At 48.3% G+C, this 112076-nt stretch overlaps 5 protein-coding genes and 1 long non-coding RNA gene across 8 annotated transcripts; 2 read left to right on the top strand and 4 right to left on the bottom strand.

Annotated features, from left to right (window-relative positions):
- The first annotated feature begins 3234 nt into the window (after positions 1 to 3234).
- LOC121026870 (heat shock 70 kDa protein 12A-like) lies at positions 3235 to 23434 on the top strand. Its single transcript, XM_040469682.1, has 7 exons — positions 3235 to 3376; positions 11735 to 11906; positions 15760 to 15846; positions 16390 to 16494; positions 17498 to 17756; positions 20570 to 20673; positions 21836 to 23434. Exons 1-7 carry the CDS (start codon positions 3356 to 3358, stop codon positions 22471 to 22473), a joined length of 1386 nt encoding a protein of 461 aa, XP_040325616.1. The 5' UTR covers positions 3235 to 3355; the 3' UTR covers positions 22474 to 23434.
- Positions 23435 to 24393: 959 nt separating this feature from the next.
- Positions 24394 to 27112, bottom strand: LOC121026871 (uncharacterized). The gene is made up of 2 exons (XR_005788473.1): positions 26979 to 27112; positions 24394 to 24612 (listed from the first exon to the last, which is right to left on the bottom strand). It is a non-coding gene; the product is annotated as an uncharacterized LOC121026871 (long non-coding RNA).
- A 569-nt stretch (positions 27113 to 27681) lies between these two features.
- LOC121026869 (uncharacterized protein C10orf82-like) lies at positions 27682 to 34771 on the top strand. Of its 3 annotated transcripts, none has more exons than XM_040469680.1 (6): positions 27682 to 27750; positions 29093 to 29161; positions 31840 to 32058; positions 33492 to 33678; positions 34186 to 34286; positions 34407 to 34771. In XM_040469680.1, the coding sequence occupies exons 2-6, from the start codon at positions 29104 to 29106 to the stop codon at positions 34550 to 34552; spliced, it is 711 nt and encodes a 236-aa protein (XP_040325614.1). In that variant the 5' UTR covers positions 27682 to 27750; positions 29093 to 29103; the 3' UTR covers positions 34553 to 34771. The 3 variants fall into 3 exon arrangements, with proteins under 3 accessions (XP_040325614.1, XP_040325613.1, XP_040325615.1); XM_040469679.1 differs by having other exon boundaries at positions 27731 to 27912; XM_040469681.1 differs by having other exon boundaries at positions 27731 to 27944.
- An 11847-nt stretch (positions 34772 to 46618) lies between these two features.
- On the bottom strand, positions 46619 to 69421 carry LOC121026866 (pancreatic lipase-related protein 2-like). The gene is made up of 13 exons (XM_040469675.1): positions 69175 to 69421; positions 68846 to 68894; positions 66278 to 66432; positions 64475 to 64600; positions 61665 to 61799; positions 60852 to 60963; positions 59246 to 59365; positions 57929 to 58048; positions 55104 to 55222; positions 53043 to 53172; positions 50524 to 50635; positions 49233 to 49400; positions 46619 to 46735 (listed from the first exon to the last, which is right to left on the bottom strand). Exons 2-13 carry the CDS (start codon positions 68892 to 68894, stop codon positions 46672 to 46674), a joined length of 1410 nt encoding a protein of 469 aa, XP_040325609.1. The 5' UTR covers positions 69175 to 69421; the 3' UTR covers positions 46619 to 46671.
- A 7979-nt stretch (positions 69422 to 77400) lies between these two features.
- On the bottom strand, positions 77401 to 91321 carry LOC121026867 (inactive pancreatic lipase-related protein 1). Its single transcript, XM_040469677.1, has 13 exons — positions 91248 to 91321; positions 91078 to 91126; positions 90316 to 90470; positions 89670 to 89795; positions 87942 to 88076; positions 86431 to 86539; positions 84811 to 84930; positions 84588 to 84707; positions 83020 to 83138; positions 82151 to 82280; positions 79880 to 79988; positions 79095 to 79262; positions 77401 to 77520 (listed from the first exon to the last, which is right to left on the bottom strand). The coding sequence occupies exons 2-13, from the start codon at positions 91124 to 91126 to the stop codon at positions 77457 to 77459; spliced, it is 1404 nt and encodes a 467-aa protein (XP_040325611.1). The 5' UTR covers positions 91248 to 91321; the 3' UTR covers positions 77401 to 77456.
- An 11157-nt stretch (positions 91322 to 102478) lies between these two features.
- LOC121026868 (pancreatic triacylglycerol lipase-like) lies at positions 102479 to 111512 on the bottom strand (the record flags this gene model as incomplete). The annotated part of the gene is made up of 8 exons (XM_040469678.1): positions 102479 to 102604; positions 103798 to 103962; positions 104451 to 104559; positions 105830 to 105959; positions 108836 to 108954; positions 109450 to 109569; positions 109686 to 109805; positions 111290 to 111512. Coding segments are annotated over 8 exons (1050 nt in total), but the record flags the coding sequence as incomplete, so codon positions are not given.
- Between the last annotated feature and the right edge of the window lie 564 nt (positions 111513 to 112076).

The following is a 112076-nucleotide window of genomic DNA, read 5'->3' as shown; positions in this document are numbered from 1 at the left end:
CCTTCCTTCCTTCCTTCCTTCCTTCCTTCCTTCCTTCCTTCCTTCCTGTGTGCCAGATCCGAAGGAGTGTCAAAATAAACACAGTGCGAAGGAGCATGTAGTCAATGGGTTAGTGCTGTGAGGGGGTAACTAACTGGGTGTTTGGTGAAGGCAGAGATTCTGCCCAAAGTGCAGCATCAGGAAAGACTCCCTGGACGAGGAGCACTGGGGGCCTCTCACTGGCAGCAGCTGGAAGGGTGGGTGTTTCAAGAACAGCACAGGGGAAGAACACAGCCAACAGCTGTGGAAAGCAAGCAGTTTTGAGTGGGAGAAGGGCACAGCTGTAGAATAGAATGGGAACAGTGAGCTCGGGTCGAGGCTGTGCAGAGCCTCGAATGCCAAGCTAAGGAACTTCTTGGGTAATGGAGAGCCATCAAAGGATTTCTAATAGGGGAATGTCATGGCCACAGACATAGCATTAGAAGGAGGGAGACCACTGCATCCCAGGGCCTGTAGGGCGGAGGAAAGCCATGTGGAGGCAGCTGACTCCGATCCTAAAGCAGGTGTGTCTGAAGGCTCTGAGACTCTGAGACAGAGTGGCAGGTCATTTAGGGAGCGTGAAGACCAAGAAGAAAGACGGGGGGCGGCGAGGGAAGAAGTGGATCCTGGGAAATAATTCTTACACCAGAAGGGGAGAGGGGAGAGGACAGAAGAAGGAGTAAGAGGGAGGAGGTAGTAAGGGGAGAGCACCATCATTCCTGGGGACAGCCAAGCAGGCCAGGAGGGCCCAGAGAGGTGGACCTGTGTCAGCCTGAAGAGCTGAGATCCCAGGGGGATGGGCGCAGCGCCTGGGAGCCCAGACTGCCAAGTGAAGGACTGTCTGCCTGTAGCGGATGTGGACACCCCGAGAAAGTGAAGGAGCAGAGGGAGGCCGAGTACTCCGGGGGCCCTCGGGTTCCAAGGAGGAGCCAGGGGACTCGGGGAAAATTTAGGACTTGAGAAAGTCCTTGACATTGAATTGTGTTTCAAGTCGGTTAAAGGGAAAAGGGTGAACACCCCGTCTCAGAAGGGGAGGGAAGAGGTGGAGGGGGCAGAGATCAAGCAGGGGTGCAGGAGGGGGTGTGTGGTTTCCAATATGTCAGCTCAGCTGGAACCTGCTAGCACCTTCTCCCAGCGGGGCACATGCTGTCAAGAAATTCCATGAAGAACAGCTTTTTGAGGAGATTTATAAGGGCCGGGCCCTTCACGAGAGGGCTGGCTGGTATTTAAAGGACAGATGGAGTCAGAGGAGGGGTTGTTGCTTGCTGGCCCAGGATAAGCACAGGAGAATATCTACTAAAGCAGCATATCTGAGGAATCACGTGCATGAAGCAGGCTCATCTTTCATGGAGGAAAGCAAGTGAAAGTCCTGACATAATGAGGAGTTTAATTAACGGCAGGGCCCTTTCGCTTGCAAGCTGTACTCCATCCACTGGTGAACAAACAGCTTGTCTAAACAACCTTCCCTCCGGCCAGGAAAGCCCATCATTCATGTTTTGAGCCTTTTCCTGTTTGAAGAGTTTAAAATAGGGGCGCCTGGGTGACTCAGTCGGTTAAGCGTCTGACTCTTGCTCGGCTCAGGTCCTGATCTCAGGGTCATGAGTTCAAGCCCCACACCGGGCTTCGCGGATTGGACTCTTTCCTGGGCCTGAAGCCTTAAAACAAACAAACAAAAAAACCCAGAAAAGTCTAAAACAGACTGGATGGTGATCGGCAGCATACTTAGAACCCTTCCTAACCCATCATCACTCACGTGCCTCTAAAGCCCAAGGCAGACCTGCAAGGAAATAAAACACAATGCAACAAACAAACAACCCTGCTGTTTCACACGAGCGTAATGCAGAGATGTTTCTAAAAACATGTTTTAAGAAAGAGTTTACTAAACCTACTTAACACTGCTGACCTGTATGCTTACAAAAGGCTCACAGGGTAGATTTTATATTATGTGTTCTTGTCACAATTAAAAATGAAAACACTTTTTTAAAAGGAAAAAAAAAAAAAGGAACTGACCATCCAACAGGAAGTTAGTTCGGTGAGAGGGTGGGTTGGTCCCCAGATAACTACTGAAACAGTAGAGGAAATGAGACACCCATCAGAAAAAACAAATGGCCAGCCTATTACTCTTCTGAAACACGTCCCCAGAACTGACTCTGATGTAGGAGGGCAGTAGTGTGTGTTTAGGTTTGATTTCAGATTTGTCTGGTGACTGTGGCAACAGGAGCCAAGGGATAGGAAGGAACTAGCTTTATCAGAGGTCTTCTCCGGGCGAGATGTTCCTCGTGTGTTCTCACTTGTTCTTGCCAGAAACACTGCACGTTAGTTTTATTGTCCCCATTTTACAGATGAGAATATGAGTCTGAGATGTATTCTAGAGACGTATTTTGTCTGCAGGGACTTGGTGCAAACCTCTGATGCTTCTGCCCATCCCATTTATCCACGTGGTTTCTGCTGGTGTGGTTTAACCTTGACCAGAAGTTAAGGGCAGCCTGGTTCTTGCTTAGGTCATGTTCATATCCTTCCTGTCCTGCAAGGAGAACTCCCCTGATGTGCTGGCCTTGTGATAAGGTGGAGGACAGTGACCACTCCTTCGACAACTGGGCTAGGCTCTGTTCTAGACGCGAGACTACATGTAACAATTTAGTCAAGACCTTGGCCTTTAAGAGTCAGGATATACCTGGGTCTGGGTCCAGATTTTGGTTCTGCCATTTCCTAGCTGTGTGGTCATCAAAAGGTTCTGGACATCTCTAAGCCTAAGGTTCCCATCTGTAGAAAAGGCAGAGTTATAATCCCTTCCTAATGGGATTCTTGGATTAATGGAGATGAGTTATGCAAAGTGCTTAACAAGGTTGCCACAGAGTAAGTTCCCAGGAAATGGAGCTCTCAGAAAACTATCACCCCTTCCAACACTAGTATAAGCTAGGGATTATTATCCCCATTGTGCAGATAAAGAAACTGAGGCCTGGGAGACTGTCTCTTTCCCTGTCACGTGATTCAGAAGTGGCCAAAGGCTTCTGATCTCCCCCACCTGCTGCCTGCAGTCACGTTCAGTGAGTGAAAGGAGCTGAGCTCCCTGCTTGTGGAATATTCAGGAAACAGACCCTTGCGTCCTGACACTGGAAAGTTCAGGAGGTGGCCCAATAGTTACCTCAAGAGTTCATGGCCAGGAAGCTTGGAATTCTCGGTGAAGCTGTAGGAGGACCAGCTGTGTCCACTTGACCTGCTGCATTTCCCTTGGTTTTAGGAGCTGAGTGACCAAGCGGGATCAGAGTTTGAGAACTCTGACGTCAGATGGGTCATCACAGTGCCCGCCATTTGGAAACAGCCCGCCAAGCAGTTCATGAGACAAGCTGCCTATCAGGTGAGTGTGGGGCTGGGGCCGGTGGGAGCCCAGGATGCCCGCAGTGGTGACTGTCACCCCACTCAGGTGTCCCCAGCACTCGTAGGCCTCCCTGGGAGGTAGTGAGGGGTCTCCCACTGGCGAGGGGACATAGCGCCTTTCTCCTGGGGGAGGAACGGGGGTCATATCCACAGGGGTTGGGCTGGGCTCGGTTTTCTTTCTCGTTTTATACCTTCTGTACTGCAGACTCCCCAGGGCTAGGATTTCAAAGTGGGGTGCCGAGACATTTCTCTGTGGGCAAATGGAAGTGAGAACCTCAAGGAAGAGGCTTGGGCAGCAAGAATGTTTGAAGAAGAAAAGAATAAAGACAAGGCAAATGGCCATGAACCAGGCACATCAGGGCTGCTGTGGAGGTTGAAAGCTGCACGTCCGTGGCTGGGAAATAAGGCAAACATGATTGTGTTCTGCACATTTCACCTTGGGAGCAACACAGGAGCACACACAGGGGGCCAGGGGGTGGTGAGGTCGCCACACCTGCGTGGTGGCAGGCACGTGGATGACGGGGCGGCATGGCTGAGCACAGTGCCAGTCAGCACCACGGCGCCGTGGACAGAGCATTCCAGTGTCAGTGGCCAGCCTGTCCCTCCTGGGCGCTGGGGCATCACTGGTGCCGTGGACCTGTTTGCAGGCAACCTGTGCCATGACGGGGCTGCCACCAGGGTCTGACTTCATGCCAGGGGTGGCTGGCCGTGCTGACCCGCTGTGCTGACCCACAGGTCAGAGCTGGCTCCAGCTGTACCTAATCCCCTGGGTTAATGCAAGCCCACCCTGGGGCCTGGGCCCACTCTGTGCAGTGAGAGTCCATTTCAGAACCTTCAATTGGAGCTGGGCTGGGGAAAATCACGAAGGGAATAGATGCCCCTTCCCCGGCCTGGCCAATACCTCCCAGGGATCAGCCATCTTCCCCAGGGGATAGATCTCTGATGTTGAGTTTGTGGCCATAAGTAGGAACCTTTCCTTCCAAGTAGCCCACTGGATCGACCTTGAGCACCGAATGTAGCAGAATGGTCGTGGGTACCATGACACCTTCATTGGGGCCATAGATTGTACTCAACACTTGGAGCTTTACTCCAGGTGCCGGACAGAGATATAAGGAGAGCGATGTCCCCATTCCTCAGTCTCCCCACTTCTCCTTCTTCCCTCCTCGCTGTAGGCTCTCCCCTCTGCCCTCCCCTTCAGCGTGAGAATCTGGCCCAGCCTATGTATCTTCCAAAAATAGATTTGTTTTTATAGGGATGAAGGAAGAGGGTGGACGTGGCAGAAAGAGGCAACTTCTTTAACAAGGAAGAAGCCAAATGCGGTTTAGCTGTCCACAGAAACCCTGGGCACCCTGGAGCTTTTCCACAGCGTCAGCCGTCAGGCCGTGTCCGGAGACAGGACGCGGGGACACAGCTGTCGCACAAAGGCACAGCCCTATGTTCTCAGTTTTCACAGGGAGGGCACTCAGGATTCGTGACTTTGATTCTCGTTTTCCCACAGGAAAACTTCAACAACAAACATGTGACCCGGAAAAGGGTCAGTTCTTATTTTTAGCCTGAAAAAGAAAGAGGTACAAGGACTGCAGACTTCTCAGGGCTGTTGGAGCCTTGGGCTGGCTCCTGCCTCTCTGGGCAGTGAGGCCTGGCGGGGAAGCCCCTTGCGTGCCCAGCGGGAAGGAAACCAGGCACTTGGGGGTGCGGTGCCCTCCAGGGTTTGGCCGAATCAAAATGGCACCTCAGAGGGTAGATGATAGATCAGCAGCTCCTCAGAGGGGTGAATGTGACCGGGTTTATGGACGGGGGGCATCTTCTTTCTGAAGCCCAGAGACCCACTGTAGACAGGCCTATCCTTTGGATGCTGGCTAACTTCTGTCTGGTGCAGCGTGTGTGCAGCTCAATCTTTGGCTCTGTGTAATTCTGATTAAAGAATGACAGTTTAGGGGCACCTGGGTGGCTCAGTCAGGTATGCGTCCGACTTCGGCTCAGGTCATGATCTCACAGTCCATGAGTTCGACCCGCGTCGGGCTCTGTGCTGACAGCTCGGAGCCTGGAGCCTGCTTCGGATTCTGTGTCTCCCTCTCTCTCTGCCCCTTCCCTGCCCGTGCTCTGTCTCTCTTGCTCTCTCACTCTCTCTCTCAAAAAATAAACATTAAAAGAAAAATTTAAAGAATTACAGTTTAAAGTCACTGAATGGATTTCAAGACGGCAGAGGCCATTCAATCATTCTTTGTTAACTCATTCATTTATTCATTAAATCCATACTGGAGGACTTCTGCGTGATGGGACGTGGTCGACACTGGAGTCATATCCTGTATGACCAGGATAAAGGCCCCGCTCTCAAGTGGCTCACAGCTGAGTGGGTCAGTGAAGCCTTTTGTACTTTGGGAAGCGGGGCGAAGGGTTTAAAGGGGCACAACTGCTTTGCCAACTAGTCTATGGTGTCTTTAGCCTGTCTTCTGGAAGAGTCCCCATGACAAAATGGAAATGAAGTGTGGCCAAAATTGGCATCTCTCCAGTTCTCTCTTCTTATCCTCCATTAATTTTACAGAACAAGAAAAATGTGTACCTATGATAGTTAATTTTATGTGTAAACTTGACCAGATATGTAAACTGCCACGTTTGGTCAGACATCATTCTGACTGTTGTTGCGAGGGTATTTTTGAATGAGATTAACATTTAAATTGACTGACTAAATAAAGTAGATTGCCCTTTGTAGGATGGGTGGGCCTCATCCAATCAGTTGAAGACCTGACTAAAACAAAAACTCCCTAGAATAAGAAGGAAACCCTCCTGCCTGCCTGCCTGCCTTCAGATTGGAACCCTGTTTTTTTTGTTTTTTGTTTTTGTTTTTTGCTTTTTTTTCCCCGCCTTTGGACTCAAACTGAAACATCAGCTCTTCCTGGGTCTTCAGCGTCCTGGCAAGGGAACTATATCATCAGCTCCCATGGTTCTCCAGCTTGCTGACTGTAGACCTTGGGGCTTGTCAGTCTCCATAATTGTGTGAGCCAATTCTTCATGAAAAATCTCTTTCTATGCTTACAAAGATCCTACTGGTTCTGTTTCTCTGGAGAACGCTAATACAGAACATGAGCAAACACCGCAGTTCTTGGCCACCCAGCTTCTGAGATCTGAGAATGCCCACCCAACCTTTCAGCCAAAGTGCTGCCCACCAGCCTGGCTGCAGGTGGAGGGCTGGAGGGATGAGGCAGAATGGTACTCCGTCAGGGCAGCTGGACAACTGGTCACATCTACCCTGCTTGCATGCAGGAATCAGAGTCCCTCCTTCATGCTGAGCCCAAGTTCATGACACAGTCCCGTGGGGGCTGTGCTTCACCCCTCCACTGGCCTGGGCGGAGGGGTAAGAGGCCCGGATGCAGAGCAGGTGATGAGGCTCTGCGCAGCATCGTGGATGGACGGTTCTGGGGCCTCCGCTCAGAAGTCTGTGATTCAGTGCTGGGGTTGGTGGGGGACCGCAGAGCACTCTATGGATACCGTTTTATCTGTGAAACGCCCAAAACTCCTCTTGTATCAAATGCTTGTCGAAAAAGTGGGTTAAATCTCTATCTTTTATAATTCGCAGCCTCAGGACACCTTTAGACTCTCTAAGAGCATTCTGTGAACAGATGGTAACAGGAGGAACAGCTGATTCCTCTGCTGAGGCCTTCGGAAAAGACCTAGAATAGGAGAGAGTTCACTGAGTCTTGAGGGATAGTCATCACGCATAGGAAATAGTCCAGCTGATTTCTAGAGGCATTTTGCCTGAAACATGCATGACGCTAGTGGGTTCCGGCAGCCTGTCAAATAAAAGGCGGTCCCTTACGTACGATGAGCTCACCTAACACGGAGTTACGGCTTGCGCTGGCTTCCTTTCCTTGAACAAACTGCAGTGAAAAATAATCACATCGGGGAAAAAAACCAACAGCGACAGCCCATGACACCCGGAAGGGGTGCGGCTGGAGCCCGTGCAGCTTGACGTGAGCCCAGCAGGGCACCCGCCTGGTCTGGCCATCCTCCATGGCCGTGCACATGGTCAGTCCCTGGCGGGTTGTCCTGGCTCACGGCGGGGCTGAAGGGAAGAGCAGTCAGTGCAAACACCCATGTCCTGGGCCCCCTCGTGCATGGTTTTTTCACACACCTGTTCCTCCCAGGTAGGGCTCACGACCAGGAAGCAGTGCTCTAAGAACGGCTACAGCAGCGGTCCTGCCGCCCCAGATTCGTGCGGGAGTTAAATGGGAGGGTGCAGTCTTGGCTCAGACACTTTCTGTTTCTGGAATCCCGGGTCACATCAGCAGAAGGCTCCCATTCACTTATCTGGAGACAAGGGCCAGGAAATCACAGAATGAAGCCTGGCTGGCGGGACATACACTCATTCATTCAGCAGCAACTACCCCCTGAGCGCCTACTGTGTGCGGTGGGGCAAGAAGGCCTTGCTGCTGCCCTTAGAAAATGTAGCATCTTGCAGGAGAGGCTCGCTATCTCTGCATGATCTGCAGTTGGAGACAGAATATGCTAGATGCTAGGCCAGCCGGGGCCCAGTGGAGAGAGAGTTCTGCTGGAACAGCAGCTGCAAGGGACCAGCTCCAGAGGCAGAAGTAGCAAAGGCAGCGAGCGTTTCCCCTGCTCTGGTTGACCTGGGCCTGAGCCCAGGTCTCCTGACAGGTGCCAGGTTGAGGGCTGCTGCTGAGAATGACTGCAGGGGTTTATATAAACCCCAGAAACTGCAACCTACCCTCCAGGCGTCCTGCCGGGAGATAAAGACATCCAGGTTTTTCAGAATCTGGAAGATCCTTTTGTATCTCTTCTTTTTCTTGGAGTCCACAGGCCGCTCGGGGACCCCTCCTGGGGAGATGGCATCTGGCAGAGCCAGCCGCCTCCTGTTGCCTCAACCCTGCAGCTCGCCACTGTGGCCCCCGTGGGGGTTGCTGGTGGGGACACGGCCTCTCACTCTCTCTGGGGAGCAGGATGGGCACTGAGCTTGAGCACAGGAGTGTGGTTACTTGTCCTGGGCCTCTTGCCAATATTACCTTTTCCTCTCGCTCTGCTTTGGGGTCCTCTGCACTTCTGCTTCCCACCTGTGTCCTCTCCTGGGTGCCGTGGGGAACCTTCTGTGGAAATGGGTCAAAGCTTTTGCTGTAGAGCCAAGGCCAGCCCAGCTGGGGAGGGACAGATGAAAGGCCTCCCCTGAGGGGTGCAGCTGTGCGGTTCTGGGAAGTGTGGGGCAGTCTGTGTGTCTTCCGTGTGTTCAGGATGTGGGAGCATCATCCCAGGGGGAACCTGGATTGTGTAAGTCACACACCGGCTACACTCGGGCACCTCAAGTCGTGTGACTAGACTCCAGGCTCTTTGTTCCCCTGGATGACTTTTTTTTTTTTTTTTTTTTTTCCCTTCAACGTTTACTTATATTTGAAAGAGAGAGAGAGAGGGAGACACAGAATCCGAAGCGGGCTCCAGGCTCCGAGCTGTCAGCACAGAGCCCGACGCGGGGCTCGAACCCACGGACCGCGAGATCATGACCCGAGCCGAAGTCGGATGCTTAACCAACTGAGTCACCCAGGCACCCCTCCCCCCTGGACTTTTTGATTCGGTTTTCTGTATGGATACTTCACTGTAAATCACAGGGGCCGCTCACAGTTTCAGGGAAGGTGTGGAGAGGAATGAAGGCATCTCGTTTTTCTTATTTTCCCCACTTGTCCCCCCCACTGCCAAGCCCAGGCTCCCGCAGCTCTTCTTGGCCCCATGGAGACCGCCTGGCCGCTTGACATCGCAGTGGGACACATGGCCCTAGCGAGACTTTCCTCCTTGCCGCCACCCTTGGGCAGGGCGCTGGTGCTCCCCTCCCCCCGCCCCTTCTTCCAGGTCGTTTTCCCTTCTGAACTTTGAAAGAGTGCCTTAAACCTTTAGGCCTAGTTGTTTCTTTGTAGTTAGTTTTCCCTTCTTCACCCCGTTTTGTGGAGGCTGGACCTGTCCGCTTCTGTTCTAGGAGGCCCTTGACTTTACAAACCCAGCCAGGTGGTGAAGTCAGTCTTCGAGAGCGGTCCTTTCGAAGGGGGCTCCTCTTGGTTTTATTTTGGATTTCTTCTGGGACCCTGGGGATTGAGGTGCGGAGGTTGCAACTTTCCTGGTGACACGTAGGTGTGTAGCCCTTGTCCTCTGTCACTGGGCACTGCAGCCTTCAGCTGTCTTGGTGTTAAGGGTGCCTAATGTGACCCTGAGGGAAAGTGAGGCTGGGGGGTGGGACTTCTAGTCCCTTGAGTAGGGAGCAGTGGGAAACCTTGTGATGCACCCGGGTCAGTGGCCTGTTGACTGATGGGCACACTGGGCTTCTTCAACCCAAGGGACCAAACTGATGGGCGCAGATGCCCCCAGAGTGGTTGGCCACAGCCGAGGGCACAGGGCAGTAAGGAGGCAGTTTTTCTGTGGATGGTGTAGGTTTTGTAGAGTCGGTCTGCCAGAAGGTGTTCTACCACTCGTGAGGCATTTGCTATCGGGAGGGGGGAGATTTAAGTCACCTGCCTGCCAATGGTGTCTCATTAGGGCACAATTACTTGGCTCATTTGGGGTATGGTTATTATGGAGAATCGACTGCACGTGAGTAGAGGTAACATGCCACGTAGTGCTGTTCCGGAGTAAATGGGTCAAGAGATTGTGCCTTTAAACCAGTTGGAGGAGGAGCAGTAGAGACACCTGGGAAGTTTTGTTCAAGGCCAAAGGCCTGCGTCCCACACCGGTACCTGGAGTTACCGAGAGCAGGAGAGCCAAGAACGAATTAAAGGAGCCGGTCTGCAAGGCCCAAGAGTGGGCCTAGGCCTGCTCGGCCGCATTTGAGCCTAAGACCACCCGGCAGGTTTCATGTCCCGGGAAACCCAAGACAGTCGATCATTCCACTTCTCTGAGCCTTGGTTTCTTTCTGCATAAAGTGAAGACGTTAGGGGCGCCTGGGTGGCTCAGTTGGTTAAGCCTCCGACTTCAGCTCAGGTCATGATTTCATGTGTGGTTCGTGAGTTTGAGCCTCGTGTAGGGCTCTGTGCCGACAGCTCGGAGCCTGGAGACTGCTTCGGATTCTGTGTCTCCCTCTCTCTCTGCCCCTTCCTTGCTCACACTGTTTCTCCTTCTCTCTCTCAAAAATAAATAAACGTTAAAAAAAAAAGTTAAAAAAAAATAAAGTGAATACATTGGACAAAAGGCCAAGACGGCCCTTTTAGCATTTCTGATATTCTAACCTGACCCCGCCCCCCATCTCCTTGCACAATAATTGAACCTCCTAAGCCCCTTCCCTCTGTGAGTCTAGGCCGGCTCCTCCTGGTGAGAGGTCACTATGCATATGTGGCATTAGACCTTCCATCCCTGATCTACAGGTTGAGTCACTAAACCTTATGGTCTGGTGTAGACCTGGGGTCTTCTCCAAAGTGGCTAGGGCACAAGGGCAGCATCCCGAGGTTCCCTAGGGAACAGCAACACAGAGAGCAAACAGTGGTAACGGCCGAAGAGCGCTTCTCTGGTCCGTCTTGCTGGTAACCAGGACCCCTTGGGCCTGAACAGCTCCAACAAGCGAGGCCTCTCGCTCCAGTTCAAAGCCACAGGAGGTGGGCAGGAACGTGTCACAGGCCACGCCAGGCTCATTTCTCTGAGTGGCCTCAGAAGAGTGCTCCTGGAGCCTCCTGGCTGGCTCTTGTAAGGGTCTGTGACTGGAACAAGCCAGATGTCACAGAGCAAAAGCATTTCAGCTATTAAAGGGGTAAAGGCTTTGAGTAAAATAACTGCCAGCTGCCTTTTGACCCATATTCTAGAAAACGTGAGACTACGTGGGATTTCAGGAGGGCTTTCTCCCAGAGCCCTGGAGTCCTAGCGTGCTGAAGTCATGTCTGATTCCCATACAGCCAAATCAAATGCGTCCATGGCTGAGGCCCAGCCATGGTCCATTGTTTCCTAGGCCACCAAATATCGGGGTTTGCTCTTAGACCACCAGGCCCATTGTACCCAGAAACAGACTACCTGCCTTCCATCTTCTGGTGGTTTATAGAGCTTTGGGGCCTTTCCCCCTTCATGCATCTCAGTTCTGGGCCAAGCAAGTCCCAAATGTAAGAGGCCCCATGACCCGGAGGGCCCTGCCTTTCCCAGAAGCACTCCTACGTTTTCTTTGTCCACTCCGCAGTGTTTGGGTGCCTGGCTTGGGGCCCAGCACCCAGTCACCCCTGATCGATAGCGCTGCAGAGATCTATGGAGGGAATTAAGCAAGCAGAGCATGGCTGTCCCTTCCTTGGGGGTGTAGGTGCAAGGTGAGCGTCCTCAGAGTGATACTGCCTGGAGAGCCTGGGTCCCAGCCTCTGCCTCTGTCTTCCAGGCAGGCCTGGCCTCCCCGGACAACTCGGAGCAGCTCATCATTGCCTTGGAGCCCGAGGCGGCCTCCATCTACTGCCGGAAGCTGCGGCTGCACCAGATGATCGAGCTGAGCAGCAAGGCCGCGGTCAACGGGTACAGCTCCAGTGACACAGTGGGAGCCGGGTTTGCACAGGGTACCTCCTGCTCTCTCTCTCTCCCCTCCCCGCTCTCTCCCATCCCAACCCTGCATGTTTTGGGCCCTGATTATTTAAGGCATTTAGCGCGGTAATGAAGAACCGAGATGTTCCCAGAGGGGTCGGCTGTGAGCACGTCTGTTCTCAGCGCCCCCTCCGGGACCCCTCCAGGGCCCCTTGTAAACTCCGCAGTGGTCACCCGGGTTCATCACCTCCCACACGTGTGCCTCAGGTGTGGGAAGGGTGCTTCTCTCCAAGAACCGGAGAGATGGCCCCAGAGCAGCTCCTGGTTTTACATTTTACTAGGCTTTTAATTTTTCTTGTTTATTAACTGATTCTTAATCTAATCCCACTTGGCCTGTTATTAATTCCCCCATTAAGGCTGTTGATTTATTGCTGACTCACTCCCTGGGGCCGCTTCGTGTGTGATGAGCTCATTATGTGTCTTAACCGTGAACCTGGCGAGAGTTTAAAATACAGATGAAAGGGGCGGAGGCTTCCTGACCCCACTGGTGCTCACATAGCTGTGGGAAGGAGTACCGCCTAGGGAGATCCAGGATGGGTATTAAGGAACTTTTTCTCTTTAGTAGTTACTTGTGTGCCAGTTGGTCACATTCTTGGTCCTAAGAACCGTCTTCCCTGGTATCCAGGGCTCTGTGAGTCTGTCCAGGGCCACAGACTTTTCAGACATCCTAGGTCAGGGTCAGAGCCACCGACGTGAGCGAGTTTAGGCACTAATCAGAGCGCTGTGAGTGCCGTTTCCAGGTCGGGGCCTCGAGGGCAGAAACCCACCCATCACCCATGCCCACCCCATCCTGGAAGGCCCTGGAAGGGAGGAGGAGAGGGAGAACGTTAGCTAGAACTGTGGCCCATTGTCCCCCTACAGCCTGGTTCCAAGTTTTCCTTGCTCCCCACACCCAAAGCCTGTCTCTGTACTGCCCAAGGCACTGGGGCCCTGGCTCAGCCTTTGCAGGTGTGCATCCCTGCCCAGGCCCTGGGTCCTCTCCTCCAGAACTCTCCTCTTCCTCTTCATGGGGCCACTCTGCCCCAGAGGCCACCACTCTGCATTTTCAACCCAAGATGGAGGAGTCTGTGAACCTCAGCCACGAGACAATGGCCAGGCTGCTGTCTCAGGCTGCCGGGGCTAAGTGCTAACACCTCAAGACCTGATTCACCCGGAACAGAAGCAAGCAGGCTCTCCTTTGACTCCGAGGGCTCGATTTGCTTTTTCTGGGCAATGCTCAGCCTCCACCGAGGCATGCCGCGGCTGGCCTTACTGCTAACTAAGTCAAATGTGTTAACATGTTACATACTCAGCACAGCCTATTTAATTAAATTTTCGTCTTCATCATTGTAATTGGAAAAGAGACGCATGACTGACTGGGCTTCATATCTTACATGCTACTTCCTGCCAGTTCATAAACAAAAATTCATGTCAGAATTAGCTAGTTGTAGTGCGGCTCCTAATGCTTCTGAAGTGTAACATTCGCATGGAAGGGGAAACTGGTTTTGAATGCTTGCCTTCCCCGAGGGCTCAGGTTTTGGTTCCCTTTCCTTTAACATGGCCTGTCCACCCCACACTGTGTCTGTGTCCTGTGCTTTGTGGGATTTGCTCTTGTCTTGTGCTCAGAGGGTCTTTTTGGTTTTTGAAATCCTCAAATTGTTGGCCACCACCCCTCAGAGGGGCAGTGACACAGGGGTTCTGTCTCAGCCTTGCTTTACAGTTGGTCTGTCTCCCAGAAGGAAGGGGTGCTGCCTGGGGAGGCCTGGCAGAGCACTTAATCAGGAGTACCCTGGATGGCATTAAGGCCCTGAGCCCTTCTGGGCTGTTCTCTGCCCTCAGATGCTCCTTCGTGATGGGCGCCCCATGGACACTACTGACGGGAATGGGGATACCACTGTGCCCCCAGCACCGCAGGGTTGCTGTTAGCATTATTTTGCACCAAAAGGATTTCATGAGATCAGTAAAAGACACATTTTTCTTAATGTTGGGCTTACTTTGCCCCAAAGTGTGATAATTTTTTTGAGAGCTCAGAATATGTTTTATTAGTCTTGCTTGGTCTTTTTTTTTTTTTTTTTTTTTACTGTTTATTTTTGAGAGAGAGAGAGAAACAGAATGTGAGCAGGGGAGGAGCAGAGAGAGAGGGAGGCACAGAATCTGAAACAGTCTCCAGGCTCTGAGCTGTCCGCACAGAGCGTGACGCAGGGCTTGAACTCACAAACCGTGAGATCATGACCTGAGCCGAAATCGGACGCTTAACCGACTGAGCCACCCAGGTGCTCCTTGCTCGGTCATTTTTTAGGACTGCCATTTGTTAGCCGTCTAGATTGTTTTAGCAAACCAAATGCCCCCAACAAGGTCCGCGATAGAAGTTCATGGGGAGCCAGTGCTGGGAACAGGAGTTTGGGGATCCCTCCCAGGTCTGCAGGGACTCTTAGATCCGAGGGCCTCACCACTGTACTCCAAGGCCCAAGGAATTCAGAGCTGACAGGCACTTGCCATTCTAATCCCCAGGGAAGACATTGTTTTGCAAACACAGTGCTCCTTGCTAGAAGAGGCTAGAGGGTCAAGGGTCCTTAATTGGATAACTAACAACAGACGGATTTATAAGGCACTTCCAAGTCAGCAGCACCAGTTTAGGGACGGGAAAAATTGGTGGGGGGCGAGGTTGTGGGATGGGGCAGCAGAGCAGTGGACAGAGACTTTATCTGTGAAGTTGGGGGTTGCTCTAAGTTGTTCACTGTAGTGGCCATTTCTTGGGTAGCAGGTCTCACACTTGGTGCTTTGCCTTCCTTATCACCTACTGTGTGCTGGGTGTCACATTGGGTGCTGAGGAAAAATCGGAGAACCAGTCCCTGCTCTGCTGCTGAGGAACTGAGGCCAAGTGTTATTATCCCCATTTTATGGATGGGGAAGGTGAGGCCCAGAGGGGTTAAATGATTTGCCCCACTTCCCACCTCGGCTGTGCCCTGCTGGTTCCCAGCTACCCTCTCGCGGCACCTTTCCCATCTCCTAATATTCATATTCTGCTTTTCCAGATTTCAGTGTAAATCGTTAAATCCCAAAGGCATGAGGGTCCATGGCCCAAGGGTTGATTTTGAGCTGCAAGACAGAGTCGTGGGAACTGCAAGTCCCTTAACCTTGTTTGACCTGGTTTCTTCCTCTGAACAGAAGGATGATGATTTGTGCCTTGTCTGCCTCACAGAGCTGTCGGGGGGGCCTATGAGGGATGCAGTGACCCCACCCAAGGCGTCACAGCCCCTCAGCGCCCCGGGGCCACAGCCATGTTGTTCCCCAGTGTTAGGAAAAAGGTGGCCAGGGCTTTGCTAGGTTTGGATGGGCCACCTGTGGCTGAAGCGCCACCTGGTGGCGGAAGAGCACATTGGCTTCACCCAGGTCGGGGAAATGGCTTCCATGCAGTTTATCCAGCATCCAGATTAGGAAAACATACCCGACATTCCTTGCAGCAGACAGAGTTCCTTGAGGTGCAGTTATTTAACCAAGTGCACTGCAAGCTTCTTGGCAGACAAGTCCCTCCCTGGGACAGCAAAGCCAGGAATTTGGTTGATGTATTAACCCTTTACCCCAAAAAGTGTCACTGGGGGGGGAAGGGCTTCTCCAGGGTGAGCCTTCCAGCAGGGTACAGGCCCAGCTGCCATGCAGTGAATAGACAGGCGCTGGTGAAAATGGTCTGGCTCTGAGGTTCCCAGTGTTGTGTTTATGTAATCATTTTGGTCAAGTATCGCTACACGTTCCCTCCCTAAACCTCACGCTGTTGCCTCCGCTGACTGCAGACGACTGCCAGCCTTTTCATGCTTTCTCACCCGTCCTTTTCTTTCTGTCGGCCACTAGCTAAGGAGCACATACGGCGTAATCGGCAGAGTCGGACCTTTTTGGTGGAGAATGTCATAGGAGAGATCTGGTCCGAGCTGGAGGAAGGTAGCGTCCTTGAACGTCCTTTGCCCCTTGCTGGATGCGTTTTGTGCTGCTGGCAAAAATGCATTCCTGTTCGCTCCTTTTGCATTTCTGGAAAATGTTCAAAATCGGTTGGTTTTAAAGACCACTGCGCCAAGGAGAACTTTTTGGGGCCTATAAGTTTGCATGTTACAAAACCATACAGACTCTTCCGAAGAAAAGCAGGAACTGGAGCTCCCCAGTTCCAGAGTAAGTCTTGGGTTAAACAGCAGGTCATGCGATGGCAGGACATTGTCCACTCGTGCCTGCCAGGTCTGCAGCAGCTTTAAAGATTCACTCGTCTGGGTTCTTTATCGCCATGCTCACCGGCGATGAGCACTCCTGGGCAGACACTACCCCGGTCTCTTCCGTCGGGAATAACTTGCCGAGCGGCTCATCAGCGACACCGCTGTATTAATGAGAAGCGTTGCCGGGAGTTTAGCTGGGTGTACCGAGTCATCACCCCCCAGCTTGTTTCAGGATGGGGCCGACCAGCGGCCGATGTAAAGGGTGGATGTTTTTAACCAGGTGACAAGTACGTGGTTGTGGACAGTGGCGGTGGCACCGTCGACCTGACTGTCCATCAGATACGGCTACCGGAGGGACACCTTAAAGAACTGTATAAAGCAACAGGTGAGCCCCTGCATGACCGATTTTCTCCTTCCTGAGCTGTTTCTCTCCTGTCCGATTTCTCTTGCTATTTCCTTCTCTCACTGCTGTCTGCACGTGGGATTCTAGGCCCCGAGGGGTACGGATACCCAGATGCTTGTGTGGGGCCGGAGAGCAAGATGCAGTTAAATGCTCTTCAAAACACAAACCACCGTAGGGGCGCCTGGGGGGCTCAGTCGGTTGAGCGGCCGACTTCGGCCCAGGTCATGATCTCACGGTCTCTGGGTTTGAGCCCCGCGTCAGGCTCTGTGCTGACCGCTCAGAGCCTGGAGCCTGCTTCCGATTCTGTGTCTCCCTCTCTCTCTGCCCGTCCCCCACTCATGCTCTGTCTCTGTCTCAAAAGTAAATACACATTAAAAAAAAAAAAAGTTTTAAGACACAAACCACCGTAACTTGGGTTTTGGCATACAACGAGCCTGTTTTAGATCCTGGCCAAGGGAGTTTCTTTCTGGAAGTTCTGGAAGGATATGATTGTCATCTGATTTGTCACCTGTGTTTTAGTGCCACGGTTAAGCTTTCTAGGGAGGTCTCGGGACACCTGGTCTTGGATCAAAGTTGCCAAAGCAAGCAACAGGCTCTCTCCCTTGATGGGGGTGGGATGATGAATAAGTAATAGATCACAGAGTCTCCTCAGTGGGCCTGCTGATTTTCCAGACCCTGTCCCTGGATTTCTTGGGTAGGAATACCGCGATGCTCCTAGTTACTTATGTGTATCAATTTTATTTAAAATGTAATTGATTTTAAGAAGTTTGTTGATGAGTGATTCTGTAGGGGAAAGTCTCTGCACCTGGAATGAGAAGAACTGGAGGGTTTTAAAGCTTAAGTAAAAACCGTAGCTGCTGTCTGTTTGCTCACTGGGCCCAAGTTCGTGCGACTTTGTGTTTCAGAGAAGAACGCAGGGTAGGATGTCTCTCAGAGTCTGAATTCAGTTTTCACACGGCAGGCTCTCATTTTGTGCTTGACTCAGGTGGACCCTACGGATCCTTAGGAGTAGATTATGAATTTGAAAAACTTCTGTGTAAAATATTTGGAGAGGATTTTATCGAACAATTCAAAATCAAGCGTCCCGCGGCCTGGGTTGACTTAATGATTGCATTTGAGTCTCGTAAGAGGGCGGCTGCCCCAGACCGAACTAACCCACTGAACATCACCCTGCCCTTCTCCTTCATCGACTACTACAAGAAGTTCCGTGGCCACAGCGTGGAGCACGCCTTGAGGAAGAGCAAGTGAGTGGGATTCACCTTTGGCTTAGGCCATTCTAGGGGGTGGATCCTACCGAGGGGAGGGAGGAAGGGGGTGTGGATTCTGAGTTCCAATACTACACACAAGCTGTGTGACCTTGGCCAAGTGACTCACCTTCTCTGTTCCTCAGTCTTTCGTCTGGAAAATGGAAGCGATCATTCCACTTACCTCAAAGGGTTGTTGTGAGGATAAAGTGAGTTCAAAAGTTAGACACTTAGCACAATGCCTGGGACCTGAAAACTCCTGTTTCTGTGTTAGCTTTTATTATGTGCCAATAACCATAAGCTTTGTGAAAGCAGGGAATTTTGTGTTTTTGGCCTCTGCCGTATCCCCAGCATCACAACAGAACCTGGTACAACGTAGAGGTGCTCAGTAAATATCTGTTGAGCAAAATCCCACGGGGCTCGGAGTCTCTTGGCTACAGGCAAGCGTTCGTAGCTCAGCTTATTGCAAAATGGACATTTGGAAGCTGTGTGAAAGCTGAATGACAAATTGATAGACAAAAATCACAGGCTTCTAAAAATCTTTTTATAGCAGAAGATTTCAAACATTCACTGTGCAAAATGAACCTCATGACACAACTTCAACAGCTGTCACCTCCTGGCCAGTCCAAATCCTCGTGCACACTCTCCCAAGTATTTTAAAGCAAATCTGATCATCATCTCATCCATGAATATGTCAGTAGGTATCGCTAAGATAAATTTAAAATCATTACCATAATGCTGTTATCACGATCACGCTTGACACGAGTTCTTCAATATCCTCAAATTCCCAGCTAACATTACAATTTTTCCAACTGCCTTATATATGTTTTTCAGTTTGCACTGATATCCAAAAGATGGCTCTCCATAGCCGTTATCTGATAGGCCCCTAAGTCCCGCTTACTATACGGGTTCCCTCTCCTGCGTTTTCTTTACAGTTTATTATTAGATGACAAAGCTGATCGTCCCATGGAGTTTCCCGCAGTCCGGGTTTTTTGTTTATCGTACGCTCACGTAACGTGTTTGGTCCCCTGGTATTTTTGACAAATTGGCAGACGGAGCTAGAGATCTGGTCAGGTTCAAGTTTGAGTTTTTGGCAAACCTGCCTCATGGGTGGTAGTGTGTCCTCCTCTCACATCAAGTCAGGGAACACATGCTATTTGCTTGTTGCTTCTTTTGTGATGTCAGCAGCCACGGAGGGGAGTTGCCTAGGTCCGTTATGTTAAGGGATAGCCCCTTAGTCTCTCACTCTGTCTTCATTTGTCAGCTAGCCTATTTCTGGAGAGAGAAACTCTTCTCAATGGTTTGATTGCACTGAAATACATTTCACCTAGGAAAGACAGGACAAATTTTTGGTTCTTTCTTTTCGTTTATGAGTTTTTTGTTAAATATTGTTGATTTCCTAGCATTCTCCTAAGTGACAAATGCATTTTTTTCTTTTGTGGGGGCAGAAGGGGGTATTATTAAGGCTTCGTGGATTTAGGCATGTTTGACGTATTTTAAACCATGGCAGTTATATCCTTAGTGATGGTCAAAATGTCCCATCTTGGCCAGTAGGAGCCTCTTTAAGTTGGCTCCTGAGTCCCGTTGATGTGACATTTTGATCTGACTTCTGGCTCATCTTGTATATTCCCCATCCCAGATCTGCAATCGGCCATTTCTCTAAGAAGCCCAGGTTCCATTTAGTGGGAAATGAAGTGGATAGGATTGTAGGTCTTCTTGACCTTGAAGCAGGTCCCTAGCCAGACTCTGACTAGGCTCATGTTCTCTCTGTCCACTGGCCCCCTCCCCACAGGCACCTGTTCCGAGTCTAACCCCAAGTCCTTCTCCACAGTTCTGCGGCCTGTCAGCTCTCCTGGGGAGACTGGCCACAGCCAGCCACGGAGTCATTCCATGCCACACCACATTGTCCTGTGGCCGAGGCCACAGAAAGATGCCTGGTCAGGGAGACCTGGCAGCACCTAGAATGTGAGGCTAGGAAGCGGCTGGTGTGTGCTTTGCTTCAGGGACAGAGATGCCATTTGCTTGGCTTCTTTGAACTTGAGGATGGGTGGGGCACATGCAGTCCCTGGCATTCCTTTAGTGCCAGAAAATTTCCAAAGTGTTTTCACAGCTGTGGTATTGAACTTGATCCTGACAACCGCTGTGAGAAAGGTAAGACGGGTTGTGTTATCCTTGATTTCCAGACACGAGACTGGGGCTCAGACAAAATGCAGGCCAGCTTGTCCCAAAGTCCCGCAGCCTCTGAGTGGTGGAGGCCGTCCCGGAGCCCAGCAGTCCCGGCTCCTTGTCTGGTGTTCTTTCTGCTCTGGATGTGCTGCACCTTTGACAGGGAAAGGGGCATCCTGGTAGGACGGGGCTTCTCACTGTCAGGGGACAGGTGCCTGCAGGGCTCAAGGAAATGCACTTGAGCACACAGGTCTGTGGCCAGATGCAGCAGCACCATGGACACATCATATGAGCCTTCAATGGACTTGAATCCGACTATCGCTGGACTATAAAATGTGGTCATTCAAACGAGACAGACCCCTTCCCTTCTTTCCCTGTCTTTTGCACTAGATTTCGGCTTCCACTACCCCAAGGGAAGGCTGGCCACAACACAAAGCAAAGAGAAAACCAAGAGGCTATGTCTTAGCTTTTGAGCATCTAAGGGTCTGGGTTGTGGCAGTCGAAGGTATTTCCAAGGACTTTCAAACCCTTCGGTTCCCTTAAATGTGACAGCTGTTCTGTTCTGTCAGGGGCCGTCTCTGCGCACAGTAGCCTGGGTCTCCTCCATACTCTCACTTCTCATTTCTCTCTGTGCCACACCCCCACAGCGTGGATTTTGTGAAGTGGTCCTCGCAGGGGATGCTGAGGATGAGTCCGGATGCCATGAATGCCCTTTTCAAGCCAACCATTGACAGCATCATTGAGCATCTCCGTAAGTATGAGCCAGGGCTCGGCCACTCAGTGGGGCAGAGCTGAATGGGGACTGACTTTTCCGGCATGACCAGCTAGAGCCTGTGAGGTCAGACTGGCAGGGGGTCAGGGGCTGGGAGCCAGAGGCCGGGGCCTGGGCATGTATGCGGGAGGTTGCTGGGCAGAGGCTCTCCAGATCCCTCCCCTCAGGTACCGCACAGCAGCCCAGAGCCTGTCTTCACCTGGGCCTTGAGTTTGGCTTCGAAAGTCAGGGAGCCGGGAACTCTGCAGCAAGCAGTATTATCCTGGAGTGACAGGGCCTAGGGAATGCGCAGTCTTTGCTTTATCAGGATGCGTGGGGAACCAAAATCTTTGCTGGGGAGGGGGCACACTTGCGTGGACCAAAGAAAGGTCTCCTGGGAGGGAGCAAACAGAATCTAGCCCTCAGGGGCCCTCCCTCAGGGACACACAGTAGACTCCCCGGGGACCTTTTTCAGTATCCAGGCTCCCCATTCACTTCCCTCCCCACACTGACTCAATCAGAACCTCTTTGAAAACCAAAGAATACTTTTTATAACAGCCTGCCTTGACTTAGTTAGCAGGACCACAGGTTTGGAGAATGTCAGGAATATTTATTTATGCCTAACAAATTATTCCTTGAAACGATCACCACCTAGCTGTTAAAATGTTTCCACTTAGCAATAGCTTTGGTTTTTGTCCCTGAGCATATAGGTGTGCAAACCCCCTTCTGAAGACCATCTCTACAGGGACACCTGGGTGGCCCAGTTGGTTAAACATCCAACTTCGGCTCGGGTCGTGATCTCACGTTTCGTGGGTTCGAGCCCCGCGTTGGGCTCTCTGCTATCAGCTCAGAGCCTGCCTCAGATCCTCTGTCCCCTCTCTGCCCCGCCCCCACTCACGCTCTCTCTCTCTCTCTCTCTCTCTCTCTCTCTCTCTCTCTCAAAAATAAACATTAAAAAATTCTTAAAATAAAATTTAAAAAATAATAAAAAAATAAAATAAAGGCCAGCTCAAGAAAAATTCTGTTCAGCCAGCTCAGACAGGTCTGAGTGGGCCCAGTGGGGCCACATGGTTTTGTCTATTTGCCGCATTCTTAGGCCACCAGTACCCCTCAGCAGCTGGCTTTTGGTGATAGAGTGCTGTCCCTTCCTCTTTGCTTTCAGGGGACCTGTTTCAGAAGCCCGAAGTGTCCACGGTCAAGTTCCTCTTCCTGGTGGGAGGCTTTGCGGAGGCGCCCCTGCTGCAGCAGGCGGTGCAGGCTGCCTTCGGGGACAAGTGTCGCATCATCATCCCCCAGGACGTAGGCCTCACCATCCTCAAGGGCGCCGTCCTCTTCGGCCTGGACCCCGCCGTCATCAAGGTGCGCCGGTCGCCCCTCACCTACGGGGTGGGCGTGCTGAACCGCTACGTGGAAGGCAAGCACCCCCCCGAGAAGCTGCTGGTGAAGGACGGCACTCGCTGGTGCACCGATGTCTTCGACAAGTTCATCTCGGCCGACCAGTCGGTGGCCCTGGGGGAGCTCGTCAAGCGTAGCTACACCCCGGCCAAGCCTTCCCAGCTGGTCATCGTCATCAACATCTATAGCTCCGAGCACGACGACGTGAGCTTCATCACCGACCCGGGGGTAAAGAAGTGCGGTACCCTCCGCCTGGATCTCACAGGGACCAGCGGCACAGCCGTGCCCCCCCGGAGGGAGATCCAGACCCTCATGCAGTTCGGGGACACAGAGATCAAGGCCACAGCCATCGATATAGCCACCTCGAAGAGTGTCAAGGTTGGGATTGACTTCTTAAATTACTAACGGGCCCTCCCGCCGCCTGCCCCGCCCTTGGACCCGGCTCACCTGCATCTGCTGACCTCAACCCTGACTGTTCTTTCCCTGTCCTCGACCCTCAGCATCGCCCACCTGGATTTCAGCAGGGAAGATGGGAACCACCAGGGCTGGAAATAATCAGGGGTTTTCGAGGGCACACTGGAGTCAGAACAACTGTCGGAAATCGAGACTGAGGTTTGGGAATAAGAAATCCGAGGATCCTGGGAGAGCAGCTCGTTTTTATGGGTACAAAGTGGTGAAACCCACACCCGTCAAGGGAATCGGTCCACTTCTGCAGCTGCGACTCAGCTTGCTTTGAACGCATCTCCGGTAAGCAGGACTCAGGATGCCTTGTCGCTGTCTTTCTAGGTTGGATGTGAGATCTCTGCGTCAGGAGGAGATTCTTCATCTATTTGAGACGTTTCTTTGTACGTTTCTTGGGGGATGGCAGTCAATATAAAATACCACCCATCTGCAGTTAATTTCTTGTCATCACCATGTGATTGAATGTGGTGATTCAGCAGGAGCTTGGAGCATTTTTAGCTGGTAGGAGAAGACTGCCCACGCGGGGCACTATTTTAGGTTCTCGTAATTTGAATTCTGAATAGGTTCAGTGAGGAGTAACGATAGCCAGCTAATCGGCTAGGATTTGAGTGAGTGGGAGGACAGACACCTTAACTTTTCAGCAGGTGAAGACTTGCTTTGAGGGAAATGGACATTAAGGCACTGCTGACTTCTGCCGAATCATATGCTGCGACATCGTTCCCCGGATACCAGATCCTGACTCCTGGGTTCATAAGTGATTCGAGTTAACCTTAGTAGACTTCAGGTGTCAGGAAAGGAGCCTGCAGTCTGCGTTGTTCACATCAGCAAGCCCAGGATCTGGAACGGCTCCACACCTCGACAAGCGTACATGTTTTAAACTAACTCCCTCCTCGCCGTCATCTCCCAGAGCGTTTCAGCCACGTAGTCCCACATTTCAGGAGGAATACACTCGTGATACATGGGTAGAGAATCTGCATTATGAAACGTTTCCCTGGAATCTTCAGGTTTTTTTTTAAGTGTATCTACAAGGAATTCCTAGATCTGTCCTTGATGAATTCAGTCAGGTCTTTTTCAAAGCAGATTGACCTGTGGATCGCCCTCGTGCCTGGCCGCTTCTTAAAAGTGGGTTCCTGGAGGGGCGCCTGGGTGGCGCAGTCGGTTAAGCGTCCGACTTCAGCCAGGTCACGATCTTGCGGTCCGTGAGTTCGAGCCCCGCATCGGGCTCTGGGCTGATGGCTCAGAGCCTGGAGCCTGTTGCCGATTCTGTGTCTCCCTCTCTCTCTGCCCCTCCCCCGTTCATGCTCTGTCTCTCTCTGTCCCAAAAATAAATAAACGTTGGGGGGGAAAAAAAAAAGTGGGTTCTTGGAGCCTATTCCTTTTACAAATGGAAGCTGGGTCTTGAGGAGGGGGACCAGCGCCTGCGTTTGCAGTGGATACCACGGGGACTGTGGTTCCAGGGGAGTCCGGGAACTCCTGACTTCAGGTTTTGTTGCAAGCTGAAATCCTGACCACCAGCACCTGCAGTCTTCCAGTCTGGGGCTCCCTGACAGACAGACAAGTGAAGAATCGGGGTCTCACACTTTGCCCTTTGTGAGCAAGGCGGGGGCTCCACCTGGCTTGGGGGTGGCGCTCTTGGCGCTCACAAGAAGGGCCTGCGAGGGAAGAAGGTTGGAAGGAAGGCACCCTGCGAATGGCCCGAGGGACCCACTGGCTTGTCTGCTGGGACTCATTCTGATCTTAAATCACCGGAGCCATGCATAACGAATGAACGGAAGATGAGCTAAGGAACTAACTTTGAATGCAAGCTGGATTCACCCACCCATTCCGTCGCCAATATGCGGATTTGACGCCGCTTTTCCAATGTCATTTGAACACGTCTTCTTGTTCACGTGGCCTGCTGCAGAATTCCCTGCTCGAATGTGAAACTCGAACAAAGCACCGAACTGGAGAACGCTGGTCACATAACTTAGTAGCGGGATCTCGTGTCCAGGCATCAAGGTGTGTTTACTAGGCTTCTCTTCTGCCTGCTCTGCTTCAAAAGCTAAATGTTCTGGGTCTTTCTTTGATGTTGCCAGCCATACTCTACAAATAAGACTTTTTGATTTAGTTATAAGTAATATAATTTTATGTACATACAATATTAGAATATTGTACAGAATCTTTATTTCTACAATGTGCTTTTCTTGTCAAAAAAAAAAAAAAGAAAGGAAAATGCTCCTTGAATTTTATTGATGACATTGCTGCCTTTTCATTTCCATGGCTTTATTTTTTAATTGCGCTTACTTATCGATCTGTACCGATGCTAAGCTATGGACCGTGTACGCAAGGCCAAGCAATAGTCACAGGTGCCAAGGGTCAGAATACTCTGGAAAAAGGGACAACGGCTGGATCAACAGCTTCGTCAGACCTTGCCTCACTTACATCCTTCCCAAAGGCTCACGGTTTATGTTTAAAGGAGCATAATAATGTATCGATGCTCCTGTCCGGTCTTTGAGAGCTGGACATTCTGGTTCTATAAGCAACAGGACTGTGCAGAAAAACCAATGAAACCTCTTTGCGTCCCCGCAGGGCTTATCAGCTTCTCGTGGGGCAGGGCGGTCACTCTGAGGGCAAAGTGGGGTCCGTGTGCAGCACCGTCAGGATGACGGGGTTACACGCAAGGAATCGAGTGGTGCGCAAATCCAGCCTTTCTGCTGGATTAAGTGTGAAAGTAATTGGCCACTGTAAGGCCGTCCCACCTTTGCATCAGGCATGTCTCCTTGTCTATGGTTTCTCTTTAGTGCGTTGGTTGAAATTTGCACTCTTGGCAAATAGGTGATGGAGGGGGGGGGTGATAACTTTACTGGACTTTCTTCTGGCCCCAGCAGTCGACCCGATTAAAGGGAATCCCCAAATCCATCCCCCCTCTCCCTCCTGCCCGTGGAATGACATATTCTAGAATAAGAACACTGGATGAATACGCTTAGACACGTTTTCTAATCTCAGAGAGTTTCTAAAAGGCCTGTTGTCATGACCGTCACTCAGATGTCCCTGTCCCTGGTATCTGATCATGTTTTTGGAAGCAAAACTGTCAGAGATTTCCTTTATAACTGCCCTTTCTGTACACAGCAGGCATTAATAAATGCTGAATGACAGACCAGTGACAGACAGAAGATAGGCAAGACAGGAGACATACAGGCACTTTTGCAGAGTGATGACTGAGACTGAGTCCAGATTACAGAGCCTGCCCTACCCCTAGGATGTTATTTAGATCAAGTTTAGCTTCTAGAGTCTAGGACTGGTTAATTGCCAGGGTGGCAAAGAATCGCATGCCTCAATATAAACGGGAGTCAAAATGCATAATTAGTTGAAGATCGAATTTCACAGTTGTAGAGATGACGTCGCTGTGGTCAAGCTGCATATTTATGCTGGGAAATGACTTAAGTGGATGACTAGTATAAACGTCGTTGTCCGTTAGGTCACGTCTCTCATCTGCTTGGACTATGGAATTTCATTCTAAAATATCAGCCACTGGGGTCTCATTCATTCACTACAGGATAAATTCACACTCCACAGAACCTTGCAGCTGTTCAAACTTGACGAGATTGTACCTGCAAACTCTGTCTTCACGGATGTCTAATAAAGCCAAACTCTGGATCTCGTGTGGCCCAAGTTGGTTTTTTTTTTTTTTCCACTATGAATTTGTGAATGGAATTATAGATGCATCGTCGCTGACTTCCCCCTCCACCCCATCTCCAGTGGGGTGGAGTTTTCAGATCTTGTCCTCAATGTTGCAAGCTTTTTAGCTTTTTTTTTTTTTTTTTTGAATTAACTTTCATTCCAACTAGACTGGCTCCATCCATGTTCGTGGGCCCCTAGAGAAAGTGGTCTAGCCAGACAGAAGGCAGATGAGCCAGGGGGGCCTCTGACATCTCCACCACACCCAAATGAAGGGTGTTGAAAAAGAAGCAGAGGGGCGCCTGGGTGGCGCAGTCGGTTAAGCGTCCGACTTCAGCCAGGTCACGATCTTGCGGTCCGTGAGTTCGAGCCCCGCGTAAGGCTCTGGGCTGATGGCTCAGGGCCTGGAGCCTGTTTCCGATTCTGTGTCTCCCTCTCTCTCTGCCCCTCCCCTGTTCATGCTCTGTCTCTCTCTGTCCCAAAAATAAAAAAAAGAAAAAAAAAAAAGAAAAAGATGCAGAAATGTCTAGAACTGGTGCCTTGCCCTCTGCTATCCTAGCAGGCATGCCAAGCTGGCTGCTGTGTCTAGAGCCTCAAGTTTATTCCAGGCTCTATGTCTGGGTAGCCCTCTAGAGTGGGCTCTAGAAACTTCTGGAGAGTCTGTGGTGGACTCCTAGGATGCTGAGGGAGGTCTACATGGATTCTTCTTAAGTGGTACCTCATCTAAAGTTCACCTCCCAGGAAGCAGAGGCAGGGAAGGCTGGGGGATGCTGTACAACAAACCAACTTACCGGAAACTGGTGTTTTCGGTGGCCACGTTTCGGTTTTCTCAGGCAGTCTGGAAAGGTCCTCATTCCCTCTATGTGGGTCACACAGCGGGCATCTTGGTTTCCATCCAATGGGATGAAGGCTCAGGTCCCCTTTAGTTCCCATAAAATAAGGACGATTAGAAAGGAGTGTGGCCCCCACTTCCCTGTCACCACTCCCCCTTCATTTTGGTGCATTGCCCCTTTCTGCAGCCCTACCTGTCCCAGGGGGGCAAGGGTGTCAAGGGAAACCTCCAGCCACGTAGGCTTCTCCTCCCCTCCCGGGCTGCTTCCCGTCCCCCCGCCAGTCCCTCACACAGCCCTGACTCCTGGAGGAAGTCCCCGTTGAGACCACCGGGCCCCAACCCAGACGGTGCCACTGTCTACAGCAGTAAAGGCAGCTTTGACCTAGGTCCCCACACGTAGCGCTCTCCCCAGTTACAAAGCCCAGAGGGGCTCAGAGACCAAATATTTACTGCGCCAAGCCCTGGATTTCATGCCGGGGGCCGACGCTGAGCCTGGAGCAGGGGAGGCATCCCCCGCATCCGCTCGTGTTCATCCGCGGCCCCTGGCCTGTGGGCCCGAGGTGACGTCGTCGTGGGCAGGAGGGTTGAGCAAGGGGGAGGGGCATCCAGGAGTCCGGCCCCTCCTCCCCCACCTTGGTGGGGGGGCGGGGGGGGTGGTGAGCGCACAAAGGCCAGAGGGAAGGCGAAGGCCAGGAGGGCTGTTGGCCGGTGGGCGATCCAGGCCCGCCCAGGTGAGGACGTCGAGTGGGCCGGAAAGAGGAAGTGGGGGGCTGTGACCTCACTTTCCGACCCCTTCCCGGGCCCCCACCCCCAGCACCTCTCCTCCCCACGCTCCTCCTCTCGGATTTCACCGCTCAGAGGAAGCCGCCCAGGCCACCACCCACCTGCGCCAGGTGCGGCCCACAGGCCAGGGCCACGCTTTGGGGTAACAGTTACGCTATAGAGGCCCTAAGGGTTTAGATGTCCCTCCTCGGACCGGACAACCCTCAGACAAGTTACTTAGCTTCTCTGCGCCTTATTTTTCTCATCTGTAAATGGGGCACTCCCATGGGAACTCACCCTTAGGGCAGCTGTGAGGATTTGGCAAGAATACCGTCCCGGGTGCGCTGTGTCACAGCCAGTGTTCTGCAAATGTCTGAGCGTGTTCGAAATGCCCATCACTGCTGCCTAAACCCTGACTGTGGCCCTCCCCCTGAGACCACGTGTCCTGGCGGTGAAGGCCTCACTTTTGAGAAGTGACCTGCTTGGCATTGTAGCACTGGGCAACATCAACGGATGCCCAGATGCAGGAGCTGTCCCTTTTGAGGGGACCCAGGCCATCCTGGAAGAGGGCGGGGGTCTGGCTGGGGGGGCAGCATCCCATCAACATGCTGCAGTGCCCCCCGCCCTACCTCTGCTCACCCATTCTTGGACTCTGTGCCCATCTTTGGGGACTTCTGAGCCCTTCCAGCCAGACCTTATTCGAATTCTTCATTGTTTAGCAGCATCCTTGGCCTCTAACTCACTAGATGCCAGTAGCACCGACCGCATACCCCAGTTGTGACAACCAAAAATGTCTCCAGACACTGCCAGGTGTCCTGAGGTGGCGTTGGGGGACAGCCGAAGTCACCACTGCCACCTTTTCCACCTGGAACCACAAAGGCCCTGGGGCTGGGGGTGCTTCTTCTCTTCCCTTTTCTGAGGTTCCGGAGTTGCACGTGGGGGCTTCTGGGTCCTGCTCATCTTTGTATTTCTAACCTCGTGACAGTTGTTGGCCGCAGTGAGTGTACAGTTCAAGATTGCTGGATGGATGGATGGATGGATGGATGAATGGATAGGAGGTTGGGTGGATGGAGGAGGTCCCAGGAGGGGAGACACTGGGGGAGACACTGGGGGACATGTAAAAGGTGAACGCCCCTTGGTAGTAGGCCACTGGTTTTATCTGCTGGTTCTGTGTTAAGATGGTGGTACTGCCTCCCTTTCCCAACCCCCCCGCGGGGTCATTCTCCTCCCAAGGACTCTAGCACACGTGTGACTTCTTGAGGCCGGGACATTCGATTAGATCATTTCATTCCCTCTGCCCTTCGTTAACAGAGAGTGAGATCATGGAGTCTTCCTCCAAGACCTTCATGAGACACCTGCCAGTCACACCAGGCTATAGTGGTAAGTGGTGACGTGCCCTGCCGATGTGCCCGGCAGAACCGTGGTCCTGCTCACCATCCCTGCCTTGGTCCGCTGTCCGTGTCTTTCTGGCCAGTTGGGCCAGTACAGACACGTTGGCTTCTTTAGGACCCTTGCGGAAAGGGTCCTTTGCCCTTTGCCCAAGATGGCTGATAACGGGGTTCTGATGAATGGAGAGATACAACGTAGGCCAGATCTCCCAGGACGTGGCCTCGTATGCGGGAAGCACCGAATGTCCCTTGAGTGCATTTGGACCAGGATAGACACACTGCTAAGGGGGCAGACACAATGAATAAGCTGAGGCCCTGTCCTTTTTCCCCAAGTCAAGCTTTCTCAAGTGTTGCACGAGGGTTGTTCTTATGGGCCATCCCTTCCTGTGTCCCCCAGAGGGAGAGTGGTCAAGTGCCCCGGTTTGTCTGGAATGGCCCTGGTTTCAGCACTGAAAGTCCTGTGTCCCAGGAAACCCCTAAGTCCTTGTCAAACAGGGATAATTGGTCATTCTACCCAATAGTGCTTCTCCTCAGGCGTCTGGGCTACGGGGGACTTACCAAGTCACGTCCCTGTGACAGATGCAGTGGTCCTCATGGGCACTCCGCTCTCACAGATAGGTGTTCTTAGGAGAGGAGATGCACGGGGAATATTCCAAGGTGCCCAGCCTCACCCCTTATCCCACTGGCTGGTTAAGGGAACAGGCTTTGAGTTCTAACAAACTGAAGTTTCAGTCCCTGCGTGGCCACCGTGTGTGTGATTGTAAGAGTACTTTCTGTGGTAAGTATAAGTGTCTATTAAATGGGTATATTCGTTTCTTAGGGCTCTGTTTATTTTTTAAAAATTCTTTAAAAATACCTTATTTATTTTTGAGAGTGGCAGAGTATGAGTGGGAGAGGGGCAGAGACAGAGAGAGACAGAATCTGAGGCAAGCTCCAGGCTCTGAGCTGTCAGCACAGAGCCCAACGTGGGGCTTGAACTTGTGGAACACGAGATCATGACCCAAACCAAAGTCGGATGCTTAACCGACTGAGCCACCCAGGCGCCCCTCTTAGGGCTGTGTGTGAAACAACAGATACGCTCTCACAGCTCTGGAGGCTAGCAGTCTGAAATCCAGGTTTGGTTGGATCATGTTATCTCCGAAGGCTCTAGAGGAGGGCTCTTCTTTGCTTCCAGTTTCTGGTGGCTCCCGCTGTTCCTTGGCTTGTAGCATCACAGCTTCAATCTCGGCCCCCATCTTCACGCTGCCCTGCATCTCGGAGTCTCTTTCTCAACCCCCTCTCCCTTCTCTTATAATGGAGTGCTTTTGACGAGTATCCTAAGAAGCTAAAGTGTCTGTCCTGGCGAGTCAGCTGGCCAGACATAGACAGTGGACTAAGGCAGAGACAGATGGATTGAGGGCGCATCCTCAGCCAAGGATAATCTCATTTCCCAGTCTTTCATTATGGCTGCAAAGACCTGTCAGGTAAGGTCCCATTCGCAGGTCCCAGGGGTTAGGACTTGGGCACAGCTATTTGGGAGACACAAGTCAAACCTCTACACGGGATAAGGATAGATTTCTCATCAGATTGTTGTGAGGTTGGAAGGAGCCAGCGCACAGGCTATTTAAGACGTCCCGGCCCTTAGTAAGACTCAGCGAGCGTAGCTTGTGGGTCCCCCGTGTGTGTGCACATATACAAGTACATAAAATCTCTGCAGAGCAGGGGAAGCCCTGGTGGCAGGGCCTCTTGGTTTCTATGGTCTCTTCCCCACCACACTGGGGTATCTTTTGACTGCCCCAGGGTTGGGGACACTGGCTGGTGGGTGGAGAACTTCAAGATCAGTTTAGAAATTAGATTCTTCCAGAAGCAGCTTTTCACAGGGCGTAGGAGGCAGGGTTTCTGCTTTTAACTCTGTGGTCAGGTTTTCTTTAGGGACAAAGGCAAAATGTCCGGGCCCCGGGAACGAGTGAGGGGTATTTATGTATTTATCTATCTAGCCATTTAAAACCAAATTCTTAACCAGTTTTCCCTCATCCGTTCTTTAGAAAAAAAAAAAAAACAACAAAAAAAGAGTTTTATTGTGACAATATTATAGTCCCTAGGATTCAGCATCTAGTTTAAATAAACACTTGTGTTTTACCCATACTAATAGTAATGATTACATGTTATTTTGTGGGAAATGGCAAAAAATTGTTCCAGGGGGTGGGCCTCACAGATAATGAATTTACCTTTTTGTGTAATAGGTCTCAGCTTTTAATAAGCCCGCAATTTCCCTCGACAGTCCGACAAAAAAGATCCCAAATTGCATTTGGGATGTGTCAAGGAAAATAAGCTTTCTCTCTAAAAAGATGAAATAATTTCAATTACTCCTCAGACTATCATTTTGGCCCATTAAATGCTTTCCCCATTTGCTGTTCAGACTGACATCAGGGGCTTTGCTATCAAAGAATATGACTGTCATCGTCTTTGTTGAAACGGGCCGTCCCTCCCCAGCTCCGAGGTCATTTTTTTTTTTTTGTGGCCTGGGGAGGGCCCGGCGCAGTGCAAACAGCCCCGCTTGTGTTAATGGCCTTTGGGAAAACGCAGTGTCGTTGGCCCAGGAAGAAATGCCAAGTGGCGGGCTGGGGTTCTGGGGAGTTTCTGCAGGTTCTAATTGCCTCGCTGAAGGCCCTGATGCATCGGCTCTTGCAGGCTTCGTGCCCTACCTTAGCTGCCAAGAATCCACCAGCAAGGACAACATGTCCCACTGCCTGAAAACCTTCCAGGAAAGCACACGACGATATAAACACCAGCTGGAGGAGTTTCACTGCTCAGTGGCCACTGCCCGGAAGCTGAAGCCCGTTTGCTCGGAGGAGACGGTCCTGCGGGAGCTGCATCAGTATTATCGGCAGTATCACCCCCTGAGTTTGGGTACCGGCTCCCGGAAACCTGCCCCCTTCCCCCCCTGGACACAAGTGCAGGGCCCGGCAGGCCCCAGGGGACACAGAATCCAGCACCCGTGCCAAATCCCCAGGTGGTGGTGCGGGATGGAAAGGCTTGGTCTCATAAGATGAGAAAGAAACGTTTCTTGGGGGGGCAGAGGGACACGGTCCCGGTCGGGCAAGAGGGTGCTGGGAACTGAGACCCCGGGCAAGTCACCAGGAGTGTTGGGACCTCACCTGCCCTCTCAGTACGTACGTACACGTGTTAGCTGCTTTGTGCTGGGCACCGTTGTTTCATGAACCGCGACGTCAGTGCTGTGACGGCGAGACTATGATTCCCACTTTAGAGACAGGGAAAGTGAGTCTGCAGAGGTGATGGTGACCCTTGTCTGAGGTCAGACCTCGGCTCGAACCCGGCTCTTCCAGGTGCTAGCTGGGTGGGAAGGGGTTGGCCCTGAACAACCACCGCAAAAGCGATGACAGAAACAACTGACGACGTGATTACGTGTAATGCTAATCACAGCCATGATTTGCCATAGAGGCCTTACGGTCTAAAGGCCTATAGGAAAAGTAACGAACTCCAGAACTGCCTTTATTATTATTACTCTGATTGCTTGGGGTAGCAGACTCACATGCGTGTTGTGCTTTAAAGTTTTCCAAGCCGTAACATCTGCCTTCAGAGTTTAGGATTTAGCCCAGTTCTGTGACTGTCTGCTGAGTGACGTAGGGCACATTGCTTCCCCTCTCTGGACTATAGCTCCTTCATCCAGTGCGGGGAAGGATGGACTAGAGGCTCCCTACGGTGCGCTCCCGCTCTGAGGTTCTGGGACTCGGTGGCCTAATTCTATTCTGACAGCAGCTAGAAGAGGCAGGCGGGCAGTTACCTTTCATCTCACAGATGTGAAGTCGCTCAGGGTCAGCGCCAGAGTCACTCGTGACCTGAAGGCAGTTTCCTGGTGCTCAGCCTGATATGCTTCCTTCTGACCTGGTTGCTTCTCCTGATTCCTTTATGTGCACGGTCAGAGCGCAACGTGGGAAGCTTCTTGATTAATCTGAGAGAGGAGCAGGATCCGTTGAAGGGGGAGAACTAGAGAATCAGACAGACGCAGGCTTGAAGCCTGGCCCTACCACTCCCTTGCCGCGTGACCTTGGCCAAGACGCTCTTAACTTCTTTAAGGTCTCGGTTCTTCCTCTGTAAGGTGTAGGTAATTACGGTGTCAAGTTCTTACAGTTCGTGAGAGAATGAAATGGGAGGGAATTTGCAAAGCCCCTACCAAGGTGCCTGCTACTCGGTGTCGACCAACCCGCGATAGCTGCCCTTAGCACGTCTGGGGGCCTCTCGGGGTTCGCCAGCGTAGCTGGTGGGGTGCCAGCTCACTGTGTGGCTTCTCAAAGCCCTCAGAAAGCACGGTGTCTTTACAGAATGCAAACACGTAAAGAAACCTCTCCAGGAGCCTCCGATCCCCGGCTGGGCTGGCTACCTCCCGAGAGCCAGGGTCACGGAATTAGGCTGTGCCACGAGGTACACTGTGATGGCCAGAAACTGCTACAGAGACTTCCTGGACCTCGTGGAGCAGGCCAGGAAGGCACCCCTGAAGCCATATGAGGAGTAAGTCTGGCTTGGGGCGTGGCTGCGGGTGACAGGAGCCGGGGCGAGAGCAGTTGTCGGTCTGGGGCGTTCCCGGATGCCCCATCCCAGCTCTAGGGGGCCTTTGGTTTGTTTTACAGAAGGGGCCTCGTTTGTAACGGGGGCCTTCAAGGTGGGCCGCTCCCCTCCACTCCCCACCCCACCCGCCATTTGCCAGAAGCCCTGCTTGCGGTCCTGGCTGGTTTGCAGGGCAGAGGCCGGGAGGAAAAACCAACAGGGCCACGTGTCCTGGCAGCAACCTACGGCCCAAGGGCACCGGGGGAGGGACATGGTGTGGCACCGCATAGGGCAGCTCTTTGGCCTCAGTTTTCCCTTCTGCAAAATGGAGATACGATAATCCTTTCATTTTAGGATGAATCGTAAGGACTAGAAAGAAACACGCTGTGCTCATGCAGGACGTGCAGAGATGGTATTTTTTCTATTATTAAAAAAAAAAAAATGAGTAAGTCTATGACTTCTGTTCTTCAGAATATATGGAGTCGGGTCCACACAGCCTCCTTCTGCTCCTTCTCCAAAGGTTTTGCAGCACCAAGGGCTACGGCCAAAATATCCGGAGTTTTCTATCCCAGGTAAGGGGGGGAGTCCTTCTTGCCTTCCTACTCCTTTTAAAAGGGGATGAAATGTTTGCGGAGCCTCCCTGCTTAGCTGGGCCATCTGCCTGCACCTGGTGGGGACGGTCTCTCTTCCAGGTGGTAGCTGTCCTGCCCACGGAAGACCCCTGACAGAGGACCCCAGGCCTCCAGTGACGTGTGGCTGTGCCCAGAGATCAACCATGTCCTGCAATGGGAAGATTTATCTAGAGCCTCTGTCCTCAGCAAAGTATGCAGAAGGCTGATGCAGACGGCCTCTCAAGGAGAGGTGAACTTCAAGGGGGGACTCCAAAGCTCACCATTCTTACATGAGAACCAGGCCCCGACCCACACCCAACAGGCACTACGGAACTTTCAAAATCTAAGAATCCTTTCGACTGCCACCTGCACCCTGTTTGGCAATAGCAAGTCTTTAATGATAAAGGCCTTTCATTGTGTGGGAATAAAGAAGATGCTTCTCAGCATGCTGAAGGTTTCTATGGCGAGGGGGGTTGCAGGTTACGTTGACATTCAGACGAGCTAGGGAGAGGCCCATCTCATCCTTACCTTGAGGTGACCGTGTGCACCTGGATCAGACTCTTCCTGAAACCCTAGCCCAGCCTCTCACCATCAGTCCCCATCAGCCATCTTGGGTCCTGACATGGCAGTTCCCACCAGTGGCACAGATGCCATGCCCAGCCAACCCTGCTGTCTCAGAATCCCAGTCCCCAGGCGACCCGGTGGCAGGCACGAGGTGTATTCATTTCATCGGGCTTCTGTGACACTGCCTCAGAGAGGCACCAAAAGATGACGGAAGTTTATTGCCTCGCAGTTCTGGAAGCTAGAAATCCAAGTTCAAGGAGTGAATAAGACCACACTACCTCTGCAACCTTAAGGGTGAACCCTTCCTTGCTTCTTTCCAGCTCCTGGTGGTGGTTTGCTGGCAATCTTTGGGCTTCCTTGGTACGTAACTATAATGTCTGTCTTTATCGTCCCGCAGCATCCCTCTGTGTCTTTCTGTCTTCGCATGGCAGTCTTCTTGAAGGACACCTGCAAAGAGCCTATTTCCAAATAAGTCATAGTCTTGCGTGCTGGGGGTTAGGACCTTGATATATCGTTTTGCGGGGACACAGTTCAACCCACAGCACGGGCTTGCCTCCTTCTGCCACTAACAGGCACTCTCTCTGACCTCGCTCGGCATCCGCTGGCACTCAGAAGGCCTCAAATGCAGCTCCTGGTGCAGTGAGACCACTGCAGGCATCAAAAGGCTCAGAAATGGGCGGAGCCAAAGGACACAGTACTGTACCGTTGGGGGTTTTGCCCAGGGTGGGAATTTTCACCAGGGTTCCCTGGGCAGAAATCAGGTGTCAGATCTTTACCTCTGATGAGTCGAAAGAGCTTTGATGAGAAAAAAATTACCTATTTGTTTTTATGAGCCTCCTAGTGGGACTCAGTATTCCCTTCTCTTATGCAACAAACCATAGCCGTACCTATCACCGTCACCTCGTCCTAATGGAAACCACAGATCTGTTGCTAGCATCTGACGTTTGTTGCAAACAGCTTAAAATAATGTCAGTGCAGATCACCACTTTATAATTATGTAGTTGTTCAAGCTACTTTCTCTACCCTCTAGTATATTGTTATTCAATCTATATATGAAGAAACACACGGTGAGCTCACAAATTTGTCCTATTTAATATTTTGACCATATTTCACATAATCTCACGTATTTGACCTGCTGCATCTAAAGCGTTGTGAGAAGACGCTCACAGCTTTTACCAGACAGCCAGAGGGGCCCTGGCACCGAAATGTTTCCTTGTTCAGGGAAACAACTGAGGATGTGCGTACGGGGTGATTATCATACAAAACAAAACAACAACCCAAACCCCGTAAGGCTTGGGATTACAATATATCCCTTTGTTAAAAAATAATGTGAGAGAAGAGTACTGCTATGGACAAATATTTATAATACAGGACATGAAAAACAGGACATAAAATGTGTAATAACAGCGAGCCCACGCGCGCGCACACACACACACACACACACGATGATCTTGTTTTTTATTTTAAAAACAGTTGTGGGAGGGGAGAGAATGCTAACCCGTGGTGCTACCAAATGGTTATTTGAATGATGATATATCACTAGTTATTTTTATTGTCTTGTGTGTGTGCTTTCCAATTTTTCACAGCCAACAGGTATTGTTTTCATAATCAGGAAAAAATGTTATTTTTAAAGATCTCGGCTGTTTTCATCTTCTTGAGATCGTATGTTTAAAAAAATTTTTTTTCAACGTTTATTTATTTTTGGGACAGAGAGAGACAGAGCATGAACGGGGGAGGGGCAGAGAGAGAGGGAGACACAGAATCGGAAACAGGCTCCAGGCTCTGAGCCATCAGCCCAGAGCCCGACGCGGGGCTCGAACTCACGGACCGCGAGATCGTGACCTGAGCTGAAGTCGGACGCTTAACCGACTGCGCCACCCAGGCGCCCCGAGATCATATGTTTAGAGGCAAAAAGCCATCTCTCAGTAGAAGGTAGCTGGCATCTTGTTCAAAGGGCTGGAAGAGACTATAGATAAGATTTTTTCCAACTTTCTTAAAACCCTGGGACCCCACTATCCAGAAAGGAAAGCAGGAGATAGATCCGTCACCTACCTGGGGCAGGTGGTCCAGCCTGCCACGCCTCTGCGGCACTCAGAAGAGAGCGACGCCAAAGAGGTGTCTTTCTGGTCACCTCTTCCAAACCCACAGAATTTGCAGATGATTGCTCTGGACTCAAAGTTATTTAGCTCTTTGCCCTTGAAATTAAGGGGTGCCAGGATTGAAATGATTCCTTGCAAGGAGCCCTAATCTTGATCTTATCTGCGGTATCATATAGCACATCAGTATTTAAGTCACTGACTAATCCATTTGGTACCACCTTTAAAAATTGGCTTCAAGTGTGAAACAAAAGCAAAAAACAACCACCCAGTGACAGAGGTAACGGAATGGAATAAAGGCAGTCAAGAATTGTTTCATAGTATCTAATTCTTCTCCAACTTCGTGATTCAGATCACCAAGTTCAATGTGCAAATCTGTAACTCCTTTTGTAGAAGCAGTTCCACACTGCAATTCTTTTCCTTAATCTTTGTCCTTGCTGTTTCTCTCTAGCCTATAATTTCTGGAGCGTCATCTGTCGGGGGAGGTAGGGAGGTGATTTTACCGCGCTGCAAATTATCATTATTAGCACAAGCTGCATCCGTAATGAGCTCATTCTTGCCACTAAAAACAATTCCATTACCTGATAAGACAAATTTCCGTGGGTCTGGAGACACTGAAGAAACTGAGGGTGAGGGTTTGCATGGTTGCTTTTAACAATGGGTGGGCCTTTTGTGGGATAGTTTGGCTTCTCTAGCATTAAAGTGCTCCTTTGTGGTCACTTCTTTATCTTCCTGTGTGAGAACCCCCCCAGAGGCCAGATACCGGGAGGAGATGGCCAGGTTTCTTGACCTCACTCCCCCATTCCACAGAGTAGTGACAGGCTGGCCCCAAACAGGATCTCGGTCACAGCTTTAACTTTGCTCCAGCCCAGCCACGAGGCCTGTGGCCAGGAGGTAGATCTCAAGTCTGTGTTTTTTTTCCTGGCTGTGTGACTCTGAACACTTTCCTTAACCTCTCTGAGCCTCAAATTCCTACTGTGTAAAATGAAGACAACAAAACAGGCCAGTCAGTAGCGCGATTGGTTATGAAGATGAAGAGATTAGGCAGGTACATCTGGTCCACACGTGCTTGGTAAATATTGTTATTGTTAATTACCATTAAGGTAAAGGGACCCGGGAACATTGCGGATGTAGGTTGGGGATGGGGGTGTTCTGTCTTTGAGCCCACCCAGAGAATTATTAACAGAAAACGGTTCAGAACCCGGGCTCCTGGCCACTAATAAAATGCCCTCTTCCCTGCTGTACATTTCTTCCAGGGACTCTACCCCAGGAGGGAGGCAGGACACGCATGATTGGCCAATAATAAAAACAGAAGCGGCTGCTAATGTCCTTACCTATGTCAGGCTCTGGCCTAAGTCATTTGCCGGGAATAGCTTATTTAAGGAATATTATTATAACCCTTTTGCTCTTGCAGATGAATAAACTGAGGCAATTTGCTCAGAAGCACATAGACAGTAAACGGCAGAGCCAGAACTTGAACCCAGGCCGTCTGAGGCCAGAGTCTGCCCACCTAACCTTCACGTCACATTGGCATGTCCTCCGTGGCCACTGTCACAGTAACGTGAACCACTGCTAAATGAGCCGTGGTTTCAACATCGAATCGATCCAGAAAGAAATGAGAGGATAAACGAGAAACACGGAAGTTTAAGAATGTGATAGAGCCAGTATAATGGGGCTCAGGATGTTGAGAGCCGGGCTCTGGGAGGGGGTTGGGGGGGGTGGGGGACTTCACGCGGGTTTGTGCCATGTGACTACTGGGTGATCTGGAGGGAGAAACTCGACCACTCCCAGCCTCAGTGTTCTGTTATAAAGTGATGCTTCCTTCTTCATGAGGTTGAGAGGATGAAATGGAATCAGGCACACAAAGGGCATGGCAGGGCGTTTTGCAGGCACAAGACTCACGGGCTAACCTTGACCAAGCTGGAGGCTCTAGAAAAGAAAAGCGACAAATCAGGGCCCCTGGGTGGCTCAGTCCGTTAAGTGCCTGACGATTTCAGCGCAGGTCCTCATCTCACGGTTCGTGAGATCGGGCCCCGCCTCAGGCTCTGAGCTGACAGTGCAGAGCCTGCTTGGGATTCTCTCTCTCTCTAACACCCTCTCTCTCTCTCTGCACCCCTCCCCCACTCTTTCTCTCTCTCAAAATAAATAAATAAACTTTCCAAAAAAAAAAATAGGAAAAACAAAAAGGCGGAAGTTAAAAGGTTTATTTAAGGCCAGAGACTGGAGGCCCTGATCTCCCTGCCCTGCTCCTGGGCCTTGCTCATCAGCCCCTCTCCCACCCCAAGAGTTTCAAGAGCCGGGGTCTTGGCTCATTTCCCAAAAGGCCCCTGAGTTCCTCAAGCTTATTACCCCCCACCCCACCGCCCCCTGGCCTCTTCCCCAACAAATTCCCTGAAGTTTCCCCTGGTGCTCAACCCAGAACCAGTGCTCCACAAGCGTGAGCCATCATCAGGTGAGACGACCCAGCAGGGAGGGTCCCCAACTGCCCCCTCCTCGAAAGCCTCTGTTTTTCAGCTGAGGGGGAGGACTTGGTGGGGAGAGTGGGGTCTACCAGCCTCCATCAGTCTTCCAAAAGTAGGCCCCACAAAGGAGGCTAATGTGTCCCCAACAACAATCCACGTTCATATTTGGATTCAAACCAGATTTGTTTGGATTCTCCAAAGGCTGAGGGGGAACATGTACCCCTACCTTTCCCGATCAGCCTGGGGTACTGTCAGGAAGGGCCACCAGGCATTCCACGGCCCGAAGGACCTGAACAGCCAGCCTCAAGGTCTTTTAGGCCTCATTTCTGGTATGTGTTCTCCCGAAGGTCACGCCAAGGGCAACTGTGGCCAGGCCTCTCCATCAGGCTGCTGAGGCACCCCCCACCCCGCCTCCCACAGTCCCAGACCCCCGCTTCAGGGTTTGGGGGCCAGCAGCTGCTAACAGACCTCCGGCTCAATGCCATTTTACCTAAAGCCGCTTCCGTTGGCTTAAGCTCAACACAATTTTAGCGATCGCTTATTTTTCAACCCATTTGTCTAAATGGCATTTTTGACTCATTTTATAATTGGCATACACATTAATCACATGTGCAGCTTTGTGAAAGTTGAGGTTTTATTTCCCTTAGTTGTCTTTTCTCCTCATGTTTTCTACTTATGAACACTTTGAGGACATTTTAGCCAATGTGTCTATAAAGCTTTCTGTGAAACTTATTGTCACGAACGTGGCATTTTATTTGAGTGCTACCTCAGCTCCCTGCCCTGAAGGTGCCTCTTTTAATAAGACATAAATCACTGAGGCCTTTCCTTCTAAAGCAAGGTTTGAAAACTTTCTCTCTAAAGGCCAGATAGTCTTTTTTTTTTTTTTTTTTTTTAATGCTTCATGGGCCATCTGGTCCCTGTTGCAAATACTCAATTCTGCAGTTTTAGCAGGAAAGCAGCTTTAGATAATATGTAAATGAACAAGTGTGGCTGTGTTCCCATAAAACTTTATTTATAGACACTGAAATTTTAATTTCATATCATTTTCATGTATCACGAAATAGTATTCTTCTTTTGAGTTTTGTGAAAAATTATTTAAAAACGTGAAAACTATTCTTAGCTGGAGGGCCATACATACACAGGCGGCCCGCAGACCCTCATTTGCCGACCCCTGCCCTCAACAACACTTTAACCCAAGGGTGTGATGCTATGATGCTAGCCAGGATCTAATCATAAGTGATGTGTTTTGTAAGTAATTTGGGTCATGCAGGTGCCCTCTTTTATTTATTTATTTTTTTTGAGAGCGCGCGCGCGCGCGAGAGAGAGAGAGAGAGAGAGAGCAAGGGAAGGGCGGAGAGAATCTTAAGCAGGCTCCAGGCTCAGCGAGGGGCTTGATCTCACAACCTTGAGATCATGACCTGAGCCGAAATCAACGGTCGGATGCTTACCTGACTGAGCCACCCAGGCACTGAAGCAGGTGCCCTCTTAAGAGAGACCCCTTTGGGAAACAGAACCTCCATGCATCCAGAACACGGAACATAGTCCAAACCCACCTCCAAAAGGGAGCAGGACAGGGTGATGTGGAGCTCAGATCAGCTGGAAGAAAGCCTGCGACTGGTCAAAAGACAGAGACAAAGGCCTGCCAGAGGCTTTTCATACCCCGCATTACAGTTAAAATCTAATTTAGATGAAAATAGATGCACAGAAATTAAACGTGCGTGTGAGGTTTTCGTCGCTAACTTGTGTGCCCTGTAATGATAGCTTCACCAAATTTACTCCTGTGGCTGGAAAATAAAGATGTTTTTTGAAATTTGATTTGGTGGTTTCACAAATTGTTTTAGCTCTGTAAATAGTTCAGACCCCATTTCTGATCTGCCTGAAACAAAAATAGAACCTTAAAGTGTTTAAGATTCAATCAAAGGCTTGCTGTGAGCGGCGCAATATTAAAATAACAGAAAAATCAATTTTTATTTTGAACATGATTTGTCACAAATAGCGTCCTAATAGATAAGGCTGATTATATGGTAGCGAATGTAATTTATATATACTGAGCTCTATGCTTTTGTCAGAGTCATCATTAAGAAATTTGACACATAAGCCAAAGAACAATAAATGTCAGCTGAAATACATACCAGTTGGATATAAATGGGATGCTGAAATGCATGATGCTGGCACCTGCTGTACTCATAAGTAATAATATGCAGTCTAAAGCAGCTTGCGTTTTCAAACAAGAACTCTTTTTATGTTGTCATTTAAAATATCTCGTATTTCTGAAGGTCAGGAATAAATGGCACTATTAGCATTAAAAGCTAGTAAAAGAAAAAGTAATTTGTTGTTCATTTAACATAACATTTTACGAAACAGCTTTGTAAAGTGCTCATTATTTTTCCCCTATGGAAGCTGAGGAGACAAGATGAAGACACCTGGTTCTTAACGGAAGGCTTTGTATCACACCTTGGTTACCATTTTTTTTTTAATGTTTATTATTTATTTTTGAGAGAGAGAGACAGAGTGAGAGCGGGGGAGTGGCAGAGAGAGAGAGGGAGACACAGAATCTGAAGCAGCTCCAGGCTCCGAGCTGTCAGCACAGAGCCTGACGCGGGGCTCGAACTCACGGACCACGAGATCATGACCTGAGCTGAAGTCAGACGCTTAACCGACTAACTGCCCAGGTGCCCCTCTGTTACCATTAAATCCTGATTCAGTGAGATCTTTGCAGGAATTACGTGGTTTGTGCCTGGGCAGGTAAATGCTAAGAAATAAAGCTGTCTTTACAACCGTGGTCTGCTGGCTCTGTCTGCCCAGGTCCTGGGTTTTGTCCTCATCTGTAGTGCTATATGGCGTAAGCATGACAGCATGACACTGGGGACAAGTGGCAAGACTGTCAGAGCCTGAAGATGGAGGGTTTTGATGTGACAGGTGCAGGCTCCCAACATAAAGAGGAGGGAGCCTCTTGTTGTGTGTCTTGGGGATAGTGACAGATGAACCAGGATCTGAACACAAATACAGACGAGGGACTGGGGTCACAGAAACTACTCAGTCACCATTCACCAGCAGCCCCTCCTACCAGCCACATGTTCTGAACTCCAAAATATTGTAAACCTCCAATTTTGTATTTTTTTTCTTTTAAAATTGGATCCAAAATGAAAACTACAAAAAAAAAAAAATAGCATGGACAAACACACCACTATAACCACCATGTGGAATTAGCAAAGACGAACTTTTTGATGTCCTATTGTAATGAAAGATTGATGTCCTATTGTAACGAAAGATAAATGACATTACTGATAAGGAAGGATTCTAATTTGTTCATGTTTTGATATTTTGTACCACATGTACAGTGGGCCGCAGTGTTTTGTGAATAAAAATGTACATAAGGGAGGCCTGGGTGGCTCAGTCGGTTAAGCTCAGGTCTGACTTAGTCTCAGGTCGTGATCTCACGGTTTGTGGATTCAAGCCCCACGTCAGGCTGTGTGCTGACAGCTCAGATCCTGGAGCCTCCTTCAGATTCTGTGTCTCTCTCTGCCCCTCCCCCGATTGTGCTCTGTTTCTCCCTCTCTCAAAAATAAATTAAAAAAATTTAAATTAAAAAAAATGTATGTAAATGGTAATTTCTGTATCTAAATGGTATCTTACTAACCCTTGTTTTTGTCTTCAAGAGGACATTTGGGGGATCTATCCATGTGGACATATATGGACCCTTCATTACTTTTTGTTGCTAACGTTGTATTTTGGACATTCTGATGGTTGTAAATGTCATGTTGTTAATTTCATTTATATTCCACTCCTTTCCGGCGAAGGTAACTCTCAAACATTTATTATTCAGACCCCTCTTTGTGCATTGTCTGCTCACGTCCCTTTGTCCACTTTTCTATCGGACTGTGCTTTCCATTACGTATGCTGGATACTAATTCCCTGTTGTGTCCACTTCAAATACTTTCCCTGAGGCTACACTTGTCTTTAATCTTGGTCATGGTGTCTCTGTGACTCTTAAAGAATAACTCGGGCCTGCCTGCTTTTCCTGCTTCATTTATTGGCTGTTTATCATGTGTCAGGTACTGCACGAAGTCCTTTGCATCTTTTATATATTTTTTTTAACGTTTTAAAAAATTATTGATTTGAGGGAGACAAAGAGAATGCGAGCAGGGGAGGGGCAGAGAGAGAGAGAGAGTGAGAGAGAGAGAGAGAGAGAGAGAGAAAGAGAAAGAAAGAGAGAGTCCTAAGCAGCTCCCCATGGTGAGTGCACAGAACCCAACACGGGGATCTCATAAAACTGTGAGATCATGACCTGAGCCGAAGTTGGACACTGGACTGAGCCACCTAGGTGCCCTGCTTTTTTCTTGTCAGAGCCACCGTGTGCGGGAGGATTACTGTCATTCCCGGGAAGGCGTTGAGGTTGGAGATGTGACGTAACCAGCCCAGGTAGTTCAGGCAGAAAGGATGCTGAGATTCAAAGCCAGCTCCGCCCTCCTGGAGAACCAAATCTCACAGGGTGAGAAGAGGTAAAAGATTAGCAAATGTCCTAACAAACTCTTAGAAGGAAACATACGTAGTTCTCAACCCTGGCAGGGAACTTTAACACCGGTGCTGGGCTCCAACCCAGAAATTCTGACTGGGCCAGGGTGTGGTTGGGACATGGGATTTTCTTTTAAAGCTACCCAGTTTAGAGGCACCTGAGCGGCTCAGTCGATTGGACGTCAGGCTCTTGATTTCAGCTCAGGTCATGCATGGTTCATGGGATCGAGACCCCCATGTCGGGCTTGGGCTGACAGAACGGAGCCTGCTTGAGATTCTCTCTCCTTCCCTCTTTGCCTCTCCCCCGTGCATGCACATGTTCTCTCTCTCTCTCTCTCTCTCTCCCTCAAAATAAATTAACTTAAAAAAATAAATAAAGCTACCCAGTTGATTCTGATGTGTGGCCAGGGCTGAGAACCTCTGTTCTATCATTTATAGCTTTACTGAGATCTGGGGAGTCTCGTAGGTCTCATATATGGACCGATTTCACTGCACCAGGCCCAGATTTTAAATGCTCTATTGGGTTTCAAGAAAATAATATAGAAAATACAAAGAGAACAAGGCTAATAAAAGAAAAACCCCAGGGTGTTGAGCTCAAGCACTTCTGCTCTGCTACAAATCCCAGGCATCCCCGTGAAGGGGTGCGGGAGCCCCTAGGCTCTTGTTCTCGGAATCTCGGGATGAATCACCTGAAATGCTCTGTCACGACGCCCTTCCCAGAATTGCTAAATGAAGCTGTTTCTGGATTCTAAGAATTGAACAGGAAATACCCCAACTCTGGCCCAGCTGGTGCACCCCATACCACCGCATCCTATGCCTCAAAAGTAACATCCACTATGTGTCACCGGCCTTCCACTCACCAGGGTTCCAGGAACAAGTGGGCAGGCTGGCCGGGGGGTGTGGGAGGCCGTGTGTGGGCAGAAGGCCAGGCTGGAAGGGCTGCAGTCCACAAAGGCCCCCACTGCTGTGCCTGGGGTGGCATTGAGTCCCCCAAGATCTAGGCACAGGCTCTGCCTGCTCAATGGGCAGCCCCTTGGATTACGACACCTGCAGAACCTTCCGTGTAGGAGCTGCGTCCCGCCTGGCTGGGTGCCAGCCCTGTGAAGAGACGCCCAGGCCCTTCAACTGACTTACCCTTTCCTCCCAGGGAGAAGGATAACTTGGGGGGAAATATTTGCATTTCACAGGATATTCCAATTTTCTTCATTTTAAAGTGCTCTTTAAAGTAAAAATGATATGGGGTCGCCTGGGTGGCTCAGTCAGTTAAGCGTCTGCCTTCGGCTCAGGTCAAGATCTTGTGGTCCATGAGTTCAAGCCCCGCATCAGGCTCTGTCTGGGCTGACAGCTCAGAGCCTGGAGCCTGCTTCAGATTCTGTGTCTTCCTCTCTCTGCCCCTCCCCGACTTGCGCGCACGCTCTCTCTCTCTTTCTCTCTCAAAAATAAATAAACATTAAAAAAATTAAAAGTAAAAATGTTATGAAAAAGATGCCTAGAATTGGCAAACACCTTGGACAGTTTACAGAGAAAGAGACGAAAAGGGCCATTCAACAGGAACAAGATGTTCACCCTGGGTCATAATAAAACAAACACCAATTGCAATTTAAGGAAAAGCACTTCAACCTACCAAATTCAGAAAAGGTTGGACGATTCACCATGTTGGTAAGGGTGTGAAGTGCCCTCCCGTTAGAAGGAACCGAATGAAATGACCAATATTTGACCTTCTTGGCCCAGAAGGGTGGCAATTTCATATGGTTCAGCCGACCTTGGTGTTGACCGGACTGTGAGCTGGTACATTTGCTAACATTGGGCAATTTGGCAATCCTGACCAAAAGAAATCCATCCTAAATATTTGCTGGACAGATTTTTGTAATGTAAAGCAACCACAGAGGATAGTGATTGCATGAATATCCATCCTGGGAAATTTTTGGAAAACACTCCTATGTCCATTAGCAGAGACAATCACACCACACGCACCCCTCAGTGGAATCTAGGAAGCTATAAGAATGAAGAGGTTCTTTCTGCATCATTAGAGAATAATATCTAATTTATTGATAATGCAAAAAGCCAAGTTAGAATGGTGTCTATTGTATCCAACCAGTTGTTTGAAACACAAAGGGTGGGGGTGGGGCTGGGGCTGCCTATGTGAGGGGAGGCACACGTGGGTACATGTAGAATATTTCTGGAAAAAGACTGTGCTTGTCTCTGGGAAGGGGAACCAGAGACTTGGAGGGTGAGGGTGGACAGAGACATAGCTTGTGTAAGAATACTCTTCTAGATCTTTTGCATTTTGTACCATGTGCACGTATTAATTTATTTTAAGCCCCTTTCCCACCAGGCTTTAATCTAGATAATAATTGCCCTGAGTTACTCCTGCTATAGGCCGCTCCTGCCTGGGGTCTGCTTCCTACCCCGGGATGTTAAAAGCTGGGTGGGCACCACGTGGGAACAATGATGACCTTACCAAATGGGACAGAAATTCATTGTCGAAGCAAAGGAAATACATTAGAACAGGCCACACAAAGTGCCCTGAAAGACAGAGATGGTGGCAGAGGGGGGCCCGGGGGGACTTTTCAGGCATTCCCTCCCGTCCCACAAATCATTTCCGAAATATGACCCCGGAATACGGCGGGTGTCAAATGAACACCTCAACACCAAACCGAGGGCGTTAAAGAATTTATTTCTGCAAAGATATAAGAGAGTACCACGTTTTTAACAAGCGTAAAGAGACTGTAAAACGTCTTCTGACACTGTGTCGTTGCTACAAAAATTATACCTGCGGAGGAAAACATTTTCAGCATGAGGATCATTTGCTGGTGGAAACGTGACCCCAGATGAGTAAACAGCAGCTAGCCAGCCCCCTGAAATTCAGATCCCTTGACTGGAAGGGCCTGCTCTACCAAGGTGAGTTCAGGGGATTCTTTCTAAGCAAAACCACTCAGAGAACATCCTCCACCCCTCTGGCTTCTTAATGAGCTGAGAGTGAATCAGCTGCGTCAGACCCAGGATTTTTTTTTTTTTCTTTTTTTGTTGAAACCAAGAGAGTCTCTGATGGGCCTGGCAATGCACTCCCAGGGGCACCCTAGCCTGCCCAGAGAAGACTTTCCCTGCAGAGTCAAGATCATGGACGTTCTTCATATGCGGCTTCTGGGAATATAAAATGTGGCAGCCTCTCCAGAAAAAGGGTCTGGCAGTTTCTCTAAAAGTTAAACCTAAAGTTATCACATGACCTAGCAATTCCGCTCCTATATACCCAAGAGAAATGAAAGCATGTGTCCACATGAAAACTTGTATACAAGCAGCATTATTCATAATAGCCCCAAGGTGGAAATAACCCAAATGTCCATCAACTGATTAATGGATAAACAAAATGTGGTGATATAATATTATTTAGAAATAAAAAGGAATGAAGTACAGACACATGTGACAACATAGATGGGTCTTGAAAACATGATGCTGAGTGAAAGAAGCCAGTCACAAAGGACTACGTATTATATGATTCCATTTCTACGAAATGTCCAGAGCAGGAAAATCAATAGAGATAGAAAGGAGACTGGTGGCTGCCTAGGGCTAGGCAAAGGGACAGGGAGATTAGTGGGTGACGGCTAATGGGTATGGGGTTTCCTTTTGGGGTAATGAAATATTCTAAAATTGATCACATGATGATTGTACAACTCTGTGAATATGTCAAAAAAGTCATTAAAGGGGCGCCTGGGTGGCTCCATCGGTTAAGCGTCCGACTTTGGCTCAGGTCATGATCTCACAGTTGGTGAGTTCAAGCCCTGCGTCTGGCTCTGTGCTGACAGCTCAGAGCCTGAAGCCTGCTTCACATTCTGTGTCTCCCTCTCTCTCTGCCCCTTCCTTGCTCATGCTCTCTCTCTGTCTCAAAAATAAATAAACATCAAAAAAATTTTTTTTAAAAGTCATTAAATTATATACTTCTCAAGGGTGAATTGTACAGTATGGGAATGATATCTCAATAAAGATATTAAAAAAAATGATCGTGAAGGATTGTCACTCCTGAGCGGTGAAGCCTGGTCAGGTTGGGGCAGCCACCCAGCCATGAGATGCAGGGCACTTCCTGGGTCCTCTGGCCCTTGAGGTGTCTCAAACGAGTTCTGTGAATCTCTGTATCTTACTCTCCTCATCTCAAAATGAGAGCAGTCGAGAGGTGGTATCTAAGCTTCCTTCAGACTCTAACATCCTACTATTTTATGATGCTCTTCTTTGAAGATGGCTTTCTTTCATTCTGTATTTAAATGTTTTTTAGGGGCGCCTGGGTGGCTCAGTCGGTAGAGCATCTGACTTTGGCTCGAGTCATGATCTCACGGTTTGTGAGTTTGAGCCCCGTGTCGGGCTCTGTGCTGACAGCTCAGAGCCTGGTGCCTGTTCAGATTCTCTGTCTGTCTTGTGCTCTCTCTCTCTCTCTCTCTCAAAAATAAATAAACATAAAAAATTTTTTTAAATATTTTTAAGTTTATTTATTTTGAGAGTGAGCATGAGTGGGGGAGGGGCAGAGAGAGCAGGAGAGAGAGAATCTAAATTAGGCTCAGTGTGGACTGTCCGTGTGGAGCCCAATGCATGGATCGATTGTGAGATCATGACCCGAGCTGAAATCAAGAGTACATCGCTACATCGCCTGAGCTACTCAGGCGCCCCTTTCGATATTTTAAACACCGTTAGGTCCTCTCCCAGCACCCCCTACCAAATAAGATTCTGTTCCCTTGAATAAGAAGAGATTGCTACTGTGATCCTAACCCACTCCCTATCCTTTCCATGACACAGTCTCCAAGCAAACCAATTCACGTTGTGAACAGCACCCCAACTGGAATTAACTTAGTGATTTCTTACAAGTTCTGCCCAGGCGTTTTTCTCATTGTTTGAGATAAAACAGTTTCATATTGGCCTGTTTCTCAAATCTATGCCTTATAACTAACTGATGCCTTGCTCCTGCCAAGTTGAATTTGGCCTGAGGAAAATGATATTTGATTTTTCAAAGCGAATCAGATGGATAGATGGGGGAGTTGAGATGAATAATTGGGTAGATAATGGATGGATGGCTGGATGGCTGGTCAGAAGGATAAAGAAGCAGATGACTGGATACATGGCCGTTGGATACATGGATGGGTGAATGGTTAAGCAGATGGACAGAAAGGGATGAACAGATAGGTAGATGGTTATTTAGATGGGTAGGTGGGTCACTGGATGGACGGATGGATAGATTGACAAGTAAATATAGATAATACAACGTATGTGGAATAAGAGATACGCACTCAGTCCCATTTTCACCGCTTTGCACCGTGATTTGCGAAGCCCCCAGCTTGGGCCGGATCAGATTGATCACATGGTTGTTCCAGAGGAACTTAACCTTCTGGATTTTTCCAACATTGATGTCCACGTCAATGTCACGCATATGACTTGCATGTGGTTGGAGGGATCCTCTGAAAGCACAGACATAAAATGTTGCATCAGCTGGATATACGAATCCATAGGATGATGGCAATCTATCATTTCTCCAAACGATGGCTGCTGTTGTTGGTTTTCTGCAAATACCTTGAATGACTTCGTGTACATCCAGCGGCTGCTAAAACACAACTGTATTTGTGACGAACACATCTTCAGAAAATACAGGACCAGAGATTTGTACTGTCTTAATTTGTCCTTAGGGGAAATCAAGCATTTGGGGAAGCATATTTACCCTATGATTATACTACAGGACTAACTAATCCAATGTCATATGTTTAAATTTTTTTTTTTTCAACGTTTATTTATTTTTGGGACAGAGAGAGACAGAGCATGAACGGGGGAGGAGCAGAGAGAGAGGGAGACACAGAATCGGAAACAGGCTCCAGGCTCTGAGCCATCAGCCCAGAGCCCGATGCGGGGCTCGAACTCACGGACCGCGAGATCGTGACCTGGCTGAAGTCGGACGCTTAACCGACTGCGCCACCCAGGCGCCTCAACCAATGTCATATGTTTAAAGATGTACGTGGTTCCACAGAGGTCTTCTGTTAGGATTTCATATGGAGCAGAGAAAGTTGTCGAAGAACTTTCACTTCACATGAAAAGCGTTATGTAAAAGTTAGTACAAAAACCAGAACGTGGTTTTGTAGCACAGTTACGCATTCATATAACACCTAGTTGCCAAGCACCTCCTATGCCCAGCAGAAGCTAGGTGCTGAGGTTACCAGAGCAACAAGAAGCTTGATATGTATGTATGTGTGGGGGGTGGAGAGGGTATGTGTTGGGAGGAGTCGCCACATAAACGGGCCTTTGAAGAATTTGATAACCATTAAACCTAAGTCAGAAAGCAATGACTGACATTGCAAAAGCAGTTAGTACATATCTCCTTTTAAAGAGTCAATTCCCTCTCTCTGGGCCTCACTTTTCTCATCTGTAAAATGGGATGATTGGATTAGGTGCTAATATTTTCCCGCAGCAACGACACTCTAGGATTCACTGGTTCTGTATAATAGATGGCCAGATTTACAAAGTTTATACCCGATATCTTAGGAATAGTCTTTTATGAAAAGTAGGACCACTTCACTTTACTGTCGAACTTACTTGAAGATTTCATATTGTTTTGAGTTCCCGTTACTTCCATACAAAGCAACCCTGAAGTACCCGCTTGTTTTCCGTTTTCCAGCCAGTGTGACCGACACCCTATGTCTCCAACCTGTCCAAAGACATACAATCAGTTCAATGAATTCATCTTGTTAGGAAAAAAATCACCCCATGGAAGCCTTCTTGCTCCAAGCTCTGAATCTCCCCCAGGATGCGAGGTAAGGGGGGAAGGTGACAGTGGTTTCTTTCATTGAAGTTGGAGTCCCAGAAACTCAGATTCTAGGTGGAGGTGAGCGATGCAGGGGGAAGAAAATATTGTTCAGCACAATCTCCTGCCAATACAGCAAGGCACACGCCCTGATGGATGAGAGACAGCCTCTTACTGCACGTGTGTGCCCGAAGTTCACATCATTACACAGAAAGGCCATCCGGACACGGAGATGTTTGCACCATTGGGATAAATCACCGGCTCCTCTCCTCTCGTTATTCACTATTTTCACACGCAATGAACTATTTTAATTTTTTGAAAATTTAACAAAAATCCCCAAATCTTCATCAGGACCCCATCTACCTGCCCTCCGTCTCAAGTTTGTCCTTGAGATAACCATGTTGATGTCTATACTTAATCAAGTCCAGGGGTTCTCAATCAGGGGTGATTTTGCACCTCTGGGGACGTTTGGCAATGTCTGGACACACTATGAGTTGTCACACCAGGAGAGGGGGCTGCTGATGGCATCTAGCGGCCAAGGATCTGCTAAATATCTTGTAATGCATTACAGCCCCCACCCCCACACCGACAAATGATCCAGCCCAAAATGTCAGTACTGCTGAGGTAGAGAAACCCTAATCTGGAGCTTTCCCTGAGCATTCATACATACATGGGTAAGTTTATAAAAGAATATCTAGGCTTTTTTCCCCTTCCACAAATAGAATGCACAGTTATTCTCTATTGTCTCCACCCGTCTTCACCTCAGACAGATTTACCACCCTCTTCTGTCCTGCTCTGTGTTCTGGAAGGCCACCCCCACCAGGGATCTCTGCTACTGGCTTTCTATTGAGTTCAGCCAATAAGAGACTTGTTCAGGAGATCAGGAAGCAGGAGGAAAGGATGGAACCATCTCTCATGCTCCCCTGCGGCCTCCTACTGTATACCAGATGTCCGGTGGTAACTCCCTGTCTCTGTGATAGCCCGATTCCAGGACCCCACAGCCACCAGATTCTGGGCGCCTCAGCACCCCTTGTTTGTTCCTTTAACCCCGCCCACACCCCTCAGAGTGGATCCTTCAAACAAGTCTCTTCATCTGAACCACTTCGATGAGTTCTCTCTCCTGTTGGGACCCTGGCTGACTCATGTTGTATTTCATTTGTTGTATTGATACGTGTCATTTGCCACTCGCATTTTTCACTTACTATGCTTTAGAGGATCTCTCTCTTCGGTACATAGAGCTCTCTCCTTGCTTTTATTTATTTATTTATTTTAAATGTTTATTTTTAATTCATTTTGAGAGAGAGAGAGAGAGAGAGAGAGCATGGGCAGGGGAAGAGCAGAAAGAAAGAAGAATCTCAAGCGGGCTCCATGCGGTCAGCGCAGAGAACCCAACTTGGGGTTCCATCTCATGAACCATGAGACCATGACCTGAGTGGATATCAAGAGTTGGACGCTCAACCGACTGATCTACTCAGGCGCCCCTCTTTTTGCTTTTCATGGTTAAATATAGTACTTGGTTGTTTACCAGTTGGTGGGCATCTAGGTTTCTCATCACTAAACTTTTAGCATTAAATACAATGCTGCAGTGAACATCTCTGAGCACACCTTCTTATGCAAGCGTTTTCCTAGGGTACGCCTGAGAAAGAGAATGACTGGGTTGAAGGAATATGCACATGAGACTTTATAGATACTTCCAAGCTGTTATCTTTCCTAAGTTTTGTGAGGATTACATGAGATGCTACCTGTGGAAAGTGTTTTGTAAAGTGCTGTATAATTATTTTTTAATTTATAACTCCCTTGGAAAGCAACTGCTATTCAGCCACCCTGTGTTATTACTTATAACAAATGAATCTTGACGATTTCACCATCTTGTACTTTTTTTTTGGTGAGAAGCTGGGCAAAATAACAACACAAACATAGCATGTGTGTGTGCATACATGTGTGTGTGCATATGCATGCATGATTGTGTAGGGTACTCCTATGACCGATCATCACAGGCGTGACCTCTTGACTTACAGTGATTTTGCCCCACACGATCATCTTCTGTTAATTGATTCATGCTTTTTGCCACCAGGGTGGGTGAGCACATGACCAGCCTGTGCCAATCATTGTACTTCATTCCATTGATCAGAATTATTGGCTATGGGGGTAAACAAGAGGAGAGACAATGCCATTCTACTGTCCTTCTGTTACACCTAAGCTGGCTGGAGTTGAGTTTCTGGCCGTTGCTAGCAGGGGTCCTGACTAATTAGGCTGCTCCACCTTTCCAAATTATTTGCAAGAGTTTTAAAAGAGTAAAATGGAAACTTACGCGTAAAGTTACCACTGTCTCCTGTGTTCAGGAAAAAGGTCTGTCCCACAGCTCTGGTTTTCCCCTGAAATTGGTCAGCATAGTGCCCCATTTGGGGGCATCCTTCAGGTGGACAAGGGAAACAGTTACCCTAGTGAAAAAACATAATTTGTTTGTTCATGCTGGGCTTTGACTCACTCACTCTTTCTAGAAAGCAAGTAATCCATCTTCCAACCCATCCTTGTATTTATCTACATGCACACACCCATCCCCCATCCATCCTCTCACCTACCCATCCAACCATCCATCTACCCATTCATTTCCCCTCCATCCTCTCATCTATCCACCCATTCACCTATCCATCCGCCCATCCTTCCACTCCTCCACCAACACGCATGCATCCATCTACTCATACATCCATGCATTCATCCTCCGAGTCACGCACAGAACTGTGTGAAGCCCTGCTGTGCACCCAAAGAAGTACCCAGAAAACCCGGAGTAGAGTTGGGAAGACAAGTCATATCCATGAAGCAATAATGTTAAAATATGGACGGGAACTGACAGACATCTTCCAGGAGGAGTAAATGGGACACATAAGTTATTCAAAAGAGCAGAGGAAGAGAAGATCTGTGACCATCTTCATTCGAATGCGTGTTACGTAACTGATCCCTGTTTGACGTTCCCCACATGGTAGCTCATCAGTTGGGCCTGGAGGAGGTGGTGTGCTCTGTTCAGATCAGACTAACGTTTTCTGCTACAGTGTCACCGGTCCTTGTTCTTTGCCCTCGCCACATCCATCGTCCATGGTGTGCAGAGCGATCCCGCACTTTGGAAAGCATTAAGACAAGTGCTGGAGGGGGTGGATACTATTACCCATGCCCTAACAGGAACCAGCACAGCCAGAGCTGCATAATAGATCCTCACACAGTCCTTCTGACGTTAGTTCAACCCAAGATGGTTAATTTTTCAAAATTAACTTTGACAGGAACGCATGTGAGTGTAAATATATTTTTACATTTACTTTGGAGAAAAAGGCATTTTGGAACTTCAAACTTTTGCAACCGCAGAATACTAACTGATTCAGGGAAGCAGCACACGCCTTCACGCCGGCTTGCTGCTGCAGAATTAATATCACCTCACAGAGCACTTGGGGACACGGTACTTCTATGATGGGTAAATCTGGCAGACTTTTTTTTTTTAAACCTTAAACAAGTAATCAAACTGTCAGTCCTCAAATAATGAGACGAAGTGCCACTAAATAAATGCCAGTGCCTCCGGTTGTGACACACTGAGGAGTCGAGAGCGCTCAGTGAAATCACGAAGAGATAACCAGACGAGTCGAGATTGTGGGATATTCTGCCGAACACTCAGCCTGGAATCTTCATGACGGTCAATGTCTTGAAAGACCAGTGAAAGATGCAGAGCTTTTCTGGATTAAAGGAGACTCAAAAATAAATAAATAAATAAATGCAATGGAAGAAAAAGAAGGGAAGAAAGGAAGGGAAGGAAAGGGGCAGGGAGGAGAAGAAAGTGAGGGAGGCAGGGAAGGGGGGAGAATGAAAGAAAGAAACAGACAGCTCTGGAGGACATGATTTGGATATTTGGAATTTGAATATGGGCCATATTTTAGAAAATATTAGTGTATCAATTTAACAACTTCTTGCATGTTGTTCTGTAGGAGAATGATCTTGTTCTCAGGAGATGGATGTTGAAGTATTTCTGAGCAGAGTCCTAATGTCTTGAGTTTGCTCTTACATAATTTAGAAAAAAAAAAAAAAACTATACGTATACATACATAGAAAGAGTTAACAATCGGTGCATGTAGGTGATGGGTGTACGGGTATTCATGTACTCTTCTTTTGACTTCTGTGTAGATTGGGAATTTTCCAGAATAAAAAGCTGGGATCTAGGGAAGACCCAGCAGGCAGGTCCCCTCCTGCCCACCCTGTCCCCGGGAGAGGAAGATTCTGTGAGGTTCAGCATTCCAGAACCTCCTCCCATTAGTCATGAGGTTACAGTTCCGCTCTGTTCCAAGTCACAGGGACAAAACCTGTCCTCCCCCCAGCCCCGGGGGTGACCTACCTCCTGAAAGTCATTGTAGGAGGCACATGGGTAGCCCAGGAAGCCGTCGGGGCTGGTGATGCTGCTTGAGTAATACTTATAGCTTCTTAGGTGATTGCACGCCACAAAGTCTCGGGTTCCTGAGGAAGCAAAGGCCATGGGAGCCCACAGGAGACATTTCACTTTTGAAGCCTGAACTGTTCCGACTGAGCAGAAACCCCTCCTTCCACATTTCACAGATGGGTGTCAGGGCGCCCTGACTTTGTGAAGTTTTTATCACTGACTTTGCCATACTTAGGGGCAAGTAGGAAATCTGGGGACTTGTTTAGGAATGGTGGTTGGCCAGAGTGGCTTTCCTCTCCTCACCCCTGTGTCCATTTGCCAAGAAGGTCCTACTCAAGGGCCAGCAAGTGTTGGGGAGTGACAGGTGCTAATGAGCACATTTGCTAAATCTTCTGGGGGCCCGGGCAGGGAACATAAAGAAATGATGAGGGCTGGGGGTCATGCAGGGGGCAGTGAGAAATGTGTATGCAGAGACAGAGACAGAGACAGAGACAGAGACAGAGACAGAGAGAATAGCAACGGTCTTTAAAGGGATCCTACACAGCCCGGCCACTTGTATGGTAAAGGCCCAGACTACTTGTTCCGATTTTTCATGAGAAGCCAGCATCCTGACTTTTACATGGAAACCTTTCCATGCTTAAATGATAGCAGTATATTCCCAGTTTTAAGATAGTCACTGTGGGGGCGCCTGGGTGGCTCAGCAGTGGGCTAAGCGTCCGACTTCAGCTCAGGTAATGATCTCATAGTCGGGGAGTTCGAGCCCTGCGTCGGGCCCTGGGCTGACAGCTCAGGGCCTGGAGCCTGCTTCGGATTCTGTGTCTCCCTCTCTCTCTGCCCCTTCCCTGCTCGCACTCTGTCTCTCTCAAAAATAGACAAACATTAAAAAAAATTTTAAATAGTCACTGTGAGGACCAATCACATACGGCTGTGGGTTGCATTCTGCCCGCTGGCCAGGCCGCAATTTTTGAACTCTGGACACCCTGGGCAGGCCTCTCGTGTGAAGCAAGCTTATTTGTGCCTTTGGTCCCAGGTTGAGAAATTCTTTCTTACAATTCCAGGCACAAGGTAAAAGCAGTGGACAGTAAGATTAATGGGGCCTTTGGCCACTCTTCTACCTATTTTATTTTATTTTATTTTATTTTACTTTATTTATTAGAGAGAGAACAAGCAGTAGAGGGAGAAAGAGAGAGAGAGAGAGAATATTTTAAGCAGGCCCAACGTGGGGCTCACTCTCATGACCCTAAGATCATGACCTGAGCTGAAATCAAGAGTCAGATGCTTAACCGACGGAGCCACCCAGGCACCCCTCACTGCGTTTTATTTATCATCTTTTTCTTTCAACCAAAGTCTTCTTGTTTGGAAAATCGTTTTTTCACTTCTCCAAAACTTTTGATGAACAGAGACACCAGACATAGCTGGGGGTCACTTTGGGAGGGCTCCTGGAGAAAGGCACATCGCCCCTTTGTGTCTGGGAAGCAGTGACGGGGTTAGCCCCCCAGGAGCTCTGGGCTCTCCACGCCCAGAAACTTTCTGCAGAAACTGGTTCAGTGTGGCCCACAACACTCATTACCAGACAACAGAACCTGTTTCAGACTTCATTGCTTCTTTCACCCCAAACTGTTGCCCTGGGATCCCATCAGAGGGGAACAAGAAGACTTACCTGTTCCTCCGCCCTGCGCCTGGGGGACTCAGGGTTCCATACAATAGACACACGCTCCAGTGTTCCTGGACTTATTCACTCGACATTGCCTCTTTCATTAAGCCTGGGCTCCTATTATTTGTGGCCTGCCGGTCACTTCTGGGAGCGAGCAGCCCTTAGTCACTTCTGGGAGGGGGCAGCCCTTGCTGTGACTCTCCGGGAGGCTGTCCCTAGAGTTGGCCGGTGCAGAGCCGAGAGGGAGTTAAAGCACCGTTTACTGGCAGTGGATGCTGGCTGTGGCTTCAGCAATCAGGTCGAGGATTATAAAAACGCCGCCGAAGGTCACTGAGCTCAGCAGAACAGACAGCGCTGGGTGCTTGCTTTCGGCTACATCCTGGTGGGTCAGGGAATGCCCCTGACACAGTCCCTGGCGTCCTGGCCCCAGGAACTCCCGGCTCAGACAAACAGATACTAAAATGAAATGACCACAGACTCAGAGCCTCCACTCTCAGGAGGCCAGTAAAGCCTGGTCTCAGGGGTGGGTGACAGGAATAGCCAAAGACCAGAACAAGGGCAGCTAACACAGATGATGCCTTAGGCCACCTAATGTTAAGGGTCCTGAGCCTGTCCTCTTAGATGAACGGAAACCCACGCAAGGCTCTTCCCCCAGGCCCTGGGCCTCATGCTACAAGCACCTGCTCCCCGAACCCTCAGAGCACGCCCCTGCTTTGTCTTCCTGCTAGCTCTTTTCTGGGCCTAGAACCTGACCACAGCACACGGCAAGGAAGCCTAAGCCCTTCAGACCTTTGCGTACACCCAGCTTCTTCAAGGAACAGGCACGGAGGCCAGAGCCCGAGCTGGGTATTAGGCAGCGTGCGGGTCCCTCCAAGTCTCAGCATCCTGACAAGGGGGAGATGGTCCAGGACGGGGCAGGAGGTCCGGGCTTTGCAGCCAGAAATTGGGCTCAAATCCAGGGTGGTCTTGGGCAAGCTTTATAACTTTACTGACTCAGTTTCCTTGTCTGTAAAACGGGGCTAATCAGAGTAAAGACCTCATGACATGGTTGTGCAAATGCCCGGCCCAGACCACGCACCGTTTCTCCCCACCAGGAACAGCTGCTGTCTTGCTTTCCTCACTCACGTACCTTCCCATAGTCCATTTATGTCAACGATGGTTGAAAGGGCATTTTTGTGACATCCAGGCATTTGCTTTCCTCCATTTGGATAGAAATCCAGATGGCCCACCTTTTGGCTCATTCCAAAACCTGAAGTTGGAAGCAGAGGTGACCAGGGAGGTAAGTGGCCCCAACGTTAGGCTGTGGACACAGACAGTGTTCAATTCCTTCCAACTGCAGCCAGAACCTTCTTGGAAAATTCTCTCCCGGGTGTAGCCATCCTGTCTGTGGCTCTCCAGAAAGTGCTCAGAGATGGGCACTTGGTAAGACAAGAAGGGAGGAGAGCACATGGGAAGAGAGATGAGAGGGAAACTAGGCTCTGGGTGAGCGTGCTCACGTGTGTGTGTGTGTGTGTGTGTGTGTGTGTGTGTGTCTGTCTGTCTGTCTTGGGGAGACCCTGAACAATACTGACATGCCCTGGCACCACTATGTACCAGCAGATACATATCAAGACTGGTGCATTTTTATTACTATATTCATTTAAAACTTTTGACTTCTATGTTATATTGTTCTATTGAGACCACATGACATTATATTGCCATCTTGAGAGCCCAGCCCAATGGCTAGGAGTTTTGGTTTTTGAAGCACGCAGACCTGCGATCACAGCCTGATTGTACTTCTAGACTCCGTAAGGTTGGGCAATTACCTGACCGTGTCGAACCTCAGTTTCCTCAGCAACGAAATTGTAAATAGTAATACTCACTTTTTAGGTTGTTATGATTAATGAGCTAATGTGTAGAAAATGTTCAATGCAGTATATGGTACTCAATAAGCGATATAGTTATCCTTGAAAACATACTTCTATTGGCACGTTTCATAAGTGGTTGCATAGGAAAGTAATGAAAAAAGAACAAGGACTTGTGAAGGATTAGATAAAAGGTTATATTTAATCTCTAACAAAACACACTGCAACCAAAGCTTTGACAAAAGAAGTGAAAAAAAAAAAAAACAACCTTTGCATGTTGCAGGACAGGTCAAACGTCAATAGGAAATACATCTGTCACTCTGGATAGTGGCAGATCGGAAAGGACACAAGGTTTGAAGGCTAAGTGATAGCCTTCTAGGCTGCAGAAGTATCTTTTGTTTGACCTGGGGTGGCAAGCTGAACCCACTGGCAATGTACTGGCTGTTTACTCGTGGCTGGCACCCATTTTGACAGCTCGTGCCCGAGACATTCCTGCAGTTAACCATTTTGAATGCCACCCCTGCGGTATGTGTATGCGGGGGCTCCTGGACTTACTGTCATCAGGGATGGCTGGTCACCAAGAGGTTCAATGAGGAACTCACCTAGGAAAGGGATCATGGGAGCAGAGTCCGTGTGAATCACATCCACAAACATGGCATCCGATGGGTCCAGCCGAACCTCCTCAGGCGTGCCCTGGAAGCATGGCTCTGCTGGATCCAGTCCTGAAATGGGGGAGGTGGGCAGTGAGGCCACACTCTAGGACAAACCAAGATCTAAATCCTGTACCCACAAAATCCACGGGGATTCCTGGGCAGAGTCCCAGACCTCAGTAGCCGTGATGTGGGCAATTGGGTCTGTAGCTCTTGGTCTGCTTAGGAGAGAGAAGTTGAGACAGAAAGGCTAACAGTGGGGTCACTGACCGTCAAAGAACATCCAGAAGTCTCTGGTGCCCGGCTCCAAGCAGGATCTAGGTGGCCCCCTTGTTCCCTCATCGTCTTTACCCTTTTCACCCTCGCTTGTTACTGTTTGGTCCCTGCTCTCCAAGACTGCAAGCTCCTGGCCTTGCCCACCTCCACCCAGGCCCGGGTCCCCCAGCCCCACACTGTCTAGTCCTCTGTGGCTGCCTACACTAGCCCCAGCCTACTGCTCACCCTCCCCCCGCCCCATTCTCCCCTGAAAAATCTGTTCTCTCCAAGACGGGGCTCAAATACCACCTCCGCTCTGAAAACTTAGCCCCTTGTTTCTCAGCACACATCATCCACATTGTGCAGGATTATTTTGTGTTCTTTAATTCTGCTCTGAATTTTACTTGCCTACTGAATCGTCTGCCTCTCGGACTAGACTGTGGGTTTCCTGAAGTAGGCTGTGCCCAGTTCATCTTTGAAGAGAGGCAGGGTGGAAGCTGCTGGGCACCCAGGACTCAGTGACCCGTATTTAGCCCTGGTTCTGCTCAAGGGCAAATACCTGTCCTCTCTGAACTTCAGTTTCCTCATCTGGAAAGCAGGAATCACAACAACCTCTCTTACAGGGTTATTGTGAAAACCCCTTGAAATGATGTAAGAGAAAGGACTTTGCAAACCGAAAAATTCTACAGAAACACAAACTATATAACACCCTTATTTCTTATCCGATGCCAGCAGCGTCCTGAGCAAAGGAGCCATTCATTAAATGTTGAATGCAACTGTTTGCCAAAGTCACACACTGATTTGCTCGCACAAAATAAATAGCCGGCTGTGTCTGTCTTGTGTGCATTACTTTTGCTAAATGATTCATTCATTCATTCATTCATTCATTCAGTATTTACCGAGCACCTCCAACATGGCAAGTTTCAGATAGCCCCTTTCATTTTTTGCCCGTGCATGGCACAGCATACATACTTGTGGAACTGCTGAGTCAACGTTTAAAAAATCACTTATTACTATTATATTACTCTAGCAATAATAACCTTGAAGTCATGGGTTCAGTATGCTAATTCCTTTTTCTTTTTAAAAAATATAAGTGTATTTTTATTTACAATCGGGTGTTTTCTAATACACGTGAAAACACGGTCAGTTATTTTTTGATTCAAGTCGGGGCTCCACCGACAGTCCGTTCGGGTTCGGCCAGTCGGGGGCGCGCGGGGCCATGCGTGAACGCGCTCTGGTCTGGCCCCTCCCCCCTCCCCCCCCCCCCCCCGCCCTCCCCCAGTCGGGGCCGCGCGCTCCGCACCTGTGATCCTGCCCACGCGGCCGCCGAGCCTCCTGCCCGCTTCGGCCGCCGCGTGCGCGCCCAGGCTGTGGCCGATCAGGTGCACGTCCTCGGGGCCGTAGCCCAGCTCGATCTGCGGACGGATGCCGAGTCACGTCCCACCGGCGGGTGGGGATGCGCGCCGGCGCCCGGCACCGGGAAGGGGGGGGCGGGGGCAGGACCCGGGCTGGAAACTCCGTAGGAGCCACCCCGCACGATTCGGCCCCAGCGGTGCAACAGTGCTGACCAGCCGCCACCGCGTTAACTGCAGGCGGCCCTGGCGGGGACGGAGGTGCGGGGGTGGGGGGGGGCTGCTCCCACCCAGGCCCCACCGCTGGGCGCCCTCCCCTGGTCTCCTGCAGGAGATCGGCCTGTCTGGGAGAGCGTGGCTGGTGGGCCTGGCTCTGGGATTCTCCGGAATACACTTTCCAAAAGGCTGTAAGAGGCCTTCCCTCCTGGGGTGATTTTGAAGACACATCTAAGCTGAGAGTCGCTAGGCGACCCACTGTGCGCCGGGAATTCCCAGAACAGCCTGCGTGAAATAAACAGGCTTTATTTCCGAAGGGGAAACTGAGGCTCAGAGAGGTTAGTTTGCCTCGGGGCCCCTAAGTAGGAGTCTTCAGGACAATCCAGGAGAGAGGAAAGCTGTAGCTTCATCTTAGAAAACGCCCTTTTTGGGCTTCCAGGCCTGCCCCCCGGCCCAGGGGTCCTTAGGCTGCCTCTTAGGTCAAGGCGGTGCTAGCCTGTCCCCTCTCTGCCCGCCACCCACGGGATGTGGCCCAGGCAGGGTTTTACCAACAGCCGTTGTATTAAGAAAGCTATCTCTGCTCCCACAACCCGAATGTTGTGCACCGCTTGGGTATATTGTGTCTTTGCCCCACGTCTCCAGTCCACGCAGATGCAGTTCACCTTCTCCACTTGAAACATTTTCTGGGGAAGACAAGTTAAGAAGGAGAAACCAGTTTATTAACAGCCACCAGTTGTACACGCCAGAGATAGGAATTCACACCCGTCAAGTACCTACTTGTGCCAGAGCCTTAATATTCCTGACACTTGTCTTTTCACCACATCGCTATCAAATGGGTATACTTATCCCCACTTTAACAGATGTGGAAACTGAGGCCTGGAATGGATTAAATGACTTATAAGGTCTCATAGATACTTAGTGACACAGCCAGATCAAAAAGATCACTTACTAGATCAGGGATTAGTGAACTATTACCCCAGGGCCAAATTCACCTGCTTTTATAAATAAAGTTTTATTGGAACACAGCCACATACTTTGTTTACTTATTGTGTATCTCTGCTTCTGAGCTAAAAGAGGTGAGTTAAAACCATATGACCCAAATTGAACACAAATGCAAAAGTAATTGCTCCCTAGTTCTCCACAGGAAGCTTGTGGACCCCTACACCAGAGAGTTGAAGCCATGGGTGTGATGCTTGTATGTTCCCGACAATGCTTTGATGGGAGATCTAAGGTACTGAAGGACAAGTTTAATAAGAAAATTTAGACTGAGGTAGGATACAGCTTTCTTGGATATATGCATCTTTTATATCATGTGCTATGACCACAGTCTATTTGCCCAAGCACGGATACTGGTCCCTTGAGGGGGAAAAATAAATGTCAGAAAGGGCCACTCCATATACTTTGTTCATTTTGGAGTGCCCTGGACTGGAATTTGGTTTGAGGTGCGGAGGAGTTGGCTGGAGACTGGGGCATCATGGTGGATTGCTGTCGTAGACTCTAAGTCTAATGTTCTCTTTTGTCTTAGCAAAACAGCGGACACAGGATTAAAAAGAGAGATGGCTAATGTCCGGGAAAAAGACAAGAGCCACGAATAAGGGTCCTTGCCTCATATTTATTCAGATCAGAAGGCTTACAAACGTGATGGGCCTGCACAACGAGACAAAGAAACTGTGAACATTAATTTGAGGATGTGAAGGGGAAAAGGGGATTTTGAAGATATACAGTGTTTGGGGTTTGGGTCAATATAAAACAAATTGCAGGCACCGGGCAGATGGGTAGATGGTTGTTAACAGCAGACAGGAGGCACCCTGCCTGTTAATCTTTGCCAGCCTAGGGGATGAGACAGACAGGGGGAATAACCTCAGGGTTAACAAGACACCTTTTCTTTTGTTAACCATCTCTGCTCTGGGCCGCTTTGCCTGAAGCGCAGTTATCCAAAGTCCAGTTCACCAATTTACCTGCCCTGGCTCTATTCTCCTCTGAAAGTGGCTTTCTGTTGTAGTACTAAACTTGGGGTGCTTTCACCCTGAATATCTAATCTTGTCATTCCTATGTATCGGGCACCTTTGCGCCGATTCTATTTCAGGCCTTTGCCTCTCTCTATATATTTTGGGGGTTTCAGCACCCCCTCCCTATATGGGGGTGCCTTTGCACCTCCCTATTCTTGGCACCTTTGTGCCTCACTATTCTTGGCACCTTTGTGCCTCCCTTTTCTTGGAGTGCCAATCTGGTTACCCAAAGTCGGGTGTGAGCATTTTATGACTTTGTGTTTCTTTGCGCCTTGTTAACCCATTGGTGTAGACCCTGGGGATTCCTAAGCTGATCCCCCACAGATTGCGTCTACCTGACTCTTCCATCTCCAGGTCTACACAGTTTCCTTCTGGGACTCCAGGGGCATGTGTGAACCACCCCAATTCCAAGAGAAGAAGAGAGCCCTTGGACAGAAGCTGGTGAAGTTGGTCTCAGCGTAGACTAAGCCCCAGAGAACCATGGCCCTGGGCACCTTCTGCGGGCTAAATCTCTAGATACACAGGATTTTGGTGTTTTAAGGACAGGAGATCTGGTTTTGCATTTCCAAGCCTGGATTCAACTTTGGGCAAGTATTGAACTTCTTTATGCCTTAATTTGCTCATCTACAAAATGGAAACAATAACTATATCTTCCTCACAGTGTTGCTGGGAGGATTAAATGGGACAAGCACTGTGAAATGATTATACCTGCACAGTGTTAGGCTCATAGTAAATGCTCGGGAAATGGATGTTATGAATAATAATTCATTATTAATATTCATGATAACTTCAGAGCTGTGCTGTCTAGTATTATAGCCACTAGCCACATGTGGCTATTTAAAATCCATTAAAATCCCCCCAAATTTATTGAAATCCAATGACTTTAACATTCAGCTCTGTGGTCCTACTAGCCACATTTCAAATGCTCCATAGGCACAGGTAGCTAGTGGCTCTTGATTTGGATATTTCCATCAGCACAGAATGTTCTATTGAATCGCAAAGCTCTAGAAGGTAAAGTTAAGTGGTTTTATGTCACACAGGGATTTTCTATAAACCATCAAAGACAAATGTCAGGTAATTTGCTGTAGTCTCCACCTCTGGTACTTTCTGATTAGACTGTGGCTCTTTTCAGCCTCAAGAGGAGCTGGTTGTCTAGAAGTTGTTGAGTTGGGAGAACTTGACAATGGATGTCCTGAGAACCGAGGTTTTCCTTGGTTTTAGAAAGGACAGTTCTCTCCCTGAGTATTTCCTTTCCCAGTCTCAGGGATGTTGGAGCTGCAGTGTTTGAACCTAGCTGCTGGGTGCTCATCTCCTTACGGAGTGGCCAGGTGAGGAGGGTGGGCACCTACCTTGCACATGTCCAGCAGCCAGCTCTCTTCCCCCTTGTCTATGAAGCCATGGATGATGAAGCGTGTCTTGCGTTCCAGTTGGAAGTTTGAAGCCTCGACAGTGTCTAGATCAGTGGCAGTGATCAGCTGGTTTAATTACAAAAGAGGAGTTTGAATGTTGGCCTTTCCAACCCATGGAGCTGTTAGAGTCAGTTCCAATAAGACTGAGGTCATGGGTTCCGCTCCCATGAGATTGGGTCAGGCTAGAACAGGCCTTCCTGACCTGGGGTTGGAGTACAGAATCCAGAAAGTCCAAGTTCATGGACTTTCTGTTTTCATTAACCCCTAATTGACATCTAGCATTTCTGTTCATTATGAAGTCAGGCAACAAACTGTAGTAGTATTGACGTACTCTGTCACCAGTAGAAGTCACAGATATTTTCATGTTACAATCGTTACAGGTACCTTAAAATAATTTATCCTCATTGCTATTTTTTTACTTTTTATTTATTATTTATTCACCTTTGAGAGCCAGAGTGCAAGCAGGGGAGGAGCGGAGAGAGAGGGGGACACAGAATCTGAAGTGGGCTCCAGGCTGTGAGCTGTCAGCCCAGAGCCTGATGTGGGGCTCGAACCCACAAACTGTGAGATTGTGACCAGAGCCGAAGTCTGACACTTGATTGAGCCACCCAGGCACCCCTAGACTCATTACTATTTTAAATTACAGTAGTTCTTAGATGAGCTGCTAGATCTTGTTATTTAGTGAGATAATAAAGCAGCACATATTTATCGAGCATGTTCTGGTAACTGTTTTTCAATAGAGTTGGTGTCTTTTGTAATCCAATGCATTTCACTTTATGCATTTAAAAACTCATCCTGAGAAGGGGCCCTTAGGCTTCCCCGGATACGGAAGAGATCTCTGGCCTGGAAAAGATGAAAAACTCGTGGGCCAGAAATACCAGGCTTAAAGGGGGAGATTCAGCTCAAATGGAGCCTTCGGGGGCATCTCAAGGTCCTGAGACTTAAGAACAGATTTCCAAATGCCCTCAAGCCCCTTTCTACCGGACCCCATAGGCAAGATGCCCGAAGAAGGATCCCAAAATAAAAAACAGCACAATAGCCACGTGCAAGCAGACTCCCAGCTGGGAGCGCTGAGTCCCCTAGACTCCCACAGTGGGTGACCTCAGGGACCTATAGATAGACACCTGGCTCTTTAAACTCTGCCAGGGACTGGGGCTGTCAGCTGCTTGGATTGTCAGCAGGTTCTTCCTGATCACTGGTAATCACCCGAAGGAAGCCTGTCCTGCTTCCACCTGGCAGGCCTCCTGGGAACTAACGGGTGCTCTGAGGGTCCCCACCTTTTGTCCTTTGTGGTTAAGTATCCCTTCTTCCCCATCGGTCTTCCAGATCCTCAGGAAGGATTTATACTTCCCTACTTGTACTCCATTGAGGGGCCTCTCTCCCTCGACTGCCTGGTGCAGGAGAAAGACAGACTCTCCCATGGGTACACCAGGCCTGGGCTTCTCTACAAATGCCACTCATTCCCTCCCAGGGACAGGCTGCTGATGCCGGGAAGCCCCTCAATCCCTATGCACAAATGTTTGTGAATATGTTAGTTTCCGGACTGGGTGTCCGTAGATGTCATTAGATATGCATAGGGGGTTATGATCCTGAGAGCTGAGATGGCTCTAGGTCAAACATTGGTGCGGAAACATCATCTGGAAAGTTCCAAAGCAGTGCATTTTTCCTTAGACCACCATGTGAAGGCTCCACTGTGGGCACCCAAATCCACCCACCGGGCAGTGTTTCCACGCCCACTCTTACTTGGAAGTTGTTCGGATTTTCATTGGTGTACAGAAGAAAGCGGGTGTCAATGTCCTTGGGAGCCCAGGGAAATAACTTTAAAGGCCTCTGAAGGATCCCCGTCCATGGTTTTCCATCAGAAAAGCAGCCAAGATGTCCATAACAGATCTCTTTTCCTGGGGCAGGAAGAGCAGTGAGCAGTAGCAATGTCATCTCAGCTACACAAGAGGACTCTTCAGGGAGAACCCAGGCCTGATTATGGCCAGTGTTGGTCTTTATCTTTGCCAGTCATTGTTGCCCAAACTTTTGTGGTGATAAGAATCACCGGGGAACCGGGAGTGACTACGTGTGTCACATATACACAATCCCAGGCCCCTCCCTCAGAGATTCTGATTTAGAGGGTCTGGGGTGGGCTGCTGGAAACAACATGTTTAATGCTATTTAACCCTTATCATTAGGCCAGTTGGGGAATCACTGAGAATTCCCGGGAACCTTCTGCCTTAAAACTACTTCTTCCAGGAAACTCCCAGAAGGCCCTTGACATGTATGCATCAAGCATCAGCTATTTCTCAAGTGTGAAGCTGTTAATGCTTCTTAATTCACCTGGACGTCTCCATTACATCCAGCACCAGCCCGTGCATATGGTAGACATTTGTGGGTACTTGTCCAATTCACATGACTTCATGCTATCCTTTTACACACACCTTTGCCCCAGATTATTCTCTGCCATTTCAGATTTTCCCTATTGTTCCTTGGAAAGGTAGCTTTTTGCATCATCGTGTACACAGTAGGGGCTTAGTACATGCAACTGATGACCCAGATAACCACATCAAAATCTGAGGGTCCATTCTCCAGCCTACAACACAAACACTTCCCCAAGAAATTGTCACTGAGGGTGACCTAATGAAACCCAGAGGACTGCAGTGGGTCTCCCTCTTGGGTGCCAGAGACCACACTAGCACTTTACCAGTATTATCCCATTTAAGACTCAAGACAGCTCTGTGAGTTAAGGAATTTGTATTATTACATCCGTTTTACAGATGAGGAAACCAGAGCACAGAGACACAGAGTAAGCTGCCCAAGGTCACAGCTGGCGGTGGAGCCAGGGTTTGAACCTGCGAAGTTTAATTGGGAATAAAGCTAGGTGCTGAGGAGACAGAGATAGATCAGGTTCAAACCCTGCCCTGAGAGAGAGGAAATCTAACGGAGAAGGAGTAATTAATGATGGAGTGGAGTTCACTCTGGGAAGCCGAAACAGCCCTGGAGGAAGGGTGGCAAGAGACTAACGCTGGCCTGGCCGCAGGTGGTAAATGCACGAGCGTGGGGGCCAGGTTAGGACACTGGGGCTGTTAGGGGCAGGGTGGGGAAGTGCTGGGGGGCACTGAGCTGGTGAGTGGCTTGGGGGCTACGCTTCATGAAGGTGTTTGGCGGGGACTAGTGTAGGCGGCTCTGAGGAGGGAGAGCCTGAGGGAGGGGTGGAAATTAAGGCAAAGGTGGGAAGATGGGAGTAGGAGGTCGTGTCTGAGCCTGGTTTGGGACAAGTGAGTTTGAGGCATGGTGGGAGGCCCTGGAACTCAGGAGGGTGGGGAACCAGAGGCTGGGCAAAGGGGAAGCTCCGAGGCCAAGAACAAAGGGGGGTGCCTGGGAGTGACTTTTGGGGGATGCCCAAGTCTGGGGCAGGAGGAGGCAGCAGATCAGCAAAGGAGATCAGAGGAGCAGCCCCACCGACCCCAGACTCTGTTGTCGGGAGCCCAGTCTCACTCCAAGGCTAGGATGGAAGGGAAGTCCCAGAGTGGGGAGCTGGGGGCAAGGGGGAGGAGTCTGGATGCAGAAGAAAACCTCAGCAGGGATGCCAGGAGACGGCTCTTGCGAGAAGCATGCTCCAGCAGGGCTTGGGGGGGCCACGCCAGGTAGTGAGGGGTTCTGCCTGATGGGAGGAAGTGAGGCAGAGAGGGAGGCCCCGGGTGCACCTGTGAGGCACACCTGTGAGGAGGTGGGGGTGATGGGCAGTAAGCAGTCTGGAGGTCCCGGGGCTCTGGTGGCCAGGGAGGTTGTTTCTGTTTTAGGAGGCGTGGATCCTGGAATCCGTATCTGAATCTGGACAGAGGCCACAGGAGAGGGGCTGATCGGAGCTGGGGCGACAGAGACCCGGTAAGGAGAGAACGTGGGGGCCCCGGGCAAGAAGACGGGCTCATCGGGGTAGGCCTGGCAGCACAGAAGCTCTCAGGGGGACACATCCATGTAGCTTTAGTCTGCAGACATGCACTTGTCCACTCGAGGAACCGAGGGTGTGAGAGGCCAGCCGATATCGTCTCACCCTCCACCTGCTCCCTCTGCTGCACACCTCTCAGCCACTGGAGCCTTTGCAGGGAACAGGACCAAGCAGCCTGACTGCCCGGGGTCATCTGTGTCAGGCACATGGCCACAGAGTCAACACTCCCCAAATGATGGCCATGTTGCTTGTCTTGCAATAATGATAATGCTATTATTTACAGCGATGGTAACAATGATGGCAATGTCTCCAGCAGCCTCACCCCAGAGGCCAACCCAGTCGCTTTCTCCCCAAAGGGACGGTGACAGCATCCTCACCTCTGACTGTGGCCAGCAGGAGAAGTCCGATGGTCCAAGAAGGCAGCATCTAGGTAGACAAAAATATAGACACGCAGAGACACCCCTGCGCCCAGGGATGAGGCTGGCAGTCCCAGAGCCCGGACAGGGGAGGAAGCCTGGGGCACAGCCAGGGCCCATGACTCTCACCCTGAGGCTGACGCCTCCCCGCACCCAGGGCGTTGGGCAGCAATGCTCTAAGTCCGCGTCTCAGGGTGTTCCCACCGCAGCGGCTGTCCCCCCTTCTGGGCCATGTCCCTCTGGCAGCCCCAGCCCCCCGAGCCCCTGCCCACGCAGGAGCCGTGACTTACTATGTGGCAACCAGAGCTTCCTCTTACAGCCCAACAGGTCGGCCAGTGGCTTTTATACCCAGGTTGTATCCTTTGGACTCCTTAGAGGAGAGAATGGGGGAGGCGAGATAGTGCTCTGCACATGCGTGCTTGGAACTCAGGTTATCGTAAACACATACTGCCGCCCTGCCCAGAGCGCAGGCCTATTTGTAAAGTGGGATTCAAGGAGGGGGGCACCTGGGTGGCTCAGTCAGTTAAGTGTCCGACTTCAGCTCCAGTCACGATCTCATGATCTGTGAGTTCGAGCCCCGCATCAGGCTCTCTGCTGTCAGCCTGGAGCCCACGTCAGATCCTCTGTCCTCCCCGCTCTCTCTTCCCTTTCCAAGCTGTGCGTGCTCTCTCTCTCTCTCTCAAAAAGAAAACATTAAAAAAAAAAAAAAAATAATGGCGTGGGATTTGAGGAAAGGAAGACCAGAACTGGGGGCAGGAAAGGACTCTGTGATCTCACTTGACAGATTCAGTTGCCAACATCTGCGTTCCCCAAGCCACAGAGAAACACCAAGCTTGGAACCACAAACCCCAAGCCCATCTTGTGGCTCTGCAGTTCTTGCAGAGCGGTGTGGACGGGCGGACTGAACCCCTGCTGTTCAGTGGAAATGCCTGTTTATGAAGACACAGTCTCATTTACTCGGGGCTAGGGTAGGCGGGGAGCAGCCCTCCAGAGAACCTGGATAGAGAATAAAAATGCAGGCAATTCTGCTGACCAAGAAGCTCAAAAGAATAAAATGAACACTGTTCAACTATAGCTTTGTTTGGGGGGTGGGGGTGGAATCCACACAGTCTATTTTAAGAGCATTTCTGAACTATATCACCTGTACCTTGTCCTGGAGATAAGAAGGCGAAGGTGGTTTCTTCCTTTCACTGCTGAGAGGAGGACCTGGGTGAACAGCCAGGTGCCACCCTGCCGATTTTGAAATTGATGTATAACTTAGATATGCCAAAGTGCGTAAATCTTAGGTTTCAAGCACAGTGTAATGAGTTTTGACAAATGTGTGTGCCCCAGATCAACATATAAGACATTTCCAGCAGCCAGAAGTTTCTCTCATGATCTTTTACCATCCTGCCCAAGCAATGCTTTGATTTCTATCACCATGGATTCGTTTGGGCTGTTCTAGAATTGCATATAAATAGATTAATACAGTATGGGCACCTTAAGGTCTTGCTTCTTTCCCACAATTGTTACATGTGTAATAATTGCTTACTTTATTATTTTTTATTAGCTTTTTATTACTGTGTCATATTGATTTATCTCTGTGTGAATATATCGCCGTTGGTTTATCCTTTCTGCATTGGTGGACGTGTGGGTTCTTTCTAGTTTGGGACGATTATGAAATATTATGCTGCTAGGAACGTTCTAGTTTGGTACAAGTTCTTAGGTGGACACATACACTCATTTCTCTAAGGTTTACATCCAGGAATAGAACTGCCGAGTCCTGCCACGCATGAATGCTTAGCTCTAGGAGATGCTCTCCCAAGGTGACTGCACCTGTAAAGTCCCACTGGCATTGGGTGAGACTTCTAATTACCCCACATTCTACTCCTGCCCTTGGACCAATCCCAGAGGCAATGATGTTGCCAGCAGTTTCCTGATGGTTTCGAGTGTAGAAAAATGGCTTCTTTTTTTTTGTGACACCCCCTTCTGAGAACACTTGAGATGGGAGGTGGGCAGTGCCCAGCTGAGGGGAGTCGAGGAATAAACTTCCCTGTCTCGAGTGGGCTTAGTCTCGAGTGGGCTTAAGAAAAGTCAAACTTTTTGGAACAAGTAAAGTGGTGATGAAGCCTGAAAGTGTTGCCTGTGCCTTAGTGACCCCAAAGCCTAGTGTTGCCCCTGGAGGTGCCCAGTAGCTGAGAGAGGAGTTCAGGTCAAAGGCTCATAAAGGACCCCACTGAGAAGCCTGAAATGACATTAGGCGGAATGGAAACCCTAGACCCGTGATATGGGGCCAGTGGCTGCCCATTGCTCTTGGCAAAACTCAAACTCCTTACCCTTAGAGTATGTGGATGTTTCTCCCCTCCCCTTCTTCAAGACAAGATCTTGAGTCCTGCTCACTGAACTCCAGGCACACCGGTCGTGTGTTGTCTCTTGAAAGTGCCCATCTTGGGGTCTTTGCATATTCTGTTTCCTCTTCCTGCAACATATGACCCTCACCCTTTCCCTGCCTAAGTCAAAGTAATCCCTCAGGGCTCCACCTCAATGTCACATCCTTAAAGATGCCCCCTTCAGTGTTCAAAGCAGAACCAGACCATTCTTTATACCTATCGCTGTCCTTACTTTTTCTTTCATAGAACGTATCTCAGTTGGTAATTATATTTCCATGATTATTTGTTTGGATCTTGCCTTGATGGCAGGGTCAAGTTCTGAACAGTCATTTCTGTCTCCAGAGTCTAGCACATTACCTGGGAGATACTAGGTAATGAATAAATAATTGCTTGGTTGAAAGAATGGGACACTGAAGGCTAATGACTCATTGGGTTGTTGAGCTGGATAACTTCCAGATCTCTCCTGCCATCTCCTCCCTGCTCTGTGCCCTGCTCCATGGACTGCATCCCTAGGCTCATGCCCATGGCCTCCTGGTTGGGTTGAGCCAATGGGAGGCACCATTGGGAGATGGGAGGGTAGGGGAGACAGAGGTTGGAGTATTTCTTCCCAGGCTCCTTGTTGGACAATATCTGCACTTATCTCTTAATTTAGGGACACCGTCCTTGCACCAGGCTGCCCCCGAAGGAGGGTAGGCAGCCCTGCCACAGTCACCAGGGGCTGAGGCCAGAACTTAGTGGGTGCTCCCAAGCATTGAAGAGCCTGGTCTCTTCGGGAGGGTGGCCCAAGGCAGGCGCGCGTAGCCCCAGGCTGTCTCCCATTTGCGTCCACATGGCAGGGCCAGCTCAGCCACCCCTCTCCTCTCTGGGGGGCCTGAGGTTCTGAGGCTCTGAAGTTCTGCCAGCTGTGTGTCCTGGGAAGGAAGGGAAGGCCAGCACCTGTGGGAAAAGACATTTACCGGCCACATGGTTGTGGGCAGCAGGGTCGGGTGGGGGGCGGGGAGCCCTCCAGCTGGCACAGTGACTGCCCAGGGAAGGGGATGGCTTGGGTCCTCTTTCTCCTACACCCTGAGGTCTGTTGAAACTCATTTGTTCCTCTCCTTCAACACCACTTTTATCTGGTCCCTGCCCTCCATTCCCCCTGCTGCCTGCCGCACCTGACCTTGCCTCCCTCTAGGCCAGTGCCTCTCCCCTGCAGGTCACCTCCCCCAGCTGCCTCCCAGCTCTGATTCTGTGGGTGGGTCCTTGTTGCCGGCGGTGCATGCTTCACGTGTTCTCTCTCTCACTCACACTCATGTTTATGTGGCTACGAGGTGCTGAATGCTCATCCAGCCTTGAGGGTACAACAGGGTGAACAGAACAAGCTCCTTCCCTGCCCTCATGGGACTGACGGTCGCCTACAAATAAATACATAATTACAAATGATCAAAGGCACTCCTAGAAGAACCAGCCCATTGAGGAGAGCTTGTATGTGGGTTATGTAATTTGGGCTTCATGTAAAGAGAATAACTTGAGGGTATTTGGTGCACAGGGGTCAGAATTTAGCAGAGTCCAGACTCCAAAGCCTGGTATACAAGGTTGGCCACTGTTATGGGTTGAACTGTGCCTCCCACCAAAAGATATGTTAGGGTCCTGACCCCCAGGACCTCGGAATATGATCTTATTTGGAAACAGAATCTTTATAGAGATAAATGAGGTCATTAGGGTGAGTCCTAATCCAATATGACTGCTGTCCTTATAAAAAAGGGGATTAGGACAAAAAGACACGGAAACCTGGGAAGCACACTGCGTGAACATGAAGAGATAGGGGTGAAGCTTTGGCAAGCCAAGAAACACGAAGACCGCCAGCGACCAGCAATAGGAGAGAGAATCTCCCCTCACAGCTCTTGGCAGGAACTGACCCTGCAACACCTTGGTTGGACCTGTAGCCTCCAGAACCGTGAGAGAGGACGCTTCTGTCGTGTATCCATGCGGCACTTTGTGAGGGCAACCTGAGCTAATATGGCCGCCACGCGGCCTCTGCCCAGCTTGGCCTCGGCCGCTCCCCCAGAGCCTTCCCACCCTCACAGTTCTGGAACGGACCCGCTTGTTTCCTCTTCTGACCTTCTGCACCCACCATACCCCTGTCAGGGACGGCTCTACATCCCTGGCTCCCTGAGACCCTCTGCACCCCTCCCCGGGCCGTCCCCCTCCATCCCTCCCTCCTCCTCTCAGGGCTCAGATGCTGTTCCACCTCAGGTACCAGAACAAACTCTGCCCTCGAAGCCTGAGGACAAAGCTGGATGTCTCGCCCACATTTTCGGACCCAAATCATACCACCCTGCAGCGTTTCTCAGACCGGAGTCGATAAATACACGGGTGCCATCCTGTCTAGAAATCCTCACACACCCCGGAATAGTCCCTTAACCTCATTTTACTGCATGTCAACTCAGGAAACCAAGGTCTTGCTGCAAAATACCACAACGGAGAGACAACTTTGTTTCCGTAACTGCTTTAAAAACTAGAATACCATCAAAATGAAAATACAAAATTAATCAATTCTCAGGGAAGAGTATATACCTGGAGGCTTGGGAGCCAAAGACTCCTGTTTATCCTGGGGCTCCTGGGGTGGAGCTGCACCGGGATCACCCGAGGGCTTGAAAAACAGGTTTGTACCTGAGATTATTCTCCGTTAGGGCAGGGCCTGGGATCACTACCCTCCCCGCTCCTTTTTTGTATTTTTTTTTAATGTTTATTCTTGAGAGAGACAGAGCTTGAGCAGGAGCAGGGGAGGGGCAGAGACAGAGGGAGACACAGAATTTGAAACAGGCTCCAGGCTCTGAGCTGTCAGCACAGAGCCCGACGCGGGGCTCGAACCCACGCACCGTGAGATCATGAGCCACAGTCGGACGCCCAACCGACCGAGCCACCCAGGCGCCCCATACCCTCTTTTTTTTTTAAGCTCCCGAGTAAGCCAGTGAGTCTGGTTTGCAGCCAGGAGGGCGGGGGCCTTGGCACCCCTGGAGTCCTCAGAGGCTCCAGGGGACAGAGCCAGCCTTCCCACCTTGGCGTGTGCATGCAGGGCCCAGTGTGTGGGCACAGAGCCGGCGTAATGGACAGTGCTGTGTGCCCGCAGCCTTCTGGTAGCTCTGAGTCCGGCGCCAGACATTCCGCAGGTTGCCTGGCTCACTTCGCAGCACACTGACTTCAGGTCAGAGCCTTCGTTCCTGCGGTGCGGTGGATTCCCTCGTTAGATCCCTAAGACAACAATCGGAGGAAGGCAGGGCTGGGCTGTGGCCTCCATTTTACAGATGAGGAAGCTGAGACCCAGAGAGGTAGAAACCGTGGGGCGCGCTCTGGTCGGTTGTGGGGAGGCACCAAATGTGGGGCATCCCCGTCGGGTGTCACAGGCGGTGAAAGAATTCACCCAAGGCAGAACAAAAGAGAACTTTATTGAATACATTGCAAGGGAGAGACTGTCTGCCACGAGGTGGTGGGGGGGGGCCGTGGTTATAGGGCAGAGTGAGGGATGATGGGGATCTATGGAATTCTCCCTTCTCTGGTGATCTCAGGAACTATGTCTGCTTGTAACTGGTCAGCGAGGGCCTGTGGCTGTTTCCGGGTGGGTCACTTACTGAGCCTGTTTGCATTCAGCTTTGCTGTCACCGTGGGCCCTTTTGCCTGGATTTAATTTCCATTGCTGAAGCCTGTTGCCTAAAAGGGGTCTCTACAGAAACCGCTTTTACAAGGTCGCCTGGCTAGACTGGGATCCTGAGTGCTAGCTCGGGGCCTTTTCCCTTGCTTCCAACCAGACTGATTGTCCCTCCGAGCTTTATGCTAATAAGCTGACTGTGAATATGGCATGTTTTCATTGCCCCCAGTGCACCACCTTTGTTATTTAAAAAATAAAACAAAAATAAACCAACCCCCATCAAACTGGTTCCATGTAGTCCCTGACATCTGGGGAGTGGACCAGATTTGGCCAGGCCACGTGGACCCTGCAGGTGTACCCCCCGGGTAACTACAGAGAGCCCCAAACTCCTCATCTTCCCAGGGTGGAGCGTTTGGGTTGTGGATCTATGGGGCTGAACTTGGCCTCTCCCATGGTGTCAGGAAGTGGATGCTCCATAGCCACACACTGATTAAGTGGCCAAAATACACAGCAGTGATCTTGGGGCCCGCTGTTCTCTGCCTTCCTGGGAGTTTCCTCCAGCTGTGTATCTGACAACAAAGGGACATTGAGGAGAGAGCAGGGGCCCAGCCCCACGCCAGCCCGGGTCTCCATTAGCTGCTCCCCGGCCCCTGGAGCATATGGCCACCACTGCACCTGCAGTTGGGATCCAGGTTACCCCAGGTCACCCTGGGACACCTGTGGCTCAGGGCAGTGCCTGGGCTGAGAGCTCACCATGTGGCCCACAGCCTTGGGGATTCTCCTGAGCTGGCTTCCTCCCTCTGTACTGCAAACTCCTCTGTTTCCTCTTTGTTTTTAAAATTACTTGCCCCAAGTCTTTGGCCATTTCTGTCCGTCTGGGGAGCAGGTGAAGCAGGCTGTCCTTGACCTGGGAGCAGGGCTTTCGTGGCCAACCACAAGGCCCACCCACTCTGTTATACCTCAGTTCCACTCGCCACCCTCCTAAAGTCCTCATCACTTCTTGTTGCATGGCTGCAGGACTGCCTCCTCCTAGTTGGCCTCCCAGCCTGCAGTCTCAGGGGGTCGTCTTCCTGCAAGCTTGGGCCTAGAACCAACAACTCTCTGGAGCCCTCCCTATCTTGGTCCTCTGTCTCCTCGACCACCCTGTCCTGGGACGTGCCGGCTTTTTACACTATCAGGTGGCATGGTGGTGTTTATTTAGGTGCCGGGCCCCCTTCTACTGTGTACCCCTCCAAGGCTGAATCAAAGTCTTCCGCTTCCTGTGGCTTTAGAACCTGGTGCAGAGCTGGCGTTTGGGAGTATTTGTAGAGTCTGCATCCCACAGATTGAACTCTTCCACCAACATGGTGCTGCCTTGCTCAGGGCGTGGGTTTGTGGCCAGTGCTGGGCAGAACTGTGACGAAGGGGTCTCAGCCCCAGGCTTCGTTCTCTCGTGCTCGGTGCCCCCACCCAAGGTCCTGGGGGTCCTCCTACCACTGGAGTCATCTTTAACACCCCCCTCATTACCACCGTGGCTTGACCGCTCACCTTGTGCCCTCCCCTGTGAGACCCTGACTACAGTCACTCCAACATCTACTCTCAAGGAACAATCTGCAGTCCAGTCACATTCAAGTTTGAAGCTCAGTCACAGCTTGACGTGCCGCCAATGGTTAGGAACAGAGGCCAAGGCACAGAAACTGTCATGGTGGAATGTGAGGCCTGGTGGCCAAGAGGAGAGCCACTCAGGGGAGGTGGTGGCTTTCCTGGTCCTGCAAAGTCCTCAGGGAATGATATTGGGGTAGGACACCCTGTCCTTCCAGGTGACCAACACCTGTGTGGGTGGGATTCGAGGCAAGGCCTGATTGGCTGAGGGCTCCTTGGTGGCCCTAGCTGATTGGATGACCGAAAAGTCCTTCCTCAGCGGGGGCCTGCACCAGGCGCTCCTCTCAGGAGCCATGCCTCCTCAGTGCTGAGCTCTGCCCTGAGATGATGCCTGCTGAGGTCCAGGAGGAGTGGGGGCTGGAAGCCTGTCAGTGCTCAGTAAATATGCCACCAGCGTCTCTGGCTGCTGGGGCACCTCACCAGGAGATAGGGCTCTATTGCCTATTACCACAAAGAGGCCACGTCATAGCATGGTCTTTCCACGCTCCTTCCAGGTGATGACGGAGTCAGGGATGAGCTCTGGAACCAAAATCAGGGGAATGGACCCCCAGTCCCTAAAGGGATTCACTCCTTACTTAAACAGCTACCTCCCCTCTCTAGGCCTCAGTTTCCTCATCTGTAAGACGAGGGGCAGAGTTAAAGGCTCTGCTGAGACCCCTGTACCTCATACTCCAGATGTTCTATGCCGTCCCCTTAGGTGAGGAGAAGAGAATGAATGTGAGGACCAAGGAAGCTGGGAAACAGGGGTGGGGGGTGTGGTCAGAAGTCAATGGCAAGAAACCCAAATGTATGGAAATGCTCAGGGCTTATTTAAATGGTCTATTCCCAAGTGTCCCCAGCGGGGCCAGCTGACGTCAGTGACAGACGTTCGGAGCAGATAGATGCATCAGTGGTTTTTATTGGTGTTAACGCAGTGACCGGATTGTGCCTGGACTTAACAGGGCGTGAGGGTGAGGAGAACGTCTTCTCTCACAGTGCTTTCGCTGCAGAAGTTGTGCCTGCCGACAGAAATGAAAGCTTCGTAAGCATCGGGTAGCTTTACATGGAGTTTTAAGTTGTTAAGAAAAGATGATTGCCGATTTAGGTTTCACACGGAATGAGGAAAACACTAGGGTCGTAGCTTCAACCAGTTACTGGAGAACTTGGATTTCCCGTGAGACAGGTGGCTGGTGTCTGTGACAAGGTCCCCTGTCAGCTGTTGCTCAGAGTGGCCCTGGTCTCTGGGGCCTCAGTCCGACAGGACTGTGGGGCATTGAGGCAGCAGCTAGAACTCTAACTGGCCTCTTTCTCCACAAGTCAGCATGGGTCCTCCTTGAACACAGCCCATTGGTGTCCAGATGGGCTCACTCTTGACTGAGCCACTCTGTAGACTGGATTCAACCTTATAACAGCTCCTGAGCTCTTACTACAGGCAATAACACTGACTGATTCGCTTGTGCAAACTTCACCCTCACAACACATGTGTGAGGAAGTATTACTAGGAGTCCTGCGTTATGGGAGAGGAAACTGAGGCACAGAGCGCTCTCAGTAAGTGGAAGAACCAAGAGGCACATACAGGTCTCTCTGATGCCATAGCCCACGTTGTCCATGGCAGAGTCACAGTTCAAATCTCCCTTGACTTGCCTTCTGCGCCTGAAGTCGGTCAGTGGATCTTTCCCTTTGGGCTCCCCACTCCCTCCTTTCTAGGGGGGGGGGGACACGGGGCTCGTTACTTGAGTCTCTGAGTGTTGGGATCTTCATTTGTTGAAGAAGGCACAGTTCCCTCCCATGATCGCTGAGAATCCCATGTTAATAATGCAACATCTTATGACCATAAATGTGAAAAAGCTTTATAATTGATAAAAAAAAAAAACATTGTAGATATAAGTGACTATCATTACTGTTGTTCCAAGAACCAAGCGCTTCTTGGATCTCGCTGCCTTTGAGCTCTGAGGCTTTGCCTGGTTTTACCTGTCGTCTTCACTGTGGTCTCTTTTGTATTTCACCTGTCTTGCTGCCCTAGCTCTATCTGCAATCATATTTCCAGTTCTCTGCACCTCGAGCCCTGCCTGCCATCTGCAGTCTGGGATCGCCTGCCCCTCACACACCAAGCCCATCGCCCATGCTGGTTTTGATCTTCTTGTATTTTAAAAAATCTGATGTCCCAACATCTCGCTTCTCTTAAGATGGATTTCCTCTGGGGTCAACAGACAGGGGAAGAAGGGACACGCAAGCCACTGGAGGGTTCAGAAGGCAGCTAATGGCCTCAGGGCCTCGGGGGGGGGGGCGTTGAATACAATCTGTTCCATTTCTAGAAAGTGCAGGAAGTCACAGCCTTTCCTCAGAAAACCTTAGTTTTTCTTGAAGGCAGTGACCTGCACCTGTGTTCTTCTTCTCAGCTAGGGCTGAGAACACCCAACAGAAATGCTTTACCTCGTCTGTCAGTTGTTTGCCTACAGAGAAAAGGCCTCAGGTGGGTAGATTGTCTTGGCTTTTCTGGCTGAACCGTGACTGACTTTCTGGAGTGAGTTTCCCTTACGAACACCAATCTCTACCAACACCCTGAGGCACAAGCCAGCAAACATACACATACACTGTTTTCTCTTCTCCCTTTTGGACGGTGATCTTGGCTGCACCCACTTTGGGGAAGGTTGGGTTTATCACGTTGTTGTTCCAAAGAAACTTGACTTTCTCAATGGTTCCAATATCAAGCTTTGCATCAAACTGATTAGAATGGGTAGAGCCTGGTGTGAGAATCCCCCTTGAAATAAAGAAATAGAAACATTCCATGCATAGAAACAAGTTCTAATCACCAGATAAGACCATGCCACTCTTTTCTACTTGAGATTAATGAAATTATTTTTTTCCAAATTGGTTCTCAAATAAAGGATGGAGAAATGGAGAAGGCAGCAGCCTCAAACTATTGTTTGAATGTTGTTTTCTCAAACTCAAGTTAGTTTCTCCTCACGATGTTCTTATAGAAAACTATATAATTCCTTCATATTTTTTTCTGGAAGAGTTATTTGTACAGTAATAAGTTATTCACTTAGTTTAACACAACATGCATGTGTTACTATGCTAATAAGGAAACATGACACCTGGGGGTAATATTATATATATATATGTGTGTGTGTGTGTGTGTGTGTGTGTGTGTATTTAATCTATTTTTTAAAACAGACCTATCAAAAGAGAAAAAAACTATTGCCTGGATTTATAATTGAGAAAAGAAAATTGTCAGCAGAAGTCTGAAAGTCACTTTAATACATACAGCAAATAATTTAAAATTACTTGAGAAAGAGAAGATAAACATTTCACTGTGTGGATTTGAAGTCCGTGTATATCATCAAGTGAGATGCGGTGCCAAAAAAGGAAACTTACTTGAAGACATCGAATTGGTGAGTGTTTCCCTTATTTCCAAACAAAGCAACTTTGACCTGACCAGTGGCTATTTTTCCAGACAGTGTTATAGAAACTCCGTATCTCCAGCCTGCACAGGGGATAGAAAAGATTTCCATTTATTCATGCGCAAAATAGTTGACCCAAATTTCAGAATCCTGTCATCCCTTACACCGAGGCATCAAAGTATAAGAAAGCCTACTAATCTACAACTCAAATAGGCTATAGGGAGGGGTACGTACCTAGTGGTATTCCCTCTCCAGAGCTACACTGCCCAGTAAAGGGACGTTGCCCATAGGTGCTGCTTTAATTGAGGTTCACGCTAAAGAAGACCAAAAATTAATTCCTGAGTCTTACTAGCCACATTTCTAGTGTTAAATTGGCACACGTGGCCACTGGCTACCGTTTTGGGCAACAGGGAGCATTTCCATCATCGCAGAAAGTTGTGTTGTATAACTCCGCTCGAGAGGGACCGCACTATGAGATCAGGTGAAAAGAGAAGGGACAAGGGCTTGTTCCCATGGTAGGAAAAGTAGCTCAAGAAAGTAGTCCTGCGAGAACCTCAAGAGCAGGGACTGTGCCGTACCTGCACATCCCCAGCGCCCCAGGCCGTGTCCGTCATAGAGCGGGGCTCAGCTGTTACCCAGATCTACACCTGCAGTGCCGTGTCAGTGCCCGTGAGGACATCCTGCACACCTATAACCACACGCTCACTCACACACACACAACCACAGATCCACATCTACACCCACACGCGCACACACATGTACACACGCATGTACTGAAACACGCACACATCATTTGCCTAGCTCCCACTTGTCCTTCACATCCCCGGGGATGCTGTCCCTGTTCCTTCCTCTGGGCAGGGCCAGGTCCTCGGTCCCAGGTTGCCAAGCAGCAAGTCGCCACGCCCAGCACACTGGGGCTGCGCGCTCGGTTTCCGCCTTCTCCGCTGGGTGATGCATTTCATGCACAGAGCGTCTTGCTCATCTCTGCATCCCTAGTGTCTGCATAGTCTGTGGTTCGTACAGAAGTATCAGTTGAGGAGTGAGTATGTGGCTTTCAAATGTTTAATTTGTCGTTTTAAAATATGGGCCAGCATTTCATGCATCACAACACTGGAAGGCTTGATTAACCATTGTCTTAAAATATGTATGTGAGTATATATATATATATATATATATATATATATATATGGTGATATATGGTGATGAAGGTGTTCTATATCTGGATTGTGGAGATGGTTACATGACTATTCATCTATCAAAACTCATAGAACTATATACTACAAAGGGTGGATTTTGCTGTCTATAAATTGTACCTCAATAAGTCTGACTTTAAAAACTAGATAAGGCATATATTGTATTTATGTCTTTATATAAAAGCAGTGACTTTTAAAAAAAATTTTTTTTAATGTTCACTTATTTTTGAGAGGGAGAGAGAGGCAGAACATGAGCAGGGGAGGGGCAGAGAGAGAGGGAGACACAGAATCTGAAACAGGCTCCAGGCTCTGAGCTGTCAGCACAGAGCCCGACGCGGGACTTGAACCCACAGACCGTGAGATTGTGACCTGAGCCAAAGTCGAACGCCCAACTGACTGGGCCCCCCAGACGCCCCAACACAGTGCCTTTTTTTAAAGTGCAACTTCTTAGGGAACAATCACAGGGAAGGTTGGCACAGAGTGGCCCAAATGTGCCCTATCTCTACCCTATGACAAAAATCTGCTGATTTTTGAAAGAAATCACTCCTTCCTGATTCCCGCCCACCCTCCACCAGAGACGGACCCCTACATGGGGCTTCGGGGACACAGGCACAGAGAAGGAGAAGTGGGGAGATAGGAACTGGACTTCTTAAAGGGCCCAGACCAGCAAAGAGCTGGTACCAAATAAATGTTTGATAAAGGAATAGAAGTCGTGTGCATGACACAGCCTTGAAAAAAGAAAAGAACAGTGCACTGTGGAGTGGAAAGAATTCAGTGGTAAAAATTGCCACAGAGATGTGCAAGTCACGATTTCTCATGAACTGCGCTCCCATTCATTCCACTCATTTCATGGCATAGACACAGAAAGGAAGAAATGCAGGCTCTTTGTAAATCCTCAGCTGAGTCTTAAATGGGATAGTTTGGTAGATGTGTCCCTCTGCTAAGATGGTCAGGATGTGCTCACAAATACTCCAGGGGAGAGATAAGTCTTTCTTGTATAATGGAAGCTAACCTTTCTCGACGTGGGTGAGAAGGGTCAAATTACAACTCACGAGCAAAATTGCTGGAGTCTCCTGTGTTCAGGAAGAATTTCTGTGGCTCGCCGCTCGTCCTGCCAGCAAATTTATCAGCATAGTGGCCCATCTGTGGGCAGCCTTCATCCGGGCAGGGGAAGCACTTGTTCTAAGAAGAGACAGATCAAGCCATAAGGTGTGAATTTGCCTTTTTATGACCCACACATCTGGGGGAGCACTTCTCCTACCGTCTGAGTTTCCTCGCTTGTAACAGGAAGGAGATTGGGAAAAAGGATTTCCAAATTTCCTTCACCAAGGCTGGGACTCCCAAGCCTCTTGCACATCACGATGGAAAATACTGATTCCTGGGCTCCAGGATAGGTCAATTACACCTTCCATCACATGATGTGCTGCTACGTGGTTAACAGCCAAACTCTGGGACAAAGAGCCCTGACTGTATGTAGCATTTGCCACGGCCTGTGGTATAAATCTGGCTGTGGCCAATTCCAGAGGCCCAACCCCCCAGCCTGGCATCTAGAACGCCAACGAGCACCTTTCCTTCTCTCTGGCATAGGACGTCTTCTCTCCTACGTTCTGCCACCCTTGCTCTGCCCTGTTCTTCCTCCCAAATGCTATGCAGATTCAAACAACACCTTCTGCAGGAAAGTTTTCTAGATCATTGAAAGGATTGTTCTGATTTCCCAGCGTCTTCCTCACCTACATGACTCATCTAGAATTTTAGTCACCTCCTGCCTAACCTTCTCCCCCACTCTGCTTCACAGGATCATAAACTCTGAGGGCCCATGCAAAACAAGTAAGAGATGATCAGAAACTGGTGAGAGGGTGCTGCAAATCCCAAACATAGCGGACAACCGTCCCACAGAGGGACTCAAGGGGTAATAGCTTACAGACTCAAAGGCCTTGTAGGAAGCGCAGGGGTAGGAAGCGAACCCATCGGGGTTGAGGATGCTCTCCGAGTAATACTTGTAACTTCTCAGGTGATTGCAAGCCACAAAATCCCGAGTCCCTGGGGAAACAAATGAGGACATCTACATACGTGGTCTGGGGAGCTGACGGCTTCTGTCTCTCCAAGGGGAGAGGTTCCAAAGTGGGGCCATACTTGGAGAAATGTAAGATCGAGCCAACTTAAGGTAAGTCCAAAATAAATGCCAGTGAACACAGAGAGGCTGCTTTCTGTGAGCGAGGCAGTGTTCCGAGTCCTTTACGTGCATTGTTCCTATGAACAATGCCTTTCTAGGCGGTAGGTACCAGACCATTTCTAAGTACGGGCGATACACAGATTACAGCCTCAGATGTACGGATTGCAGCCAGTTAGTGGCAGAACTGGCAATTAAACCCAAGCCCGTCTGGTGCTTGAGCCTATGCTGCTAACCATTGTGCCTTCCTGTGTCCCAGGCACTAGGCTAGAGGTCCTTGAAGACACAGCCAGATGTGAGGTGACCTCCTAGACATGATGACACCAGAGCACGGACATTTTCATGCTGTGTTTAGGCAAATAAAAAGGAGGCTCGGTTCGCTTGAGTTGGCTCTTTTTTTTCTTTCTTAATAACTTTCCTTGGCCCCCACAGCTCCTGCCAGGTGACAGAGGTCACAGTATACCTTCTAGATATGACCCAAACTTGCTTGGCTATTACCGAGAGAGAGTTTGGGCTACCCTTTCCATGGAAACGCTCATAAGAGAAAAACACATACATCTGCATTCTTAATATTTGCTTCGATGTCATACATACCTGCCATTTTGATCGAATTCAGTAAGAATCTTTACTCTTTAGATTTGGTCAGACCACTAACAGTTTAAACCTGTGTGGTTCCAAGTGATGAGCTGGGCTGAAAAATTCACTTCTACATTGTCCTTTTCACCTCATCAGATCCAAAATCTGTCGCTGAAGGATGACCTTCAGCCCAGGTGTGCTCCATCAATGGTGAAGAAGAACCCCAAATAGCACTCTCTCTGCTTCACCTTTCCTACCAGTGACTGTTTCTCATCCTGACCCAACATACAGGGGTGGTGACTCTCATTGGGCAAATGGCTCTGCCGTGGAAATGATCGGGGAGCATTGTCATTTTGGCTACAGTATTGAACAATACTGTACGTGAACTGGAGCCGTATCATTGACTCCCAAGGGGGGACTGGCAGAAAAATTCTCTTAGGATGTTTACTTTCATGGCATGTGTTGTCTTTGTTAGGTAGCTGCCAACTCATTGGTGGAGTTATGGCTTTGAGCAATTTTGTCGTTCTTTGTGGCTTGCACAGTCCAGGACACCCACGACGGTGTTTTAAGGAAGTGCAAAACCAGTAGAGCGGAGATACGACAAGGAGTCCGTAGCTATATTTTTTCAGAAATAAGGTCTAGAAGGAGAAATTGTTTTAAAGAGCCGTTTCATTTTTGAGATGTGCTCTGGGAAGATACTGCTCCCCCCAGGGAAGTGATGCCTCGCTCTGCTCTGGCTTTACCTTCCCAGATGCCATCGAGGTCCACGATCTGTGACAGGGCATTCTTCTTGCATCCTGGCATTTCCTCCCCTCCGTTGGGGAAGAAGTCGAGGTGACCTAACAGCTGTTTTGTTCCAAAACCTGAAACGTTTGGAAGAGCAATGAGTTTTTCATAATGCAGGGTTATGCCTCTTGGTTACAACACAACTGCGCATGCTTGCAGCTAAAGCGTCATTGGGCTCACCCAGGAATGGGATCAGGGCTGCTGCATCTGTATGGATCACGTCAACGAAGTCAGCATCAGAGGGATCGAGCCGAACCTCTTCAGGAGTACCCTGGAAGCTTGCTTCTACAGGATCCAACCCTAAAAGAGATGATCAGTGCTGCAGAATAGTAGGCCTGGCTGTAGGTGCCAGCAGGACCAAGGCGTACAGTTGCTCAGGCTGTGCATTGCTCAACTCGAGGGGTGCCATACTCTGAAGTCATGCAGTGCCATGGCCCTGCATATTGAATACGGGGACCTAGAGTTTCAACGTTGCTCATTAGAGAAGGGCTCCCGTGGCGTGGATAAAGAAGGGTAGATAAGCTAAGAGATTTAAATTTGTCTGACCAAGGATTTTTTTTCACATTATTTTCTCCTATGTACTTGGCAGATCTTTCTTCTTTAACATTCTTTTTCCTCTTCTCAAGTTTGAAGAAAAAAGGGATAGAGTAGCATGATATCATATTTATGAACACAGATTCTGGAACCAGGCAGCCTGACTCTAAATCCCTCCTCAGCTATTTCTTGGGCAAGTTGCATGACCTTGGGCGAGTTGCTCAACCTATTTCTTGTGCCTCAGTTCCCCCATTTATAAAATCCGGGTAATGATATGGTTACAATAAGATGAAATGAGATAATGTATATAGCTTTTAGCACAGTGGCTGGCATACCATCATGAGTGTGTCAGTAAAATATTGATTACTATTATTTCCTCCTGACTATACTTCCTTCCTGGCAGGGCTCCTGAATTTGTCAATAGTTCTTTGAAGGTTTGGGCAGAGCAGCTGGCCAGAAAAGGCCAGTTGAAAATGAAAGGGAGAGCTCTTAGACAGCAGAGGCTTTCTCGAGCCACGCGGCAGTCGAACTGGGTTAGAATCTCAGCCCCACCACTCATTTATTGCCTGATTTAGGGCAAGTTATCCAGTTTCCTGAGCCTGTTTCTTCAGTTCTGGGGATTCAGTGAGGAAATGTAAGGCACTTTACATAGTATTTGGGCTAAGCAAGCACTTAATCTATGCTTACTATAATAATAATCATAGCATTACTTTCTTATGATTCTATTATATAATGTATGTTGTTGTCGTTGTTGTTGTTGTTACAAAGTGAAGGCTTTGCTTGGCTTGCAAGAGTGATCTGCACCACTGGTGGCTGGGTTTCTCCTACCAATAGAGGCTCTGGAAGCGTGATTTTCATGTTCCACTCTGCCTTTGAGTTCAAAGAGAAGGGGGAAGGGAATAACAGTGTGCATTCTTAATTACATTTGCACACGCTCACACGGGCCTTCGTCTCCATTTTCCTGGCTGCCCAGTCCTGCTGAACGACCCACACTGCCAAGAAACGTGGATCTAAGGAGGAGGGATGGAGACAGACAGGAGAAGCAAGGGGAAGCAAAGGGGGGTGAGCAAAAGCACCACCTCCCCTTCCAGAAAGATGGACTTCCTGGGGGTTTCCTAGGGGCTTCCTGGGGGCTTCCTAAAATGTTCTGTGCAGAGCATTTTGGGGACAGACTACTTCGGGCCAGCTTCTGTCTGGGCGGCAGGCTTGCACCACGTTCTGGGGTCACTGGGGACAAAACCCGGGGCCCTGCCCCTTGGGCCTTACCTGTAATTCTGCCCAGGCCTGGAGTCCTGCTCCCAGCCTCTCCCGCCGCGTGGGCTCCCAGGCTGTGGCCGATGAGGTGGACTTGGGAAGGAGAGTAGCTATAGTTTGTCTGGAGAGGGAAGAGTGCATTTTCAGGACATTTTTGTGCTGTGGTGTTTTGTTGCGTTTTGTTTTGTTTTACATGTGTGGTTTTTGTAACACGTAAACCTAATGTCGTTACCCCTCTGTTGAAAACCTTCTGTGGCTCCCACTGCCCTCAGGATCAAGCCCAAATTCATTACGAGGGTTTCAGAACTTTCCTTACTCAACACCCATTTTTCTAGATTCTTCTCTAGCCAAAGCCTATGCAGGATTTCCGGGCCCTCGGATACATCATATTCCCTCATCTGTGGGTCTGATGATGTTGCTGTCCACTCCCCAACCACTTGTCCAGCTCACATGACACAGCCTAGCCATCAGCTCTCAACTTAGATGTCTCTCCCTGGGAGACATCCTTTATCACGCCCCCAGTCCCCCAGCCCGGATTAAACGGTGCCCCCGCATGTGCTCCCAGTTAAGCCCTATAGTCCCCCCATTAGAACCCTGACCATCCTCTACTCTCGTTTCAAGTCTTCACCATGAGCTCCTCCGGGGCCCGGGACCTCACCGTCCTCTTGACCTCTTAGCAGAGTTCCTGACACTGTGCCCCCCAAATATTGGATGAACAAGTGGCATACAGCTATGAGTGTTTGCACGTGTAGGTCTCAGAGACGTTCGCCCATGTATACTCGCTGATCTTCAGAACCTCTAGGACAAACATCACAGGTTTTAATTTCTGCAGGGGTGCAGAAGTAGTTAGAACCGATCGGTTCTTTTGTGGACCCTTTCACTATAAGACAGAAACAGCTCGGGCCTTTATCTGGGATAGAATATAGAGTCATGAAGAGTTAGCGCCTTCACCGAAAGAATTCAAGACTCCAAGTTAGCCAGAATGAAAGACCCGGGTAGGAAGAAACAGCTGAATTGACAGTGGCAAACGAAATTCTCTGCCATCAACAGGGCCACCAACAGGGCCGTGGCGTTGGTACCTGCCAATCGCACCTGCTGCCCTCGGGGTCCATTTGGTGCTCCTTGCGAATGCCTTGTTTGCCCCACACAGAGACCACCCGGTGTAGTGGGGGGCCCCTGGCACTAGACAGCTCTTGTATTCCCCTGTGCTATGATTTTGGGGGACAAACTCTTTGACCTCTCTGGGCCTTAGTTTTCACATCTGTCAATGGAAGATGTTCATAAACATCCTTAGTTTTCACATCTGTCAACGGAAGAGGTCTCCTAAGTGTTAGCTATTACTGACTTTTCTTCCACTGCCGTGTCCTTATTAAGGCAAATTTCACTGTTTTAGAAGTGAGATTCCGAGACAAATACAATTCTTTCTATTTCTTGTCAAAATCTGTAACTCTCAGCTGTATCTTTAGCCGACAGAGACCCGGGGACGCCGCCTGCCTCCCCAGCAGCCCGGCCGGCGCACTCACCGAGAGCATGCTGATCATCTGGGCCACCTGGGCACCCACCACCCGCACGTTGTTGGCGGCCTGTGTGTACGTGGTCTGGGAGCCTTTCTTCCAGTCCACGCAGATGCAGTTCACCTCCTCCACCGCGAACATGTTCTGGTGTTGGAAAGACACCAGGATGTTATCATAGGGGCGCGCAAAACCCCGTCTAACCAGGGCTCCGCAATGGTCACTCGCACTTACTACTGGTCATTCTGTCTTTTCCTCGCTGGGGCGCTGAGACAAACTGGGCTTTGTTAGGAACCTTGTTGTCGATTAGGAGTCATCCCTCAGGGCAAAGGCGATGGGCAAGGCAAACCTATTCCCTCTCTAGCTTGCAGGTTAATTAAAAGCTGGCCCCTCTCTGGTTTTCTTTGACCAAATTCGGTAAAGTTGATTAGGTATGTGGGGGAGCAACTGCGTCCTCAGAAGAGCCCTGTTTTGAAGAGGAAAGGTCTCCAGTGCCGTCTCTGATGGCCAGTGTCCAAATGACCTTGTGGATTTGACCTCCAGCCCTCCTCTTGGCCTCTTGACATCCCTGCCAATAACCAGACTTGCCTTCACCCCTGCCTGCTGGGCATTTACTAAGCGTCTACAGTCAGGATAGCACAGTATTTCATGGAGGAAACACACACCGCAGATATTTGCAAAATAAAACTGCAGCTGACTTAAAAAGAGATTGAAGAATTCTGAAAACTTCCAGGAGGTCAAGGAAATGGATGGAGCCTTAGACATTCTGCCAGGTAGTACATAGGCCAGCTTGAGTTGAAAACGGTTCTATAAATTTAAAGCCCACTTCAAATTTGTCACATCTGTGATACTAATATGTGTGACCACGCACACAGAGACACCAAGAGTTTTTTCTCAGGACCTTTATTTTTAAAACAACCCTGAGGAATCTCTTACAGCCCCGAGGAATTTGGAGTATAAACTATATCTCACACTGTAAGATACAGTTTATAGTTGTTCTGATGGAACAGAATAGTTAAGTGCCTGGCAAATCAAGGCCAAATGCAGAATGACTGTAATTTTCTAGGTTTGTAACTTCTCCCGTTGACGTGATAGGTCAGAATTATTAATGTGTGTGTGGAGGACAGGCTGCTCGGGTAAACTCTTAGGCATCAGAAAAATGGATGGAATCAGCGTCTAGGTAAAAAGAAAGGGTGACGGTGTATTATTATGTGTTTGTGGGTGTATGCCTGTGCACGTGTGTGCGCGTGTGTGTGCACGTGCGTGTTCTTCTGTTGTCTGTCCTTCTAGCCAATAGACGCTGTGTTACATATAGTTTTGACACTTTCTGTTCTGTAATTCGGTCTCCTGGTGCACCTTAGTTCTCCATTTCCCAAATAAATGGTTGTAGCAACACATCATCGCAGGGACGTGGGAGAGACTTGGACAAAAAGAACACAATCCCTCATGCGCAGGAACACAAAGTGCCCTCACTAAAAACGGAAGCAGACCTTTGGCTTTGATTTAGCCAGAAATAAGATGGTGCAGGTGTTTGCCCACGTAGCCAAGGCCACTGCTCCAGGCTACAGATGGCGTCCGGAAATGTGGACGTGAATTCTTACTATCTTAAAGAGAATCATTTTAATTGCCTGAAGTTAACTTGTGTGTAGGGATTTCCTGTCTCCAAGCTTATCTGCTGTGCTTTCTGAAAGGCTTGCTGCCGGGGACAGGGCAGACCATGGGGCTGGGAGCCGGCCCTACCTTGCACATCTCCAAAAGCCAGCTCTCTTCTCCCTTGTCTATGAAGCCGTGGATGATGAACCGGGTCTTCCTGTTTGTTTGAAAATTTGATGCTTCAATTGTTGATGGGTCAGAGGGAAGGAGAGTCTGTGACAAAAGCAGAAAGGGGTTGCATGTTTTTGTAGCCTGGCCATTCAGGCCTGCCTCTCCTTCTCCATTTCTGCTTGTTCTGATGCCTTAATCTTTCAAACCTTAGCACAAAAGCCACCTCTTCCAGGAAGCCCACCCTGACTCTCATTTTCCTGCCTGCACTGATCACTCTGACCCCGGCCAGTCAGGAATTACTGTCTCCACTGGGGCTGAATCGTAGCCCACAGTCTTACCTCCACAGGGTTCTTGGTAGATGGGAAGCTTTGCCCCAGACCAGAATCACATAACCAGTTAGAGGTTCCGGCAAATGTGAACCATTCATTCATTGGAGCCAACATTTTACAGAAAACCTACTCTGTGTGGGTCTGGCTAGGCCTGGAGGGCGGGGGCAGCTGGAGGGATAAAGTGGGACAGAGCATGGTGGAGGAGGAGGGGACAGACACAAGAACCTTCTAGTCTGCGGGGTGGGCACAACCCCTCTCCCAGTCACAATGATGTTGAAACGACCAAGTCTCACCTGAAAGTTGTTTGGGTTCTCATTGGTGTAGAGCAGGAAGCGGGTGCCAATTTTCTCGGGGCTCCAGGGGAGAACTTTCAGGGGCCTGGCTGCAGTCCCGGCCCAGGGCTCCGAGTCGGAGAAGCACCCGATGTGTTCATAGCAAATTTCCTTTGCTGTAGAGAAAGGACGAATGTGCTCACGGCTTAGCTCCCCAGGCTGGGCTCCGGGGTGGGAGGGTGGGGGGTGTTTCAGCTTCTCAGGTCCTCACTGCTCTGCCCGGAGACAGTCTGAAGAATGGAGACACCCTGCCTCTCCCCACCCACTCTCTCCTTACCCCCAGTGCCATCTTCTGGTCAGCCATAGAGTCACCAGCTGTGCCGCCGCTTAGAACCACCATCAAAACTTAGAAGTTCTGTGTCCCATCCCCAGCTCTTCAGATATACTTATTCGACTAACGTGATAACACGCACTGATAAGTCAATCTGTTAACCCAGGCAGGTGTTTAATGCTTTACCTACGAGAGTCTAGTCTAAAGTACCTGGACGTGAAGACAGGCCGGTGGAGAGATGCTCTGAAGTGGGGTCCCCTCAAACTGCCTTGTCTCCCAGGCAGAGTGTTGACCACCTCCACCCCCACCCCGCCCCCACCCCCAACCCCACGGCTCTCTGGACCCTCAGAGTTGTCTGGAACCACTCACTGCCGTGGGCAAGGCTTTCTCTGGCCGGTGCTGAGATGCTGCATTTAAGCCCTTCCCGTGGGGCAGGTGTGATGGTTTCCTACCTGTGACTGCTCCCAGCAGAAAAAGTGCGACTGTCCACATGTTCACCATCTACAATAAATCCAGACATTCTCAGCCTCACCAAACCTAACCAGAGCAACGGGCACAGACTTGGAGGAAGTCAGGTCTGGCTGCTTCAACAGCCGGCGGGAGGAAGGCCAAGGTAACTTACCCTGTGGGATGTTCCAGGCGTCCCTCCCTCTCCATCTAGTACCCAGGCTGGTTTTTGTTTTTTTTTTTTATACCGGAGCCTTATCATTTGGATCCTGCTTCAAGGAAACAGCAGGTGATAATAGAACAGGCTGTGTGCACTTAATATTTTAATCTGCACAAATACACAAAACAAGATTAATTATAGTAGTCAAACCTCCTTACGAGTCTGGGAAGATGAAGGAATGCTTGATTACAAGGGGGTGAAAATTCCCCTCACTTTGTACCCGTGTACCTGTGCATGTAATTATGAGCCTAGAGGGCCCCACTTTCCAATTTTCTATTTTATCACCAAGTAGTTTACAAGTCCCGGGAAGGACACAGCAGCAAACTCTAATAATGGAGGGTAGTATTCGTCAATTAGAATAAATGGAAATGCTCCCCCCGCTCCCGCCCTCATATAGCTGAAATAAAGGGAAATTCTGATCAAGAACTCTCTTTCTGTCTCCCTGTCTCTTTGTCTCTCTCTACCGATCTCTCTGTCTCTGGCAGTCTGATACCCGAGTGCATGAGTTTTGGAGACGGATTCAGCACCCTCCACAGTAGCCTATGAACACAGTCCCGCATTAACTGCCTGTTCCAATTATCAAGTCCTAGGTAATGAATCAATGCAAAATATAATGGTTTCAAACAACAGAAGTTTATTACAAAATTTTGAAGAGCCAGGTTCAGGAGCCTCTAAAAGCCCACGTCATCAGACCGTGTCACGTCTACAGAGTTTCCCCAGACTCTCCGAAGTTTGCACACCTGTCCTATGAGACTAGGCCCCTGTGAGGCCAGCATGAATGACCCACAGACCCGTGCATCTGTGAACAGCCCCGCCAGTTCACACAACAGGCAGATAAGCCTTCACGGCGCAAACACCACGGGCGCCCTACTCTAGTCCCAAGTCGAATATGCCTCAATGTCAAAATTCATGCCCTTTGTGAATAGCCAAAATGCTGGAAGACAGGTTGAAGGGCCTTCCTGTTGAAATGTAAAAGACTTTCTCTGGGGTCATAAAGAATAGGAGCCAATAGTTACTGAGGCTTGCTACGTGTAGTCAGAGCCTTTTACGTGTATTACCTCATTTAAGCCTTACAACAACCTCATGGAGTGGGGACCATCATTTGCCCACCCCCTGCCCCGCCTTTATGAGTGTGGAAACTGAGGCATGGAGCGATAAATGAATTGCTTCATTCTGATAAAGCCACACAGGAAATGAGTGATGAGATGGGATTCGGATTCAGACCATACAAAGCAAAATAAGGAGTTGCTGAATATTTGGTGAATCTGAGCAAGTTGTCTGTCAATCTGTTGAGCATCATCCACATAGACTAAGGGAAACACTTACAGAGAATAAGTTGAAGTAGAAAATAAACTGTCCCCCAAAATGTCAGACTTGAGTTGTACGACTGGCCTAAGTGATGAGATGTTTAAACTTTGGAAGTCTGCTCATATGGTCTGGAAAGATGCAATTTACAGACTGTGGTGAAGTCAAAGGCATTTATGCTTTTCTTTGACACTGCGGTGAAAAGATTAGTGAGAATCTAATGGTGGATGAATAGGTACATTCGTTGGTGGATGTCAGGTGACCTTGTCCGCTTCCTGGACCTCTTCTCTTGCAGCTGTTCACTTTAACCTCCACACGTGGCCACACTGGCCTCCATTGAACATGCCAAAGCCTCTCCTACCTTAAGGTCTTCACACTTACTTTTCCCATGCCCTGAAACTCTCCTCCCTAGACCTCCACTGGGCTGGCTTCTTCTTGTCAACCACCAATTAGTTAAAAAAATTTTTTTTTTCAACGTTTATTTATTTTTGGGACAGAGAGAGACAGAGCATGAACGGGGGAGGGGCAGAGAGAGAGGGAGACACAGAATCGGAAACAGGCTCCAGGCTCCGAGCCATCAGCCCAGAGCCCGACACGGGGCTCGAACTCCCGGACCGCTAGATCGTGACCTGGATGAAGTCAGACGCTTAACCGACTGCACCACCCAGGCGCCCCAACCACCAATTAGTTTAAATGTCACCTCATCAGTGAGGCCACTGTTGAACAGCCCTGAGCCCCTCCACTGCCAGCCTCCTACCCAACCCCAGACCCCAGTTCCCTAGCACCTTATGTGTTTTCTTTTAGATCACTTATCACAAGTTATAATCATCTTATTTATCTGTTTGTTTATTTATCTATCTATTTATTTATTTTTGCAATCATACTTTTCCCACCTTGGAATGCAATTCTGTGAGGACAGAGACCTCATCGGTTTTGGCCACTGCTATCCCTCTAGCCTCTAGAACCATGCCTGCCACTGAAGTGGTTATGTATTAACGGAAGAACCAATATACATATGAATGGACTTGGTTGGCATTTTACCTTATTCTGAGAGTGAATTTCAGGGCTGGAGAAAGGTGATAGGGCCCTGCTTAAAGGAGGTGGAAAGACAGACATGTTGCTCTTCAGAGAAGCAGGGAGAAAAGATGTATCTGCTTAGATTTAGGAACAATAGCCATCACATGATCTGCCACGATTTCCCTGGGGGTCGGGCCCCCAAGCCCATTCCCCCTGAGCTTACCTCACTGGCAGTTCCCCTGTGGGTGCCATGCTCACCCCAAGGGAAAGGCCCCTGCTTCAGAGTCGATGGTTGAGACTGCCTCAGGGTGATCAGGATTGACTTAGGAGTCCTCCAGGCAGGACTGGAGGGTTTCATCTGCGGCAGCCACGTGAGTCTGGTGGTGGCAGTGAGTGCTGGCTCTCCAGCACTGGAGGATAGGGGCACGGGCATTCGGGGACAAGGGGGTTTCCTTCTTAAAAAAACTTTATTTCACTCCTGTTTGTATACAGGTAATATATGCTTCTACACATCTGATATGGTACAAAGTTAAAAATGTTTCCTTTACCAGATCTTTGTGTCATTCCAGAGATATTCCCTGTATTATGTATATACATATTATATATTTTTTAAAAATATAAATGATTGGGGCACCTGGGTGGCTGAGTCGGTTAAGCGTCTGACTTTGGCTCAGGTCATGATCTCGCGGTTTGTGGGTTTGAGCCCTGCATTGGGCTCTGTGCTGACAGCTCGGAGCCTGGAGCCTGCTTTGGATTCTGTGCCTCCCTCTCTCTCTCTGCCCCTACCCTGCTCATGCTCTGTCTGTCTCTCTCTCTCTTCCTCAAAAATAAACATTAAAAAGTTAAAAAATATATATATAAATGGTTAATATAATACTACACACTATTTTGCAACCTGATTCTGAAAAATTTTCTGTAGTCTTAAAAATCATTCCTTATCAGTGCATCTAGATGTACTCCAATCTTTTTTCCAGCTGCACAGTATTCTAATATTTGGATATCTCCTTAATCAGTCCTCTTCTGATGAACATTTGGTTGTTTTCAGTCTTTAACTACTGAGCACAATGCCTCAGTGAGTATTCTTATACATTAGTCACCTGGATGGATGGTGTAGCTGTGGGATAAATTCCTACAAGTGGAATTTAAGGGTTAAAAGATACATGCATTTCACATGTTGCTAGAGGTTGCTGCCCCAGGTTTCTATGCTCTGATAGCCCCGTTATCCGGAATCCCTGTGTGTGTTCGCTACTCTCCCCACCCCAATCCTGAAACAATAGTGAAGTACAGACCATGAGCTATTTCAACAGGCAACTTTTAGGGGTATGCTAGTTATTCTTTTGGTTGCAAGCAACAGAAATCAATTCTGGCTAGCCAAAAAAAATTTTAAAGGAGGGATTTATTGGAAAAATATTGGGGGCATCTCATGGAATCCATGAAGTTGTTAAACCATGAGACCTAGGGAAGTCCCCCAAATGGGACCACCCTAGAGACCTCAGCCGGTTGTTCTCAGATCCCTTCTGCTTTGGACCTGATAGAGCTTCAGGCTGTGTGCGTCTCAGCCAAGAATTTTTATTTAGCAGACAATTGGCCTGGTTAGGTCAGACGCTGTCTCTCGATTAATTAGCAATGGGAACTGGATCCTGTTGGGTGTTCCTGGCCAAGGGGACCCATCCCTGTGCTCCCAGACGTGGAGGCGTGGTTGTGAGCTGGGCAGCCGCTGCAAGAGGTGTGTGGTTCCACAGTAATAAAATAACCATCCTGAATCAGCTGACTCTACTCAGTGTGTACAAAAGTGCAGTCCGTGGCTCAGTGAAGGTAGCTGGGAGATTTCTTTAAAAGTATTTTTTGTATTTGTCCAACCTTAAAGTCTTGATCTTTATGAACTACCGAGAGTGAATGATGACTGTGGAGTCATCATCGTATCAGGGCTGAGCAGAAAATCGTATCAGGACTGTTGTCTTGTTTTAGAGATAAGGAGAAGCAACCCTGTGTTCATCAGCATTGGTTGTTTAAGATGAGGCGTACTGCATTGGAGCGCTTTGCTTTCTGCAAAAGTCAAAGCGCGTGAACTAAAAAGGCGCCCTCAATTCTGACAACAGCAGTGAGGACAAGGCAGTATAAGAATTCCAGAGACAAGGTCAGCCTGACCCATTGTTAGGAAAACCCTTCTGACACCTGACCTGCCTCCAGACTTCTGCAAGGTTGACAAACAGGTTGGAGATGGCGATAGATGGATTGTGAATGGTCACAATTCTTCGGCCCCTCCCCCTCCTGCACTCATGCCTTTTGCAGGTGACCTTACAGCTCTTTCCATCAACATCTGGAGTCTATTTCCCCACATTCCCCACATCTGGGCAAGATGTGTGACTTGATTTGTCATTAAATGTCATGGCAGCAACATCTTGGAATAGCTCAAAGCCACCCAACCCCAAGTATGGGAGAGATCTAGCCAAGATTAGCAGCACTGATGACTCAACCTACTTTGACCAAAGACACACGAGTGATTCCAGCCAAGAACAGAAGAAGTACCCAGCTAACCTGGAGATTTGGGTTTAAATATATGCCTCCTGTTTAACAAGCCAGTAGCTAACCAGTACAGCAACCCAGCCCAGTCAGGCCAATGATCAGAGAGAGAGCAGTTCTCATTGCCTGACCGTCTCCATTCTTGGGTACACAGCATCACATGAGGGTGTACTCTTTCTTAATACAGTGAGGAAACTCCCACATCATCAATAGACACTGTGCCCTAATGCACTGGCTCCTATTAAATGCCCTGGTGGATTAAATTGGACTAATCCCCTGGCAAGATGAAGGTCTAAGCCTTTAAAGTCTCTTTGACTAATTAATCCATTCTGAAGCCGATAGAAAGATTTCTTTAAACAACATTGACAACTGAAATCATGTATACTGAATGAACTTAGATCTTGAGGGAATTAGGCAGGGTTCATATGTGCACAAATCTAGAGATATCTTTGGAAACTATGACTTCATTTCTACCAGACAGTTTTCTTGTCTTCATTGTGTATGGTCTTTGAAGGTCACAGAGTAAAGACTGAAGTTGCCAGCTATCATCTGGCATGTCCACATGTCCACATGTCCAGGTGGAGCCAAATAGCTGTTTTATCCAGCCACTAAGCTCTGTACTTATTTTCTCCTTCAATCTCAAATTCAGAATGTACTGATACCTTGTCATCTTGTAAGGGAATAATCTTCTGAAGAGAAGGGTTGGTTCAAACTGGGTTTTCAGAACCCTTTAAGTCCAAAGAGGTTTTGGTCCTGAGAAAGCTGTTTTCTAAGTCTTTTCTATAGTCTGGACACTCACACACATCAACTGAACCACATTGCTAAACATTCCTTGTACTGGAAGAATTTGTCCTTGTGTGTTGTTGTAATGGAACTGGATGTAAGGTTTTGCCTTATCATCAGTCAACTCTTGACTTCTTTTTATTTTTTTAAATCAGAGATGCCCTGTCTGTGGGATGTGAACTCAGCTGCTGAGTGTAGCCCAGAATTCCCCAGTCCTCCCCAAACCCATCGGTAGGTCCCATCAGTTCGTGTGGGCTAACAAAAAGTCTGGGGCCACACAGATCCTGGTGTCCCTTGGAGAGCATTATGCCCCAAAGTCTGAACCCCCTGTCTTACCTACTTTATGAAGGCTTTCTCCTTCCTACCCCTTCCCTCAGCCTCTCTCCCCAACTTCTCTGTCTTCCCAAAGCACCTCATACTTTCTGACACTGCTTTATAACTCTTTCCCTGTCCAGTTCCCTCACCAGACTATAAGCTCCTGGCCAGGTGAGGAATGTGTTATTTATTTCACATCCTTAGTGCCAAGACCAATGTCTGAAATATGGTAATGGCGATTCCATGACTGTTTGTTAAATTAAATAATGTACTTAATTTTAGTTCTAATGAGGAAATGACCAAGCTGGCATCACTTCCAGAGAAACCTGAAAAGGAACAAGGTGGGATGCTGTGGTAGCCACAGAGTGTGCCACTCAGATCCTTTTAGGAGCATCTGCTGCAGGAGCCCAGATGCCACCCATTGGACCCACCGTGGCACAGAAACAGAGGCTACGCTCTGCCAACTGTCCCCAGCCAATGACTATGACACAGGTACCAGAGACCATCCACTCCTACCTGAAGTACAATTACTACAAAGGACCGCCTTCATTTGGAGACTCTCCATGAACCTGGCCAAGATTTTCTCAGAACTTTGCTGAGGACTGAGACTCTTTCAACCCAATCTTTCCTTCCCTCTCTACTCTCATGGGTGTCAGACCTGCATTGCAATATGATGGTTCTCCCTGCCTGCTCTCATTTTGTCCTTTTTTCTTCTTCATAGACATTTCCCTGAATAAATCTTTTGTATCTCTGATCCCATCTTGGGGTCTGCTTCTCAGAAGACCCCACTGATGGGGGGGGGGTTCACCTGGGTGACTCAGTTTGTTAAGCATCTGACTTTGGCTTAGGTCCTGATCTTATGATTTGTGAGTTCAAGCCCCACGTTGGGCTCACTGCTGTCAGCGCAGAACCCACTTTAGATCCTCTCTTTTCCTCTCTCTTCATCTTCCCCACTCATTCTCTCTCTCTCTCAAAAATAAATAAAAACATTAAAAAGAAAAAGAAGACCCCACTGACATAAGCATAGAAACAGATCAGGAAAAGCAGTTGAAAGAGAAAAGTTCAGGCTAGAACCAGAGACAATGTTCATCCACCTCTGGCTAAAGTCTCATCTGTACCTTAGAGCAGAGAAGTTGGTAATAAACCTTATAACCTACACGAGGCTTGAATATGATTTATTACTTAGAGTTGTGTATGTGACACGTGTGTGTGCACGTATGTGTGTGCATATGTGCTGAAGCGAACTGTTTGTTGGGTGTAAATTTATGTAATTCATGTGGATTCCCTTCTTCTCAGCTAATTTTTATTGCTGCTATCTTTGTGTCTCAAGATAAAAAGAATCATTTTGAGTCTTTGAAGAGGGATGCATGAATTAGCTTGGATTCAAATGATGTCTAAATAGTAGAGGCAGGAAATAATTATTTTAACAGTTGGAGTCCAAGTTCCTTTTAGGGCAGGATGGCCTTTATTTAGAAAATATTCCATGATCCACTTTGGCTGGAGAAGATGAGTTTCCAAAGGCATGGTCTCCAATACTTGAAAACCCTGGTAAGTCCCTCTGCACAAGGTAGGATCAGGAGTTTGGGAGAGGGATAAAAGTCAAAGAGGGGTCTAGAGAAGTTGAGGGGGTATTTTCAGGCGGCACAGTGGTTGTGGAGCCTGAGAAAAAGTGACTAGTGAGGGGTTCCCAGGGGCAGGTCGCTCATGTTGCTTCAAAAACAACATTCCTGTATGTCCCCCAGACTTCCAGAACTTACCACCATTTATACAAGTGGCTTGTATAAATTAGGGGAGAGAAAAATCAAGGCGAGAGAAGAGACCCTGTAATAGCCCTAGGAGATGAGCCCCATGAGGGTCCCAGAGGAGTGAGAGGTCAAATCTGCAGTTGCCATGAAGTCAGAAACTGAATTCTCAGAGCTCTTGAGATAGCACCACTATGGACGGGGGGACGAGTTGGATCTGCCCAAGGGTTAGAAAATAAGTTTTTATTTGGGGTGACTATACCCGTTCAGGAAGTACCAGGTAATTTCCCCACCATGCAGCACCCTCCCATAGTCTGTCGCCATTTAGGCAAACATTCATCCTATTATTTGCACTGAATGTTCCTATAAACCCTTATCATGGTACCATATATTAGCTTCAAGGTATTTGGGAAGTTCAAGGCAGTGGATACTTACAGCTACATAGATAGTAGGCAAAAACATGTTAATTTTTTACTTTCTAGATTTAGGGAATCTACTTTTTATATTTCTCCCACCTTTCCTTTGGCTGTAGTGTGTGTGTGTGTGTGTGTGTGTGTGTGTGTGTGTGCATACACGTGCATATGTACACAAGAGTGCTAGAGGGATTTGGGACAAGAAGAAATACCTTTGCAGAGTCTTGAATCTCAGCAGCTGTTACACAAAACAGCGACAAATCCTGGCATCCTGGAGCAGGAATAATGAGCTGGCCAAAGGCCACCAATAGTCCAGCAGACCAAGAGAGACGCATGAAAAATTTCACATCACAATGACCTTGGGAAAACCTAAATCCACTAGCAAATAGCTTGCTACCTCAGGCGAGTTGTATGATAAACTCTCTGTGCTTTAGCTGCTTCTCCTGAAAATGGGGATAAAAGAATCCACCTTTTAGTGTATTGTCAGAATTAAATGAGTAAATATGCATAAAGCACTTGGAATAGTGCCTGACACACTGCAAGCATAATGCATGTGTTAGGAAAAACAAAAAAGAAATGGAAAGGGCAGTCCATTGCCTTCTGAAAGAACATTTCAGAGGAGCAAGCGGAACCAGAGTTGATGCAGTTAGCTCTTAACATCCAAGAAATAAAGTCCAGCAAGAAACAGGTTAAAAATCACATGCTCAAAGTGAACCACTTATACATGGACTGGCTCATCCTTTCAAATGGATATAGAACTCCTACCTAAAGGGAAGAAAAAAAATTTGATTTGGGGCTCTAGAAATAGGAATATTTCCTAAAAATTTACTGAGACCAGAAATAGGTAAATGATTTGAGTAAACGCTTCTTTTAAAGCAATTAAAGTGACTTGCAAACTGTTTCATTATGATGAAAATGGATATCCTTCTTAATAAGAGGGTTTTTAACAGATGTATTTTTTAAGATTAAATTCTTTTAAAATCCTTTGTTCCATCTTGTTACTTGAGCAAATTTGCAGACAATGTTTTCATTCATTTCTTTTATTATTCATTATTCATCATTATCAGTGTGTTATAGAAAAAGTCCAGGAGGCATCCATAGTAACTATAATTAAAAACACTTATTAAGCACTCAACACAATTTAAGCACGGTGTTAATCTCTTTACTGGAAATGCAGGGTTTAAAAAAAATCCATGCATACAATGAAGACACCAAAGTTTACATTGTAACCATGACATCCACCCTCAACCCTGTGCTCATATATTTAGCAGCTCACCTGACATCCAAGTTGGATGTCTGATGAGCATCTGAAATCTGGCATGGCTAAACCCTGTCCTCCCTCCTCAAATCTGTTCCTCCCAGTGCATTCCCCATTTTAGTCAATGGCATCTCCATCCTTCCAGGTGCTCTTGTCAAAGCCCCAAGAATCTTTCCTTCCATTCAGATATTCATTCTCCGCCCACACGGTCCACGTGTGTGGCAGAGGCTGGCTTCGCACCTTGTCCAGGAGTGCACCCTGACTGGTGTAAGCCAATCGGCACATTCCATTTCTCAGGCCACTGGCCAATCAGAGTGAACCTCAGAGATTTTGTTTGGGAAGATGGGGAGGAAGATGCACTTTGTGTCTCTTACTGGATGTGAAAGAGAAGGTCTGCATGGCCCCAGTTGCGGTAAGTGGCCCTTCTTCAACTGGGACAGGAGCTTGCCTTGGTATGAAACCATTAGGCACCATAGACAAGAGAGCACAGGAACAGAAAAGAAGCGGCTCTTGAAAAGGTCATTAAGTTGTTAGATCAACCAAACCTGAAGCTTCCCTACCCCTGGGCTTCCCAATCATGTGGACGAATACAGTTCCCTATGGTTTATGCCAGTTTGAATTAGAGCTTTATGTTCCTGCAAGCGAAAGCATCCTGATCAATACAGATTAATAATTCTCAGAACAAGTCTTCATGTGTTGATCAACTTGCCTATACTTTGGCGAAACACAGAATGAAAAGCATGTTCACATCTCCGTGGCTTTGGCTGTATTGTTCCCTCTTTCTGGAGTGCCCTACCTGTCATGTCCTCTTGGCAAATCCCCACTCACCTTTTAAGACCTTTCTCTTTTAGGATATTAGTGATTGGACATGGCCTAATTTTAAATACCTGACTCTAGTGGAGTCATTCATTCTTTTCATTAGTGAGTTGGTCATTCAGAAAATATGTATTTGATATCCTACTACATGCCAGGCCTTTGCCAGATACATACAACATGTAACCCCCTTAATGAGAGATATGCAGACAAGTAAATAAGCAATTATGATATAGAGGAATAAGTGCTGAGATGGGGGGAGTTCTGGGTGCAACAGTAAGGCAGTGGGACAGCCTCTAATCCAGTCTTAGGGGATATGGCAATGGATGTGAAGAAAGCTTTCCTGGAAGAAATGATGTCTACACACAGATTTAAGAACCAGTAGGAGTTACACAGACAGAAAGACAAGGGAAAACACATCCTAGGGAGTGGAAGGGTTTGTGCAAAGGTCCAGCACCATCCAAGATCAAGGTCCTTTTGGACACGAGAAAGCAGATTTCTAGAAGGAATATGGTGAGAGAGAATGCTAGAGTCTTTGGTTCCTGGAGAACACTGGGAGGATTTTTGATTTGTGCTTTTTAGAAAGATTAAAAAGGCTGCAGACAGGAAAGGAGCCTGGGGGGACCCCACTGGGAGCAGGGGGACTGGTTAGGAAGCATTGGATCTGCTATGTCCTTTTATCCTTCTGTGTCATCTTTTCTGAGATGTCTGATTACCCCCAACAAATGTAAAGATGGGAAAATGATAAAGGTTGGTACTTGGCCATGTGCACACTGGGAGGGGATCATCTTGGATCTGGAAGTCTGCCTTACGTGATCAGAATGACATCAGTAATATTAGCAATGGGCATGATGCCAGTGCCAAGTAAACAATATTCTCAAAGCTCAAATGCCACATAATAGGTATGTAACCAGCTTCAACAGTCATTTATGGTTCTTCAGACCAACTCCAGAATTTGGATTTTAATCACATTATACAAAAGTTATATTGGAAAAAATGGACATGGTGGCAAAGGAATGGATTGCTTCACCAGTAGATTTTATTAGCAGTAAGGTGCCGTGGTCACATGTCAGCTGCTCCTAACACGGGGTAAGAGTGAGCAGAATATCTTCCCTCACAGTTTCTTTACTACAGAAATTGAACCTGCAGAGACAAAACAACAGAAAGTCAGCTTTTCCTGCTACCCGGCTGGTGTGTTGGAGCATAAAGACAGACTCTATTCTCCCGAGTCTGAGCGAGAGCCACTCCATGTGCCCGAGAGCAGACATTGGCCAAGGGAAGACAGGCCTCTTCTGTATAGAGGACTGAATTCTCCTTTCCAGTGCTCTCATGGCTGTGCAATAGCAGAGGGAGGCGGTGTCATTGGATGTCCCTAAAAACAGAGAGTGTTCATTTGTCATATCCTAAAAACACCTACTAAGCACTTGGCATGCCGTCAATCGACGCAACTGAAGAAAAGTAGGGTCAGCGGTATGATGAGAAATCAGCCAGAGGGATATTTCTGAGGTCCTGGTGTTACATTCACTTATTTCAATTCAATAATCGAATTGAAACTGACGAGCATTACCCATGAGACTAGACAATGCTCAGTTTGCTTGGAAGCTAATTTTCTTTAATAACATATAGAAGCATATGTCAAGTGCCTGGCACAGACAAGGTTCTGAGAAGATGCCTTTTCTCTTCATCTCCATTTCCTTCCCTGTGGTCTGATGGCTGGAAGGTTCTCAAACAGCGCATTAAAGGTTAAACACTAATCTTGATGAAGGACACAAGAGATGAAGGGCGCACACACTATATATAAATAAAGGTGAGCTGAATTTTTTTGGTGGCAGTTAGCAACTTGCTGAAGTCAGATTTCCTGCCCACGAATTATGGCATTGGGCCTTCACTGAATTATCTTCTCAGGGGATGAGAGTAGTCCCCCCATCCCATCCCCACCATCAAGAGAGTAAACATATTCATTGTCCCCAACTACTCTCCTGTGGCTTTGTAATCTCTCCTTCCCATCGCCTCCTATCTCTCCTCTCCCCAGGCAACCAGTGATCTGCTGTCACACACAGTTGCTAAATGAAATCATTCTTTTTAACTTAGGGTCATGAAGCCAGATTCTCATTTTAACACATGTAGCAAATAACACATACCCATCTACAAATCTCTCAAAATTATCCCCTTAAAATTCTGCTCTTTTTAGCAAAGAAACAGAAGCAATTGGGAAAGCAATTGTGACCATGACGTGGGAGAACAACTATAGATTTAACTTAAAGTAGGCTTTCAGTGGGAATAGGATTACAAAAATGACGCGGCGCGGCAAATCTCTTTGGATTTTTATTACTTACACTTTTCCGTCGTTTCTTTCCACCATGATCTTGGACGCTCCCACTCTGGGTAGAGTTGGGTTGATCACCCGGTTGTACCAGATAAATTTAACCTTCTGCAAATCTCCAACATCCACATCAGAGTCAAATTCGTTGGAGTGAGTGCTGTCGGGGTGGAGAGTGCCCCTTGGGAGTTGAGAAGTTAATGAAAACGTTACGTGAACATACAAAAATATACACATCAATATATACATATAGGGTCCTAAAACCAGCTCACAACGCAGCTCTAGTAAGGTGACTGGTAGTACGTTTGCCATCCGAATGTGTTAAGTGATGCAGACAGGTATGGTAACTCAGTGGCAGGTCATTTGCCAGCAATAACTCGTATTGCTTTAATGTCATCCTTACTTTCATAAAATTTCAAATATGTTTTGGTCACAATTCTCCCACAATTTAATAAGTGATGACATCATCATATCGTCTTCTCCCGGTTGTTTTGTGGGCAGGATACTTATTTACTGACTATAAACCAGATGCCACGCATCAAAACGGACATCAGTGGTTTTCTCAGGAAACAGCAGAGAAAAAAAAAAAAAATTCCGAAACAGAAATGTATTCTGAAATGTATTAAGGTGCAAGGTAAAACAAACAGCTTAGAGTAATATTTTACTCACTTGAAAATTTCATATTGTTTAGAATTCCCTTTATTTCCAAACAAGGTCACTAGCACGTGTCCTGTAACCTTCCTTCCAGACAGCGTGACAGCTACCTTATACCTCCAACCTGCACAGGGTGAAAATATTTGCAAAATGTCAGCTTGTGCAGAAGATATTCTGAAAACAGGCTTAATTGGATGCCACTGCTGCTGAATTTTGAGTAATTTATATATAGTATTGTTTTTTAAATTATTTATTCATTTACTTTGAGAGAGAGGGAAAGCACGAGTGGGGAGGGACAGATAGAGAGGAAGGGAGAGAGAATCCCAAGCAGGCTCCACACTGTCAGCACTGAGCCTGACACAGGGCAGATCTCACCAACCTTGAGATCATGACCTGAGCCGAAATCAATAGATGGATGCTTAACCAACTGAGCCACCCAGGTGACCCAGTAGTGGCCGTTCTTCTAAGCAGATAGATACTCCTTTATCTAAATGTTCAGAAGACAGATGTGGGGGCAGGGCAGGAGTACAGAATCATTCCAAAATCAAGAAATTTCAAGTAAATGTAAGTAAGTCATATATTTTGCTTTCAATTTCTTGACCTAGCAATTTGTTTTTGAATATTCTAAGAACTTTACGTTAAAAGAAAGCGGGAAAATGGTAGAGTGTGACATTTTCATCAATTCCTTTTCACAGGTCTAAGTTGTCTACACTTATTTAAAAAATTCTATAATTCAGCTTTCCATTGCCATTGGAAATGTATTAAGTTATGGTAACCACTCTATGGTACCAGTCCATACTTAACTAGCAGTTTATGCCATTTAGAGCTAGCCTGGGTCAAACTGAGGAGGGGATTAAACTTGGCTTTAGTTTTTACAGTGCGGCCAACCCCACTGGCTCCAATAGTTTTCTTCCTCTGTGACCCAGGAAGGAAACCTGGGGGCTGTCCCCATGCCTTACCATCCCTGCACCCTCTAATTCCTATCACCCATGGAGGCTACCGCCCTAAACAGCTCTTCGATCTGGCAACTCCCTTCCATTCCCACAATCTCTGCCACCTCTCTCCTGGATTACTTTTCTGCTCGTACAAAACCTCAGAATTTTCTTTAGTGAAACTTGGAAGAGTCTGGAGCAGAAGAAGCCCCCTGAATTCAGCACCAGAATCGAATATGAAGGAATCAATCTTGGTATCATTTTTAGTTCAGGCCCCCAAAACTCTGTTCTGTTGCCCCTGTTGAGCCCGAGTTACATTGAGCATGACAGCTTTTGAATATTTTTCCATGTTTGGGAAGAGAGTTTCCAACTTTTCTGCGGAAGAGCAATTTCACACATTTTCACCAAACATGATAAAATACAGAGCATTAAGGATTTAAGACAAATATAGTAGAGACTTACGGGCAAAGTTGGTGGCATCACCAGTGTTTAGATAAAATATCTGGCCCACCCCGTTTGTTTTTCCAGGAAATCTGTCAGCATAATGACCCATCTGTGGGCAGCCTTCACTGGGGCAGGGGAAGCACTTGTTCTAGGGGAAATTAACAAATGATGACTGAAGTGCACCCTCTTTTTCCACGTGTTATTGCAATTCAAACATTCTAAAGCCAATTCTGTACTGATGGCAAAAGAGGATTTTCATAGTATCTCAGCAAAGGTTAAAAAGCATTTCGTTAGTTACAATGATAAACCAGTGATTTTACTGTCCAATGACACGATACTAACAAAAATATTATAGAAATCATACGAAAAGGGAATTTAGATATATATTTCTACATATATTTTAATCTTGTCTCTTGCCTTTGTAAGTTGCTCAAGTGGCCCCCAAGACATCCATCTGCCTCCAGGGGTTAGAATTTATTTTAGAAAGATTGCAAAAGGAAGAGCAGAGGGGATGAGGCGCTCTGATATGCAAAATCGGGCCCATTAGTAGGATGAAAGACTCAAAAGTCAGGTTTTTCCCAAAATTTTTAGCTTCCACTTAGCATGTTAAGGTCTGAAGGATTCAGATCTAAGAGTTTTCCCAATGTGAGCAGAAAATGTCCCAGTTGGCCTTTAAGTCGTAGCTGTGAGGTTGGGGTGTGGAGAAGATATATATCACATAGAAAAATGTCCTCTTTCTGGGTCAAGGAATTATGGGAAGAAAAGGGAGAGGGAGAAACACAATGGGAGAGACAAACAGCACAACTCCTGCTATGGAGGGGCAAGCCTGCTCCGCAATGGAGGCGAGGGGCAGTCTCTTGGATCAATGAACCAGATGGGGACTGGGCCAGAGTCGGGGTCTGCATCCAGCAAAAACTAAGGGGAGACTGAGCCAGTCAGGAAGAAATGGCCAGAGCTATCTGGGAAAGTTGGCCAAACCAGAAGAGTATATGTGCTGAGACATTATCTGCAGACACCAGCCGCATGCTCATCAAAAATGCAGACCCCCAAGTTCTCCCCTCTGCCCTGCACACAAACTGACCACCACCCCCGTGATCACTGTGCCAATACCAGCTTGGGGAGAAACTGATGAAGGGGTCCAAAGGCTGGGATATATGCAAAACTGGTAACATTTCCTTTTTTTTTTTTTTTTTAAGTATTTATTTATTTTTAATGTTTTTATTTATTTTTGAGAGAGAGACAGAGTACAAGCAGGGGAGGGCAGAGAGAGAGAGGGAGACACAGAATCCGAAGCAGACTCCAGGCTCTGAGCTGTCAGCACAGAGCCTGACATGGGGCTTGAACTCATGAACCACGAGATCATGACCGAAGTCAGACGCTTTAACGGACTGAGCCACCCAGGTGCTCTAACTGATAACGTTTTCTTACAGAAGTATCTGAGTGGGATGCCTGGGTGGCTCAGTAGGTTAAGTGGCTGACTCTCAATTTCAGCTCAGCTCATGATCTCTTGGTCTTGAGAGCCCCATGTTGGACTCGGTGCTGGGTGTGGAACCTACTTAAAATTCTCTCTTCCTCTCCCTCTCCCCCTGTCCTTTCCCTGCTAGCATGCACACTTCATGCACAAGTTCTCTCTCTCTCCCTGCCATCATCAAAAAAAAAAAAAAAAAAAAAAAAAAAGTGTATGAGCATCACTTAAAAGGTCTAAATATATTACTGAATCAGACTAAATTTTAACTGAATGAAACCTAAAGCTCCTTTGCTTGTTTCACCATTACGTAGAGATTGGGGATTTGGGAACAAGATAAAAACAAAGCTAGACCAAAGAAGGGGGTTGGTGTTGTTGCATGCATAAGCTATACTGCAAATAAAACATGCATCTCACATACACATATAGCCAACATTTGTTGAATGCTAGTTATTATATTTTAGATTCTGGGCTAAGCAATTAAAACATAGCATCTCATTAAATCCTCCCACAAAACCTATGGAGTCTCCCATTATTATTGCATTTAGAAATGAAAAAACTGCCTTAGGTTAAGAATTTTGTTCAAATCATTCAACCATTTAATAGTGAAATCAGGTTTCAGACCCTTTCTCTTCATCACGAAGTTATACATCCTTTGTAACTATGACTTCACCTGGCATGTTACTTAAAATTTTATTTATTAAATGACATAGATCACATATTTTTCCTTGAAAAAATTTATAGTGAAAAGAAGAGCAATAAAAAATAACAGGCAAAGGGCACCTGGGTGGCTCAGTCAGTTAGGCATCTGACTTCAGCTAAAGTCATAATCTCACAGTTAGTGAGTTTGAGCCTTGCATCGGGTTCTGTGCTGACAGCTCAGAGCCTGGAGCTGGCTACAGATTCTGTGTTTCTCTCTCTCTCTCTCTCTCTCTCTCTCTGCCCCTCCCCCCCTCATGCTCTCTGTCTGTCTCTTAAAAATGAATAAATGTTAAAAAAATAACAGGCAATAGATATATCACTTTCAAGATCACATTTAAGGTTTTTAACCCAGATGTCTAGCGAATACCAAACAAGATGAAAACTCAAAATCAAGCAAAGAAACAAAAAACTTGGCAATTATAAGGTTGCACAGAAATATCCACATGCCCATAATGATATAGTTTTATAGGATCAGCATTTAAGACAAGTTTTCCATATGTATCAGCATCCTGGAGCCATAGCTCAGATTTCCTTAGACTACTTTTTTTTTTTTTTTTTTTTTTGCTTACAATATTTCTAAGACAAGTTTGAACATTTACCTGATACATACTGGAGTGATAGAGAACAAAGTGGACATTTCAGCATATAAGCCTATTCCTCTAAAGTTCTCCAGTGCCTTATCACTATTACAATAATGTCAATGTACTTCAATTAAAAATATGTACGATTAAAAGTATAAATAATGTGGCAATAATATAGTGACATTCACTGAATGCATGTCGCGTCCAGTGAACCATACGTCATGAGGATGTGATGGTTACAAAATTCTTCAGGTACAAAGTAGAATATCTACTTACTGCAGAGAAAACACTGTAAGAGGCACAAGGGAATCCAGCAAAGCCATCGGGGTTAAGGATGCTATCCAAGTAATACTTGTAGCTTCTTAAGTGATTACAGGCCACAAAGTCACGGGTCCCTTGGAAATCAGAAATGATTTACACCTCAGCAACAGATTTTATTTTTCCAACGTCATGATTAGAACACAGTTGTTGCGTAGATTTTTCTAATTAGTGTGAACTCATGGTGGGCACAGAACAAAATCATGGATACAGTGTATTTATGGTTTGTGATGTGATCAGAAGTTAAGTACTATTGAAAAATTTAATAGTAATGCCATAGCTAAACGAAATGGAAAAATAACTTTAGAAGGAAAAGACTGGTCCATATAGATATAAGTACAACTTAGTAATGCATTCCCTGAATTAGATCCTTGGAAAGTTGACTACAATTACATTTTCTTTCCTAGGGTCTCTTCATGCCCAACTTTCCTCAGTGAAAAGGCCATATTTTGTGTTAAAAGTCCTTCATTACAGAAAATGTGAGATCTGTACCCAAATACTTAGCAAATTTAGTAAAATGAAATACAAATGTTCCCCTAGGAAAATCTCTTCATGTCCATAATGGTTTTTACCTTCCCAGATCCCATCTATGTCAACGATCTGAGAGAGAATGTTCTTCTGACATCCGGGCATTTCTTTTCCTCCATTTGGAAAGAAATCTAGATGGCCTACGGTTTGGCTCATTCCAAACCCTGAGGAATTTTAAAATATGAGAAAGTTCATGTTACTGTATAGAGTCAAAACACTCTAAAACACTCTACTGTGTAGAGTTAGTAAACACTTGTGGAGGATGAATTGCAGAACTCACCCATGTTAGGGATTATAGGGGCAGCGTCTGTGTGAATTACATCCACAAACAGGGCATCGCTGGGGTCCAATCGGACTAAGTCGGGTGTGCCCTCAAAGCAAGGTTCAGCTGGATCCAACCCTAAAGTAGATAGGATGTATCATGTTAATATCAGTGTATGCATTCACCTTTCTTTGTTAATTACCTACCCAAGTGCAAGCACTGGTGGGAACCATGACTTATTTATGGAAAGAGATAAGGTAGTTCTTCCCTACCTTATCATCTTCTTCCACTTTCTGTGTCTAATTCACTATTCAAATTATAGCAAATTTTTCTCAAACCATGAAATTTGGCTCTTTTGTGGATGGTTAGTCACTGGGACAATCCAGGCCACTAGCGACAGTTCTAGGGAAAGAGCTAGACTCTGGGAGACATGAGACTCCTAAAAGCTGTTCAGGCTAAAAGAAGTCTCCCCTCCCCCACCTGCCCCACTCTCCTGTAAAATCCTATAAAGGCAAGGACTTCGGTAGTCATGGTCACCAGGACCACAACTTCACAAAGTGCCTGGCTGAGTAGGCTCTTGTAAACAGTCATGGACCACGAGAAAGAATGTTCTCTCCAGCAAATTAATGATAGACATCTGGATGCCCCCACCAATCCAAACATGAACCATTTGCCCAAGGTATTAAAAAAAAGAATCAGAAGGTTGGAGAGAGAGTGCAAAGATGGAAAAGAAAAGTGACTGCTCCCTGAAATAGTCATCTCTCAGATCCAGGATAGCAAAGTCTTTCCTATAAACTTACAAGGTCGTTTTAGGGCCTGAGTATATACAACATGTGGCCCCATTGGCCAGAAGCAATCAGTCTGAGATTTGTGGAATAATATTTTTTTATCTAACTAGCAGCCTGCAGGACTGATCAGCCTGTCCTAACCACCTGTATCCTGTAACTCTTAGCTCAGGGTGGGTGAGGATTACGCTAATTATCAATTGCTGTCAAAGCGTAATATAATAAATTATATATCTTGAGCTCTTTAGATTTAATTCTATTTATTATTTATTTTGTTATTTATTCTCTTTATTCTAGTCACGAGACTTGTCCTTTGTGAATGCCTGAAAACAGGAAAAGAGATGTGAATAAGACTTTCCGATGTTCTTAATTCAAATTTTAGTCACATGCAATATATGTGTGTATACACACACACACACACACACACACACACACACATATGTTAAACAGATGGGGGCACTTGGGTAACTCGGTTAAGTGTCCAACTCTTGATTTCGGCTCAGGCCATGATCTCATGGTTGTAAGTTTGAGCCCCGAGTTGGGCTCCGTGCTGGGCATGAAGCCTGCTTAAGATTCTCTCTCTCCCTCTCCCTTTGCCCCTCCCCTGCTTTCTCTCTCAAAAAAACAAAAAAAAACCCAAAAAAAACCCCAAACAAACTAACAAAAAACCAGGGCTCTGTAGACCAAAGATCAATATTAGTAAAAAATTCGCAAGTCCTCAGAACATACTGATTCCCGATCACGTGGCCCAATTCAGAAAATGCCAAACTGCCATCCGTTTAGACCCCATGTAGGCAACCCTTAGTCCAATTTTTCAGCTTTTACTGTTTGACCAACCTGTGATTCGCCCAGCCGTCCCATTGATCCTCCTTCCTGCCTCTCCAGCTGCGTGGGCACCCAGACTGTGGCCAATGATGTGGACGTCGGAAGGTGAGTACCCAAATGCTGACTGTTGGAAAGAAAACTTCTTCAGAATGTTTTCAAATATATCAAAATTCAAGATGGCCACAGAAGAAGATCCCCTCAAACCTTGAGTTTTAAGAAGACGTGCTGGGGGCGCCTGGGTGGCTCAGCCGGTTAAGCGGCTGACTTTGGCTCAGGTCATGATCTCGCGGTACGCGAGTTTGAGCCCCGTGTAGGTCTCTGTGCTGACAGCTCAGAGCCTGGAGCCTGTTTCAGATTCTGTGTCTCCCTCTCTCTGACCCTCCCCCGTTCATGCTCTGTCTCTCTCTGTCTCAAAAATAAATAAACGTTAAAAAAAGAATTTTAAAAAAGGAAGACGTGCTGCCCCTTCAAAGCATCTGATTTTCACGGACCTTTCCCCCCCAGTTATAACAGAATATGGCAATGGTTTAACATTTAAACTGGTGGAAGTAGGAATCTCTGTTCTTTTACTATGTAGAGGAAATCCTCGCCAGGTATAAGGAATTGTTACCCAGTGGTGCTGAAGCAAGTATTCGGGTTAGAAAATAATAATAAAAGCATTTACTTAAGCAAATTCCAGGTTAACATTTTTTAAGGTTTTTTGTTACCAAATTAGATTAGCTTGCTGTCATTGTGCTTCTGTTAAAAACATAAAAAAAAAAAACAAAAACAAAAACAAGATAGTTTAACCTTAAGGTTG

Source organism: Herpailurus yagouaroundi, unplaced genomic scaffold (assembly GCF_014898765.1).
Source record: "Herpailurus yagouaroundi ecotype Mexico unplaced genomic scaffold, PumYag 162576, whole genome shotgun sequence".
Lineage (NCBI taxonomy): Eukaryota > Metazoa > Chordata > Mammalia > Carnivora > Felidae > Herpailurus > Herpailurus yagouaroundi.
The sequence above is the reverse complement of the archived record's forward strand: the minus strand, read 5'-3'. Positions and strand labels throughout refer to the sequence as shown.

Bases quoted from the DNA above. Each gene is read 5' to 3' on its own strand.
- LOC121026870 (XM_040469682.1), top strand. From the start codon at position 3,356: ATGAGACAAGCTGCCTATCAG. The intron at 17,757-20,569 runs GTGAGTGGGATT...ACACCCCCACAG, and splicing joins CACGCCTTGAGGAAGAGCAA to CGTGGATTTTGTGAAGTGGT. The intron at 20,674-21,835 runs GTAAGTATGAGC...CTTTGCTTTCAG, and splicing joins CAGCATCATTGAGCATCTCC to GGGACCTGTTTCAGAAGCCC.
- LOC121026869 (XM_040469680.1), top strand. From the start codon at position 29,104: ATGGAGTCTTCCTCCAAGACCTTCATGAGACACCTGCCAGTCACACCA. The intron at 33,679-34,185 runs GTAAGTCTGGCT...TCTGTTCTTCAG, and splicing joins CCCCTGAAGCCATATGAGGA to AATATATGGAGTCGGGTCCA. The intron at 34,287-34,406 runs GTAAGGGGGGGA...TCTCTCTTCCAG, and splicing joins TCCGGAGTTTTCTATCCCAG to GTGGTAGCTGTCCTGCCCAC.
- LOC121026867 (XM_040469677.1), bottom strand. From the start codon at position 91,126: ATGGTGAACATGTGGACAGTCGCACTTTTTCTGCTGGGAGCAGTCACA. The intron at 84,708-84,810 runs GTGAGCCCAATG...CAAACGTTTCAG, and splicing joins AGCCCTGATCCCATTCCTGG to GTTTTGGAACAAAACAGCTG. The intron at 79,263-79,879 runs GTAAGTTTCCTT...CTTTATTTCAAG, and splicing joins CACCAATTCGATGTCTTCAA to GGGGATTCTCACACCAGGCT.
- LOC121026866 (XM_040469675.1), bottom strand. From the start codon at position 68,894: ATGCTGCCTTCTTGGACCATCGGACTTCTCCTGCTGGCCACAGTCAGA. The intron at 66,433-68,845 runs GTGAGGATGCTG...TTCCTGCCCCAG, and splicing joins CCTGCTGGCCACAGTCAGAG to GAAAAGAGATCTGTTATGGA. The intron at 61,800-64,474 runs GTAGGTGCCCAC...TGTCTTCCCCAG, and splicing joins GGCTGCTGGACATGTGCAAG to AAAATGTTTCAAGTGGAGAA.